Source organism: Salvelinus alpinus, chromosome 22, assembly GCF_045679555.1.
Source record: "Salvelinus alpinus chromosome 22, SLU_Salpinus.1, whole genome shotgun sequence".
Classification (NCBI taxonomy): Eukaryota; Metazoa; Chordata; class Actinopteri; order Salmoniformes; family Salmonidae; genus Salvelinus; species Salvelinus alpinus.
Genome location: NC_092107.1, coordinates 32173978 through 32318156, shown reverse-complemented (window position 1 = coordinate 32318156; position 144179 = coordinate 32173978). Strand labels below are relative to the sequence as shown.

The following is a 144179-nucleotide window of genomic DNA, read 5'->3' as shown; positions in this document are numbered from 1 at the left end:
CCCAGATTTGTCCGTCGGACTGTCAGATGATGAAGTGTGATTCATCACTCCAGAGAACACGTTTTCACTGCTCCAGAGTCCAATGGCAGCGAGCTATACGCCACCCAAAGCATGGCATTGTGTATGGTGATCTTAGTCTTGTGTGCGGCTGCTCTGCCATGGAAACCCATTTCATGAAGCTCCCGACGAACAGTTATTATGCTGATGTTGCTTCCAGAGGCAGTTTGGAACTCGGTAGTGAGTGTTGCAACCGAGGATGGACGATTTCTGCATGCTATGCGCTTTAGCAGTCCGTTCTGTGAGCTTGTGTGGCCTACCACTTTGTGGCTGAGCCGTTGTTGCTCCTAGACGTTTCCAGTTCACAATAACAGCACTAGAGTTGACCGTGGCAGTTCTAGCAGGGCAGAAATTTGATGAACTGACTTGTTGGAAAGGTGGCATCCTCTGACGATGCCACGTTCAAAGTCCATTCTACTGCCAATGTTGGCCTATGGAGATTGCATTGCTGTGTGCTCGATTTGATACACCTGTCAGCAACAGGGGTGGCTGAAATAACCCAATCCACAATCTTGAAGGGGTGTCCACATAATTTAGTATATATAATGTAGGACCATAGAGGACAGAGTGATATCAGAGTATTGCCTCATTCTGTCACTGGATGTAGGTTCTAGGTACCTGGGGTATGAAGTAGTAGCGGTAGACATAGATGGAGGCCAACACCAGACCAGACATGAAGACCACCAGGCCAAAGGTCAGGCAGCATAGGCCATTCAGAGGAGACCTCCCTGAGCGCAGAGGCAGAACCAGCTCCTCCTCATCCTCCTGACAGGGACAGGGAGAGACACAGGGCCACATACATGAACACAAACACAGGCTAGTGTCCTGTCCAGGCAGTGCACTTCTACATCAGGCTGCCTCACACTACAGAAGAAGCTCAGACAAAGCTTACTGGTATGGCTTTGGTACTTGGTGAAAAGCTAGTGTTTCACAGATATTCTATGCAGGCACATCAGAACAGGGCAGACTAAGTCATGTGGGGTTAAGAGTGCATTATGTTCCTGGTCTTAGATAGAATAAATCTGCATGTTTTAGCAGGGAAACAGCAACATGGGTGGCAGAGATGGATAACAGAGTGGCTAGTAACATGGCACTTCTAAGACAGAGAGTAACACCACCCCCAGTCTCTCACCCCATCTGCCTCTGTCACACGCTCAACCTGTTTGTTGGCAGGGTGGCACGGGTTGGCAATAGGCACACGATTGTAGCCTACACCGCTCACATAACCATTTATGATAATTAACATAACATGTGACTGATGTGAGCGGAAATCCTATCTAGCATATGTGTGCAACTATGTGGGTGGATAGGTGGGAGTACAGGTACATTTATCCTGGAGGATGAGCTCTGTGCATAGGAGACAACAAAGCAAGCTATTCTTAGCTGGTATTTGAAATTCTCCTGACGCTGCTATTGTCTGTGTATGAAAACAGCTCACAGACTATCAAAGCCAAAATCTTAGTGTTACGGCAACCTGTGGTGAAGGATAAACTAGGAGATAAGATGCACAAGGACGAAGGGATAGACTAGGCATCATTCTCGCTGTCTGTGTGTTTTCCCCACAGAGACAGATTTTTACCAGTGTTCTTCTTCCCTGCTGATTGAGATAGGAGGGCCTTAGATGGACTGAAAATGTGACTATAGTCTGTCTACATTTCCAACAAACACTATATTATAGAAGGTACTGCCAATAGGTCTCTGCCAACTTAACCTTGAGATAAAAAACAGGCACACATACAGCCTAATTGGTGAAGATGCATCTTTCAAACACTTGTCTCAGGCTTTCATTGTAGTTAATTACTGAATGCAGGGGGCTGACAAAGCAAAGCATATTTTATTGGATTTGAAACAGCAGGATTCTGAGAAGCCAAGTTCTCCTTGAACGACTGCATCACAAGTTGAGAACTGTAGCCTACTGCTGGCACAGTGATGCTACTTACTAAATATGAACTTGCATGGCCAGCAGTAACCTCCATCTGCCATTTTGTCTGCTGCCTGTGTTTGGTAAACATGTTTTTATTGTAATCCATTCACATTTCCCAAGAGATATAATAATTATTCATAACCCACAGCCAACATTATAGGCCTATGCTTAAATAATTAAATCCTTCTTGGTTTAGGTTCTTACAGCTAAGAATTTAACTCCAATATTGACAACATTAGAGTTAAATTCTTATAGCCTAACGTTGGCCTAAATAATTGATGTCAATAAAACTAATCTGTCTAAGAACATACACTTAACTATGTTCAATAGTAATGTTAGCAGTTCCCCTTTATCCGTAGACTATTTGGCTAAGTGGCTATATTTCCACAGAGCTCGTTAGCCGCACAGCATCGTTTTATTTCCTGACAAATGACAATGGCTGCTCTGCTGTCAAATAACAACGTTAAAATGCTCCTGTTGCGTCGATGTTTGTGCCGGTAAATTTCAAGTAAAATGCCCTGCAGACGCTTGACATCCCACCGCGCGCAACTTCATAATTACTGGAGGTAGCGCTAGCTAGCTATGTTTTATTGAAGGGCACAGCACACAAAGCGATATACGTTGCCAACCACAACATAGAAATGCATCACTAATTTACCATTGGATGGTTTATGAGAATGTCGGTCTTGTCGCCATCATTCTGCTCCTTCTCGGCTTTCTGTCCCGCGACGGACTGGAAAGTGATCTTGACCATGGCTGTCCCTGTCAAAGACTGATCGGGTGGGTTTCGTTTCTTTCTTGCTACAGTAGCTAGATCGCCTTTCGTATGCGAGCCTCTTCTGTTGTTACTGATACAATATAGCTGGTGGTATCAATCTACCGGAAGTTTGACTTTTAAGCCCACTTAAAGGCACAGGCACTGGAATGAGTTACGTCTACGTTATGATGAGTAAGTAGTGTGTGAAGAGTACCGTCCGTGAAAAATAGAGAAAGGGAGTACTGATAATTATGCGGTATCATTAGCACATTCTGTTTATAAAAAGAAAAGGCTACAATAGCCAAGTATCCATAGCTAAATAATGCACACGTCGTCAACATCCAGGATAGGGTATATACCGTAAATTGAGAGTGCTTGAATGCTGGATTTTTTAAAATTGATTTTACTCTTCCAGACATTCAGCAGACAGATACAGGAAAGGACCATGCGAAACAAATAACACTGAGCAAAGGTTCAATTTATTCCAAATGTTTTTCATTTATTTATGTTTAGATTGTAAGGCCAAAGCCTTTTTGACACTACTGAAATCACCCACACACTCAATGTGCTGGGACTGGAGTCAAAGGTTAAAGGTCAGACATAGCCAAATAATCTCGCTATCTCAAATGTTCTTTTGTTATTTTTTAAAGAAAATTCCAGTACAACATTGCTTGTAGAGAGTACCATGCAGCCAGTAGAGGAACATGCAATTTAAATATGCATTGAGGAATACTGGTCTCTGTTGGTTTGCACAATGAAATGGTTGATCTCATCTATTGGGATATCTTGAGCTTTCAGTCAAAAGCACTTGGCTCAACATCACTCTCTGACCATATCATTCACTGCAAGTAAACATGTCTGTTGAGTGGTATATATGCAATATATTCATATCATCCAATCAACTCCATCCCTCAAATAAATATGGTGTTTCAAATGGCAGATTAGCTCAGTCAGTGTAAAGTAAACATTTAAACAATCTCCAAAGAACATACTTAATGCTCTGGAATTGTACTGGAATTTCAACCCCAATGAAAATGGCTCAAACTGGGTGGTAAAGGGGAAACATTTGAATGTGCCAAGTAATTGTCAACTCCTGAAGCTCACTAGATATGGTGCAACACCCCTACGCCACCAGAAAGCAGTGAATATCATAATAAACCAGAGTGGATAAGTGGGGGGAAGAATGTTGCGATTCTCTGAAATCCCCTTCAACCCCCCTCGAATCAGATTCCAGTTGGGTGATGAAGGGCGTGTTCCTCTACCCAGGCATTGCTGACACCTGCCAGATCTTACAATGCTTGTATAGGATATGTATCAGCTAACCACATATGTTATAGCAATCTCTCAGTGGATGACGTAGCACACAACCATTGGTTGATCCATGCAACGTCTGAGCAGGGGAAGGTGACCATTGGCTGGCTGCTCAGCACAAACTCACAGGCTTGATGTTTTAGTTAGCACCTTGCCCCATCCCATTCCCTCCAGGCCTCCCCTCCATCCCACTGTTCTGGCACCCCAGCACATTTTAGTCGTCTGAGTTACTAAAACACAGACGGAAAGAAAAGAGGATTAAGAGATCTGGGCTAATACCATTACATTCCCCAGCTGTACTAATTATTAGTAATGTCCTCTAGGTTAACAATGTAAGAGCTGACCCTGGCTGGACATTATGTACAAAGAAAAACCAGCCACCATTTAAATTCAGCAGTAAAATTAAATGCAAAAAAATGACAGATTTTCTCTTAAAAATGAATTTGATTAGAATTACCGAAAAACTTGATTTAAGGTAAAATATATATATATTCATGTGTCAATGTTTCAACAAAATCTACAAAGCAAAAATAAAAGTAATATGTACATGTTCACCCTGTCCCAGAACAAGTCAGGCCTGTACCGAAATAATATCTAGCATTTTACCCATATCATTTGCTTTGTGCTGTTTCACAACACACCAATAGCTGCATGGTTCGGTATGAGGCCATTGGAGAGCCCATTTTAAAATGTATCACTGTTGCTGCTGTATACGATGAAAGCATAGATAAGAGTTGTAGCTGGTATGTGCTTTTTGCAGACTGTGACACTAAGTAGACAGGGCCAGCGTTTAGCCCCAAGTACAGCCATGGATCTGTCACATTCGAACAAGGCATGCAACCAACACCCCAATGTTCACTTTGCTAGTACCTTTTCATTCCAAGGTTTATGCTGATATTATAGCACTACGTGTGTGTCAGAAGTCTGCATAGCACTCAAATGTAGATTTCGTTGTTACTATGTTTGAATGACCTTTGTTGTGTTGTTGATGTTACCCTTCCACATGTCTTAATGTGGAAGAAACAAGCAGCATCTATTATGTTCATCTTTTTAAAAGAAGATACTGGAAATAAAAATCGTGAAACAAAATCTTATGTCCGTTGCATTGAACAGCAGAATGAGCGGGAGACTTCCTGATGACTTGATGTGGGCGCGTTATTTTTTGTTTCCTCAAAATGGTGGAAAAACCAGAACAGCAGCGGCTGCTGATGAGTCCATTATCCAGATGTTGTCTGGACCCCTTAAGCCCCTCTCTCAGGCCTCCTGGGGGGACGGCCTCTTCAGATCTCTGATCTGTTTGACCAGGTACGTCTTTTCATCGTTGAACTGTTCGTCCTCCGTCCTGTCGTTCTGGAACTTGGAGAGGAACTCGATGAGTTTGGTCTGGTTCTTCAGAAGAATGTCCAAGATGGGCTGTGTCTTGTTGGGGTTGGCCACAAACACCTACAGGGGAAGGAAGAGGACAAATTATTCTTACAATCTAACTAAACTCATCAAATTGCACCGCCTGCTATAGCCTTGTGCTAGTCTCTTTTTTAAAATTATTTTACCTTGAAGACGTGGAAGGCCTCAAACTGGATGTTGCGGCTTTTGTCCCGAAGAAGGTTCATCATTAGCTTGAGGTTCTCTGGCTTGCTGATGTATTTCGTCATGATGGTGAAATTGTGTCGATCGAGAAGAAGCTCTCCCAGCAACTAGATTGTTTCAGTGTGACAAAAAACATTAAGTAATAATCGCAATTAGTCTGTGGTAGGTGATAAAGTATTAATTTATTTAAATGCCAGGTTTGAAACACAAGATTCAGCTAAAACTATATAAATAGATTGTCATTATAGTTGGGTTTACACAAGGCAAAGTGAAGATACTGCTATGCATTGGCAAAAATAAGAGGACGTTACCAGGCAGATGAAATGTATCTAAAACCTACTCCATCCACAGACTGACATCAGTCAACTTGGTGATATTTTCAGTAACCAAACCATGTAAGAGACCATCTATACTTAGCCCTCAAAAACAGGTATACATACAAATGACAGCTGTTTACTACAACAGGACCAACGTTCTTACCTTGAGGGATTGCCTTTTAGTCACGTAGTTCTCAGAGTGGAGTAACTTCTCATATTCACTGAAGAACTGGAGGGAGGGGAGGAGAAAGAATCGTAGTGAATGTCAAGCGCTATTTCAGAGTGCATCTGCTTGTTTGCAAACTCGGTGACAAGCCAACTAGTGATATTCCCACACCGATAGACAGGGAGCTGCCTTGTATTCAAAACAGCCACAGTGTCAACTGCCTGGTTTTTATGTTAGGTACTGAGTACTGTGCTGCCAAGGTAATTTCCGTATTCCCTGGTATACTTTTCATGGATCTTAGATGTCTCTGAAATACTCCGTTGTCAGGCTGGGGTTTAGCGCAAAGAAACTCAGCTTATGCAGGCGTGACCTCAGTCTTAAAAAGCTCCGTTAACCAGGACAGGTTGCTATTCAGAAAAAGGAACATTCAAAGAAACGCGTCATGGAGATGTGTTCTCGCCGGATTACATTTCAGCACGATGTGGAGGACTTACCCTGTCGTAATGCTGCTCCAGGAACTCTGCACTCAGAATCTTGTGTCTCGTTAGCAAGTCCTGGAAGAGGAAAACATACAGGTATTTTAACCAATGAGCTCAAAAATGCAGGCCCTCTAGCTAAGTCCCAAGAAACCCACGGTCCTAGGGGGTCTGAGATATTACAGTTCTGAGAAAAACGGAAAACTCACTTTAAAAGTGGCGAATGCGTCTGAAGCGATGTCGAACGTGGACATCTCCACGTATCTGAAGAAGTCGTAGAACTGCTCGGCCCCCAGGGTGATCTTGGCCAGTGGCTCGTGCCTGATACACTCCCTCAGCATGATGCCACAGTTCAAAGCGATCTCTGGAGACTCGTACCTACCAGGTGGACATTTGAATAGGAAGGAGGTATCCCGTTATTACGACGCAAGTAGGGTTGGGCGATGTCAACTTTAGTCCTAACGTAATTATGTACCCATAAAACATTGACATACGATGCTATTGCCCCCTATCGGCCAACCCCCCCAACAACAACAAAAATCTTGTTGGTGAGCTACACTAGTATGTGGAAACCCCTTCAAATGAGTGGATTCAGCCACCCCCGTTGCTGACAGGTGTATAAATATTGAGCACACAGCCATGCAATCTTCATAGACAAACACTGGCAGTAGAGTGGCCCGTACTGAAGAGCTCAGTGACTTTCAACATGACACAGTCATAGGATGCCACCTTCCGAACAAGTCAGTTCGTCAAATTTCTGCCCTGCAGGAGCTGCCCCAGTCAACTGTAAGTGCTGTTATTGTGAAGTGGAAATGTCTAGGAGCAGCAACAGCTCAGTTGTGAAGTGATAGGCCACACAAGCTCACAGAACAAGACCGCCGAGTGCTGAAGCGCAACACTCACTACAGAGTTCCAAACTGCCTCTGGAAGCAACGTCAACTCAAGAACTGTTCGTCGGGAGCTTCATGAAATGGGTTTCCATGGCCAAGTAGCCGTACACAAGCCTAAGATCACCATGCGCAATTCCAAGCATCAGCTGGAGTGATGTAAAGCTCGACGCCATTGGACTCTGGAGCAGTGGAAACACCTGCCAATGCATAGTTCCAACTGTAAAGTTTGGTGGAAGAGGAATAACGGTCTGGGGCTGTTTTTCATGGTTTGGGCTAGGCCCCTTAGTTCCAGTGAAGGGAAATCTTAATGCTACAACATACAAAGACATTCTAGAAAATGATGTGCTTCCAACGTTGTGGTAACAGTTTGGGGAAGGCCCTTTCCTGTTCCAGCATGACAATGCCCCCGTGCACAAAGCGAGGTCCATACAGAAATGGTTTGTTGAGATTAGTGTGGAAGAACTTGATTGGCCTGCAGAGCCCTGACCTCAACCCCATCGAACACCTTTGGGATGAATTGGAATGCCGACTGTGAGCCAGGCCTAATCACCCAACATCAGTGCCCAACCTCACTAATGCTCGTGGCTGAATGGAAGCAAGTCCCTGCAGCAATGTTCCAACATCTAGTGGAAAGCCTCCCCAGAAGAGTAGATACTGTTATAGCAGCAAAGGGGGACCAACTCCATATTAATGCCCATGATTTTGGAATGAGATGTTCAACGACCAGGTGTCCACATACTTTGGTCATGTAGTGTAGGTTATAGGACTACATCATGTGCTGGATAGAAACAGTCTACTGTCTTCACAACGGGATAATAATTGCCTCATAAAATAGGAAAATAAATATTGTTTCTTCTATCTATCATAAAGCTGTGATTGAAAATAGCCTATGCCTAGTCTTAGGCTATAGACATTCATTTATTTGTGTTATTTATGAAAGCCACAACTTCAGGACAACTCCTTCGTAGGCTAGAATATTTTGGGAAATAAGCTAATGTTCCTAACTTTAAGTTGTCGTAAAGCTTATGATAGACCAGTAGGAGGAATAAGGATAGGTTATTGGCCATTTGGTTTTGAACCTCGCTTGGAGGGATATTCATGGTCTGCACTGATCATTTCTTTCTTAATAAGCTTAAACTGGTCATTAGATGTTTCTATAGGATATTGATATGCTTTGTTCTCCCTCATTATTAGTCCTCTGGCTAACTTGTGTTTTTAGGCGAAAAAAATTACTTTGAGATGGAACTCCTTTACATTCATTGTTTGATCAGAAGAAAGCCATACATAAAACAATGAAGCATTGCCAACAGTCATTCATATAGCCTATCAAATGGAGAGAGAAGAGAATACAGGCTACGCTTTTTTAAAAACAGCTAAGCACAAGATAGTTCAGGAGTGTACGGTACTTAAAAAATAATGATCCATTCTGTCGGACCTACATTCCTCTCTTGCGTTCTGCATCACATATATATACACTGACCATATGCTGACACATGCACATTTGTGGCCTGCTGGAGGTCATTTTGCAGGGCTCTGGCAGTGCTCCTCCTTGCACAAAGGCGGAGGTAGCGGTCCTGCTGCTGGGTTGTTGCCCTCCTATGGCCTCCTCCACGTCTCCTGATGTACTGGCCTGTCTCCTGGTAGCGCCTCCATGCTCTGGACACTACGCTGACAGACACAGCAAACCTTTTTGCCACAGCTCGCATTGATGTGCCATCCTGGATGAACTGCACTACCTGAGCCACTTGTGTGGGTTGTAGACTCAGTCTCATGCTACCACTAGAGTGAAAGCACCGCCAGCATTCAAAAGTGACCAAAACATCAGCCAGGAAGCATAGGAACTGAGAAGTGGTCTGTGGTCACCACCTGCAGAACCATTCCTTTATTGGGGGTGTCTTGCTAATTGCCTATAATTTCCACCTTTTGTCTATTCCATTTGCACAACAGCATGTGAAATTTATTGTCAATCAGTGTTGCTTCCTAAGTGGACAGTTTGACTTCACAGAAGTGTGATTGACTTGGAGTTACATTGTGTTGTTTAAGTGTTCCCTTTATTTTTTTGAGCAGTGTATATTGAAATAGACTATAGCAAATAGGAATAGGCTAATTACGCAGAGCATCACTTGTGTGTTGCCCTGCGGGACTCCGTTCTCTACTGCGGAGTGCCAGTCAAGTTCAAATAAGCTAAATCATCGTCTGTCACATCATGATGTTATCGTAATATCGCCCAAACCTAGACGCAGCACCCAATGTAAATTACATTGAAATAAGATATAGAATAGGGTTCCCCAATGGAATTTGGCTCACGAGTTGTTTTATAAAACTCGCATAAAAGACTGTAAAAACACCAGATAATTAGCTCCAAGTGATTTTAATTTAAGAAATCTGTTCAAGTATTCCCACACAATAGAGACACATTGTACACAAATGTAAGCAACGTTTGAAATTATTGTGTATTAGTCAAACACATCTGTTTGGGTTTCTTTCAGTAAATTTGCAGTCTACAAATGATTTGTAATTATGTTCTGGCCCCCGACCATCCGCTCAATAAAAAATAAAGAAATCTGCCCATGGCTGAATCTAGTTGATGATCCCTGATGTAGGACATTGTTAAGTCTCCAGTTATTACTATCAATATCGGCTGTTTGTCAACTTCTGCAATAGTTATCTTTCTATTTCGATGGATTTCATTATTTTCTATTGAGACGACAATGTGGTAACCAATTCAAAAACACTACACCCCAACATTGTAAATGACAGTGTAAGTTTGGGCACCCCAGGCCTCACCCTTTGAGCAGCATGAAGAGGATGTTCTGCTGAGTACAGAGGTACTCCACCGTGGGCGTCCGCGTCCCGATCTGACGCCTCAAGATGTTGTTGAAGATCTGAGCTACATCCTTCTTACCCTGATGTTGTACAGAAATGACATGAAGCAATGTCAGAAAAGTGTTAAAAATCACAAAGGGTCAGCCATAAAGTTTTTCTGAACTTAAATTCTGAATTCAATGTTCTTATACATGTTATGGTGATAAAAACAGATTCACCATTGGTGAATCGTAACATTTCATATTAGTATCATTGCGTTGTTTTTGCACCCATTATCAATTTCAGCCTCCCCATAGCAGGAATAGCTAAGACAGATGTCTCTTCTGATGGGTGAGAATGACACAGACCAACTGAGGATGTGGAGGTTGAGCGTGTCAAAGAGGAAGAGGAGAATCACACCACACTGACTCAGTGAAGTCTACACACCACCATGGGCCAGACATATTGCAGTGAGAAAAAAAACATGTCCCTGTGAAAGCATGTCCATGTGCCAGTAGAAGAGACAGAACAGTCAGTCTTGACTCTTTCTGTACATCGACATAAATCGGTCTCTCTCATCTATATCACTCCGTCCCAAAGGAGACCCACCTTTCTAGTCAGCATCTCAAAAGAAATCTCTCATGTCCCTGCATCTGTCCCAAAGACAAACAAACACAGTGTAAAAGTGTTTCACCTCAAAGTCGATGAGCTGCAGGTCAGCTACGAGGGTGCTGAGCAGGCCGCTGTTGTAGAGCTCCTGGGCCAGCTGGGCCACCGCCTCTGTCTGGGGCTCCTTCTCATTGGTGCCATACAGAATCTCCTTCATCGCCACCAGGCTCTTAGACACCTCCTCTGTGGCCTGGACACACACAGAGCCAGACACAGATGAAATGAGCTCTCTACATTATATAAGCTAGCTCTCCATCAGTCACCATACTGTTTCCTATGACCTAGCTAACCCCTAACACCCACCATCCCATGCTGTCCTGAAATTATCCCATCATACACTTTCTTCAGAGTCTAGAGATGGCTTGTTATGAAAGGAAACCCTCAACAGGTTGTTGGGACCAACGTCTCTAGTCAAACATGACAGGCAAAAATGTTTGTTCATATATATTTTCGAAACACAGGTACCACGTTACACCAGGGCTCTCCAACCCTGTTCCCAGAGAGCTACCGTCCTGTAGGTTCACACTCCAAACCTGTTCCCAGAGAGCTACCGTCCTGTAGGTTCACACTCCAACCCTGTTCCCAGAGAGCTACTGTCCTGTAGGTTCACACTCCAACCCTGTTCCCAGAGAGCTACCGTCCTGTAGGTTCACTCCAACCCTAATCTACCGCACTTGATTGTAATAATTAGTTGGTTGATAAGCTGAATCAGGTTAGTTACAGCTAGGGTTGGAGCGAAAACCTACAGAAGGGTAGCTCTCCAGGAACAGAGTTGGAGTGTGAACCTACAGAAGGGTAGCTCTCCAGGAACAGAGTTGGAGTGTGAACCTACAGAAGGGTAGCTCTCCAGGAACAGAGTTGGAGTGTGAACCTACAGAAGGGTAGCTCTCCAGGAACAGAGTTGGAGTGTGAACCTACAGAAGGGTAGCTCTCCAGGAACAGAGTTGGAGTGTGAACCTACAGAAGGGTAGCTCTCCAGGAACAGAGTTGGAGAGCCCTGCCTATTTATTTATTTACACTGTAGTCAATTCAAACTCTTAGAGGGAGGGGCTTGAAATTCCCCACTCCATCGCTTCCATAGAATTTCTGAGGTCACTAATCAAGTTAGAGTAGTGGGAGAAAGGTGTAACTAGGAGGTACTGTCTGTATGTCTTTGTGTGTAAGTGTTTGTGTGTCGGTTGTTTACCTTCTCAGCCTTCTTGTCAGAGATGTCGTGTTTCTCCAACACCGTCATGCTGTCCTTCAGGTTCTTGACGATGTCCGCCGGCGACTTGTGGGACTTGCCAAAGGGGAACGGCATGGTGGTGAGTTACCGTGGTCGACCAAGCAGCGAGTGCACAGTCCTACCTATCCACAGGAAAGAGAGAAAATATAAACTGGAGATGATAAATGAGAGAGAAAGAAAGGTCTCTGCAGAGAAAGACTAAACCAAACTGCATCAGTACTGACTCAGCGAGCTCAGTGAGGAGGAGCCAAATCAGTAAAGGCACTAACAATGTGACTCACTATTCATCATAAATCATACTGATACCAAGAAACTACTCACTCACAATTCATAAGTCATACTGACTCCAAGATTCATAGTGCTAAGAAACAACAGGTTGTAGAGGGGCAGGCTAAACAGATTGATCTGAAGACAGGAAACAGCTAAAAGAGGTGGAAGCAAAATGTTGATTCTCACCCTCATACTGAGATTTGATATTAAGCATTACTCTAATTCTGCGTGAGGTTGTTGAAAGGGCAGGCTAACTGCAGGAGTTGTGTTTACTTTAACTATGAATCTTATTGGTTGGTTTACTGACCTGCATCATAAGGGGAGGTGACATTGAGACATGACTGATTGGTCAGTGGTAGTCAATGATTACAGGAGGTAGAACGTCCACTGCCCTACCCTACTCCAAACGGGCCTCTACATGACCCCTTCTAGTGTTGTTAAGGTCACAGAAAACTCCATTTACCGGTACTTCTCCCCTTCTCCAGCCTCTCCCCACTAGTGTAAACAACACAAACCCACCACATATCCTCTCACACACACACCCCTCCCCAGACAAACTGTACGGTGCTTATAACCGTATCTAGAGCAGTGAGAGCCGGGGGAATGCATGAGCCCCTCAGTGGGATGCGTCAGGCCTTCTCTCACTGAGCTTTTATCTAGGGCAAGAGATGGGCAACTGGCAGCCCTCGAATTTCCAAATTAAAAAAGTGGGTGTGCAGACCAGCGAGCAACTGCGGCCCCTCATGAAGTGTTCAGATTGTGGCCCCCAAAGTTGCCACATTCCATGTCTCACCTATTCACAATACAGGCCTTAGCTGGGTCTCCTACTGCTAGTAGGGGACTAGGACTTGGGTGGGGTTATCTATTATTTATTTTTTTGACCTTTATTTAACTAGGCAAGTCAGTTAAGAGCACATTCTTATTTTCAATGACGGCCTAGGAACAGTGGGTTAACTGCCTTGTTCAGGGGCAGAACGACATATTTTACCATGTCAGCTCGGGGATTTCAGTTACTAGTCCAACTCTCTAACCACTAGGCTACCTGCCGCCCCGGTACTATGCTGTATCGCCGGTGTTCAAGGTGTCAATCTGACATCAGTGGTGCTAAATTTGTCTAATTAGGCAGGGTTGAACTCACACCACAGAGAGATGGGTGCGCTGTTTGTATGTAAAGGGTGCAGAAAGGAGACTTACTGAAAATGTCCCCCATTTTAGAACCTAATGCAGCTTGTCCAAAATAGCTGAGGAACACTCAAGTCCGTTCTCATATTAAGGAGTTGAGTTATTGATAACAGGTCGAATGATTTGACAGCAACACCATTGAGTCCCCTCAGTCGATACTTGTAGGCGTTTTTAAGAATTTAGATTTTTACATGTACCTAAGTTTGTAACTAACTGTGTTTCTTTCACGGGGAATACTGAAATTTATACTTTCATTGAATACAACCTGCTTTTTCCTCGTTGTTGCTTAACTGGAGACGCAACAGCCTTGATGTACTACGTAAAACATATGAATTTGGCACAAGCACATTCACGCGGAGTTGAGCAACACAAATCAGGAGAGTAGGTGGTTGTAGTCGATAAAAGTATCGCTTGATGGCAACTCAATGTTGTTGCCGTCAAATCACACAGCCTGTTATCAATAATCAACTCCTCCTCGATATAAAAGAAGAGTTGAGAGTTCCTCAGCTATCAAAAACCAACATGGATTCCAATAGCACTGTTAGGTGTACAGTCAAGACCAGTGAAGTTACTCCCAGAATATAGTGGACACAGGGTGATGTACCAGCCCAGTCTGTCAGTCTACTTTGGCAACCTGTTTCCAGATGTGATCTTCCCCTGACCTGTGAACCCAAACTCTGGCACAGTCTTGCTCAGTCTCTGACCTGTCTTGGGATCTCCATTTAGAATTAGAACCCAGCACTGGAGCCAAGAATATAGCCAACCAGCACTAAAGCAAGACCTAGCCTGGTCATATCTGATGTGTCCCATGTTAACAGATTAAAATAGAAACGCAGACATCTACCCACCCCTGGTTTGAACTGAATCTCTAGGCACCTTTCGACTTCACCAAGTGGTCAATCCATATTTCACTCGCAGGCTAAAGTTCATTAATGTAGGCAGCACTCCTCTACTCCAGGGTTTCACAAACGTTTTGCTTTTTGCCATAACACTACACAGTGGATTCAAATAATCAAAACTTGATGAGTTGGTTATTTTAATCAGCTGTGTAATGTTAGGTCAAAAACCAAAACGTGGATCAAGGGGAGGCCCCAGATCCGAATTTGGCGTGACCCCCTTTAGTTATTAGAATGATGTAGATAAGCGGACAAAACAGATGTAAAATGTTTAAGGCTGTTGGTTAAGCTAGATAGGGAATAACGAATTCACAATTGTATCTGTGCAGATTGCATACATAGCACACTAGCAAGCCGAGTGTCTTTGGAAACAATCATGGTGCTTTTCCATGATGATTTTGGTAACGTTAATAGTACGTTCAACTCGTGCGATAATGGTAGCCTACTAGACTGGTATTGGTCCCTAATATAACTAGTAGTACGGGCTAGCATTGGAAAGAAGAGTAGTGTAGCTAGCAAGTTGGAAGACAGTTCGCAACTGCACAAGTTAGTTATGAACTACCAAAACATCCTTGCATCACTCGCTCATTACTAATGTAGCTTAGTTAACATCAGCAAGCGCTAAAACAGGGAACCGCCCTCGTTATCCATGCCATGGAGCCTCAAAATAGGGTGTGTGGTGAAGAATATTTCGTGTTGGCTAGTTATAAACTGCTAGGTAGTCCACAATAGTCGTGCAATCCTGCCAACTGACGTCTCATATTGTGGTCCATACGGGAGGCCTAAATACACAACAGGCCATTAAATATGACTAGTTAGCTCGCTTGCTAACTTAACTATCACAACGGCAATGCTGTCTGACTAGCTAACGTTAACTAGAAATCTAGTTAGTTAGTTAGTTGGCTAGCTAACGTTACCTGGCTATAACAGCGCCAGCTAGCTAGTTACTGTACTAACTACTGTAGTTCATGATAGTTAGGAAGATCACAAAATTAGCTTGCTATTTTTTATGTTCAAGGTCTTGGACGTCTCGTGTGTAGCAGCTAGCAAATATCTAGTTAGCTAACAAATAACGTGAAACGCTTGAAAGCTTTGACAGGCCTCCGCTAGCTGGCTAACGTCGATAGCTAGACAGATAACTTAACTGCCTGGCGTTAGCGAACATCATTGGCCAATGCAGGCAGGCCAGCTAATTGTGTCATCCAAATGACAAATACAATATCAAACCTTACAAACTCGATCGTATCACTCTCCACGGATGTCTGAAAAGCTAACGACTATGTACCGGTTCGTCCCGTTGGATTAGAAGCTCCTTTGTTTTCCTTATTTGTCGCCTCCCCTTGTTTGAAATGTTGTATATTTCCTAGTTCTTTTATGTGTACGAGTGCGACTGGTTAGCAATGTGTTGGGTATCGTGGTCTACCGCCCACGCTGGTCGTGTAACGCTATAACATCTGCACATGGGGCCTCGCGGGTGTCCACAGGGAGGCGCTCATGCACAAGGAAGAGTGCATGAATGACTCCAATTATGTATATAAACATACTGTATGTATATCACAGGAGGCTGCTGAGGGGAGGACGGCTCATAATAATAGCTGGAACGGCGCTAATGGAATGGTATCAAGCACATGGAAACCATGTGTTTGATGCATTTGATACCATTCATCTCCAGCCATTACCACAAGCCCATCCTCCCAAATTAAGGTGCCACCAACCTCCTGTGGTATATATATATATAAATTATTGGAATCCACACACAACTAAAGAGGGCTATGTTGAATCCACACACCCTAGACAAAAAGTATGTTTGGTGAGCAATTCTGCATGCAAGCTTTTTCTCTTTATACTTGTCTTCCCCTTGAGGCACAACCTTATAAAGCCTCTTGGCTCCAGGAGACAAATGTGTACAGGTCTCCCAGAGTGAAGAGGATAATCTTATAAAGTTGTAATGAATGAATAGGACCACTCTATTCTACAAGCTTTGGAGACTTCCCAAAACCAACCCTGGACAAAATATTCATTTTTTTGTCAAGAGCTGCCAATCTGAACAAAACAAACAACAGGATGGGATTTTATGTTTATTGAAAAATAGGATGAAATAAATCCCTGGTGTGTGTGTGCGCGCATCTTTTTGGGGTCTTTGGTTGCAGTGTGATGAAGATTTCAGTTGCAGCATTTCTGAGAGCAGCCTTCACAGCAAAACATCTTGCTCAGACATCTGATAAACCTGTGAGGGAGACAGTAACCACTGACATGAATGTAACAATACGGACACTACTACAACACTTGAAAATTGTGAGTCACACCCAGTGGAGGTTGCTGAAGGGAGGACGGTTCATAATAACGTCTGGAACGGGGCGAATGGAATGGCATCAAAAACATGGAAACCCTGTGTTTTATTTATTTGATACCATTCAACTGATTCCGCTCCAACCATTAACTCAAGCCCGTTCTCCCGTGCCACCAATTTCCTGTGGTCACACCATCCTTTACTATCTCCTTTTATGTGTCCGTCTGTCTGCTAGCTTTTCCCTCCCTCCACTATATAATTATCTTCTGTCTACTTAAATCTCACCTCTTCTTGAGGGTCTTGCGGCATTTCTTCCGCTCCTCTGTCTCATTCTCCTGTTCCTTCTTCTCCTCTACCTTCACTTCTTCCTTCTTCTCTTGCTTCACTTGGAACCTTTCCTCATCAGGCAGGATGATAATCTCCTCTACCTCCTCATAATCAATCTCATCAGGCAGGATGATCATCTCCTTTACCTCAACATAATCAATCTCATCAGGCAGGATGATAATCTCCTTTACCTCAACATCAATCTCATTGGTTTCTCCTGTCTGATCTCCATTAGTGTCCTGAGAAACATAATACAACATTGAAACATCTTTCCAGTGCAGCTATCATCTGACAGATCTACACTAGCTTTCCTCTATGTGACACCGTGTGTGTGGATCTGACTGTCAGAGAGAGAGGGAGCCTGGTTCTTATCATGCTTCTTACCAGTACAGGGGTTCCAGTCCTGTTGGTGTTGCCTGTCTGTCCTCCCTCAGTCTGGGTGGAAATGGGTGGCAGATGGGTGGTCTGCGGCCATGCCAGGGTGGGCAGTGGAACCTTCAGTGGGGGCAGGCGATGGGGTAGAGGGAGGGGTGGAGTGGCGGTGATCTGGAGGCTAGAGGGAGGGATGCAAACGGGGAGGAAGAGGGGGGCAGTGGCTGTATTCTGGAGGATATCGGTCCGTGGAGCATTGGTCAGAGGGACAGAGGTCAAGGAGGTCATAGTCACTGGAGCAGGTAACCTGTAGTTCTGACTCTTGATGGGAAGATTAGAGGTATAAGATTAGTTCACATTATTAATCACAAGATCACAGTGACAAGATACAGCCCACTGGACACAGACGTCAGTTCAACGTCTACTCCATGTTGGTTCAACATAATCTTCTTGAAATTACATGGAAACAACGGTAATTTAACCAGTGTGTGTCCAGTGGGAGTACATGTGTATCAAAACCTAACAGGTCTCAAATACTGGGAGAATACTTCAGCTGCAGTAATGAATCAGTAATTAATATATGTCTGTATAAATACTGTATGAACGCAGTAAACAACCTACCACTGACTCAAGTGTAGCGAAGTCATTCTGCATGAGAGGCGAGACAGAGGTGCAGGGTTAGATTATTTGGCTAAACCTACCAACTCTCACAGTCTCACGTCAGAATTAGACGTTCATCCATGTTTATCAAACGTCAAATTTCAAAGTTGTTCCAAATGTCAAATTTTGAAATGTTTAAGGTTAAGTTTAGGCATTAACTCCAAATGTTGAAGGTTAGTCATTAACTCCAAATGGTTAAGGTAAGGGTAAGGTTTGGGATAGGCTTAAAAAAATATATAAAAAACAACTTTCTATCGCTGGATTCAAACTTGCAACCTTCGGAATCAGATGCTTACACCTATCTGCCATTCCTGTCCACAACACCCTAGCAAAACCGAAACCTATTCGAAGTGGCTGGTGGCTGGTTTCCACGTCATCTCTTGACATCCTCAGACATGGATGGACATTGAATACTGACTTGTATAATGGGTGACCTGGCTGGGCTAAACATAACACGCACAATGCATTTTTAAAAAGACCTAACAAGCCTCCAACGTGAGTTAACACAATCCAAAATACTGCGGCAATACTGAAGGCTATTATAGTGCACAATGTGAGTTGTAAAGAAACCTGAATGCTATTCTTCCCTCCTTGTTCTTGCCATTATGCCAGCTGACCTACAGCATGCTGTGGTGTGTGGTGTTACCTCAACTTCCACAGCGGCTATTTTCTGCACTCTGTCCAGCATGGGTTCGATGCCCTCCTCCAGCTCTCTCCAGTAGTTTCTGAAAGAGCCCACGACTAACTCCTGCTGGAGCTTCCAAGCATCCAACATCATCTGGTCTTGCTTGATCTGCTTTCTGATCATGTGACACATGTCGATGTCTTGTACTTTCTCAAAACCTACAAACACATTTTGGACCTTGTCCATGAACTCCGCAGCGGTTTCCTTGTCAATTTTCACTGGCTGAGCATTTTGACCTCCTTCACTCTCTTCCTCTTCTGCCACCTTTACTATTTGGCCGGCTCTTCTCCCATTCATTACCTTCTTTACTTTTGGGTGTCTTGATCTTTCTCTGTCTATTCTTCCTGCAACCTCTAGCGCTGGCTTCATCAATCTCTCACCCTTCCCAAACCTCCTAACCATCCTTTCAAAATCAATCCTCTCCTCCAGCCTAGCTTCCTCTTCATTTTGGTTCAGCACCAGAGCTCTGTCCAGGGTCTGGCCTAGGGATCCCAGGTCTTTGGTGACCTTCTCATGGTAGTAAGCCAGATCCTCCTTCAAGTATCTCATGGTCCTCTCTCTGGCTTTAACCAACAGGGCCTTCTCTTTCTCCTTCTCCTCACATAGGGGGACTGTCTGTATCACTCACACACACACACACACACACACACACACACACACACACACACACACACACACACACACACACACACACACACACACACACGCACACGCACACGCACACGCACACGCACACACACAATCTGTGTTTACCTTTGTCTCCTTCTACGACAGGGGTCAGCAACAGATAGTTTAGTTTTTGGTCAAAAAGACTGTAAAATCATCAGGAATTCAGCTAAAAATGTGATTAATTCAGGGAATTTATTCCCAACTATTCCCACTAATAAAATAAGAGACATACTGTATGTGATCGTGTCTCAATGTAATCAAGGTATGAAATTACTGTTCTTTTCAAATACAATCTCTTTAGGGTTTAGTTGTGGTCAATTTGCAGTGTACAAATTATTATAATGAGGTGGATATAACAAAATAATAAAAAAATACTCAATCATACACATTACTATAGTATTATGCAAATAGGTATAGCCACATTAAAGTTGACAAACACAGTGGAACACACACACACACACTATAAGGTCATGCTGCAGGACTGGAGTCCTACCTGTGTGTGTGGCAGGCGGTTGATGGTGGTCCTGTCAGGTGATGGTGGTCTCGGGCTCTGTTCCACTGGGTCTCGGTTCTTAGCGATGGGCTGCAGAACACCCGTTGGTGTCATACTCACTCGAGGTCTCCTGTTCCTGTTTCTGGACACACACTGTCTGGGTTCATAGTCTGGGTACCTGACCAGAGGACCTAACTGGAAGCACAATGACATGAGAACATTACACTCAAATCCATTTATCTAGCATTTGAACACCATTTTTTTGTTTTAAAGCCATAGCATAGGTCCGCTTACCTGATAGGGTAATAAGGAAATCCATGTGTAAATCTAACATGTTCAATAATAATAATAATAATAAAAGGCTATATTTAATTTGTAATCTCAAAGCTCTACTAAGGAAAAACATTACAGAAATGATATACAACAAAAACAACATACATTTACAACTAAGGCAGGTAGTTTTAGGCCTATATGCCACGTTATATTGCTCTTAATTACCATATAGGGACGACTTGGTCTGCGCACTGGCTTACAGTGCCCTTCCTTACAAGCGTCTGTCTGCATCACTGGAGGGAAGAAGAAGGCCCCAAATTACATTCGGACAGACGAAATTTGTTAATGAAAAACAACATTTGCCTACTTAAATATTGTGAGAAATTAAACTCGATATTTCTCTAAAGACACCTTGTTCAAATTTGGCAAAAAATAATACATTCGCGTGCCTTACTTTAAAATTGACCCTCTCTACTGCCATCACAAATCAAGCAAGTAACCTACAATGTAGTGTTCTAGAACTCTTGTAATGTTCTACTTGTTATTATGACGCTCTTGAATAATGTATTTATTATGCACAGATGCAGTGCAACAATGTATTACATGTCTGTGTGCATTTTCTAAATAATGGACAGCTGACTCTGATAGGCTAATGGATAAATTATGTAAACCTAATTTCAAGTTTACTGGGTCAGGGCAGTTCTAGGCTGGCCTATATATTACAACAGAAATTAATGGCTATTTACAAGCTCAATGTGTATTTATGGAATCAATAAAAAAAAGAGACCACCTACAATAGGCACGGGAAATAAATATATTTGGGGTTTCAATGCAGAAAACAGCGCGATGAATAGACGCGAATAGATGCTAACTGTGACGGTTATGTAGTCAGGCTGTGCCTTGGAGTGCGGACCAAATGCTCAAAGTGATTTCAAGCACCGATTGAAAATGCCTTTAAAACATATGCGACCAACAAGAAAATGTCTGTAAAGTAGCTAGCCTACATTTGTTACAAACTTCGGCAAATATGCCAAGGTTAGGCTAGCCTATCAATTAAGACCAATTAGTAGACTACATTATAACTGGTTTAGCCCATTATTATTCCGTTAAAATAAGGGCTGTCTCTAAAACAATATTTAGCTAGTCTAAAGTTGCAACATATAATTGAATACTGCTACTGAAGCAGGTTTAGGCCTACACACCGGCTGCACCAAATCTTCAGATTGTGCTGGAAATATTGAAACAATTAGGCTAATTCACTTGTTCAATAGGTTTCAGTCCAACTGCGATAGCCTACTGCCCACACAACGTTCTTTTCACTTGGACATTCCATAATATTTCATTGTTAGGCCTATGGAAAACAAGTGTAATCGCCAATTGTTGCATATTGGATAAAATGTGGCTGGATCATGTTGGGGAAAACAAGATCCTAATACCCCTGCCATCATTACATCACCATGCTTAAAAAGTTGAATAACTACAGCCATCAACACTATAAAGGGGTTGCCGCGAATTTGACAGTCACTACAGGCAGCAAAGTGGCAAGTAACCTAAGTAGCTGTACTTCATATTGCAGTACACCTACTGTAATCTAAATACAGTATCAAACCAGGTACTGTGTAATGACACAGTACAATACCGTAGAATTGACTTTATTATACTTCTATTAAAAAGGACATGCTACCTCAATCTTAATGAATTAATTAACGGATGGATGGCTGGATGGATGGATGAATGAAATTCATGGAGGGGATTTGGTGGTTTGTAAGTCACAGTATTTTACTGTAATAACATGGCATTGGTACAAGCAGGTCAGCTGTGAGGTACACCATATCAATTAATATTTGCTGTTTCACTTCCAAGAGGCCTTAACAAAGGCATCCAAACTGTAAGTGACTACCGGGCAAAACAGACCAAAAGAACATGGCAAAATGCTCAACCAGATTTAAGGCTTGCTGCCACTCCAATCTGTCCCCTATACATTTTTAAATGATGGTGCTCTACTAGCACATACTTGTTAAATTGTTAGGCCTACAGCACTCTTACCAACGATAGCCTCTTAAAAGACACGTCTCAAAATATGTTAATGAGCCAGCCTATCATGCACCCACTAGGGCCAAAGGTTTTTGGCACTCCAAAAATACTGTGTATCCTGTGGGATGGAATTACAGTAGCTATCGAAATACAGCAATTATTTCCCTGCCTACAACATTTTCCCACAATGCACCATAATTTACAGTATGATGCAGTTTAACATTTGACAGTATTTTACTGTTGATAATACTCAAAATGGCCTATAAATAACAGTATAATAACAGTGTGTTAATACACCACTAAAGTTTTAAATGTTCTCACATTATGAAGAGGTATATTTACTTTAGAAGGATATCATGTTTTTGATTCAATTAATAGATAAGAATGTGTAGAGGGATAGTTGTCGAATAGAGGGATAGTAGTCTAATATGGAAAATAGATAATTTCATTGGAAGGATGGATGAAGGGATTGAGACTGACAGGATAGAGAGTAAAGGCCTATTTACAGTTGAAGTCGGAAGTTTACATACACTTAGGTTGGAGTCATTAACACTAGTTTTTCAACCACTTCTGTCACGCCCTGACCTTAGTTCCTTTTTTATGTCTATATTTTGGTTTGGTCAGGGCATGAGTTGGGGTGGGCATTCTATGTTTTGTGTTCTATGTTTTCTATTTCTGTGTGTTTGGCCGGGTGTGGTTCTCAATCAGAGACAGCTGTCTATCGTTGTCCCTGATTGAGAACCATACTTAGGTAGCCTTTTCCCACCTGTGTTTTGTGGGTAGTTGTTTTCTGTCTTTGTGTCTGTACCAGACAGGACTGTTTCATTCTCGTTGTTATTTTTTGTTTAGTGTTCTGTTTTTAATAAATAATAACATGAACACTTGCCACGTTGCGCTTTGGTCCGATGACTACTCTTCATCCGAAGATGAATATCGTTACAGAACTACCCACCACCAACGGACCAAGCAGCGTGGTAACGAGGAGCAGAGGGTTCAGGACTCCTGGACTTGGGAGGAGATATTGGACGGTAAGGGACCCTGGAGACAGGCTGGGGTATATCGCCGGCCGAAAAAAGAGCTGGAGGCAGCTATAGCTGAGAGGCGGCGATATGATAGCCAGGAGCGCTATAGGCCAGCCCCCCGCAAGTGCCATGCGAGAGTGGGCATCCAGCCAGGGCGGATTGTGCCAGCTCAGCGTGTTTGGTCTCCGATGCGCCGTTTCGGCCCAGGGTATCCTGCGCCGGCTCTGCGTACTGTGTCTCCGGGGCGCTGGAAGGGTGCAGTTCGTCCTATGCCTGCGCTCCGCCCGTGCCGGGCTAAAGTGGGCATTGAGCCTAATGGAGAAGTGAGAGTGGTAAGCACCAGATCTCCAGTGCTCCCCCACAGCCCGGTTCGACCTGTGCCTGCACTCTGGAGGGGCCGGGCTAAAGTCGGCATTCAGCCTGGAGGAGTGGTGCCAAGGCTGCGCACCAGAGCTCCAGTGCTCCCCCACAGCCCGGTTCATCCGGTGCCTCCTCTACGCACCAGGCCTCCTGTAGGTCTCCCCAGCTTGGTGGGCCCTGTGGCAGCCCCACGCACCAGGCTGTCTCTGCGTCTCCTCCCTCCAGAGTCACTCTCCAGTCCGGACCCTCCAGCGACGCCCTCCAGGCCAGAGTCGCCCTCCTGTCCGGAGCTGCCAGAGTCGCCCTCCTGTCCGGAGCTGCCAGAGTCGCCCTCCTGTCCGGAGCTGCCAGAGTCGCCCTCCTGTTCGGGGCCTGCTGCAAGGGTCCCCAGTCCGGGGTCGGCGGCAAGGGTCCCCGCTCCAGAGGCACCACCTACGTGGGCCAAGACTAAGGTGGAGCGGGGTCCACGTCCCGCGCCAGAGCCGCCACCGCGGATAGATGCCCACCCAGACCCTCCCCTATATCTTTAGGTTTTGCAGCCGGAGTCCGCACCTTTGGGGGTGGGGTACTGTCACGCCCTGACTTTAGTTATATTTGTTTTCTTTATTTTTTGGTTAGGTCAGGGTGTGACAAGGGTGGTTTGTTTAGTTTTTGTCTTGTCTAGGGGTTTTTGTCTTGTCTAGGGTTTTTGTTTATCTATGGGGATTTTGTATGGTCTAGGGGTATGTAGGTTTATGGTGGCCTGAATTGGTTCCCAATCAGAGACAGCTGTTTCTCGTTGTCTCTGATTGGGGAGCCTATTTAGGTTGCCATTTCCATGTTGGTTTTGTGGGTAGTTGTTTTCTGTCTTTGTGTCTGTACCAGACAGGACTATTTCGTTTCGTTTCATTCTCGTTGTTATTTTGTTTAGTGTTCTGTTTCTAATAAACGCTGCGCTTTGGTCCGATGATTCCTCATCATCAGACGACGAACGTTACACAGTGCTTGTCCCTCTATATGCATTTCCAATCTGATGTTGCAAGTGTGAATTGCCTTATATATATGCCTCTAGATCCGGAATAAGTAACCTAAAAAAGCGGATGTAGACGGGCACACTGGCCCAACAGGAATGATTGTGTTCCTCATAATTAGCAGCCAAAACGAGCGCCGCTTAGGGCGTCTGGGAATGGGAACTATTGTGGCATTGTCATTCTTACGCTAATTCTGATCACGGGGACGCGTGACCAGATGATAATAGAGAGAACAGCAGGAAAGGGCGCGAGCACCTCTTTACAAGTTGGCCTTTTAATTCGGGCTCTCTGATATTCTCTCCGCTGTTGCCTCAACGATTTTGACCGATTCGTTGATTTTTGGCCCTTCTGTGCCACCAACCCATAACAAGATGGAACTTTCTATAAGTCCCCATTATAGTGCCTGCACAAAAATGTCACAAATTGGCACTCCAACATTGAATAGACTACTATAGGTTAGGATAGGCTATGTGACAATTGGATCTAGGTAGGCCTATATAAAAAATGTGATCCACGTAAATGTTTTTGCCTTGTGACACTATATAGATACAGTCCTGTGAACGTAACAAGTTTTTCTGTCGGTGGTCGCTGCTCTCTGGAAAAGGACGCATGCGCCGCGACCGTGGGGTATTTATGTGTGACCCTCTGAAGGACGTTTCCTAGTGACGAGAGACAGGCGGCTGATTGCACGTGGGTCGCGTGACCAGATGTCCCATTGCGCTTTGTATGGTCAAAGGCCTCCCCAAAAGTCACCCACGTTTTCTGGAGTTTCACAAGAGACCCCACCACTCAGTGTAGACCCCACCACTCAGTGTAGACCCCACCACTCAGTGTAGACCCCACCACCCAGTGTAGACCCCACCACTCAGTGTAGACCCCACCACTCAGTGTAGACCCCACCACTCAGTGTAGACCCCACCACCCAGTGTAGACCCCACCACTCAGTGTAGACCCCACCACCCAGTGTAGACCCCACCACTCAGTGTAGACCCCACCACCCAGTGTATTCATCAGCCACAGCCTCTTCAGAAAGCCACACATTGTGACTGTATAGGCCTACCGTCTGGATTTATAAGTGGTTTAGAAAGTGAACTCATTCCGGTCCACTAATTCAAAGCCTTGTACACTTGCCTGTCGTCTGTCAGTGCCAACTGCCTACTGAAGGTTCGTTAATTATTAAGGCTCTGAGGACCACATTCCTTTTAGCCTAAATTAATCTATCCAATAAAAAACAATATCATCCATAGCCCATGCAAAAATGAGGTAAGCTGTTTTGACATGTCATGTAAAAATGAGGTAAGCTGTTTTGACATGTCATGTAAAAATTAGGTAAGCTGTTTTGACATGTCATGTATTGTTAATAGGCTACCATTCGGGGTTGGGTCACTTCTAATTGATGGCAGCCAATTCAGGCATCAGGAAGTAAACTGAAATTCCAATTAAATTATTATTTAATTTTTCGATGACTTCTAATAAACTGAAAAGTATAAGCTATTTATTTTCAAAAGTTGTTTTATTTTTGTATTATAAATTCAAATTACTTCCTGAAGTGACTGTCTTGTTTGCAAATTCAACAAGTGTTATGACCACTAATTTCACAACTAGGCCCATATGCTATTCTCATGCATAATCAAAATAAGTGATCAACAACCACACATAAGCTATTGCTCATACTGGCGCTTTATTGTGATGGTCACACACCTGACAGAAAAACAGCGGTCAGGGCGCACCTGCCCTAACTTCCCATTAGTCACATCCTACTCCGGAGCTCACGCCTTCTCTCAGTCTGGACCGTCCACTTGTCCTTCCACAGGGTTAGTACTCTCTTCATGGTGATTAGGTTCGGTTGAATACCGCCCATTGTTCGGTGGGGTTTCCCACGTTCTAGCGTTCGCCCCGCAGTCGCGTGGCTCAAGTCAAACACAGAGCCGCCGCCATGAATCCCTTAGCCGAAGGCCAGCTCGCGGGAGGGACATCTGTCCGTGTGGTCACTCTGACAACTGCTCTCCCTAACTCGGAGTTAGAAAAAATTGACAACATATGTTTAGTTTACAGTTTTCAAACCCTTCCTCTATCTGGCTCAGGCGAATCAAAGTTGAAAGTAAAAATTTGTTTTATATATATTCATTAATAATAAACCATGATCAATATCCGACAGGATGTTCAAGTCATTTATCCTTGTTGATATTAGACAACACAAAGAGCATCGGAATTCATGTGGAATTAGGCCTAACTACCCACATCCATATCCCGCACCTGCAGAACCATTAGGTGATGGGATTACATTTTATTTCAAAGAAATTCAGAACATGAAACAAGCACTTTCAATCGATGTATTGAATTTTAATAAATTAATTCGATTGAAATCTGACCAACTTTTGAAAGTCCGTTGAGGAGCCTAGACATATGGAGTTGCTGAACGAGGGTTGAAAATAGTTTGAAATAATCTTCATTAACTTTGAATGTAATTGCCATAGGCTTTTCAGTCATGAACATATACAATATCCCTTGCCATTGCGCGAACATCATTTAGGGTACATCTCAGGAAAAGCATGAGCTACATTCAATAAAAAATATTGACACTTTTCGTTATAGGCTTTTGGCTTAATTTTTCTGCGCAATTAGTTTAGGCTTACTCTTCACTCAGAATTTAGTCACTAAAGTTTCTCATCATCAACACTTCCCTGACCACTTGCCAGTATCGACAACGATACAGACTGATAACAATGACCACAGGGCGTTGTGGGTATTTTTTCTATGTGAGACTTCAGCGGATAGGTTTCGCCTTTTCTCGGGTAAGCCTAATGCTGTCCCATTTCATTGGCATGAATAGTCAAGTGGTCGCTGGTGTAACCACGGAAATTACTCACTCTTGTTCGGCCCTGCGAATGAAAATCCGGAGGGTACCCGCGCGCTTTGCGTCACGATAAAGAGAGAGAGCGAGAGAGGTAGAGGGGATCGCGAGAGTTAGAGGGGATAGGGGGGGGGGTTCAGGGTGGACATCTGTCTCTTGTATTTTTTTCCAGGGCGGGTAGCTCGGCTATTGAAAAGAGGCAGTGACCTGTCAACCCTGACTGATGGGAGCGGGCGCTGGGAGCGCCCCCGTGTGTGGGAAAATACCTCAGCCAAAGAGCTCGAGCATTCAAATGCTAATTCTGCCCTATAAATAAGAGCGGTGCGTGGTGCTGCGGGCCTTACAGACCCTAGACTCAGCCGGGAGAGGAGAGCTATACTCTAACTACACAACTATACCGAGCGTAAAGGAGAGATGACAGCCAGCATCATGGCTCACAACGTGGGGAAACACTCGAGTGCCAAGGAGGAGAGAAAGGTATTGCCTTAGTTCCCGTGGATATATATAAACCTAATCAACAGGTGTCTTTTATCGGATATGCTCACACTTAGTGATTGTCTGGTCCAATTTGTGACTGTCTGGTCGTCATTAACCCATCGCTTTCCATCTCTAGCTGCGGAAGCCGCTAATTGAGAGGAAAAGACGGGAGAGGATTAATAACTGCTTGGATCAACTGAAAGAAACCGTGGTCGGGGCGTTCACTCTTGATGTGGGTAGGCCTATATACACACTGTATTTTCATTGTTATAAATGCTCAATTATATGGAGTGTGAAAGACAGTGTAAGTTATTTGTTGACCCTAACTTTCCATTTCCCCCAACAGCAATCGAAACTTGAAAAGGCGGACATTCTGGAGATGACAGTGAAACACCTGCAGAATGTTCAGACTCATAGATTCAGTGGTAAGTGTCCGATCAAGTAGCTTGACTGAAGAAACATGCAAGTGCCAGGAGAGTTTTCAAAGTTGTTCCTGCATGTAATACTCTATGTAAGCAGTTGGTACGTGTCAGCACGTTGGAATGTTAGACAAATTTAATGGAGACTGGTGGGAATATTTTCATCAGTGATTGAATAACAGTCAATAAGAACAATACGAATAATCATGTGAGTATTAGTACTCACATAGTTTTATTATTTAATTTCGTTTTGATCCATATTCTTTCTTGGTTTCAACTTAAAACAATTGATTAGTCAAGTGTTTCTTAATCTTGGTCCTGGGGACTCAAAGGGGTGCACATTTTTGTGTTTGTCTTAGCACTACACACCTGATTCCACTAATCAGCTCATCATCAAACCTTTGATTAGTGGAATCATCTGTATAGTGCTGGGGCAAAAACAAAAATGTGCACCCCTTTGAGTGCCCAGGAACAGGATTAAGAAACACTGCAATGCATTATGCGAGTGGCGCAGCGGTCTAAGGCACTGCATCTCAATGCAAGAGGCATCATTACAGTCCCTGGTTCGAATCCAGGCTGTATCACATCCGGCCGTGATTGGGAGTCCCATAAGGCGGCGCACAATTGGCCCAGCGTTGTCCGGGTTTGGCCATTGTAGGCCGTCATTGTAAATAAGAGTTTGTTCTTAACTGACTTAACAAGTTATGTCAAATAAAAAATCTATATAATAATTACTCATTTATTTTGGGCAATAGGCCAGTCTGGGTGCAATACATCCTGCCACCAACAGATGACGCTATGACCCATGTTTGACCCAGTGTCTCCTCCCATCCACAGCAGACCCCAATTTAGGCCTAGATGCACAGCAGAAGTACAGCACAGGCTACATCCAGTGCATGCACGAGGTCCACAACATGCTGCTCAGCTGCGAGTGGATGGACAAAACTCTTGGCTCCCGCCTGCTCAACCACCTGCTAAAATCCCTGCCCCGCTCCAGTGAAGAGCACCCCTCTCAGGCCAACCCCAACCTCAGGCCTGATGCCCACCCACCCAGCCAGGGGCCTGGAGCCCCCACTACACCCCTCAGAGGGGACCCCAGGTCTGGTAGGCAGGGCCAGAGGGAGGGGCCCCTGTCCCACATGGTGGGGCCCCAGGACAGCCCCCTGCTCCTGCTCGGGAGCCCCCAGCTCCTCAGCCCCCACCTGGGCATGCTGGAGATGTGGAGGCCCTGGTAAACTGTACTGGTGTGCTGGATCTTTACGTTAGACCCTCCTCTGTTATGTATCTTATAGATATGCTACTCAGAAGACATTGTGTTTGATTGTGGGGCGGTTGTGTTCCTGATCTAGGTGTGCTATATATACAGACCTTTCAGTACTTCCTCTCCGAAGTCTACTTTCCGTAGCCTGCATTGTAGAAGGCGCTTATTAATATTTTTCTTATATTTATTGTATTAACGTCTTTATTTATTAAATAATAAGAAAAACATTTAGCTTCTTAGCTCTAGTCCATCACAAATGGCTTTTGTTCTGCTCCCTTTGTTGTATATTATTAACCAATATTAATACAAATGTGTATGCAATTTCTGCAGTTATCTATTTTCTTTATGTGAACACACACACACACACACACACACACACTTTCTCATATATATAGAGGGCCGTTTTGATCCTATCAACATCATGAAAATAATCCATGTTAAAAAATATATGAATGATGCTGAGGCCTACAGCTACATACATATTATAGTACATTTATAAATGGTTAGGCTTATAACATTCATTGTATTTTATTTATTAGACTGTTGCTTGCAGTGTGAATGAATATAAGCAAATGGATTTAGTAATATTAAATGAATGACCTGGTCCAGTTGGACAGGCCATAAAGATACAGGTAACTGCCAAAATAAAGGAAACCCTTGAGTAAACGAGGGATTCAAAGTATATTGAAAGCAGGTGCTTCCACAAAGGTGTGGTTCCTGAGTTAATTAAGCAATTAACATCTCATCATGCTTAGGGTCATGTATTAAAAATGTCCAGTTGCCTATTATTTTGGCTACCATGGCTAAAAGAGATCTAGGTGACTTTGAAAGAGGGTTCTCGAAGGAGCATTGCAGGTTTAAAGTGTGTGTGTGGGTGTGTGTCACCAGATCTCAACCCAATTGAAGACTTATGGGAGATTCTGGAGCAGTGCCTGAAACAGTATTTTCCACCACCAATAAGAAAACACAAAATTATGTAATTTCTCAATTAAAAATGGTGTCACATCTCTCAAACATTGTTCCGGACAATTGTAGAATCTATGAAAAGGCGCATTAAAGCTTTTCTGGCAGCTCGTGGTGGCCCAATGCGGTAATAAAATACTTTATGTTGGTGTTTCCTTTATTTTGGCAGCTACCTGTATATGAGGAAATGAGGACGTAGTTTTGAGGCTGCGTTTACACCAGCAGCCCAATTCCAATATTTTTTTCCACCAATTGGTCTTTTGAACAATCACATCAGATCTTTTCTCATCGGATCTTTTTCAGAGCCAATCTGATTGGCCACAAGGCCAATTAGTGAACAAGATCAGAATTGGTCTGCCTGTCTAAAAGCAGCCATAGAGACATCAACAAGTGTTTGGTTAATCACTGGTAATATTTGTGTAGGGCCTACTGGTAGTAGTAGAAGGTAACACGTTCATATTTATTTTCAACTACAGTATAGGCAAACCATTATTTGTTTACAATAGTACATCATTTTTTCCGACAAATGAACGTTATGCATAGGCCTACTGGGTGCATTTTAAAGACATTATTGAATTCGAACATTCAAAACGTTGCTGTAGTACATGGTCCCTCTATAATAATTGTCCACAGAGCTAATGAAGCCACCGTGTGGTGGCAGAGAGGGGGGGAAAGAGAAGAGATGGAGAAGGGCGCCCGATCCCTCTGCGGTTTCTCGAACAAAAGCGGGCCGAGACAGCTGCTCTCTCCCCAGTCCAGACCATTAAGAGGAGAGCTGGAGCGGAGCGTGGGGGTGGCGAGGTGCCAAACCCCTCCACTTCAAAGCCTCTGGACACAGCCTTCATTTAGGTTCTATATTTGTTACTGGTGCCTAATTGCTGTAGCAAAAACCTTGTGTGTAAAACTCACTCGTAATGGTATCATGTTGTTTATCTGGTGACAGGACACATTGTCGTGCTTGTTTAGATAGACACAAATGCGCTATTGCGTATTGGTAATTTGCATGTCAATGCGCTGTACATATGTACACATGCAACGACGCCAAATGGTTAAACACTTTTATCAGACATAAACAAATAAACAATTGTGCGTAAAAAAAAACTAGTGCACACACAGACAGTGAAATTGGGATAATGGATAAGAGTCCATTTCTAGACATAACATAGGCTGCGTTTACACAGGCAGCCCCATTCTGATATTTTTACACTAATTGGTATTTTGACCAACCAGATCAGCTCTTTTGCCAATAATTGTGCAAAAGTTCAGAATTGGGCTGCCTGTGTAAACTCAACCATAATAAACCAATTGTTATTTAACATAAGCCTGAAGCTATTTTGGAGGTATAACTGTAAGGGATGAGCAAATACAAACATGCATGACTTTTAAAGATTATAATTTAAAACTAAGTCGGGTCTATTTAGCAGGTTTTGGGAACCTATTTGCTCTGTGCGTTTTAAGGGCAATGTGGCATCAGAGTGCAGTTGAATCCAAATCAGAAATCACCAAAGGGAGAGAACAAATGAGGCGCAGGCTAACACCTGTCGCTTTCTTTGGGGAAGGGCCCTTAATTCCCCGGCTGATTCAGTTTAGGCCAAGGGGCCTCTGCCAGCAGCTGCCAACTGAGGCATCGCGTTACATCCGAGAGCCCGCGCTGGGGAAATCTTCAGAGCCCTGAACAGGGACATACAAAAAATGAGACTGGGTAGGGCAAGAAAATATTAGAAGAGAAAAAATGACTCAGTCTTGAGATAATCAGCAGTCAGGATTTGAAATAAATAAATATATTACAAATACTCCACGTCCAAAGAAATGTCTCTCTAAAATGTTTTTTTTTCTACCCATGGTAATCTGCATAATATCTCTCCGTGTTCTGCCATAAATAGTTCTGTTGGCCTACCTGGTGAAATACATTGGACACATTGGAGCTTTGATAACACAATGAATAATGAATGGTTATATAATTTGTGATAGCAGCCTCTGTCCCATCCTATTCCTTTTCACAGAATATAGCCTATACTGTACAGTTATGGAGGACACAAACAGATGGTACAAAAGACGTGTTAATACCATGCAACGTACTTGTAAGCTACTTTTTTATTTTTTCTCCAAAATTGTCATTATTTCTTAAACTTTAGCCTAAATGAATAGTCTTCGGTTTAACAACAACAAAAAACACTGACGCCGGATACGCAACCCAATATATGAATTATTGTGACCACTACTGATCCTCACCGTGCAGCAAGGGCTGGCCGAAGACAAAGGAAAGGGCTCTGATTGGCTCTCACGGTGTGTGCACTGTTGTCCGCTGGCTAGTGCAGTCAAACCACACATTCATATGCAAATTAGTCCTTATAAATAGCTACAACAGCTCTTTAACGCCAGCAGTACGTTTATCGACGATTGTACAATAATCACAGGGCGTCTCGCCTGTCGTGTTTAGATTTTCTCTGACCGGGTCCGTTTGCCAGCTGCTCTCTTTCACGGATCGGGAAAATAGCAGTGGAATACAAACTGGGATCTCAGACTGACTGCACGGCTCGGGCTCAAAACCAACATGGCCCCCTCGGCTCTGCACATCAAGAACGGACTTGGCATGGATGAGGATGACTACTACGGGATTAATAAAGGGGATAGAAAGGTACCGGGCATCTGTGGTTGTAGCGTCGCTGATTCCATTCTATAGAGTAGCCTACCCTAGTAATGCAGTTATTACATTGTTACAACGCACTAACAGGCCCATGTGTCATTGTTACAGGCAAGAAAACCTTTGGTGGAGAAGAAGAGGCGTGCTCGTATCAATGAGAGTTTGCAGGAGCTCCGGACCTTGATCGCTGACACCGACGTGAGTTTGGCGCACCTCCCCTGCTGTAGACTCACCTGGCGCACCTGTCATACAATAGAAGCGAATGAAATCTAATATTTTTCGCTTTGTTTCCCCTCGGTTTCAGTCAAAGGTGGAGAACGCAGAGGTACTGGAGATGACGGTGAAAAAAGTGGAGCATATTCTCAAGGATCGTCCCCAAGGTAAACTGTGAGCAATGGCATACACTGTTGACCCTTTCATCCACTCATTAAAGTGCATTTAGGCATAGATCAGGTGCTGCTTATCATAACGCCCACCGTGGGAGTGCAATTGAATCTAAGTAGGCCTAATTTCCTTTCTTCCTCAGAGACTGACATCATGAACCGGGAGGCCAGTGAGAGGTTTGCAGCAGGCTACATCCAGTGCATGCATGAGGTCCATATGTTTGTGTCCAACTGTCCCGGGATAGACGCGACGGTGGCGGCCGAGCTACTGAACCACCTGCTGGAGTGTATGCCCTTGAACGAGGATCACTTCCAGGACATGGTTATGGATATAATATCAGACACTTCCAGCAACAACGGCAGCACTTGGCCCGCCGGCGAGGCAGTGTGCGCGGCACTAGCCTCACCCGGATGCAGGAGTATATCCAGCGGCTCTTCCTCGGCCCTCTCCCCCGTCGCCTCCACCACCTCCAGTGAGGACCTGTGCTCTGACCTGTACAAGACAGACAGCGAGCACAACCAGGGCGCTACCGACGCACTGGAGAACCAAGAGGCCCAGAACATGCCCACTATCAGCTACTACAAATCCATGTGGAGGCCCTGGTAGTGGCCTGTACTGGTCAACTGTATGCCTTTGGGATTTAATAGAATAGTTTGGAGTCTACCTGGCCCCAGGTTGTGACATCATCTGTTACATACCTGGAAAGCGCATGTCGCCGGAAATTCACTTCCTGCATTTGCGCAATTGGGAACTGCTCATGTTTGTTTTTGTAAATATCTTAATATGTATAGAGGATTTGCATAAGAAAAAGCTATTGTGATGCCGTGAATAGGCTATAAAAAATGTTTCCAGTGAAGAATCGTACAGAAAAAAAGGCCCTTGTTTATTCGCCCTGTAACCTTTAAAAGAAATGCGTATATTTCCCCAACCACTTGACGCTGTAACAATGTGTAGAATGTTTTGTCCTTAAAATGTCAATGTGATTAATAAAATAATTTAATGAAAATGACAGTCTTCATGTGTAAAACTTGATTGTTTACACCATCTTACAGAATGATTCAAAAGTAAACCAATTAAAAGGCATTTCAAGCTGAATGACTTGACTTCTGTTTGCATAACATTTTAAACGATTGGCAGAGTACCTAATATCACAAGGCAATTGAATCTCCCAATTGACAAACAAAGCAATTAAGAGTAACTGCAGCCTGAAACAAACTAACAACACTTCAGACCTCTTACTGGTCAGGTAATTAAACAATTGCCAAAAACGCATTGAAACAAAACGATAGGCATATGAAAGGCCAGCGCCATGCTCCCATAATCAAAATCCATTTCTTGAAGTATTTAATCATTCAGTATTTTTAAAGCACCTGGAAACATCAGAGTCCACAAATCATGTAGAAGTCAATCTTGAAAGACACATTTGTGAATTGAATATTAGCGCTAAACCATAATAATTACGCACAGCTATCCAAAGCACTTGGCATTTTGACCATGAAAACGAACTCGGGTTCGCTGCATATAGACTACTAATAAGAACATGACAGGTCCTATAGGCTAGACTAGGCTATCATGTAAATCTCACGGTGGAGTATGAGCACGTTCAACCTCCTTTGCTCATCGATTTTCAATCACAATTACAGTAGACCGACTGTGCCCGAATGAGCGCCCATCATAAAGATGAAAGTCCATGGGAAAAAAACACTGAAATAGCTGGGTGATTTTGCAACTAAAGGCACTTTTGGCATTTCTTATAAAAAATAATAATAAAAGTTTCTTGAAAAATACTTTCATCACGGATGTTAATTTCTTGTCAACTACACATTAATAGATTCACAGACTGCTGTCATCTTTTGATGAAGGAATGAATGGCTAACGATTTGGATTAGCGTTGAGCAGCCACAGGGGGTTTGTAGCTGGTCAAACCTGGGCCACACATTTGGCTAGGTGGAACAACCGGCATGGAAGCAGAGGACGCAATGATCAAAGCTTTGGATCGGCAGGCTACCATTTGACAGAATATCGACAAAGCCAGCGAGTTGAGAGATACTGACACAGACACAGCTGTAGCCTATAGCTTTGATTCGTCTTCGCACCTGTCAAAGGGCATTTCGGAGTGAGAGAAATGTAGACCTAAAGGTTCAAGAGTAGGACAACACATATTTATCACTTAGGCTAATACAAAACGACTATATCGTTTAAAAAAAATACCAATTCATAGATTTTTGCCATGATGACGTCTGTATCATGAGCCATTTTCCCCATTCGTTTTTCAAAGCATGTTGCTGCTTGGTAAACCCATAGTTCAAAATGTGCATAAAGCTGTCTGTTGCATCATTACAGGGACCCGGGTCTGTTTCCCATCTTTATCATAATGGCGCATAATCACCATTAATCTAAGGTGACATATGACATGTGGGTGATATAACAAAATTCGTTTTAGCGTCCGGTGAATGATAAAGGCAAATTAACAATTGCACAGCATCCTAACGCATCAGTTGCGGATTCGTGATGGTGAATTTCAATTTCGGGGTTAAAGGTTCGTGACCGGTGCCAGTTGGCATGAGGCTTTCAAACGTGGATGTGAGCATATGGTTCTAAAACGGATCCCCTGGGACTCCCATTCCATCCTTGGATGAGTCTCTCCTCTCAACTGTCTTTGACTCTAAAGATGAATCACTGATCTAACAACAGAACGCCTCAGCCTAGCCCTTCACCGCTCTGACAGTTTCTTGAGCGTTCCCCGCTGTGTTTGATGCTTTCACGCACAACACTCATACAAAGATAACCCTCCCAGAGACTACACTGATTTGAGTCAGGGAAGCCAATATCCCAATAGGCCTATGTTAGAAATTGTCTGCTGCTTTTGAACAATAGTCACAATCTTACCATCTGGGTTTTTACCTTCTTCATCAGGTTCTAGCCTACATTCAAGTAAAATGTAGGGTGAAAACCCCATGGACCACCATCCCAACAAAACAAACCCTTACCTGTCCAGATCAACATTGGGGGGGGAAAGGAAACATTAACATTTTAATGTACCTACAAAAACGCAATGAACTGTGCTAAAATATCAGGTTCTCAAAATGGCAATGAGACAAATATACACTGACATATACCATGAGACAAATATACACTGACATATACCATGAGACAAATATACACTGACATATGCCATGAGACAATTATACACTGACATATACCATGAGACAAATATACACTGACATATACCATGAGACAAATATACACTGACATATACCATGAGACAAATATACACTGACATATGCCATGAGACAATTATACACTGACATATACCATGAGACAAATATACACTGACATATACCATGAGACAAATATACACTGACATATACCATGAGACAAATATACACTGACATATACCATGAGACAATTATACACTGACATATACCATGAGACAAATATACACTGACATATGCCATGAGACAATTATACACTGACATATACCATGAGACAAATATACACTGACATATACCATGAGACAAATATACACTGACATATACCATGAGACAAATATACACTGACATATACCATGAGACAAATATACACTGACATATGCCAGTGAATTAGTTTTTTGCACTGGCATTCCTTGCCCTGGTTCTGTGCACACTCACTGGACTCTACCCACACACTCACACATGCTACACTGAGACTACAACACACATATACAATAGATACGCACACACGCTGATGCTACTCTGTTTATTATCTATCCCGATTGCCTAGTTCCTTTTACCACTACCTTCATGTACATATTACCTCAACTACCCCGTACCCTTGCACATTGACTCTGTACCGGTACTCCTTGTATATAACCTTGTGATTGTGTTACCATTTCCTTTTTTTTTGTTCTTTTATTACTTCTCAACTCTATATTGTTGGGAAAGAGCTCGTGAGTAATTATATCATGTTAAAGTCTACACCTGTTGTATTCAGCACGTGACAAATAAAATGTGATTTGATAATGCTATTGGTCCCGGCAGTTTCCTATGCATTCATAACCCATGGTGCTATATGGTTTATGTCCAGCAGCATTGACATGGATCCCTGTGCACTGTATATAGAGCTGGTTTGGTTCCCAATATCCTGTTTATTCAGTGCTGGCGTCACACCTCCCATTAACAGCACGGAGGAAAATACAGTCTCCCTAGTACTTACACGTAAAGGTTTAAAACAACATTTCAAATTTATACATGAAAAAATAGAAAATTACAGTATTTGCACTGTGCATGTGTCCATAGGAAATACGCTAACTAACAACGCAGAGGTATAGGAACTCAGTTTTATAAAGATTGTTGCTCCACTGAGCTGCCTTACTCTTGGAAAAAACGATAAATGACTAGTTTAAAATGGCATCCATTCCTTCAAACCAACGGAACTATGTACAGTGGGGAGAACAAGTATTTGATACACTGCCGATTTTGCAGGTTTTCCTACTTACAAAGCATGTAGAGGTCTGTAATTTTTATCATAGGTACACTTCAACTGTGAGAGACGGAATCTAAAACAAAAATCCAGAAAATCACATTGTATGATTTTTAAGTAATTAATTTGCATTTTATTGCATGACATAAGTATTTGATCACCTACCAACCAGTAAGAATTCCGGCTCTCACAGACCTGTTAGTTTTTCTTTAAGAAGCCCTCCTGTTCTCCACTCATTACCTGTATTAACTGCACCTGTTTGAACTCGTTACCTGTATAAAAGACACCTGTCCACACACTCAATCAAACAGACTCCAACCTCTCCACAATGGCCAAGACCAGAGAGCTGTATAAGGACATCAGGGATAAAATTGTAGACATGCAACAGGCTGGGATGGGCTACAGGACAATAGGCAAGCAGCTTGGTGAGAAGGCAACAACTGTTGGCGCAATTATTAGAAAATGGAAGAAGTTCAAGATGACGGTCAATCACCCTCGGTCTGGGGCTCCATGCAAGATCTCACCTTGTGGGGCATCAATGATCATGAGGAAGGTGAGTTATCAGCCCAGAACTACACGGCAGGACCTGGTCAATGACCTGAAGAGAGCTGGGACCACAGTCTCAAAGAAAACCATTAGTAACACACTACACCGTCATGGATTAAAATCCTGCAGCGCACGCAAGGTCCACCTGCTCAAGCCAGCGCATGTCCAGGCCCGTCTGAAGTTTGCCAATGACCATCTGGATGATCCAGAGGAGGAATGGGAGAAGGTCATGTGGTCTGATGAGACAAAAATAGAGCTTTTTGGTCTAAACTCCACTCGCCGTGTTTGGAAGAAGAAGAAGGATGAGTACAACCCCAAGAACACCATCCCAACCGTGAAGCATGGAGGTGGAAACATCATTCTTTGGGGATGCTTTTCTGCAAAGGGTACAGGATGACTGCACCGTATTGAGGGGAGGATGGATGGGGCCATGTATCGCGAGATCTTGGCCAACAACCTCCTTCCCTCAGTAAGAGCATTGAAGATGGGTCGTGGCTGGGTCTTCCAGCATGACAACGACCCGAAACACACAGCCAGGGCAACTAAGGAGTGGCGCCGTAAGAAGCATCTCAAGGTCCTGGAGTGGCCTAGCCAGTCTCCAGACCTGAACCCAATAGAAAATCTTTGGAGGGAGCTGAAAGTCCGTATTGCCCAGCGACAGCCCCGAAACCTGAAGGATCTGGAGAAGATCTGTATGGAGGAGTGGGCCAAAATCGCTGCTGCAGTGTGTGCAAACCTGGTCAAGAACTACAGGAAACGTATGATCTCTGTAATTGCAAACAAAGGTTTCTATACCAAATATTAAGATCTGCTTTTCTGATGTATCAAATACTTATGTCATGCAATAAAATGCAAATTAATTACTTAAAAATCATACAATGTGATTTTCTGGATTTTTGTTTTAGATTCCGTCTCTCATAGTTGAAGTGTACCCATGATAGAAATTACAGACCTCTACATGCTTTGTAAGTAGGAAAACCTGCAAAATCGGCAGTGTATCAAATACTTGTTCTCCCCACTGTAGGTGACTGTCCATTGTCTAAGCCATGTCCACATAATCTCCTATAGGTAAAACCTGAAGACAATAGACTACTACATTCACAGCCTGTTACACAGGACATTCACAAACTGAAAAAGAGAATGGTGTAACTTTGATAACTTATGAGGAACAACCTGCAGTACCTTACATATGCAAGAGAGCGTGAGACTGCAGAGTCTGGAAGAATTCATTGATTTGGCTTTGTTTGAAAGAAAAATAAAACATCTGTAGTAAGTAGATATTTATACTGTCTGATTGTCACTGTTGTTCAAGTATGACTGCCAGGGGCGGACTGGGACCAGAAATCGGCCCTGGCCTTTTCTAACATGCGGCCAAATTTTTCCTGTGAGGCCCCCACACAGGCACATTTTTACTATTGAGGACCCAATTTTTTGCCAGATAATGAAAATGTTGAGGAAAAACACCCAGGTTAGACAGACCCACTGGGCTAAAAATGGACCAGCTCACTGCTGCGATGACGGACAGATGCAAGGTGCAACAAGATTCATAACTTTACAGCAGAAACGATCTCAACTCAGCTTAACACCCCGGCCGTCCTACAATCTAAACTAGATGCCCTCAATCTCACACAAATTACCAAGGAACCTACCAGGTACAACCCCAAATCTGTAAATATGGGCACCTCCAGATATCATCCTGGCCAACTTCAAATCAAATCAAATCAAGTTTATTTTATATAGCCCTTCGTACATCAGCTAATATCTCGAAGTGCTGTACAGAAACCCAGCCTAAAACCCCAAACAGCAAGCAATGCAGGTGTAGAAGCACGGTGGCTAGGAAAAACTCCCTAGAAAGGCCAAAACCTAGGAAGAAACCTAGAGAGGAACCAGGCTATGAGGGGTGGCCAGTCCTCTTCTGGCTGTGCCGGGTGGAGATTATAACAGAACTATGCCAAGATGTTCAAAATGTTCATAAGTGACAAGCATGGTCAAATAATAATCATGAATAATTTTCAGTTGGCTTTTCATAGCCGATCATTAAGAGTTGAAAATAGCAGGTCTGGGACAGGTGGCGGTTCCATATCCGCAGGCAGAACAGTTGAAACTGGAATAGCAGCAAGGCCAGGTGGACTGGGGACAGCAAGGAGTCATCATGCCCGGTAGTCCTGACGTATGGTCCTAGGGCTCAGGTCCTCCGAGAGAGAGAAAGAAAGAGAGAAGGAGAGAATTAGAGAGAGCCAAGATTTTCAAAATGTTCATAAATGACAAGCATGGTCAAATAATAATCAGGAATAAATATCAGTTGGCTTTTCATAGCCGATCATTAAGAGTTGAAAACAGCAGGTCTGTGACAGGTAGGGGTTCCATAACCGCAGGCAGAACAGCTGAAACTGGAATAGCAGCAAGGCCAGGCTGTTGCCCTCTAAATACACCTCTGCTGTTTTCAACCAGGATCTCAGCGATCACTGCCTCATTGCCTGCGTCTGTTATGGGTCCGCGGTCAAACGACCACCCCTCATCACCGTCAAACGCTCCCTAAAACACTTTAGCGAGCAGGCCTTTCTAATCGACCTGGCCAGGGTATCCTGGAAAGATACTGACCTCATTCCGTCAGTTGAGGATGCCTGGTTGTTCTTTAAAAGTGCTTTCCTCACCATCTTCAATAAGCATGCCCCTTTTTAAAAAATGTAGAACTAAGAACAGATATAGACCTTGGTTCACTCCAGACTTGACTGCCCTTGACAACACAAAAACACCTGTACTGCACCAGCATCGTATAGTCCCCACGATATGCAACTTTTCAGGGAAGTCAGGAACCAATATACACAGTCAGTTAGGAAAGCAAAGGCTAACTTTTTCAAATAGAAATTTGCATCCTGCAGCACTAATTTCAAAAAGTTTTGGGACACTGTAAAGTCCATGGAGAATAAGAGCACCTCCTCCCAGCTGCCCACTGCACTGAGACTAGGAAACACTGTCACCACTGATAAATCCACGATAATCGAGAATTTCAATAAGCATTCTTCTATGGCTGGCCATGCTTTCCACTTGGCTACCTCAACCCCGGCCAACAACTCTGCACGCCCCGCAGCAACTGGCCCAAGCCCCCCAGCTTCTCCTTCATCCAGACAGCTGATGCTCTGAAAGAGCTGCAAAATCTGGATCCCTACAAATCAGCTAGGCTAGACAATCTGGACCCTGTCTTCCTAAAATGATCCACACCATTGTTGCAAACCCTATTACTATTCCGTTCAACCTCTCTTTCATATCGTCCGAGATTCCTAAAGATTGGAAAGCGGCTGCAGTCATCCCCCTTTTCGAAGGGGGAGACACTCTAGACCCAAACTGTTACAGACCTATATCCATCCTGCCCTGCCTTTCTAAAGTCTTCGAAAGCCAAGTGAACAAACAGATCACCGACCAATTCGAATCCCACCGTACCTTCTCCGCTATGCAATCTGGTTTCAGAGCTGGTCACGGGTGCACCCTCAGCCACGCTCAAGGTACTAAACGATATCATAACCGCCATCGATAAGAGACAGTACTGTGCAGCCATCTTCATCGACCTGGCCAAGGCTTTCGACTCCGTCAATCACTGTATTCTTATCGGCAGACTCAACTGCCTTGGATTCTCAAATGACTGCCTCGCCTGGTTCACTAACTACTTCTCTGATAGAGTTCAGTGTGTCAAATCGGAGGGCTTGTTGTCTGGACCTCTGGCAGTCTCTATGGGGATGCCACAGGGTTCAATTCTCAGGCGGACTCTTTTCTCTGTATATATCAATGATGTCGCTCTTGCTGCGGGTAATTCTTTGATCCACCTCTACGCAGACGACACCATTCTGTATACTTCTGGCCCTTCTTTGGACACTGCATTAACAAACCTCCAAACGAGCTTCAACGCCATACAACACTCTTCCGTGGCCTCCAACTGCTCTTAAATGCTAGTAAAACAAAATGCATGCTCTTCAACCGATCGCTGCCCGCACCCGCCCGCCCGACTAGCATCACTACTCTGGACGGTTCTGACTTAGAATATGTGGACAACTACAAATACCTAGGTGTCTGGCTAGACTGTAAACTCTCCTTCCAGACTCACATTAAGCATCTCCAATCCAAAGTTAAATCTAGAATCCGTTTCCTATTTCGCAACAAAGCATCCTTTACTCATGCTGCCAAACATACCCTCGAAAAATGACTATCCTACCGATCCTTAACTTCGGCGATGTCATTTACAAAATAGCCTCCAACACTCTACTCTGCAAATTGGATGCAGTCTATCACAGTGCCATCCGTTTTGTCACCAAAGCCCCATATACTACCCACCACTGCGACCTGCATGCTCTCGTTGGCTGGCCCTCACTACATATTTGTCGCCAAACCCACTCGCTCCAGGTCATCTATAAGTATATGCTAGGTAAAGCCCTGCCTAACCTCAGCTCACTGGTCACCATAGCAACACCCACCCGTAGCACACGCTCCAGGAGGTATATTTCACTGGTCATCCCCAAAGCCAACACTTACTCTGGTCGCCTTTACTTCCAGTTCTCTGCTGCCAATGACTGGAACGAATTGCAAAAATCACTGAAGCTGGAGTCTTATATCTCTGTCTCTAACTTTAAACATCATGTAACTGACAGTGAGACTTACAGGTTATGTCGTTGTTTTGTGTTTGAATTGTTTACGTGTCCGCTTTGCGGGGGAAATAAGACAAGCGGAACTACGTAGCTAATAACTGTTGTAACGGGGATCCTTATTGTAGCAACACACTTTTGGAGGGAAGGCAATCCCGCGCTGTGTTAGCTAAGTTTTCATGTCATCGGGTGTAGTTCATAAAGGTTGAAGCGTGTATGTTAGGATGGTAACGTTATAATAATTAAGGATGAAGCGTGAATTCATGCCAGGAATAATAAGTGTGAAGTTTGATTTCCTCCCTTCTGTAATAAGCAGCCAATTAGGTATTTTTCCTTTATTCATGTGTTTAATCTGATACTGTTATAGCGCCGGCTAAACTGTTTATGTATGTAAGCACTTCAGAGTTATACCAAGCTAATAAGTCACTCGTAAGATAAGGTTGTAAGAGTGTGCTTAACTGTATTTTTCATTTACTTTATAGTTCTCACGGAAGGTGATAATTCTGACTAAATCTACAGAATAAAGCCTCCAGTTAAAATCAAGGAACGGTTGTGCTCGTGGTTACTGGAGGGAGCTACACATCAGCTGTCAGAGCAGCTTACCGATCACTGTACCTGGACACAGCCAATCTGTAAATAGCACACCCAACTACCTCATCCCCATATTGTTACTTATCCTCTTGCTCTTTTTCACCCCAGTATCTCAAGTTGCACATCATCATCTGTACATCTATCACTCCAATGTTAATGCTAAATTGTAATTATTTCGCCTCCATTGCCTATTTATTGCCTTACCTCCCTACTCTTCTACGTTTGCACACACTGTACATATATTTTTCTATTGTGTTATTGACTGTATGTTTGTTTATGTGTAACTCTGTGTTGTTGTTTTTGTCGCACTGCTTTGCTTTGCTTTATCTTGGCCAGCTTGCAGTTGTAAATGAGAACTTGTTCTCAACTGGCCTACCTGGTTAAATAAAGTTGAAATAAAAAAATTAAAAAATCACTGGGGCCAAGCTTCTTGCCATCCAGGACCTCTATACCAGGCGGTGTCAGAGGTAGGTCCTAAAAATTGCTAGACTCCAGCCACCCTAGTCATAGACTGTTCTCTCTGCTACCGCATGGCAAACGGTAACAGAGCGCCAAGTCTAGGTCCAAGAGGCTCCTTAACAGCTTCTACCCCCAAGTCATAAGACTCCTGAACATTTAATCAAATGGCTACCTAGACAATTTGAATTGCCTGCCCTCCCCCCTCTTTTACACTGCTGCTAGTCTCTGTTATTATCTTTAGTCACTTCTGATGAGTCCAAATTTGAGACCGCCGTGTCTTTGTGAGATGCAGAGTAGGTGAACGGATGATCTCTGCATGTGTAGTTCCCACCTTGAAGCATGCATGGAGAATGCGGTGTAGGAGGAGAACTGGTACTTCCTTTTCACCGTGACGGGGGTGATACAGCTCTCCAGATACCTGATGACACTGTCCAGACAGCTGATCTGCTGGTAGGAGTAGACAGTCTGGTCATTACAGGTGAGCTCTTCCACACTGGCAGCAGCAATAGCAGTACTGTCCTTGACAAGCAGAGGGGGCACCGCTGAGTCCTTCAGGAACGGCACAGGACTCCTTTGCTGCTGTGCTCCTGCTGGAGACGCATCTGTCAGCAAACACACACTCTCACAGACAAACACACATTTACAAACTAAAAAAGGTCAATATTTCCCAACACACAGAAAGACCACTTACTGTCTGTGGTTTCCCTGGATTCAGGTTTGGAGGGAGAGGGAAAGTAGACCTGCTGGTCCTGACTCTTCAACATGTGGACCCTTTTACAGATCTCCTGGAATGTCCTCTGTAAGACACAGAGAGAGAGAGAGAGAGAGTGAGAGAGAGAGAGAGATGGTGTGAGTGGGGAAGAGAGACAGAGCAAGTGATCTAGCTGAGAAAATAACAAGACAATGATTTAGAATACTGAAGACAACCAGAAGAAATGCAGAGAGTGGTACCAACTCACCGGCTTGGATTGGTTCATCAACCACATTCCTGTTCTCAATGGTTTTCCCATTCCCGTGGGAACTGTTGCTGCCATGGCTACCGTAACCACTGGAGCCCATGTTGTGGACCGGCTGTAGGAGGACAAGAGAGTGTTGTTATAGAAACACACAGATGTGATTTTATTAGGATCTCTTTTTCATCCTAATTTGGACTAATCTTCCAAGAGTCCTTAAACATTAAAGTACAATTTATAATACGATCACATTTTAACATATAACACACTGTTACTAACAGACATAATACACTGACATATTGACCAGATAAATACTCTAACAGTCTAAAAAGACAGATTGATTCCTTCATCTACCATAGTCCTGCACAACCTTCCAATTTATTATATTTAAATGGTTCTAAATTATTGAAAGAAAAGCACATTTTTTGTCCACTAAAATAACATCAAATTGATCAGAAATATAGTGTAGACATTGTTAATGTTGTAAATGACTATTGTAGCTGGAAACGGCTGATTTCTTATGGAATATCTACATAGGCGTACAGAGGCCCATTATCAGCAACCATCACTCCTGTATTCCAATGGCACGTTGTGTTAGCTAATCCAAGTTTATCATTTTAAAAAGGCTAATTGATCATTAGAAAACCCTTTCGCAATTATGTTAGCACTGCTGAAAACTGTTGTTCTGGTTAAAGAAGCAATAAAACTGGCCTTCTTTAGACTAGTTGATTATCTGGAGCATCAGCATTTGTGGGTTCGATTATGGGCTCGAAATGGCCAGAAACAAAGAACGTCCTTCTGAAACTTGTCAGTCTATTCTTGTTCTGAGAAATGAAGGCTATTCCATGCGAGAAATTGCCAAGAAACTGAAGATCTGGTACAACGCTGTGTACTACTGCCTTCACAGAACAGCGCAAACTGGCTCTAACCAGAATAGAAAGAGAAGTGGGAGGCCTCGGTGAACAACTGAGCAAGAGGACGAGTACATTAGAGTGTCTAGTTTGAGAAACAGACATGACACATGTCCTCAACTGGAAGCGTCATTAAATAGTACCAGCAAAACACCAGTCTCAATGTCAACAGTGAAGAGGCGACTCCGGGATGCTGGCATTCTAGGCAGAGTTGCAAAGAAAAAGCCCTATCTCAGACTGGCCAATAAAAAGAAAAGATAAAGATGGGCAAAAGAACACAGACACTGGACAGAGGAACTAGAAGGCCAGCATCCCGGAGTCGCTTCGTCACTGTTGACGTTGAGACCTGTGTCTTGTTGATTGATGACCAACCAAGAGCATTGAGCATGACTACAACAGAAGAACCATATTTCCACCTTTAAGAAATCCTTGCTGCTTTGTTCTGTGCAATCTGCAGCCTCCTAACTTCACTTGCTGATGCATTTCCCCAGACCACAGAACAGTAGTTCACCTGACTCTCAATTAATGCTTGGGTTGTTTGACCACAGAACAGTAGTTCACCTGACTCCCAATTAATGCTTCGGTTGTTTGACCACAGAACCGTAGTTCACCTGACTCCCATTAATTATTGGATTGTTTGCTTAATAATCTTTCCCGGTAAATATTTAGCTATCTTTCTGATCATGCATGCAGTTAATTATTATATATATATTTTTTACATAGATTAGTTATTTGAGACAACGGTAAGCAGTTGTCAAACTGCACCCTGGGTAGTTTGGTTTCTGCCACTTCCTCAATTAATACTCCTCCCATACATAATTGTATCCCATGCTGTGTTGGCATTTTCCTGGTGGAACAGACCAATGTAACCTTGGTTTTCTTGGTGTTCAAAAGAAGTTTGTTCCGGCAAACCCACTCCCTGATATTTCCCAGATCAACTTCTAGAGCTTGCTGTACCTGTTGAACCGATTGTCTTGCTGTATAAATTGTAGTATCATCTGCAAATATAGTAGCTTGAGTTAAGGCATAAGGAAGGTCATTGGTATATATTAAGTAAAGAAGTGGCTTCCCTGCAGTATTCCACAGTTTAAAGCATGACTGTTTCTTGTCAGTTAGATATGATTACAATGCTGCCTCCTTAAACCCATAATGCAATCATTTTGTCAAAATTATTTCATGATCCCCTTATCAAATGCTGCACTAAAATCAAAAAATAGTACACCCACAAACCTGTCTTTATCCATAGCATTGAGCCACTGGTCAGTCATGTCAACCAATGCAGTGGTAGTGGAATGCTTTTTGCGATAACCATGCTGATTGGATGTAATCAGATCATTCTTTTCCATGTACTCCCATATTTGTCTATTCACAATAATGGGTTTAACATCTCCTCTACTGACACCATTTGTAGACTAAAAGAGCAGGTTCCTTTGCTCATAATATGATCATCAATCCATTGGACAATAGCTAGTTTGGAAGATTGGGTGTTTACATTATCGCTCAGTAAATTAATTTTCTTTGTAATGATTGGCAATATCAGCTGGTTTTGTTATTGTTCTCCCGTCAACCTCCACACTAGATGGACATGATGAGATAGTTTAGCTCGTCTGGTAGGCTCGTGTCACTGGGCAGCTCTTGGCTGTGCTTCCCTTTGTAGTCTGTAATATTTTGCAAGCGCTGCCACATCCGACGAGCGTCAGAGCCGGTGTAGTACGATTCGATCTTGGTTCTGTATTGACGCTTTGCCTGTTTGTTGGTTCGTCAGAGGGCATAGCGGGTTAAAGTGCCGCTCCTTGAAAGTGGCAGCTCTAGCCTTTAGCTCAGTGCGGATGTTGCCTGTAATCCATGGCTTCTGGTTGGGGTATGTACGTACGGTCACTGTGGGGACGACGTCATCAATACACTTATTAATGAAGCGAATTACTGATGTGGTGTACTCCTCAATGCCATCGGAGGAATCCCGGAACATATTCCAGTCTGTGCTGACAAAATAGTCCTGTAGCTTAGCATCTGCTTCAGCTGACCACTTTTTTATTGATCTAGTCACTGCTGCTTCCTGCTTTAATTTGTGTTTGTAAAGAGGAATCAGGAGGATAGAATTATGGTCAGATTTGCCAAATGGAGGGCAGGGGAGAGCTTTGTATGTGTCTCTGTGTGTGGAGTAAAGGTGGTCCAAATGATTTATCCCTCTGGTTGCACATTTAACATGCTGATAGAAATGTGGTTAAACGGATTTAAGTTTCCCTGCATTAAAGTCCACGGCTACTTGGAGCGCCGCCTCTGGGTGAGCGTTTTCTTGTTTGCTTATGGTGGAATACAGCTCATTCAATGCTGTCTTAGTGCTAGCCTCAGTCTGTGGTGGTATGTAAACAGCTACGAAAAATACAGATGAAAACTCTCTAGGTAGATAGTGTGGTCTACAGCTTATCATGAGATACTCTACCTCAGGCGAGCCATTGCTCGAGACTTCCTTAGATATCGTGCACAAACTGTTATTTACAAAAATACATAGTCCGCCACACTTTGTCTTACCAGACGCCACTGTTCTACCCTGCTGGTACAGTGTATAACCAGCCAGATGTATGTTGATAGTGTCATCGTTCAGCCACAACTCCGTGAAGCATAAGATATTACAGTTTTGAATTCCCCGTTGGTAGTTTAATCTTCCGTGTAGGTCATCGATTTTATTATCCAAAGATTGCTAGCAGAATGGATGGAAGTGGAGGTTTATTCAATCACCTACGAATTCTCAGAAGGCAGGCAGCCCGCCCTCTGGCCCCTTTTCCTCTGCCTCCTCTTCACGCAAATCACAGGAATCTGTGCCTGTTCCCGAGAAAGCAGTATATCATTCGCGTCGGGCTCTTCAGACTCTTTAAGGGAAAAAAAGGATTCTGCTAGTCCGTGGTGAGTAATTGTAGTCCTGGTGTCCAGAAGTTATTTTCGGTCATAAGAGACGGTAGTGGCAACATTATGTACAAAATAAGTTAAAAAGTAAGTTATTAACAAACAAACAAAAGAACACAATCGGTTGGGAACACGTAAAACGTTAGCCATCTTCTCTGGCGCCATTTTTTCTTGAGCCTTGCACATAAACAGATGAGGTGTTGTGTATAAATGTTAATGACCTCACCTCTCATCTATGTCCTGGAACACACAGCTGGGTGTGTGTGTCGTGGTGAAGATGCGCTTGTCAGAAGGGATCCTGGAGTCTGGGAAGGAAAACAGAAACAGTTAGAAATTATGTGAAAGAGACAGATTGTGTTGAGTGTGTGTGTGTTGGGCTGTAAATGGGCATTAGGATTGAATGTATGTGTGCATTCTAGTGTGTGTATCAGACTCACTGTTCGATAGTGCTGAGAGAGACATTGAGATCACAGAGAGACTGATGTCTGTGTGTGTCTTACCATCGTAGCCCGACCGTACCCTCTCAGCCAGTAGCAGGCAGCAGGACTGTTCCTCAGCCAGTAGCAGGCAGCAGGACTGTTCCTCAGCCAGTAGCAGGCAGCAGGACTGTTCCTCAGCCAGTAGCAGGCAGCAGGACTTTTCCTCAGCCAACTCAGCATCCTGGACCTTCAACAGGTAGGGGGTGATACGGAAAGGGAAGTACTGCAGGCTCCCTCCTCTCCCCCTTCCACCACTATGCACCACACACACAGAGCATGGAGTCACAACATACATACATACCAACGCTACCTCCCCCTGTTCAACACTAAATTGCTTCTTTACATCATACAGAACTCCTTAGTAGAGTCACTAACCACTAGGTGGTGATAAAAGTCCAAAACTGACTCCCTAATCTCATCTCTCCTCTCTCCCTACCACTCTAATCCTCCCCCTTATGATCGATGGTTTCCTGCTCAACTGATGCGGCAGAAGAAAGATTTCTCCAGCCTGCACTCCGTGGGAGCTGATTCTGAGAGAGAGCAAGAGAGAGTTATATATATATATCCAAGCAGCCAGATTAATCCAGTTGAGTCTATTTCCAACAGCCTACCTGCTGCTCATCAATATCCACTGGATATGCCTGTAGATGTGCTTCATCATGCATATGCGTGGGTACTGTAGTAACAGCTTGTATCGTTGAGTGTATAGAAGGGACATAGGTACCTGTTCCAGTGCACATGCTCCAGGAGGGCAGATTGTAGGGTGTGGTGAAGCTGTAGAACACATTGACATCCTGAGGGTTCAGGAACTCTACAAACTTAACGTTGGTGAACCGCTCCCGATTGCAGTGCAAGATGGTCGCCGCCTGGTCCGAGATGTACACTATCTTCCCTGTGATGAGAGAGACAGCCACAGCAAAATATCCTATTGGGAAAAAAACTAAACATAATAAATATAAATAAATACAAATATCCTGAACCTGGCTATAACATTGCATTAATTGTACTGTAATTGTAAAAATGTGCTATTGGCAAAAAAACATACAAACAAATAAACCTCCCCAAAAAGATGAATCGGTCTGTTTCAGAATGGTCTGAACATTTGCTGATTTGGTGGTCATTATCAGAAAGGTCAAGGGTACTCCTCTGTCTGTATCTGAAATTGACGTACGGTCTGTCTGTCTGTCTGTGTAAGAACACATTATGTTCCCTCACTAAAGTGCTCTTCAACCTGTACCGACTACAGGAGATTGATTATTTTGTGGAGCTTCAAGTGACTGAGTTTCAAGTGTTCTATGGAACAAGTAAGGGAAAGTAAAGACATTTTGGCTGGCAACAACACACTTTTCCCTGAGAGAAGAGACGTCACTGGGACTAATGTGCCATAGTCATTGATTTAAAAAAACAAACTCATTTTTGAGTGGGAGCAAATTGTACAAACAGTACAATTTGTTCTTTGTTGAAATGTGTTGCAGGCAGCATATCCCACATGGGTTGGCAAAGGAACGTAATACACTTTTTCATTTGGTTGTGTGCAGTGGTGTAAAGTACTTAAAAGTAGGAAAAATACTTTAAAATACTACTTAAGTAGTTGTTTTAGGTATCTGTACTTTACTGTTTATATTTTTGATAACTTTAACTTTACAAAACTCAGCAAAAAAAGAAATGTCCCCTTTTCAGGACCCTGTCTTTCAAAGATAATTCGTAAACATCTAAATAACTTCACAGATCTTCATTGTAAAGGGTTTAAACACTGTTTCCCATGCTTGTTCAATGAACCATAAACAATTAATGAACATGCACCTGTGGAACGGTTGTTAAGACACTAACAGTGTCACGCCCTGGCCTTAGTATTCTTTGTTTTCTTTATGTTTTTTAGTTAGGTCAGGGTGTGACATGGGGAATGTATGTGTTTTTGTAGTGTCTAGTGTAGTTGTCTAGTTATGTCTATGGCTGCCTAGATTGGTTCTCAATTAGAGGCAGCTGTGGTTCATTGTCTCTGATTGAGAGCCATATTTAAGGCAGTCATAGGCATTGGGGTTTTGTGGGTAATTGTCTGTGTCTATGTTGCATGTTTGCACTTAGTCTTTGATAGCTTCACGTTCGTCTGTTTGTTGTTTTGTTTCGTTGTCCTTCTTCTAATAAAGAGAAGATGTATTTTCCACACGCTGCGCCTTGGTCCTCTCTCTCTCCCATTGACGATCGTGACAAACAGCTTACAGACGGTAGGCAATTAAGGTCGCAGTTATAAAAACGTAGGACACTAAAGAGCCCTTTCTACTGACTCTGAAAAACACAAAAAGAAAGATGCCCAGGGTCCCTGCTCATCTGCATGAACGTGCCTTAGGCATGCTGCAAGGAGGCATAAGGACTGCAGATGTGGCCAGGGCAATAAATAGCAATGTCCGTACTGTGAGACGCCTAAATCAAATCAAGTTTATTTTATATAGCCCTTCGTACATCAGCTAATATCTCGAAGTGCTGTACAGAAACTCAGCCTAAAACCCCAAACAGCAAGCAATGCAGGTGTAAGAGGGAGACAGGATGGACAGCTGATCGTCCTCGCAGTGGCAGACCACGTGTAACAACACCTGCACAGGATCGGTACATCTGAACATCACACCTGCGGGACAGCTACAGGATGGCAACAACAACTGCCCGAGTTACACCAGGAACACACAATCCCTCCGTCAGTGCTCAGACTGTCCGCAATAGGCTGAGAGAGGATGGACTTAGGCTTGTAGGCCTGTTATAAGGCAAGTCCTCACCAGACATCACCGGCAACAACGTCACCTATAGGCACAAACCCACCGTCGCTGGACCAGACAGGACTGGCAAAAAGTGCTCTTCACTGAGGAGTCGCCGTTATGTCTCACCAGGGGTGATGGTCGGATTCATGTTTATCGTCGAAGGAATGAGCATTACACCGATACCTGTACTCTGGAGCGGGATCGATTTGGAGGTGGAGGGTCCGTCATGGTCTGGGGCGGTGTGTCACAGCATCATCGGACTGAGCTTGTTGTCATTGACGGCAAACTCAATGCTGTGCGTTACAGGGAAGACATCCTCCTCCCTCATGTGGTACCCTTCCTGCAGGCTCATCCTGACATGACCCTCCAGCATGACAATGCCACCAGCCATACTGCTCGTTCTGTGTGATTTCCTGCAAGACAGGAATGTCGGTGTTCTGCCATGGCCATCGACGAGCCCGGATCTCAATCCCATTGAGCATGTCTGGGCCCTGTTGGATCGGAGGGTGAGGGCTAGGGCCATTCCCCCCAGAAATGTTTGGGAACTTGCAGGTGCCTTGGTGGAAGAGTGGGGTAACATCTCACAGCAAGAACGGGCAAATCTGGTACAGTCCACAAGGAGGAGATGCACTGCAGTACTTAATGCAGCTGGTGGCCACACCAGATACTGACTGTTACTTTTGATTTTTACCCCCCCTTTGTTCAGGGACGGCTCTGACGCTGGTCGGATGTGGAAGGGCTTGAAAACTATTATGGACTACAAAGGGAATCCTAGTCACGAGCTGCCCAGTGATGCGAGCCTACCAGATGAGCTAAATGCCTTTAATGCTCGCTTTGAGGCCAGCAACACTGAAGCATGCATGAGAGCACCAGCTGTTCCGGACGACTGCGTGATCACGCTCTCTGTAGCCGATGTGAGCAAGACCTTTAAAAAGGTCAACATTCACAAAGCCAGACGGATTAGCAGGACATGTACTCAAAGCATGCGCAGACCATCTGTCAAGTGTCTTCACTGACATTTTCAAACAGACCACCACAGTCCCTTTGCCCAAGATAGCGAAGGTAACCTGCCTAAATGATTACCGCACAGTAAAACTCACGTTGGTAGCCATGAAGTGCTTTGAAAAGCTGGTCATGGCTCACATCAACACCATGATGCCCTATACCCACTCCAATTCACATACCGCCCCAACAGATCCACAGATGACGCAATGTGAATCTCACTCCACACTGCGCTTTCACACCTGGACAAAAAGAACACCTATGTGAGAATGCTGTTCATTGACTACAGCTCAGCTTTCAACACCATAGTACCCACAAAGTTCATCACTAAGCTAAGGACCCTCGGACTAAACACCTCGCTCTGCAACTGGATCCTTGACGGGCCGCCTCCAGGTGGTAAGGGTAGGCAACAACACATCTGCCACACTGATACTCAACAATGGGGCCCCTCAGGGGTGTATGCATAGTACCCTCCTGTACACCCTGTTAATCCACGACTGCGTGGCCAAGCATGACTCCAACACCATCATTAAGTTAGCTGACAACACAACAGTGGCAGGCCTGATCACTGACAAGGATGAGACAGCCTATAGGGAGGAGGTCAGAGACCTGGCAGTGTGGTGCCAGGACAACAACCTCTCCCTCAATGTGAGCAAGACAAATTAGCTGATCATGGATTATAAGAAAAGGAGCGCTGAACAGCCCAGTACATCACTGGGGCCAAGCCTCCTGAAATCCAGGACCTACAGTACCAGTCAAAAGTTTGGACTCACCTACTCATTCAAGGGTTTTTCTTTATTTTGACTATTTTCTACATTGTAGAATAATAGTGAAGACATGAAAACCATGAAATAACACTAATGGAATCATGTAGTAACCAAAAAAAGTTTTAAACAAATCAACATATATTTTATATTTTAGATGCTTCAAAGTAGCCACCCTTTGCCTTGATGACAGCTTTGCACATTTTTGGCATTCTCTCAACCAGCTTCACCTGGAATGCTTTTCCAACTGCCTTGAAAGACTTCCCACATGTGCTGAGCACTTGTTGGCTGCTTTTCCTTCACTATGCCGTCCAACTCATCCCAAACCATCTAAATTGGGTTGACTTCGGGTGATTGTGGAGGCCAGGTCATCTGATGCAGCACTCCATCGCTCTCCTTATTGGTCAAATAGCCCTTACACAGCCTGGAGGTGTGTTGGGTCATTGTCCTGTTGAAAAACATATGATAGTCCCACTAAGCCCAAACCAGATGGGATGGCGTATCGCTGCAGAATGCTGTGGTAGCCATGCTGGTTAAGTGTGCCTTGAATTCAAAATGAATCCCTGACAGTGTCACCAGCAAAGAACCCCACACCATCACACCTCCTCCTCCATGCTTTACGGTGGGAACCACACATGCAGAGATCATCCATTCACCTACTCTGCGTCTCAGACACAGCGGTTGGAAACCAAAAAAATCGAAACGACAGATTTCCACTGGTCTATTGTCCATTGCTCATGTTTCTTTGCCCAAGCTTGTCTCTTCTACTTTTCGGTGTCCTTAAGTAGTGGTTTCTTTGCAGCAATTCGACCATGAAGGCCTGATTCACGCAGTCTCCTCTGAATAGTTGATGTTGAGATGTGTCTGTTAATTGAACTCTGTGAAGCATTTATTTGGGCTGCAATTTCTGAGGCTGGTAACTCTAATGAACTTATCCTCTGCAAAAGAGGTAACTCTGGGTCTTCTTTTCCTGTGGCGGTCCTCATTCGAGCCAGTTTCAACATAGCGCTTGATGGTTTTTGCGACTGCACTTGAAGAAACTTTCAAAGTTCTTGAAATGTTCTGCGTTGACTCACCTTCATGTCTTAAAGTAATGATGGACTGATGCTTCTCTTTGCTTATTTGAGCTGTTCTTGCCATAACATGGACTCGGTCTTTTACCAAATAGGGCTATCGTCTGTATACCACCCCAACCTTGTCACAACACAACTGATTGTCTCAAACGCATTAAGAAGGAAAGAATTTCCACAAATTAACTTTTAAGAAGGCACACCTGTTAATTGAAATATATTCCAGGTGACTACCTCATGAAGCTGGTTGAGAGAATTCCAAGAGTGTGCAAAGCTGTCATCAAGGTAAAGGGTGGCTAATTCTTAGAATCTCAAATATAAAATATATTAATTTTTCCTTTAACTTATTTTGACTTGTTTAACAATTTTTTGGTTACTACGTGATTCCAGGCTGTATCACATCCGGCCACGATTGGGAGTCCCATAGGGCGGAGCACAATTGGCCCAGCGTCGTCTGGGTTTGGCCGGAGTAGGCCTTCATTGTAAATAAGAATTTGTTCTTAACTTATTTGTCTAGTTAAATAAATGTTAAATAAAAAAAATATATAATAACGTGTTATTTCATAGTTTTGATGCCGTCACTATTATTCTACAATGTAGAAAATAGTTTAAAAAATAAAGAAAAAACCTGGAATGAGTAGGTGTGTCCAAACTTTTGACTGGTCCTGTAAATACTAGGCGGTTTCAGAGGAAGGCCCCAAAAACCTGTCAAAGACTCCAGTCACCCAAGTCATAGACTGTTCTCTCTGCTAGCGCACGGCCAGCAGTACTGGAGTGCCAAGTCTAGGACCAAAAGGCTCTTTAACAGCTTCTACCCCCAAGCCATAAGACTACTGAACAATTAATTAAGTGGCCACCTGGACTATTTACATTGACCCCCCCCATTTGTTTTTACACTGCTGCTACTCGCTGTTTATTATCTATGCATAGTCACTTTACAAGTGACCTTGACCAACCTTTACCCCCGCACATTGACTGGATACCGGTACCCCCTGTATATAGCCTCATTACTGATATGTCATTTTCTTGTGTTACTTATAAAAAAATGTTTTACTTTAGTTTATTTAAAAAAAATATTTTCTTAACTCAATTTATTGAACTGCATTGTTGGTTAAGGGCTTGTGCTGTAAGGTCTACTACACCTGTTGTATTCGACACGGGACAAATTACATTTTATTTGATGAGATGTCCACAGTAGCCTACAATGAGAACACTATAAAAAGGACTTACTTTGAGGTTTCTAAATGAACCTGAAATTGTGAGTGTATTAGGTCTACATGCAAGTCCGGCACAAGCTTTTTGGAGGCTGAAGCCAGATTTTGTTTTGGGGCCCAACCTCGAGGGTAAAATATTTTAGTGGTCCCCCTCTGTTGCAGTTTTAAAGCAAGTTTTATTCAATTCTACACTTTTTGCCATGCGGCGGAGAGAAACATTTGCAGTTTTACAGCCAATATCGTGCAATTCTACATTTCTTGCCATAGTGGAGAATTTTTTTTGCCGTTTTAAGCAAATTTCCTGCAATTCTACACATTTTACCATGACTTATGCCATGTTAGTATGACATCTGGATTAGAGGGACTACCAAAGTCAATGGGGGCACCCTAGAGGTCAGGGCCCCTAGGCACTTGCCCTTCATGGTCAGATGATTAGATACATTTAAATAGCTGACTAGACTAATTTACCAATCTACATATTGTTAGCTGACATCTAGGAGTCTTGGTGATTCCAAACTTCTTCCATTTGAGAATGATGGAGGCCACTGTGTTCTTGGGGACTTTTAATGCTCCAGAAATGTTTTGGTACCTTCCCCAGATCTGTGCCTCGACACAATCCTGTCTCGGAGTTCTACGGACAATTCCTTCGACCTCATGGCTTGGTATTTGCTCTGACATGCACTGTCAACTGTGGGACATTATATAGAGAGGTGTGTGCCTTTCCAAATAATGTCCAATCAATTGAATTTACCACAGGTGGACTCCAATCAAGTTGTAGAAACATCTCAAGGATGATCAATGGAAACACGATGCACCTGAGTTCAATTTTGAGTCTCATAGCAAAGGGTCTGAATATTAAATAAGGTATGTTTTTTATTCGTAATACACTTGCAAAAATTTCTAATAACCTGTTTTCGCTTTGTCATTGTGAGGTATTATGTGTAAATTACATTTTTATTTAATCAATTTGATAAGGCTGTAACGTAAACAAAATGTGGAAAAAGTCAAGGGGTCTGAATATACTGTTGGTCACAGATACCTAAAAACATTTAAATAGCGTTGTGGATCAGAAAGTCAGTATTTGGTGTGACCACATTCGCCTCATGCAGCTCGACATTTCCTTTGCATAGAGTTGATCAGGCTGTTGATTATGGTCTGTGGAATGTTGTCCCATTCCTCTTCAATGGCTGTGCGAAGTTTCGGGATATTGACGGGAATTGGAACACGTTGTCGTACATGTCGATCCAGAGCATTCCAAGAATGCTCAATGGGTGACATGTCTGCAGGCCATGGAGAACTGACATTTTCAGCTTTCAGGAATTGTGTACAGATCCTTGCGACATGGGGCAGTGCATTATCATGATGAATGGCACGACAATGGGACTCAGCATCTCGTCATGCTGTCTCTTCTGAGCATTCAAATTGCAATTGATAAAGTGCAATTGTGTTCGTGTTCCGTAGCTTATGCCTGCCCATACCATAACCCCACCACCACCATGGGGAACTCTGTTCAAAACGTTGATGTCAGCAAACCGCTTGCCTACATGTGACCTACTTGTTGTGTGTATGTACTGACATGTGTGTGTAACAGATAGATACACACACATATACATGTTCATGTTTTTAAAAGTATGTAAATTGTAAAAGTATTTTATCCGTAACGTCTTCGACCCCAGTAAAGACTAGCTGTTGCCACTGGCGTCGGCTAATGGGGATCCTAATCAATCAAATCAAATGACACGTGGTCTGTGGTTGTGAGGCCGGTTGGACGTCCTGACAAATTCTCTAAAACAATGTTGGAGGCGGCTTACGGTGGATAAATTAACATTCAATTTTCTGGTAACAGCTCCGGTGAACATTCCTGCAGTCAGCATGCCAATTGCACGCTCCCTCAAAACTTGAGGCATCTGTGGCATTGTGTTGTGAGACAACTGCACATTTTAGTGGCCTTTTATTGTCCCCAGCACAAGGTACACCTGTGTAATGATCATGCAGTTTAATCAGCTTCTTGATATGCCACAACTGTCAGCTGGATGGATTAACTTGACAAAGGAGAAATGCTCACTAACCCGGATGTAAACAAATGTGTAAGGAACATTTCTGGGATATTTTATTTCAGCTCATGAAACATGGGACCAACATTGTGGTTGCACAATCTCTGCTATTCTGCAGGCTTCAGAGGTTTCATTGATTTAATGGACTTCTGATTGATTACTCCATTTCTGGAGCTGCAGGTGACAACCATTACCCACATATAAAGGTCACAGTGAAGAGAGCGTTAATCAGCTGAACATGTAGAATATGCTCTGTCATGATTATGACATGCGCATAGATGTGTAATGTATGATTTATGAACATGCATAATTTATGAACATGCATATAAGATTTGCCATGATGTGAACTGCTGTCTTAGTGATGAGCTGGTCTAGTCTATCCTGTTACTGGAAGAGGACTAAATAAGTAGCTTCCATGGCTCCCTCTGCTGGTCATTCCTGGAAGTCATAACATAGCAATGGGAAAAGGGGATACCTAGTCCGTTGCACAACTGACTGCTTTCAACCAAAATGTGTCTTCCGTATTTAACCCAACTCCTGTGAGTCAGAGGTGCTGGGGGCTGCCTTAATAGACATCCCCGGGAGGTTAACTGCCTTGGTCAAGGGCAGAACAGATTTTTACCTTGGCTGCTCCGGGATTCGATCCAGCAACCTTCCGGTAACTGGCCCAACGCTCCTACACGCCAGGCTACCTGCTGACTAATAGATACCCTTCTATTCCAGTACCCTTCATTTTCTAATGTCGCAACTTGTGGACCATACCCTTCCACATGTATCAACAAGGGTATTAGTTGATTGACAAATTTAATTTAGGGCTTTTTTTTAAAGCTCTCAACCCGCTCCACTACAGCCCAATTTGGATGGGGGCGCGCTCGACCATCCGTTTCCTGTAGTCCACGATCAGCTCCTTCGTCTCGATGACAATGAGGGAGAGGTTGTTGTCCTGGCACCACACTGCCAGGTCTCTGACCTCCTCCCGATAGGCTATCATAGACCATAACAGACACGTTGCACACAGATCTACAGAAGGCAGGAAAACACTCAATATCAAACAAGCCTCTTACGTACCCAGGAGACCAAGATCGAGGGCTCTAACCACATTACCATTCAACGGTGGTGGACATTGAAAAGGAAGTTGGTGTCAAGCGTGAGTCACTGGCCAAACGCCACAAACACACATCTCATGGCTTGTGATTATTAGACACCCAGTATCTGCTTCTCTGGCTTGTTACATTCACTAATGTCCGGGTTTAAGGCCGTTAATGACCTGTTTGGTATTCACGGAGGTCAAGAGTGACCTACAGCTGTGTTATGACGTGAATATGGTACCGGAGGAAGATTCAAACAGAGTGAGTGGGCCTCCATCAGTGCCACTGGAAACAGAGCAATATAAAAGACCAGTTATTTCAACTGCAGACAGAGAATAGGGGACAAACACACAAAATTGTGTAGGAAGAAAATTGAATAGGGGAGGAAGGGGCTATCCACCCACCCATTCCCCTTTTTAATTCAGAGTTCTTGAAGTAAACAACTATTACCCAAGCTAGAGTGCTGGGGAAATAATAGAATGGTAGTTATTCCATAAATGCACCATAATTAGCCATTGCAATCAAAGATGACAGCACATGTAGTAGTTGAGTCAATGAGTGTTGCTGACTTGGAACAAGCTGTATGTAATTATATCACTTCATTTTCACACTTGCACATGCATTTTTTTCCCTTCAGTTATCACTTTTGACCCAATAAAACAAGCTTGTGTTCAACTTGACAGCTCATAGGAGGTTGCCAAGATACCCACTGACACCTTTCGCAGAGAAACAACAACCTATCAATCATGGCATTTGCAGTTATTAACAGCTACATGGCACTGTGACCTGCTATCTCCAGATTGAATCCAGGTAGCTGTTGACCCACAACCAAGTTCTATTCAGGATCCATAACCTGGCAATAAGGGTTATTGGCTACTCCACCATGTATGGCATCACCACCACCACCACATGCCATCAGTAGAGAGGCATGTTGGTCCCCTCCAGCAGAGCAGAGCTGGGCCCCACTGTGCTCTCCCTCCTTCACTCACACAACCACAGTGGAAAGAATGCAGGCTCTCTGGGCCTGGAGTCAATCTGTATTCATCACAGTGCCATAGCCACAGGGATCAAATCTGTGCTCGTCCCTGTGCACTGCCAAGTTGTTATGCAAATATACCACATCTTATACGCAGACTCGCTGGCACTGCAGTGATTGAAGGGGCACACACGCACGTTCGCACCCGCGCAAACACACAAAAATGTATTACAAAAGAAAAATGCAGTTAGATGGAAAATAACTTTAATAAAACTCATATGAAAACAAAAAACTGCAAAACCATTAAAGCCTGTACATTTGACAATATTCAGTGTCTGAGAAACTTAAGAAGGCTAGCGGTGAGAAATACAGCAGCAATACACATTAACCCACAGTGACAACCATTATAGCCTCAGGCATTAGGGCCCAAGGGATCATTTACATAATATACATGTAGACTCCTATACAGATATTGCACAAAATCAAAACACAGATACTGGAAGAGCCCCTCATGACAAACCCAGGAAGTAGCTTTGAATCGCAGTGTTACGCCTTCTGCTGGCAAACCCCTCCCACAGGTCCTAAACTCTGCCCATTTCAGCTGATCTAAAAAACAAATACTCGTAAAAAAAAAAAAGACAAATTTTTCACACAAACATTCGATTTTTGAACAGATTATTAAAAACAGTCAAAACAAACCTAAAACGACAAAGTTCTCTCTTTGTTTTGGTCCTAAAAGGCATTTTAGTTACATGCTTCAGTTATTTCTTAGTGAGTTCTTTCATTGTGGTTATCATGTGAGCAGTTTTGTGCTTTGAAAGACTAGTTCTGGCATCCTTAGGCAAGTCTGTCTAAGACATGGGGTAGTGTGGGGTAGTGATAATACCTCTATGGGGTAGTGATAATACCTCTATGGGGTAGTGATAATACCTCTATGGGGTAGTGATAATACCTCTATGGGGTAGTGATAATACCTCTATGGGGTAGTGATAATACCTCTATGGGGTAGTGATAATACCTCTATGGGGTAGTGATAATACCTCTATGGGGTAGTGATAATACCTCTATGGGGTAGTGATAATACCTCTATGGGGTAGTGATAATACCTCTATGGGGTAGTGTGGTGATGACTCACCCTTTGTGCCTGTTCTGTTTGCCCAAAAACAACCATGATTTGATAAAATGGAACACAGGAATGTTACATCCACATTCCAAAGCAGGAACACAAAATAAAGTTTTAGAAACATTTTAAGCTCTCTTTCCCTCCCTCCCTCCTTTCTTTAAAATGGTGCCAGTGTTTGATGGTCCAATTCACCCCTTTTCTCAAAGGCAGAAGCTGCGTGACCAAATTGAACCGCCCCACCCCCATGGATGCCTCTTCCCTAAAGCTAAACCACCAAATAAATCGGCGAATGTTAACTCGGCCAAATCTTTCCCTACAGTTTGTTTTATTCCAAGTAGGATAGCAGCCTTCATGAGAACTATTATAATATTGGTAACCATCTGGATGTCACCGGGATGGTCTATTCAGTGTGGAGCGTACAGCATGCACGCCAAATCTGTGTTACACAGTGTTCTTTGCCCCAGCATGCTGAGCACTGCTTTCTCGCAGTTCTGTTAAGGTTACAACGAGGGAAATAACTAGCTAGCTACTAGGAGGGGACAGCGGAGTGCATAAAGTTGAAAAACCTGCACAAACTTTTGTTTAGCTGTCGGGAGGAGGCGTCCAGACAATTTGGTCATGAGTGACTCCGTTTCTCAAGACCACAGGATCAGAGGGTCTCTCTCTCTTTTCTCTCTCTAGTAGTCTGGCACATATACATCTTAAACATCTTAGATATAATTAAATCTTAAATGGCAATAAAATAAAACATGGAAAAAAACTAAAAGATACAATCTGTTCCAGTTTTTAGGCACACTTTCAAGATGAACTGGAGGCCTCGTGAGGATAAGACCCACTTCCTCTGGCCATGTGCACGTTTTGGTGTCATTTAAAGACACGTGGGTGAGCCGCTTTGGTCCTCAGTCTTTACGTGTGCTGTCAATCAAACTGTCTGGTGCAAGGCCTGGAGTGGGTGTGGTCAACCCTGACCTCTCCCTTTAAGTCCAACACAAGGCAGATCAGAAGTCCTGCTGATAGGTGGGTGAAACCACCCCTGTCCCCTTCCTCATTAGTTCAGTTTAGTTCTGGCTCCATGGGGGCGGTCCATTTACAATGAGGGGGGGGAAGGGGGGGGTCGGAGAGGCCACACTATTGCTCAGGTGTTGGGCTCTGACTCTCACTGAGCGAGTGCAAAACACGCAACCACATTACCCACAAATATATGTCACAAGACCAGGGAGAGACAATGGGATTGCTTGACTGGCTGGAGGCACACAGCAGCTTCAAAAGCCAGAGGAAAGGCAAAGGGAGGGGGATTTTAGCCTGTAAGAGCATGTGTGTTTAAGATGGTCTTCTAGGTTCCCTTCTTTAAGGCCCCAAGTCCAGTCCTGTCTGGTCTTCACCCCTTAGCAACACCTTAGCCCCCTCAATCACAGTTGTCCCAGCCCTGGATAGACCTCAGACCCTCCTAACCCCTGACCTTTAACCCTCCAGCTTCAGGATGTCTGTCTGTTCTAGGAGCGGTTGTCCTTGACCACGTTGTGGGCCATCCAGTTGACTTTGGTGGTCCAGCTCTCTCTCAGTGCCTCGTCAAACTTCTGGCGGAACTGTTTCAGTGCCTCGTCGTCGGTCTTCCCCAGGGCCAGAGAGTCCTACAGGGGAGAAGGGAGGAGACTTAACTACTCTTATCATAACACACATTACTTCTGTAGCACATGTAAACTGTAGCCCATGTGACGTGGCCAACTATATAGTGCGTGTGTGAATTACCTTAAGGTACTGTATATCCTTGACAGAGGTGAGCTCTGGCAGTCCAGCAGTCAGCATGAGGGCAAACAGGGTGATGAAGAGGTTCCCATTCCGCCTCAGAATCAGGTAGGCCTGTTCACAGTAATTACGGAAACTAGGCACAACACACACATTCAGTTCACTATACATTTACTCAAGTAGATAAATGATAAAAGCTAGGCAACAGATAGTGTTCCCGGCCTGGATCACCTGAGTAGTGAAAGGAGACAGAAGCTCACCTGCCAAACTTCTCAGTGTTGCCCGTCTTTCCCTGTTGGATGACGTGGATGAAGTCATGGGTCAGGATGAAGGGGACGCGTTCCCTCTTGATGCCAAACTTGGACTTGAAGTTCCCCAGGATATGCCCAAAGTCTATGTGGAAGAGCTGAGACACACACACACAATGTAAGAACTTGATTCCATTAAAAGACTCCATAAATGAACCTCTGTGATTTAGCCTGTTGTACAGGGGAGCACCTCTACCCACCTGTCCAGTGCTGCGGACCATGATGTTGTCACTGTGACGGTCACCGATCCCCAGGACGTAGGTGGCCACGCAGTAGCCTGCACATGACAGGGTGAACTCCTCGATCGCCTTCTCCAGAGCATCTCTGCATAGTACACAAACACAAAATAAAGTGTTGGCCAAGTGGGATCTTTCACTGGGTTTGCACCGCCAAAGCATAGCAACTCACTAACATGTTGCCTGTTATATACATACAGTTACATATCTATGAAATAGGTCAGTAATACACAGAACTTTTGGAAAGTCACATTGAAAAAGAGCCCTGGTGTAAGAAACAAACAAACCCGTTGGCAAAGTGTGGTCTTACCCAGAGTTCTTCTCTTTGAGCCAGTTGAGCAGTGCATCCTTGTTGAAGGCTGCGGCGGCCGCCACGTTGCTACTGGTCAGCTGGATGTTGGCGATGGTATCCGCCGACGACACCACCTCGATCAGCCCTGACCGGTCACCAGTCGCTAGGCAACCGTAAGGCACGATTCTGCACAGACACATTTTGTTCCAATGAATCATCATCAACACCATTGAGATGCACCCTATAATTATCTCCATGTTGTTTCCTTTCCCCGGCTCTGTCTCAGCACGTGACCAGAACGTACGCATGATCACACTCCAAACAACACATCACAGAGGTTTTATGATCCTCTCTGCAGAGCTCCTTCTGCTCTCTGAACCCTTGTCCCTGTAACCTAACAGCCTGCCCCCCAGCTCAACTGTCAAAACAATCCCACACACTGCTCAGCTCCAGATGTGTTAGACTGTGTGTGTGTGTGTGTGTGTTAGAGTATGAGAGCGAGCGCTAGTGTATGTGGATTTGATTAGGATGAGAAGCGGGTAGTGGGTGTGTGATTCTGGGGGTATGGATGTGGGGAGGTTAGAGGTCAGGCTAGCAGGGGGTGATTAAGGGTCCCTCCCCCCCAACACAGCTTCCCTACAGAGAACAGGAACAAACAAGCCTTACTGACAGATTCTGACTGAGGACACACACCTTTTACATTAATATACACACCTAAGGTCCAGATTGGCCTCCTTCCATAGCAGGTCCATCAACCTCAAGATCTGCAGTGTCAACATGTCTTGTCTCAGGTCTGGAAAGAGAGATGAGTCTTTCATTCATCCTTCCAGCTTCAAATCACCTTCCATAATACACATCCCTCCATCTTGACCTCACTATTCTTCCCTCGCTCTCTCCCCCTGAACTTTAGTGATCTTACATTTCATCTCTTAGAGGATGGTAGCCTAGCGGTTAAGGGCATTGGGCCATTTACTGAAAGGTCGCTGGTTCGAATCCCCCAGCTGACTAGGTGAAAAATTGGTTGATGTCTCCTTGAGCAAAGCACTTAATCCTAATTGCTCATGTAAGTCTCTCTGGATAAGAGCGTCTGCTAAATGACTAACATGTCAATGTTAGATCCAACCCCCTTGTACCATCTCCATTCTTGAAGATGATTCCCAGGGTGTCTCCCCCCAGCAGCTTGTTGTTGTAGACGATCCACAGAGGCTTCATCTTAGAGTCCATGTACCGACATTTCTCCACACTGGCAGGGTTGAAAGAGGGGAGAAAAGCAAAAAATAGAGCAAGAGAGAGAGTCAAATCATAGTCATCCACATCCCCCCTCTCCACTCCCATCTAACCCTCTCCCCCTGGCCCTTACTTGATTCCAGAGAGCAGGACACTGGGGTTGAGAGGAGAGTGCAGGTCAGAGAGGGTCTCTGTGTAGCCACTTTGTCTCAGACAAGTCATCATGGCCTCTTTGGTGAGCATTGCCTCCTTAGTCTTACTGCGGGCATTCTTGATGGTGCCCAGCTTGATCAGCTCATTTACAGACTTCAGCTTGCTCAGAGCCTCCACCTAGATGTAGAGAGGGAGCGGAATGTGGTTACAACATAGAAGCAACGCAATGTAATAATTATGAAATTACACCACTGCTGTATTGCCTTTCAAATCCGACACAGATGCTACGCATGACAGCATGGGCTTCCTGAAACATCCCACAGTGTGGTAGCTAATTCCAAAACAGGAAGGAGAGAAGGGATGGAGAGCAGTGAACAGGAAGCAGTAGAGGTCAGAAGTCAGGCTGCTGTCATCTGACTTCTTTATAAATAACCCCATTCTGAACTGAAGGGAAACTATAGAATTAGAGGTGGTGACAGAATTAGATGTACTGTAGTGATTCATTCACAGGTTAAGGTTGGAGTCAAGGCGGGAGCACGCCCGTGTCGGGGTCCTTACCTGTTTCTTCAGGACCTCAATGTGAGGGATGCTGCCGCGACAGTAAGCCTCCAGAATGAGAGAGAACTGGACAGCGACGGCTGGCATGTGCATCTCTGACCTACAGGGGGCAGCACAGTCACCCTACAGTTACAGTGACAGTCATACCTGGGGTGGGTTAATGCACATGACCTCACGGAACACACACCACCAAAAAAATACAGCCTGTGTCGAGGAAAATGTATTTTGAATCTTTACACCCTTCCACACACACCCTTACACACACACACCCTTACCCTTACACACGCACCCTTACACGCACACACGCACCCTTACACGCACACACGCACCCTTACACGCACACACGCACCCTTACACACGCACACGCACCCTTACACGCACACGCACCCTTACACGCACACGCACCCTTACACGCACACGCACCCTTACACGCACACGCACCCTTACACGCACCCTTACACGCACACTTACACGCACGCACGCACCCTTACGCACGCACGCACCCTTACGCACGCACGCACCCTTACGCACGCACGCCCCATACACACACACACCCTTACACACACACACCCTTACACACACACACCCTTACACACACACACACACACACACACAAACACACACACACAAACACACACACCCTTACACACATTATCTTTCATGTACACACCACGTGCACATGGCTCTCTCTCACCTGAGATGCCAGAAGAGGAAGTGTCCTATGTTGCGGTTGCACTGGGCTCTGTTCAGCAGGAAGCGGGTGAGCGCACAGTCATAGTAGGGTTCATAACGTAACACCTGGACCAGCTGGAGCAGGTACTGAGACAACTCCTCATCACTGGGAGGGGGAGAGCAGGGGGCAGAAAGGGGGTGAGAGGAAAAGAGAGAGGAAGAGGGTGGAGAGCAGGAGCAGAAGGGGGGGTGAGAGAAAAAGAGAGAGGGGGGAGAGGAAGAGATAGTGAGTAAGACATTACAACAGTAAGTGAACTAGGAATAGGAATGTGTGCATTTGTATGTGTGAGCGTGTATGTGAGCGTGTATGTGAGTGTGTGGACTACCTCATATCCCTCAGGCAGCCCACAGCGTACTCTCTGACGTACTGGTCTGGGTAGTTAAAGTCGAGCAGCTCCAGAGCGTCCCTGGGACTCAGCTTGGGCCAGATCTGCAGCAAGGCCTGAAGCTGAGAGACCGATCATTCACTATGATTAATAACCAATACAGGAGCACAGCAGATATTTGAAGGGGACTGATGAGGGGCATAGTGGTATGGGCTAGGGGTTCATTTAGGATCTGACTATTGAGGCACACTAGTTTATTGCCCTTGAGAAGAAATTGAATGTGTTAAAAAACACTATCAATACACAAGACAGGTTCATGTGGCACAGTATGTACCTGGGCCATGTCCTCATGTTTGCTCCACTTGACAGAGAGCAGCAGTTTGGGCAGTGACTGGGGGAAGTTCTCCATGCAGTCGTAGCGTAGTGTCCAGATGAGGTCCTTCTCGTTCTCACACAGCTGGGACAGAGGGTCCCTCTCCATGATCTCCTTCAGCTCAATGTGGAACTTCTTACCGCCTCGGCCCTGTGGGGAAACAGCAGAGGTGGTCAGTCACCTCTAGGTGGCAGCACAGGGTAAGAAATCACATTACGTACAGAGGAGTAGCAAGGGGTGCTAAAGGTAGCAGTCACCATTAACCACAGATCTGGAATCAGAGTACACTGCATGTAATCCTTTCCACCATCAGATAAATACAAATAGATCTGTACTTGCATGCATGTTTGATTGCTTTGTGGATCAACAATGAAACATTGTTAGTTGACAGAATAAGAGCTTGAAGCTTGAGACCGTAAGAAAACCTCCACCACACACACACCTCCCTGCAAGGGACATGTTTTGGCAAGCCCTCTGCTTCACACGGTGTTACATAACTGTGTGTCCTGTTCCACAGGGGCTTTAGGATGGGTGATTTTGTTGGTCCCCACAAGGTCAAAAGCTATTTCTAGGGAGTTTAGGGTTAGAATTTGTGTTAGGGTTAGAATTATGTTAAAGGTTAAGAGCTAGGGTTAAGGTTCGATTTTTAGGTTAGGGTTACGGTTAGGGTAAGAGTACAGGTAAGGAAAAATAGGATTTTGAATGGGACTGAATTGTGTGTCCCCACAAGGTTAGCTGTACAAGACTGTGTGTGTGTGTGTGTGTGTGTGTGTGTGTGTGTGTGTGTGTGTGTGTGTGTCTGTGGAACAGGAGGGCTGATCTTAGCCTCAGATTCCTCCGAGAGACACTATTGTGATAGTGCACCAGCCTGCCAACACCACCCTGGATCAGGGTTGCCCTGGAAACCAGTCATAGCAATATCCTCCCCTCTGACACATTTGGTGTCTGCTTTCTGTCCTAGAAATGCTTGCAACATGCCTGGCGCCTGCTGCTCTGGAGTAAAGGGAGCACTTGTGTGTGAAGTACATATGTATGTGTGTAAGTGTTTGAGTTGTTGGAACTCACGACAGTACCATGGGCAAGCAGTCGCTTGACCCGGCGATCTCTGCAGCTTTCTCCAGAATCTGCAGAGGTAGACCACACACACATCAGTGGTCAAAATACTTCATAATGATAAGCATGTTTGAATACGTCAGTGTGTGTGTGTCCTCACCTTGTCAAAGGGGGGGAAAAGGATGGTGTGAGGGTTGTAGTCAGGGAGGTGGATGTGGAGTGCTGTAGTGTTCTCAGTGTAAGGGTTGGTCTGGATGGTTCCTATGGGGTTCAGCATCTCTTCAAGTTCATCTGGGGGACACAGAAAAATCACTCAGAAATGCCACTAACATTTAGTGTATAAGTATGTAGGTGAGTTTCAGAAGTGTGTGTGTGAGTAGGTGTGAGTGTGTATAGGTTAATTCAAGGGTTTGTAAAGTGCATGAGGGTGTGTGTGCTCACCAGGAAAGGAAGACCAGCTGTGAAGGATGATATCTCCAGTCTTCAGCTGTCCTTTATAGTCAAACACCATGGTGTTCACCCAGGCTACAGGGTAGTGCTGCAGAGAGAGAGAGAGAGCGAGAGCGAGAGCGAGAGCGAGAGAGAGAGGACAGAGATAAATATCTGTATGTGTGTGTGCGCACGCGCATGCCTGTGCTTTGTGTGTGTGTCATACCACTTTGCCAGACTTGCGGATGGTCTGGTACTTGTTGATGTGGGCGTTCTTGGTGGACTTCTGCTTCTTGACCTTGTCCATGACGGCGTAGACGGCAAAGCAGAGGCGGGCCATGCGCGGCAGGTCGCTCACGGTAATGTCGAACTCTAGCGGGAGGTTCCACACGTGTTCGGAGCGTCCGCTGCTCTCGCTGCTCACCGCTGGTTTACACAGCAGCTCTGTGCCATGGAACAAGCCTGCGCGTACCTGGACCTGAAAAGAGAGAGGGGTTTACTTCACCATAACAGGATCATAGTGAGCGCTAACAGGGCTCTACTGTCCATGGGTTATAAATACAGTTGAAGTCGGAAGTTTACATACACTTAGGTTGGAGTCAATAAAACTTGTTTTTCAACCACTCCACAAAATTCTTGTTAACAAACTATAGTTTTGGCAAGTCTGTTAGGACATCTACTTTGTGCATGACAAGTCATTTTTCCAACAATTGTTTACAGACAGATTATTTCACCATCACAACTTTAAACAGCTTGGAAAATTCCAGAAAATTATGTCATAGCTTTAGAAGCTTCTGATAGGCTAATTGACATCATTTGAGTCAATTGGAGGTACCTGTGGATGTATTTCAAGGCCTACCTTGAAATCAGCCAAGACCTCAGAAAAAGAATTGTAGACCTCCACAAGTCTGATTCATCCTTGGGAGCAATTTCCAAACGTCTGAAGGTACCACGTTCATCTGTACAAACAATAGTACGCAAGTATAAACAGCATGGGACCACGCAGCCGTCATACCGCTCAGGAAGTAGACGCGTTCTGTCTCCTATAGATGATTGTACTTTGGTGCAAAAAGTGCAAATCAATCCCAGAACAATAGCAAAGGACCTTGTGACGATACTGGAGGAAACCGGTACAAAAGCATCTATATCCACAGTAAAACGAGTCCTATATCGACATAACCTGAAAGGCCGCTCAGCAAGGAAGAAGCCACTGCTCCAAAACCGCCATAAAAAAGCCAGACTATGGTTTGCAACTGCACATCGTGACAAAGATCGTACTTTTCGTACAAAATCATACAAAAATAGAACTGTTTGGCCATAATGACCATGGTTATGTTTGGAGGAAAAAGGGGGAGGCTTGCAAGCCGAAGAACACCATCCAAACCGTGAAGCACGTGGGTGGCAGCATCATGTTGTGAGGGTGCTTTGCTGCAGGAGGGACTGGTGCACTTCACAAAATAGATGGCATCATGAGGGCGGAAAATTATGTGGATATATTGAAGCAACATCTCAAGACATCAGTCAGGAAGTTAAAGCATGGTCGCAAATGGGTCTTCCAAATGGACAATTACCCCAAACATACTTCCAAAGTTGTGCCAAAATGGCTTAAGGACAACAAAGTCAAGGTATTGGAGTGGCCATCACAAACCCCTGACCTCCATCCTATAGAAAATGTGTGGGCATAACTGAAAAAGTGTGTGCGAGCAAGGAGGCCTACAAACCTGACTCACTTACACCAGCTCTGTCAGGAGGAATGGGCCAAAATTCACCCAACTTATTGTGGGAAGCTTGTGGAAGGCTACCCGAAACATTTGACCAAAGTTAAACAATTTAAAGGCAATGCTACCAAATACTAATTGAGTGTATGTTAACTTCTGACCCACTGAGAATGTGATGAAAGAAATAAAAGCTGAAATAATTCTCTCTACTATTATTCTGACATTTCACATTCATAAAATAAAGTGGTGATCCTAACTGACCTAAGACAGGGAATTTTTACTAGGATTAAATGTCAGGAATTGTGAAAAGCTGAGTTTAAATGTATTTGGCTAAGGTGTATGTAAACTTCGATTTCAACTGTACATCCCAGAGCAAACAGTAAAAATGTAACATAAATTCCAGGTTTGCTATCAAGTAATCATCATCAGTGGTTACCTTGGCCGTCTCCTCAGCGTTCACCTTGCTGCCTTTGATTAGGACGATCTTAAACTGGTTAGACACCTCCCATACACACGTATTCACTTGCTAGAGAGAGAAGCAAAGTAACAGAGGAAAGAGAGGCGAGTAACAGAGGAAAGAGGAGAGAGAAGGAGCGGAACAGAGGGAAGAGGAAAGTAGAGTATCAGAGGAGATAAATATTTTCATGAGTAAGCAAGGAACAGAGTATACTTTACTGTAGGAATATCAAACACACATACACTGAAGGGTGAGTCACACTGTTGTCAAGCAGAGTAGACTTGTCAAGGTCAGCACAGCAGGAAAAACACTCCACATGACTGGCCCTCAACTACAGACCACAAACATGAATAAGCAGCACACTTCCTGTGTCTGTGTCTGTGTCTGTGTGTGTGTGTGTGTGTGTGTGTGTGTGTGTGTGTGTGTGTGTGTGTGTGTGTGTGTGTGTGTAAATGAAAGTAATGTTTTTGTAAGTGTGTTTGTGTGTGTGAACAAGAGTGTTTTTGAATTTAAGCATATGTACTGTGTATCAGTGTGTGTATTTAGGTGAGTGCCTATGCGACAGAGGAGTACATGTATATTTTTGTAACGTCTGACACCACCACAAGAACAGTCGATCCTCTCAACCTCTCCTCACTACCTAGAACAAAGCTCCACCCTCCTGGAGAGCTGCTGGGTATACAGGCCTGTTGTGCTTCAAGTCCTACTCACTTCTCCTTCTGTCAATGGCCCAACTACCACAAGACATCACTGTCTGACCACAGTCTTTCTTCTTTTCAGATCAGATAGAGTCTTGTTGATGTTGACATTTAGTTGTAATGATTGACATTTGAAGCATTGACTGACAGGTGTGTCATTTACTGTCCAATGTCACCTGTCACTGTGGGACAGTCGTCATGGTACCTTGGCAATTAGGCTCTAATGAGCAATTAAACTGCACCTGGCCTTTAGAACCAGACGGAACGTCAGAATGACGTCAGAGTGCAGCTGCTAAGAGCGGCTAGCAATGTCTGGAGAAAATGCTCACAAACATGCACCTACTACACACACACACACCTACTACACACACACACACACACACCTACTACACACACACACACCTACTACACACACACACACCTACTACACACACACACAGACAGAGAGTGACTGACCGAGGGTCCCCTCCTCTTGGGGGGCAGTGGTAAGGGGGGGTTGGAGCTCTTGCGGTTGACCACAGCTCCGATGGCCGAGATCTCCTTCTCGAACATGGCCTGGACTGTGCTGACCTGGACTAGGGTCAGGTGGGGACACTCCTTCGCCTGGAGACAGGCTTTGATGTACTGGGACAGAGAGGAGAAGACATGTTAACACACAGAAAGTACTATTCTGTATGCAGTCTTTGGTGCACACACATCCAAACTGAATTTCTTTTAAATGTTTTTTTGTAATGTAGCAGATGCTCTTATCTAGAGCGACTGGCAGTTGCAATTAGGGTTGAGTGCCTTGTGGTCAAGGGCACAGACAGATTTTTCACGTAATTACATTTTTATTCTAACCAGCGACCTTTCGGTTACTGGCCCAACGCTCTTAACCGCTAGGCTACCTGCCGTCCCTTACAAATGTGAATGGTGCGCAGACAGACAGACAGACAGAGACAGACAAGCCTATATGTTCTGAAGAGATGACAGAAGAGGGAGAGTAAAAAAAACTGAGGAGCGATGAGAGGTCAAAGAGAGGAAATCAGCCACACAGATGGAAGGTAACCCATATCTAATGTACAGACATGGTTCCTGGATCTAAACACGGTCACAGATAGGACACCCTTTTCTGCAGGGTGTAATGGTCACAGTCTGCTTCATCACACACGGAAACACAGACACACACACACACACACTCATACACAGATGGATTCAGTCATGCACACATACCAGGTCTGTGAGTAACAGTAATGTGTTCCAGGAAGACAGTGTTATTAATGAGGCGTTATTAGGACAGCAGTCAGATGACTGTTTCTGGATCACTGAGTCTCATTTATGGTTAAACACAAGGAGACATTCCTAAACCCACTCCCTACACGCTCTGACCTTGGAACGTTAACCGTTACGGTTATGACATTAATGATTAAGGAATGGTTGAGATAAACAAGGTCACTGTCAGAGGAGAGTTGAGGTCATCACAGCACATGTAGAGGGTAAGAGAATGAGAAAAGGAGCAGTTTGATGGTAAGAAAGCACTCTACAGAGGGTTTGGGGGTTAAAGGTGAAGGGGTCATAGGGCATCATTAGGGTCCCTTTGCACTGTGGTTGAGCCTAAGAGTAAAGGGTCACCTTGTACTGTATGAGCGGGTGGTCTCCACAGAGGAACTCCAGCTTATCGCTGACCCTCAGAACGTACTGCTCGGCCTGGCGTCCCTCCTCCTCGGGGCCGTGGGTCGTCAGCCATTTCCTCAACGCCTGTTCCATCAGCTCACTGGGACTGGTGCTGGGCCACACCTTCAGACTGGCTGTGTCCTGGAGGGAGACAGCATTATCCTCATTAACGTCAACACACACAATAGAGAGAGACCAGAGACATGGTGGTGTACTTAAAATGTTCTATATATAAGTGAAATCTCATGATAGCGAGGTGAGAGGACAAAGGGGGGTTGAAAAACAGTAAAATAACATTAGAGAAAGACGGGGGGGGGGGTAAAGGGATATAGATTATCCTGCAGTGTGTGACAAGGTTTAACACACAATCCCAGCAAGGTTTACAGAGCATTCAGACAGAGAAACACACACACATACACCCCTACCCAACCTGCCTTGCAGTCTGGCGCCAAACCTGGTCGTGAGGGCACAGCCTTCACCCACTCACAATGCTATGACAACCACATACTGCACATCACCATGGTGACACCACCCAGAGTGGTCAAGTTCCAAATAGGGCGGTAATAATTATTCAAATGATTTCACACTGTCATTACAGCCAATACATTAGGACTTTGGTGACTATGGGTACTTTCAGGTAATTGCCTTAAGTAAAATGGTAACTATAGCACCTTGTAGCTTCAAGTGCATGAGTGCTGTTTTACAATGTAATGTCCAAATAAATATCATGTAAACAAGTAGTAAAATAAGGGTTTGTTCAGTCAACTGAAAACCAAGCCAACCAACCAATGGAGTTAACAAGACTAGACAATAAAAAGGTCCACTTCCTGACACCATCCACCTGGACAGAACACAGACGGTAAGGGGTTGGGCCATGTAGTGTCCAGTGGGCTATGACCCTAGCGTGGTGGTGACCCTAGCGTGGTGGTGACCCTAGCGTGGTGGTGACCCTAGCGTGTGTTGATCTGAGATCATTTGTTGGCATGCCACCGAATCTATAAAAACAAGAGTCGCACACTCCATATGTATAACTACCAGTGATTTATTGTGAATGCCACCGAATCTACACACACTTATTTCAGATAGAACATACAGTAGTTTGTAGAGAAGTTAATAGTGAGAGGTGTGTTTGTGAGTGAGTGAGTGAGAGAGAGTGGGAGGGAGGGCAAGCGAGCGATACAGAGTCAGCGTCCTCAGATGTCTTCTTTTTCCATGTTTTCAATCAGTGGAGAGGCCCTTTGGTCAGGCGCTTGTGTGTGTGTGTCAGGGGCTTCAGTGTCTCAGTGAGGATGGAACTGTGACTGATGGTGGTGGTGACCCATTTAGTGCCGTCACTCTGCCAGTCTGGCTCAGTCATATGACCAGGTGCTATTAGTGGCCAGCCAACTGTCACATGACCCGGTCCCATTAGGGGCCAGCCAACAGAGGAGATAAAAGAAGGGAGAATATCTGTGTGTGAGAGAGTTTGTTTACTAGTCTGTAGCTTACTGAGTATACCAAACACTAGGAGCACCGTCCTAATATTGAGTTGAAAGGCCCCAGAGTCTGCAACACCACCAAGCAAACGCCACCATGAAGACCAAGGAGCTCTCCAAACAGGTCAGGGACAAAGTTGTGGAGAAGTACAGATCAGGTTTGGGTTTAAAAAAAAAATCTAACTTTGAACATCCCACGGAGCACCATTAAATCCATTCTTTTTAAAAATAGAAAGAATATGGCACCACAACAAACCTGCCAAGAGAGGGCCGCCCACCAAAAACTCACGGACCAGGCAAGGAGGGCATTAATCAGATGCAACAAAGAGTCCAAAGATAACTCTGAAGGAGCTGCAAAGCTCCACAGCGGAGATTGGAGTATCTGTCCATAGGAGCACTTTAAGCCATACACTCCACAGAGCTGGGCTTTACGGAAGAGTGGCCAGAAAAACAGCCATTGCTTAAAATAAAAAAAATAAGCAAAACACGTTTGGTGTTCACCAAAAGGCATATGGAAGAAGGTACTCTGGTAAGATGAGACTAAAATGTAGCTTTTTGACCATCAAGGAAAACGCTATGTCTGACACAACACAACACCTCGCATCACCCAGAGAACACCATCCCCACAGTGAAGCATGGGTGGCAGACCTCAATCCAATTGAGAATCTGTGGTATGACTTAGATTGCTGTACACCAGCAGAACCCATCCAACTTGAAGGAGCTGTAACAGTTTTGCCTTGAAGAATGGGCAAGAATCCCATTGGCTAGATGTGCCAAGCTTATAGAGACATACCCCAAGAGACTTGCAGCTGTAATTGCATGCTCAAGTTCTGTTTTCTTGTTTTTTTTCACAATAAAAAATATTTTGCATTTTCAAAGTGGTAGGCATGTTATGTACATCAAATGATACAACCCCCAAATTCTAGGTTGTAAGGCAACAAAATAGGAAAAATGCCAAGGGGGTGAATACTTTTGCAAGCCACTGTAAGTAGTAACATTAACACTATGCCATCTAATTGCAGTCGCTGTACTCATAATATACAGGAGAACTATCACCTTATGCTGCAAGCACAGCTTCAGATGCAATCGTTAGGCAAAGGCAATTTAAGTGTAGGAAAGGATGAAACAGCATCTGTGCTACCAGTAAGTACAGATAGTAGTATAAATCCCCCCGCCCTAGGATCATGCCTCAGGACTACCTGGCCTGATGACTCCTGCTGTCCCTAGTCCACCTGGTCGTGCTGCTACTCCAGTTTCAACTGTTCTGCCTACGGCTATGGAACACTGACCTGTTCACCGGACGTGCTACCTTGACCTGCTGTTTTCAACTCTGTCTCTCCCCCTCTCTCTCGCACCTGCTGTCTCTAACTCTGAATGATCGGCTATGAGAAGTGAACTGACATTTACTCCCGAGGTACTGACCTGTTGCACCCTCTACAACCACTGTGATTATTATTTGACCCTGCTGGTCATCTATGAACGTTTGTTCTTCAAGATGTTCAATCTGGCCTTAAATGGCCATGTACTCTTATAATCTCCACCCGGCACAGCCAGAAGAGGACTGGCCAACCCTCATAGTCTGGTTCCTCTAGGTTTCTTCCTATGTTCCTGCCTTTCTAGGGAGTTTTTCCTAGCCACCGTGCTTCTACATCTGCATTGCTTGCTGTTTGGGGTTTTAGGCTGTATAGCACTTTGTGACATCTGTATAGCACTTTGTGACATCTGATGTAAAAAAGGATTTATAAATCAATTTGATCGATGTATTGATTGATAAGAGCTGAGGGTGTGTAGTATTGTAAATGTGACTACTCGAAGACAGCGACATTCACCCCATCGTTGGGCATATGTTACTCTCTGAGTGTGTGTGTATTTCTGATGGGAAATATTGTGCTCCCAATGTGTACTGTTAGGTACCTGGGACTGGTCGAAGTGCATGGTGACTTTGAGGCTGGCTTCGGCCTGTTTGTCGTTGACACCGTCTGTGACGGTGGTGGCTCCTCCCCCTGGCTCCAGCTGCGGAGAGAAGCAGGCCTGCAGCCACTCGCTCCAGGTCATCAGCTGTACCCGCTGCATCTTCTCCTCGCTGATACGGAACATCTTACTGCGGAAGTCCTTCACCTCCTGGTCCTGCAGAGCATCCAGCTCGTGGAGACCTGTGAACGGTTCATGAAGCTTTATAAGCATTGCATAACAACTTTGCAGGTGATCGGAGTGCATAACAAGGCCACAAGAGGTTTTACAGCATTTTATACCAGATGTATTTTATTGATCGTGTTCTGTTTGTGAACACCTGTGAGCAGTCATTAAGCTATATAAGCACAGTGTAAGAGGTTCTGAGAGGCTACACACACACCATAATGACATGAGCACTACAGTGTGTAAAAAAACAGTAAAACCTCTGCATGAGTGGGTCTAACAGCACTGCATTAAAAGGCATTACCATTCATGTTTAATGCACTCCCTCTGACTGACACATACCTGGCATGGTAACAAGTAGCAATTAATGTTTATGAGGGATTACAAATGACAATCCAATCTCAACAGTGTTGAACTCTAACCTACTGTTTTCACTGAAATACAACTGTCACTGGGTATAAAATCTAGATCCTAAATTCATCATATCTACTAGTTGAACAGAGCTCGGTATTTTGGGGCCGTCAAATGCTTTGGATGATAAAAACATGTTGACATTTAAAACCATTAAACATTCATATGACCCTCAGCTCTCAGAGGATGCCTCTGGTCTGCATTATTAGCTTGTGTGTGCCTGTGTGAGTGGCTGGCCAGAACTCCCTCAGTGTGTGTGTGTGTGTGTGTGTGTGTGGCTAGCCAGCGCCTGAGGGATGTTTTGAGTACCGCTTACTGACAAAAGCCTTTTACAGATCACATCTGACAAAAGCGGAGCCAACAGGGAGAATATCAACATGGGATGAGTCTCCTTCAATTACTATCACTGATTCCCTCTTTGAACAGGCCTGGTTGGCCAGCAGCCTAGGGGACCTCAATAGACCCCTACCATCTATGTCCCCACACACCCTCAGGCCAATACGACTGTGTGTGTGTGTGTAATAGCAGTGCGTGGGTCAGCTATTTGTTCACCCACACCCGCAATTGCTAATAACCCATCCGCAACCGCCCAACTATATGTGAACTAAATAAACCCCTATATGAAGACTAGATAAACCCCTATGTGAACTAAATAAACCCCTATATGAAGACTAGATAAACCCCTATATGTGAACTAAATAAACCCCTATATGAAGACTAAATAAACCCCTATATGTGACCTAAATAAACCCCTATGAAGACTAAATAAACCCCTATATGAAGACTAAATAAACCCCTATATGTGAACTAAATAAACCCCTATATGTGACCTAAATAAACCCCTATATGTGACCTAAATAAACCCCTATATGTGACCTAAATAAACCCATATATGAAGACTAAATAAACCCCTATATGAAGACTAAATAAACCCCTATATGTGAACTAAATAAACCCCTATATGTGAACTAAATAAACCCCTATATGTGAACTAAATAAACCCCTATATGTGAACTAAATAAACCCCTATATGTGAACTAAATAAACCCCTATATGAAGACTAAATAAACCCCTATATGAAGACTAAATAAACCCCTATATGTGACCTAAATAAACCCCTATATGTGACCTAAATAAACCCCTATATGAAGACTAAATAAACCCCTATATGAAGACTAAATAAACCCCTATATGAAGACTAAATAAACCCCTATATGAAGACTAAATAAACCCCTATATGTGAACTAAATAAACCCCTATATGTGAACTAAATAAACCCCTATATGTGAACTAAATAAACCCCTATATGTGAACTAAATAAACCCCTATATGTGAACTAAATAAACCCCTATATGTGAACTAAATAAACCCCTATATGTGAACTAAATAAACCCCTATATGTGAACTAAATAAACCCCTATATGAAGACTAAATAAACCCCTATATGAAGACTAAATAAACCCCTATATGTGAACTAAATAAACCCCTATATGTGAACTAAATAAACCCCTATATGAAGACTAAATAAACCCCTATATGAAGACTAAATAAACCCCTATATGAAGACTAAATAAACCACTATATGTGAACTAAATAAACCCCTATATGAAGACTAAATAAACCCCTATATGAAGACTAAATAAACCCCTATATGAAGACTAAATAAACCCCTATATGAAGACTAAATAAACCCCTATATGAAGACTAAATAAACCCCTATATGAAGACTAAATAAACCCCTATATGAAGACTAAATAAACCCCTATATGAAGACTAAATAAACCCCTATATGAAGACTAAATAAACCCTTGCTCAACAGAGTAATGTAATAGATAGATAGCATGAATACTTCAATCCAGTTGAAGTCTGTAAAGTTCTCTCTGTCATCATTGGCAGAGCAAAGACATTTAGGGGCTAGGGAGAAAATACAATAACGCAGCAACAAAAATATTTTCTCTGCAAATTGTCCAAATAACATTAATTTGACTGGTTGTAAAGAAAAGGAAAGCTGTGAAAACAACCCAATGTTTGTCTGATAAGATTTCAGTTCAGCTTGGATGCATATTTTATGTGGTTGAAATATCAGCTTTTATGATGAAGATATATATTATCTGTAGAGGTGCTAACTGAGCATTGCATTCCCTCAAGATGCAGAAAGAAAATCACATTTCTCGACTCCTGTAAAAATGTTGCCTACATTTGGTGTATCATTTTACTGCAAGAAATGATTAATTCTACAGTCAGTGTCCAGATGTCAGTTTCCATTTAACCCATCTGAACAGTAGGCTACTGTTCCCCTGACGTGCCATAGGCCTATTTGAAGTCTCTGTCTAGTTACTGTCACATTTGTATAGCGCCTCACAATCATCACACAACCGCACTGCTATCATCCTCTTTTACCACTTAACCAACTACTTCCTCAACATCACTTTTCCGGCCTTCCCATCTCTTTATTTTCAACTCTCCTTTCGGCAGCTTTTGTCTTATTGAATTAAACTTCGACAATGTTCTTTTTCAAAATCAAACTTTGTCACACGCACCGAATACAACAAGTGTAGACTTTACTGTGAAATGCTTAATTTACAAGCCCTTAACCAACAGTGCAGTTCAAGAAGAAAATATTTTGCCTCTGTATTGATGTTAACCATCTCTGCCTGTTCCTAAAGCATTATTTGGCGATTGGCTGTGTAGGCTATTTGGTACGTGTACAGTTAAGCCCTAAAGCTTAGGCTCAGGATAGCCTAAAAGAATGAAATAAAAATGTCAATATAGCAGATAGATATACAATTGTTTTTACAGATTGACTAAAGGGAAACAACCCGTACGCCACCGAATATTTAATTACCTTTAATGGCCCTCAACCCGTCCGCCCTGGATATAACCGTGGGGAGCGCGGGTAATGAGTAAAACCGCACATCACTAGTGTGTAAGCCTGCATGCATATATGTGTGCAATAATATTTATTTTTGTGTGCATCAACTCAATAGACTGACCGTTCCACCCAGTGGCGTTATCTTCCCTACCATTACAGTGGTGGTCTGGCTTGCCGCCTCCACTCAGCACAGCGCCTTATCACCATCACAGATAATACTGAGTGACGGACGACGTAACAGACATCAGGAGCCTGTCTATTTTCACCGGATTGTTTTGCATCCGATGGGCCTGACTTCAGCTGATATTGGGATGATGACATGAAACATCTGAAAAGACGACTCACATCTGACAGCCAAGGCAAAGATATCAATATACTGGAGACAGAGATTAACCGGTGGTGGTGTGTCTGCAGAGTGAGATCACTATGTAGTAACATCACTAATCTGTTCAAACCACAGGTCACATAGGTCAAAAATCAGTTTGTCAGAGTGTGTGTGTGTGTGTGTGTCAGAGAGTGTGTGTGTGTGTGAGGTGTCACCTTTTCCGATGAGCACGCCGATCTTGGAGTCGAGTAGGCGTTCGGCGCGGCCACAGTTACGTGTGACCAGTTTGAGCATGGGCCAGAAGGGCCTGACGTCACAGAGGCGCCTGGTCTCATCCTCCAGCTCCTCGTGCACCGCTGCCTGGTTCACACACTCAAACATGTGGCCCTCCATCTCCCCCAGAGACGGGAACAGGGGGTATGACTGGGCCTGCTTCCATAGGAGCTATGAGGAGAAGAGGGGGATACCACAGTTATTACAGAAACTAAGACAAGTTGACAATCTACCTGTATGATCACAGGCGACACAGACAGGCTCAGCCTCTACAATACAGGATCTACAAAAACAAGTGGAACCTCAATTATTAGCCAATAGCATCATAACTCGCATCACAAAAATACAGAGTCTAAAGCCAACAGTAGTTCTAAGAATCAGCATGACTGAAATGCTAACAACCAATGGACGAACAACAACCATATGATGATGACAGGGAAATATAAACATGACACAGGTCCTGTATAAACCAATCAGGACATGAATCATACTTCCACAAACCAATCAGGACATGAATCATACTTCCACAAACCAATCAGGACATGAATCATGTCCCGTTGCGCAGTCACAGGGTGTGTTTGTGTTTGAGCCAAAAGGTCACTAAGAAGATAAACATGGGGACAGAGTAGAAGACAAGGAGTCATGTCACCTCCCTTCAGACAAACAAGTTAAACCCCTTGCCACAACATTCTTCTGTCATAACCAACATACTGATCATAAAGTCAGACCAAGTCCCTACAAAGTTTAAACCTATAGAGGCTAAAACAAAATACTCCCGGTTTTCAACTTTTACCGCATCCTAGATTGAATTACTGTTTACCATTTGGCTGTACTACGTTCACATGACAAATAATTACTGTTACTTAACAAATCTGTTGTTATTATCCATTGTGACATCTAATTATCTGTCACATTTAACCACCATACTATGTGTAGCCATCCAGAGACCACATGATCACTACTGTTACCTAAAATGACACTCCCTCTTAGAAGTCAGCACCTTGAAGCAACAGAATAACAGCCTCACTTAAGAGACATTTTATTAAAACTTCACCATTTCTTTCAACAGTATCTATTAAATATTTTTGTCTTACATTCAGTTAATTTTTTATTTCATACACATTGGATGGATATGCAAGGTAACAACAATGCATTTTTTCCCTAAAACACTTATTGAGTACAAGTCACAACGGTTCCTGTGCTGTTGGCTAGTCGAGGACGAATATCAGGCCACATTTCCTTATATTAGAATAAAAGTGAAAGATTAGGTATTCTAATGGCGGCTGAGCGGTTGTGTGTCATTGTGTCCCTGATAAATGTCATGCCCACGTCCTGTCTGAGCAGGGGAGACATTTTTATTCTCCACCCAGCTACTGTGTTGTCTAGAAAACAGTGTCTGGGTGGGGTTTAATGTTGTTAGCTGGCTGGCAGGCCTTTTGTCTGGGGACGTCTCTCCTCCTAAACATCTTTAGTTGGGGAAATACATCTCCCCCCTCCCCCAATTGGCTTTATTAGCATGGGAAACATATGTCTACATTGCCAAAGCAAGTGAAAAAGATAATAAACAAAAGTGAAATAAACAAAATTAACAGTAAACATGACTCAAAAGTTCCAAAAGAAAAAGACATTTCAAATGTCATATTATGTCTATATACAGTGTTGTAACGATGTGCAAATAGCTAAAGTACAAAATGGAAAATGAATAAACATAAATATGGGTTGTATTTACAATGGTGTATCTTCTTCACTGGTTGCCCTTTTCTTGTGGCAACAGGTCACAAGTCTTGCTGCTGTGGCACATTGTGATACTCCACCCAATAGATATGGCAGTTTTGTTTTTCGAATTCTTTGTGGATCTGTGTAATCTGAGGGAAATATGTGTCTCAAATACGGTCATACATTTGGCAGGAGGTTAGGAAGTGCAGCTCAGTTTCCACTTCATTTTGTGGGCAGTGTGCACATAGCTTGTCTTCTCTTGAAAGCCAGGTCTGCCTTCGGAGGCCTTTCTCAATAGCAAGGCTATGCTCACTGAGTCTGTACAGTCAAAGATTTCCTTACATTTTGGGTCAGTCACACATGGTCAGGTATTCTGCCACTGCATACTCTCTGTTTAGGGCCAAATAGCATTCTAGTTTACTCTGTTTTGTTAATTACTTCACACATGGGAAATAATAATCTTTTTGTTTTCTCATGATTTGGTGGGGTTTAATTGTGTTGCTGTCCTGGGGCTCTGTGTTTGTGAACAGAGCCCCAGGACCAGCTTGCTTAGAGGACTCTTCTCCAGGTTCATCTCTCTGTAGGTGATGGATTTGTTATGGAAGCTTTGGGAATCACTTCCTTTTAGGTGGTAGTAGAATTTAAACAGCTCTTTTCTGGATTTCGATAATTAATGGGTTTCGGCCTAATTCTGCTTTGCAGAATTATTTGGTGTTTTATGTTGTACATGGAGGACATTTAAGCAGAATTCTGCATGCAGTCTCAATTTGGTGTTTGTCCCATTTTGTGAGTTCTTGGTTGGTGAGCGGACCCCAGACCTCACAACCATAAAGGGCAATGGGTTCTATAACTGATCCAAGTATTTTTAGCTGGCGGGTCTCTCTCTGCGCGCGCGCACTGGCGGGTCTCTCTCTGCGCGCGCGCACTGGTGGGTCTCTCTGTGCTCATCTCAGACTGGAGGAAAACACCAGGAGGGAGGGCCAGTAGGAAGAGGGATCTCACCAAAGGGTTAAAAAAAAAATAACATCCTCCAAAGTATTTACACTTTAAACCCAAATCATTAAAAAAACATTAATTGTGACCGAAATATGACACCTTAAATGATGGTAACGACTACAGTGCATTGTTACATTGCTGACCTTTGGCCTCCATCTCACCCAAACTCTAGCCACTAGCCGGGTCACGCATGATGTCATAGCATTATTTGCATGCAGTGAGTGCAGCTCAGAGAAAAACAAACCTCGCCAGCAGCCAGCTGTGTCATAACACCCATTAGACAGCGTCTGTCTGGACTGAAGAGGAGACGGCAGTCTACAGCTTGTTCTAGAGTTGTTATGATGGCCTTTTACAATGGCTCAGAACCAGAACTTCAGCCAGTCAACACATTCATTAAAACAATCCTAACCAATCTGCGTTAAACTAATGAATGTTGTAAACTAATGTGTTGCTTGTGGGTTGATTCTAATTGAAGAGATAAAACAGCCTGTAAGGTTGAAGATGCTGTAGAGCTGGGTAGGCAATGTGGATAGAAATCCATAGCATTATAATTGTACTGAATTCATGAGAAAAACATCTTGATGCACAGTAGGCCTTTTCTAGGCTATACTTTCCAATGCTGCTCTAAATGGCAACTGCACAGATTTGACTGCTGTCTGAAATGATTAAAACATAGGATATAGACACTAGAGGTAGACCGATTAATCGGAATGGCCGATTGTTAATTCATAACAACCGAAAATCGGGTAAAAATAAATTACACCTTTATTTAACTAGGCAAGTCAGTTAATAACACATTCTTATTTTCAATAGGAACGGTGGGTTAACTGCCTCGTTCAGGGGCAGAACGACAGATTTTTACTTTGTCAGCTCAGAGATTCAATCTTGCAACCTTACGGTTAACTAGTCCAACGGTTTAACCACCTGCCCCACGAGGAGCCCGCCTGTTACGCGAATGCAGTAAGAAGCCATGGTAAGTTGCTAGCTAGCATTAAACTTATCTTATAAAAAACAAACAATCAATCAATCATAATCACTAGTTATAACTACACATGGTTGATGATATTACTAGTTTATCTAGCGTGTCCTGCGTTGCATATAATCGATGCAGTGCTCATTCGCGAAAAAGGACTGTCGTTGCTCCAACGTGTACCTAACCATAAACATCAACGCCTTTCTTAAAATCAATACACTGAAGTATATATTTTTAAACCTGCATATTTAGCTAAAAGAAATCCAGGTTAGCAGGCAATATTAAACAGGTGAAATTGTGTCACTTCTCTTGCGTTCATTGCACGCAGAGTCAGAGTATATGCAACAGTTTGGGCCGCCTGGCTCATTGCGAACTAATTTGCCAGAATTTTACGTAATTATGACATAACATTGAAGGTTGTGCAATGTAATAGGAATATTTAGACTGATGGATGCCACCCGTTAGATAAAATACGGAACGGTTCCGTATTTCACTGAAAGAATAAACGTTTTGTTTTTGAGATGATAGTTTCTGGATTCGACCATATTAATGACCTAAGGCTCGTATTTCTGTGTGTTATTATGTTATAATTAAGTCTATGATTTGATAGAGCAGTCTGACTGAGCGGTGGTAGGCAGCAGCAGGCTCGTAAGCATTCATTCAAACAGCACTTTCGTGCGTTTTGCCAGCAGCTCTTCGCAATGCTTCAAGCATTGCGCTGTTTATGACTTCAAGCCTATCAACTCTCAGGATTAGGCTGGTGTAACCAATGTGAAATGGCTAGCTAGTTAGCGGGGTGCGCGCTAATAGCGTTTCAAACGTCACTTGCTCTGAGACTTGGAGTAGTTGTTCCCCTTGCTCTGCATGGGTAACGCTGCTTCGAGGGTGGCTGTTGTCGATGTGTTCCTGGTTCGAGCCCAGGTAGCGGCTAGGAGAGGGATGGAAGCTATACTGTTACACTGGCAATACTAAAGTGTCTATAAGAACATCCAATAGTCAAAGATATATGAAATACAAATCGTATAGAGAGAAATAGTCCTATAATAACTACAACCTAAAACTTCTTACCTGGGAATATTGAAGACTCATGTTAAAAGGAACCACCAGCTTTCATATGTTCTGAGCAAGGAACTTAAACGTTAGCTTTCTTACATGGCACATATTGCACTTTTACTTTCTTCTCCAACACTTTGTTTTTGCATTATTTAAACCAAATTGAACACGTTTCATTATTTATTTGAGGCTAAATTGATTTTATTGATGTATTATATTAAGTTAAAATAAGTGTTCATTCAGTATTGTTGTAATTGTCATTATTGCAAATAAATAAAAATACAAATCGGCCGATTAAATCTTTTTTTTTTTGATCCTCCAATAATCGGTATCGGCGTTGAAAAATCATAATCAGTCAACCTCTAGTAGACACTCCTGTTAACTACAGACAACCCAGCAAAAACACCTACAAGCATCATAAAATCATATAATTCCAATGACACACAAGACAAACACATACCCACTCCCCCAAAACACATACATACTCGCGCCTACCCCCTGTCCCCCTCTCTCCTACCAGTTTGATGTGTTGTATGGTGGCCTCTCTGGGGACGTCCATCTGAATGTAGATGCCGGTGGGTAGCAGGAAGTCCACAGTGACCAGGTCCTCTCCAGACAGCTGGGAGTGGGCTGCCCACAAGTCCATGAGGTTTGTCATGGCGGGAGGCATCGCAGGGACCAACACCCAGCTCAACCATAAGGACCTGGGAGGAGGAAAGAGGACCGTTAGGGGGAGTAACCATGAACTGCTGAAGAACCACACAACCGCATGGTTCACAACTCAGACTTCTTCCAATTCCTATTGTCCTATTGAGATGCAGGCATAGTCTGATGCCCTTTACTAATGACTAAAGGTTGGATGGTGTCTGGCTGAGGAGCCTGTTATACTCCATCTTCACCCCCGGGGGGAGCCCTATATAACACAAACAGACTGGCTATGGTTGGGTGAGCGCCAGCCCTCAGAGGAATGCCCACTAAGCAAACACAGGAACAAAAAGGTCACCAACCTCTCTCCTCACCCATGACAACATGCTCTGGTTTCCCCCCTCGCCTGGACCTGAGGCCGTTGCCAAGGCAATTATCAAGTAAACGGGGAGTCAAGGTAAATTTAGCTGCCATTTCTCAAATCCTCCTGTGAGTGTGCAATGACGGATGTTAGTGTGGGACTAGAGTTGCCAGGTTTTCAAAATTCCCTTCTAAAATGTAACGGATGTGATGTTTCTGGTTTTAGGGGGTGGTTCAAGTACCACCGCCCAAACACACACAACAGTAAGTGCTTCAGCAGCTTTGGTAAAGAACCGCATGCTTCCCAGTTTCCATTCTGGCTCAGTGTTTCACCACAATAGACCATCCACACTCACAGTTGCCTTTCTGTAATGTCCTATTCCTAAAGAGCTTGTGTTTAAGTGCTCCAACAGACCACAGTTCAATCTCCATTTTGGCTCAATAACACTAGGCCAGTAAATCAAGCAGCAGCCCCATTGTCTCTAATGGTGTTAAGTGCTTGGGTCCATTTCGGCTCTGCAGCGAGTACAGGATCATGCCCATTTGGAGCCACCATCTTGGCCACTTAACATGATCAGCTATGCAGATACAACTGTTCTTTGACTGCCATTCAACACTCTGAACTAGAACTGGGCCATTCTCTCAGAGAGACAATTACTGAGCCATCAAGACGGGGCTAAGTAAACACACACACCGACCCATTGGTAAGTTGTAGAACTAAGCACTAGAACTGGGACGATAAACAAAAAAGGATCAACAGCGACCATATCGATCACTTATCGCAGGCATTTTGCTGATGTCATTCATTATGATAAGTAGCCTATACTAGAGAAATGTGAAGTTTGAAATGAAATAAGTTTGCTGATATGGGTGATTGTTAATATGACAATTGATGGTGATACAACCATCAAACTAGTAGTAGTAGTTTAAACGCATTGTTCTATTTCTCGTTATCTCATCAATTCAGGTAATTCATCGTCCCATGGATTTTTGTCCATATCCCCCAACTCTACTAAGCACCTCGTCAAATGTGCAGTTGAACGCCTGTCTCAGACAAACAATGCAGGAAGCCAGAGGGTGACGTCATGGAGGAGCCCAGTTACACACATGAAAGGAAACGTGACACCACAGTGCGTCTGTCTGACACAGTCACAACTAACATGAGGAAACACACACTGGACATCAGTAGACTGGCGGCAATTGCAATGGGTGTGCTGTACAACGACATACTATGGCATGGATGGAGCTGCCTGACATGTCTGCTTCTGCCACACACTGCCACACACACACACACACTCCAGGTGAGCAGGGTTACCAGGTGCATGATGGAAGCCAGCCAGCCAGAGGTCTGATTCTGGGTCAGGTTTCACAGGGAGAGGGAGCTGATGTGAGAACAGAGGACAGGCCGGGGGGAGAGGGGAGAGGCTGGTGTGAGAACAGAGTACAGGCCGGGGGGAGAGGGGAGGGGCTGGTGTGAGAACAGAGGACAGGCCGGGGGGAGAGGAGAGGGTGTGAGAACAGAGGACAGGCCGGGGGGAGAGGGGAGGGTGTGAGAACAGAGGACAGGCCGGGGGGAGAGGGGAAGGTGTGAGAACAGAGGACAGGCCTGAGGGAGAGGGGCTGGTGTGAGAACAGAGGACAGGCCGGGGCGGAGAGGGGCTGGTGTGAGAACAGAGGACAGGCCGGGGGGAGAGGGGAGGCTGGTGTGAGAACAGAGGACAGGCCGGGGGGAGAGGGGAGGGTGTGAGAACAGAGGACAGGCCGGGGGGAGAGGGGAGGGTGTGAGAACAGAGGACAGGCCGGGGGGAGAGGGGAGGGTGTGAGAACAGAGGACAGGCCGGGGGGAGAGGGGAGGGTGTGAGAACAGAGGACAGGCCGGGGGGAGAGGGGAGGGTGTGAGAACAGAGGACAGGCCGGGGGGAGAGGGGAGGGTGTGAGAACAGAGGACAGGCCGGGGGGAGAGGGGAGGGTGTGAGAACAGAGGACAGGCCGGGGGGAGAGGGGAGGGGTGTGAGAACAGAGGACAGGCCGGGGGGAGAGGGGAGGGTGTGAGAACAGAGGACAGGCCGGGGGGAGAGGGGAAGGTGTGAGAACAGAGGACAGGCCTGAGGGAGAGGGGCTGGTGTGAGAACAGAGGACAGGCCGGGGCGGAGAGGGGCTGGTGTGAGAACAGAGGACAGGCCGGGGGGAGAGGGGAGGGGCTGGTGTGAGAACAGAGGAAAGGCCGGGGGGAGAGGGGAGGGTGTGAGAACAGAGGACAGGCCGGGGGGAGAGGGGAGGGTGTGAGATCAGAGGACAGGCCGGGGGGAGAGGGGAGGGTGTGAGAACAGAGGACAGGCCGGGGGGGAGAGGGGAGGGTGTGAGAACAGAGGACAGGCCGGGGGGAGAGGGGAGGGTGTGAGAACAGAGGACAGGCCGGGGGGAGAGGGGAGGGTGTGAGAACAGAGGACAGGCCGGGGGGAGAGGGGGGGGTGTGAGAACAGAGGACAGGCCGGGGGGAGAGGGGAGGGTGTGAGAACAGAGGACAGGCCGGGGGGAGAGGGGAGGGTGTGAGAACAGAGGACAGGCCGGGGGGGAGAGGGGCGGGTGTGAGAACAGAGGACAGGCCGGGGCGGAGAGGGGCTGGTGTGAGAACAGAGGACAGGCCGGGGGGAGAGGGGAGGGGCTGGTGTGAGAACAGAGGAAAGGCCGGGGGGAGAGGGGAGGGTGTGAGAACAGAGGACAGGCCGGGGGGAGAGGGGAGGGTGTGAGAACAGAGGACAGGCCGGGGGGAGAGGGGAGGGTGTGAGAACAGAGGACAGGCCGGGGGGAGAGGGGAGGGTGTGAGAACAGAGGACAGGCCGGGGGGAGAGGGGAGGGTGTGAGAACAGAGGACAGGCCGGGGGGGAGAGGGGAGGGTGTGAGAACAGAGGACAGGCCGGGGGGGAGAGGGGAGGGTGTGAGAACAGAGGACAGGCCGGGGGGAGAGGGGAGGGTGTGAGAACAGAGGACAGGCCGGGGGGAGAGGGGAGGGTGTGAGAACAGAGGACAGGCCGGGGGGAGAGGGGAGGGTGTGAGAACAGAGGACAGGCCTGAGGGAGAGGGGCTGGTGTGAGAACAGAGGACAGGCCGGGGGGGAGAGGGGAGGGGCTGGTGTGAGAACAGAGGACAGGCCGGGGGGAGAGGGGAGAGGCTGGTGTGAGAACAGAGTACAGGCCGGGGGGAGAGGGGAGGGTGTGAGAACAGAGGACAGGCCGGGGGGAGAGGGGAGGGTGTGAGAACAGAGGACAGGCCGGGGGGAGAGGGGAGGGTGTGAGAACAGAGGACAGGCCGGGGGGAGAGGGGAGGGTGTGAGAATAGAGGACAGGCCTGAGGGAGAGGGGAGGGTGTGAGAATAGAGGACAGGCCTGAGGGAGAGGGGCTGGTGTGAGAACAGAGGACAGGCCGGGGCGGAGAGGGGAGGGGCTGGTGTGAGAACAGAGGACAGGCCGGGGGGAGAGGGGAGGGTGTGGTGTGAGAACAGAGGACAGGCCGGGGGGAGAGGGGAGGGTGTGAGAACAGAGGACAGGCCGGGGGGAGAGGGGAGGGTGTGAGAACAGAGGACAGGCCGGGGGGAGAGGGGAGGGTGTGAGAACAGAGGACAGGCCGGGGGGAGAGGGGAGGGTGTGAGAACAGAGGACAGGCCGGGGGGAGAGGGGAGGGTGTGAGAACAGAGGACAGGCCTGAGGGAGAGGGGCTGGTGTGAGAACAGAGGACAGGCCGGGGGGGAGAGGGGCTGGTGTGAGAACAGAGGACAGGCCGGGGGGAGAGGGGAGAGGCTGGTGTGAGAACAGAGTACAGGCCGGGGGGAGAGGGGAGGGGCTGGTGTGAGAACAGAGGACAGACCGGGGGGAGAGGGGAGGGTGTGAGAACAGAGGACAGGCCGGGGGGAGAGGGGAGGGTGTGAGAACAGAGGACAGGCCGGGGGGAGAGGGGAGGGTGTGAGAACAGAGGACAGGCCGGGGGGAGAGGGGAGGGTGTGAGAATAGAGGACAGGCCTGAGGGAGAGGGGCTGGTGTGAGAACAGAGGACAGGCCGGGGGGGAGAGGGGAGGGGCTGGTGTGAGAACAGAGGACAGGCCGGGGGGAGAGGCTGGTGTGAGAACAGTGGAAAGGCCGGGGGGAGAGGGGAGGGGCTGGTGTGAGAACAGTGGAAAGGCCGGGGGGAGAGGGGAGGGGCTGGTGTGAGAACAGAGGACAGGCCGGGGGGAGAGGGGAGGAGCTGGTGTGAGAACAGAGGACAGGCCGGGGGGAGAGGGGAGGAGCTGGTGTGAGAACAGAGGACAGGCCGGGGGGAGAGGGGAGGAGCTGGTGTGAGAACAGAGGACAGGCCGGGGGGGAGAGGGGAGGGGCTGGTGTGAGAACAGAGGACAGGCCGGGGGGAGAGGGGAGGAGCTGGTGTGAGAACAGAGGACAGGCCGGGGGGAGAGGGGAGGAGCTGGTGTGAGAACAGAGGACAGGCCTGAGGGGACTAGAACCTCACATATCCAAATCAAATCAAATTTTATTTGTCACATATACATGGTTAGCAGATGTTAATGCGAGTGTAGCGAAATGCTTGTGCTTCTAGTTCCGACAATGCAGTAATAACCAACGAGTAATCTAACCTAACAATTCCACAACTACTACCTTATACACACAAGTGTAAAGGGATAAAGAATATGTACATAAAGATATATGAATGAGTGATGGTACAGAACGGCATAGGCAAGATGCAGTAGATGGTATAGAGTACAGTATATACATATGAGATGAGTAATGTAGGGTATATAAACATAAAGTGGCATAGTTTAAAGTGGCTAGTGATACATGTATTACATAAAGACGGCAAGATGCAGTAGATGATAGAGTACAGTATATACATATACATATGAGATGAGTAATGTAGGGCATGTAAACATTATATTAAGTGGCATTGTTTAAAAGTGGCTAGTGATAAATTTTTACAAAAATTTCCATAAATTTCCATTATTAAAGTGGCTGGAGTTGAGTCAGTATGTTAGCAGCAGCCACTAAATGTTAGTGGTGGCTGTTTAACAGTCTGATGGCCTTGAGATAGAAGCTGTTTTTCAGTCTCTCGGTCCCTGCTTTGATGCACCTGTACTGACCTCGCCTTCTGGATGATAGCGGGGTGAACAGGCAGTGGCTTGGGTGGTTGTTGTCCTTGATGATCTTTATGGCCTTCCTGTGACATCGGGTGGTGTAGGTGTCCTGGAGGGCAGGTAGTTTGCCCCCGGTGATACGTTGTGCAGACCTCACTACCCTCTGGAGAGCCTTACGGTTGTGGGTGGAGCAGTTGCAGTACCATGCGGTGATACAGCACGACAGGATGCTCTCGATTGTGCATCTGTAGAAGTTTGTGAGTGCTTTTGGTGACAAGCCGAATTTCTTCACCTGAGGTTGAAGAGGCGCTGCTGCGCCTTCTTCACAACGCTGTCTGTGTGGGTGGACCAATTCAGTTTGTCCGTGATGTGTACACCGAGGAACTTAAAACTTTCCACCTTCTCCACTACTGACCCGTCGATGTGGATAGGGGGGTCTCCCTCTGCTGTTTCCTGAAGTCCACAATCATCTCCTTTGTTTTGTTGACGTTGAGTGTGAGGTTATTTTCCTGACACCACACTCCGAGGGCCCTCACCTCCTCCCTGTAGGCCGTCTCGTCGTTGTTGGTAATCAAGCCTACCACTGTAGTGTCGTCCGCAAACTTGATGATTGATTTGGAGGCGTGCATGGCCACGCAGTCGTGGGTGAACAGGGAGTACAGGAGAGGGCTCAGAACGCACCCTTGTGGGGCCCCAGTGTTGAGGATCAGCGGGTTGGAGATGTTGTTACCTACCCTCACCACCTGGGGGCGGCCCGTCAGGAAGTCCAGTACCCAGTTGCACAGGGCGGGGTCGAGACCCAGGGTCTCGAGCTTGATGACGAGTTTGGAGGGTACTATGGTGTTAAATGCTGAGCTGTCGTCGATGAACAGCATTCTCACATAGGTATTCCTCTTGTCCAGATGGGTTAGGGCAGTGTGCAGTGTGGTTGCGATTGCGTCGTCTGTGGACCTATTGGGTCGGTAAGCAAATTGGAGTGGGTCTAGGGTGTCAGGTAGGGTGGAGGTGATATGGTCCTTGACTAGTCTCTCAAAGCACTTCATGATGACGGAAGTGAGTGCTACGGGGCGGTAGTCGTTTAGCTCAGTTACCTTAGCTTTCTTGGGAACAGGAACAATGGTGGCCCTCTTGAAGCATGTGGGAACAGCAGACTGGGATAAGGATTGATTGAATATGTCCGTAAACACACCAGCCTGCTGGTCTGCGCATGCTCTGAGGACGCGGCTGGGAATGCCGTCTGGGCCTGCAGCCTTGCGAGGGTTAACACGTTTAAATGTTTTACTCACCTCGGCTGCAGTGAAGGAGAGCACGCAGGTTTTGGTAGCGGGTCGTGTCAGTGGCACTGTATTGTCCTTAGTCTGTCTGGGAGCAAGACATCGTGGTCCGCGACGGGGCTGGTTTTCTTTTTGTAGTCCGTGATTGACTGTAGACCCTGCCACATACCTCTCGTGTCTGAGCTGTTGAATTGCGACTCTACTTTGTCTCTATACTGGCACTTAGCTTGTTTGATTGCCTTGCGGAGGGAATAGCTACACTGTTTGTATTCGGTCATGTTTCCGGTCACCTTGCCCTGGTTAAAAGCAGTGGTTCGCGCTTTCAGTTTCACGCGAATGCTGCCATCAATCCACGGTTTCTGGTTTGGGAATGTTTTAATCGTTGCTGTGGGTATTACGTCGCCGATGCACTTTCTAATGAACTCGCTCACCGAATCAGCGTATTCGTCAATGTTGTTGTTGGACGCAATGCGGAACATATCCCAATCCACGTGATCGAAGCAGTCTTGAAGCGTGGAATCAGATTGGTCGGACCAGCGTCGAACAGACCTGAGCGCTGGAGCTTCTTGTTTTAGTTTCTGTTTGTAGGCTGGAAGCAACAAAATGGAGTCGTGGTCAGCTTTTCCGAAAGGAGGGCGGGGGAGGGCCTTATATGCGTTGCGGAAATTAGAATATCAATGATCCAGGGTTTTACAAGCCCTGGTAGCACAATCGATATGCTGATAGAATTTAGGGAGTTTTGTTTTCAGATTAGCCTTGTTAAAATCCCCAGCTACGATGAATGCAGCCTCAGGGTGTGTGATTTCCAGTTTACAGAGTCAGATAAAGTTCGTTCAGGGCCATCGATGTGTCTGCTTGGGGGGGAATATATACGGCTGTGATTATAATCGAAGAGAATTCCCTTGGTAGATAATGCGGTCGACATTTGACATAGTTATAAAAACACACAGAATATCTGTGGAAACAGCAAATGGGCAAATTAAGTGTGTCAGAGAATTGGTGTGTATGCGCATGGCCTGCCCTAGTCTTTTGGTTGGCGTGCCTGTCATGCCAGAAAGTGTCCCCCCGCGTCACAATGGGATTCAATAAACTATTAGCGTCCGTTGCTATATCAACGGTGTGATGACCTAATACACCGAATTCTAGAGATTACAGCAAAAATTACATTATTTTCATCCCCACTATGTAAATAAAGCAGATTTTTGCAACAATTCAGCTGTTTAAACTATTAAAAAACTAACTAAAAAGATGACCGTATTTTGCATGACAGGCCCACCCACCTCGTGGGCGAAACCTTTTAGGGGCCCCCCTCTTGACGGGAGACAAAAAAAATCTTTAAAGAATCTGATTTCAAGTAATTTTCCTACAGTTCTACACATTTTTCCACGGGGTGGAGAGAAAATGTCAGTTTTAAAGCAAGCTTTCTGAAAATGTGCAGTTTTAAAGCTAATTTCCTGCAATTCTACCCATTTTGCTATGGGGTGGAGAGATTTTATTTTTACCTATATTTAACCAGGTAGGCTAGTTGAGAACAAGTTCTCATTTGCAACTGCGACCTGGCCAAGATAAAGCAAAGCAGTTCGACACATACAACAACACAGAGTTACACATGGAATAAACAAACATACAGCCAATAATACAGTATAAAAAGTCTATATACAGTATGTGCAGATAAGGTAGGATAAGAGAGGTAAGGCAATAAATAGGCCATGGTGGCAAAGTAATTACAATATAGCAATTAATCACTGGAATGGTAGGATGTGCAGAAGATGAATGTGCAAGATGATACTGGGGTGCAAAGGAGCAAGATAAATAAATAAATACAGTATGGGGATGACGTAGATTGGATGGGCTATTTACAGATGAGCTATGTACAGGTGCAGTGATCTGCTCTGATAGCTGGTGCTTAAAGCTAGTGAGGGAGGTATGAGTCTCCAGCTTCAGAGATTTTTGCAGCTCGTTCCAGTCATTGGCAGCAGAGAACTGGAAGGAGACGCGGCCAAAGGAAGATTTGGCTTTGGGGGTGACGGGTGGGTGCTGCTATGGTGACCCGTGAGCTGAGATAAGGCAGGGCTTTACCTAGCAGAGACTTGTAGATGACCTGGAGCCAGTGAATTTGGCAACAAGTATGAAGCGAGGGCCAGCCAACGAGAGCATACAGGTCGCAGTGGTGGGTAGTATATGGGGCTTTGGTGACAAAACAGATGGCACTGTGATAGACTGCATCCAATTTGTTGAATAGAGTGTTGGAGGCTATTTTGTAAATGACATCGCCGAAGTCAAGGATCGGTAGGATGGTCAGTTTTACGAGGGTATGTTTGGCAGCATGAGTGAAGGATGCTTTGTTGCGAAATAGGAAGCCGATTCTAAATTTAATTTTGGATTGGAGATGTTTAATGTGAGTCTGGAAGGAGAGTTTACAGTCTAACCAGTCTAGTCAGAACCGTCCAGAGTGGTGATGCTGGATGGGAGGGCAGGTGCGGGCAGCGATCGGTTGAAGAGCATGAATTTAGTTTTACAAGCATTTAAGAGCAGTTGGAGGCCACGGAAGGAGAGTTGTATGGCATTGAAGCTCATCTGGAGGTTAGTTAACACAGCGTCCAACGAAGGGCCAGAGGTATACAGAATGGTGTCGTCTGCGTAAAGGTGGATCAAAGAATCACCAGCAGCGAGAGCGACATCATTAATGTATACAGAGAAGAGAGTCGGCCCAAGAATTGAACCCTGTGGCACTCCCATAGAGACTGCCAGAGGTCCGGACAACAGGCCCACCAATTTGACATATTGAACTCTATCTGAGAAGTATTTGGTGAACCAAGTGAGGAAATCATTTGAGAAACCAAGACTGTTGAGTCTGCCAATAAGAATGTGGTGATTGACAGCGTCGAAAGCCTTAGCCAGGTCAATGAATACGGCTGCACAGTAATGTCTCTTATCGATGGCGGTTATGATATCGTTTAGTTCCTTGAGCGTCGCTGAGGTGCACCCATGACCAGCCCTGAAACCAGATTGCATAGCGGAGAAGGTACAGTGAGATTCGAAATGGACGGTAATCTGTTTGTTAACTTAGCTTTCAAAGACCTTAGAAAGGCAGGGTAGAATAGATATAGGTCTGTAGCAGTTTGGGTCTAGAGTGTCTCCCCCTTTGAAGAGGGGGATGACCGCAGCAGCTTTCCAATCTATGGGATTCTCAGACGATAGGAAAGAGAGGTTGAACAGGTTAGTAATAGGGGTTGCAATAATTTCGGCAGATAGTTTTAGAAAGATGGTCCAGATTGTCTAGCCCGGCTGATTTGTAGGGGTCCAGATTTTGCAGCTCTTTCAGAACATCAGCTATCTGGATTTGGGTGTAGGAGAAGTGGGGGAGGTTTGGGCGAGTTGCTGTGGGGAGCGCAGGGCTGTTGACCGGGGTAGGGGTAGCCAGGTGGAAAGCATGGCCAGTCGTAGAAAAATGCTTATTGAAATTCTCAATTATTTTGGATTTATCAGTAGTGACAGTGTTTCCTAGCCTCAGTGCAGTGGGCAGCTGAGAGGAGGTGCTCTTATTCTCCATGGACTTTACAGTGTCCCAGAACTTTGAGTTTGTACTACAGGATGCAAATTTCTGTTTGAAAAAGCTAGCCTTAGCTTTCCTAACTGCCTGTGTATATTGGTTCCTAACTTCCATGAAAAGTTGCATATCACGGGGGCTATTCGATGCTAATGCAGAACGCCACAGGATGTTTTTGTGCTGGTCGAGGGCAGACAGGTCTGAAGTGAACCAAGGGCAATATCTATTCCTAGTTCTACATTTTTTGAATGGAGCATGCTTATTTAAGATGGTGAGGAAGGAATTTTTAAAGAATAGCCAGGCATCATCTACTGACAGGATGAGGTCAATGTCATTCCAGGATACCCCGGCCAGGTCGCTGAAGTGTTTTAGGGAGCGTTTGACAGTGATGAGTGGTGGTCGTTTGACCGCAGACCCATTACGGATGCAGGCAATGAGGCAGTGATCGCTGAGATCTTGGTTGAAAACAGCAGAGGTGTATTTGGAGGGCGAGTTAGTTAGGATGATATCTATGAGGGTGCTCGCGTTTACAGCTTTGAGGTTGTACCTGGTAGGTTCATTGATAATTTGTCTGAGATTGAGGGCATCAAGCTCAGATTGTAGGGTGGCCGGGGTGTTAAGCATGTCCCAGTTTAGGTCACCTAGCAGCACGAGCTCAGAAGATAGATGGGGGGCAATCAATTCACATATGGTGTCCAGGGCACAGCTGGGGGCAGAGGGTGGTCTATAGCAAGCGGCAACGGTGAGAGACTTGTTTCTGGAAAGGTGCATTTTTAGAAGGAGAAGGTCAAATTGTTTTGGTACAGACCTGAATAGTAAGATAGCCTGCAGAGTTCTCTCTTTGCAGTAGATTGCAACACCGCCCCCTTTGGCAGTTCTATCTTGGCGGAAAATATTATAGTTAGGGATGGAAATTTCAGGGTTTTTGGTGTTTTTTCTAAGCCAGGATTCAGACACGGCTAAGACATACGGGTTGGCAGAATGTGCTAAAGCAAACTTAGAGAGTAGGCTTCTAATGTTAAAATGCATGAAACCAAGGCTTTTACGGTTACAGAAGTCAACAAATGAGAGCACCTGGTGAGTAGGAGTGGAGCTAGGCACTGCAGGTTCTGGATTAACCTCTATATCACCAGAGGAACAGAGGAGAAGTAGGATAAGGGTACGGCTAAAGGCTCTGAGAACTGGCCGTCTAGCACGTTCGGAACAGAGAGTAAAGGGAGCAGGTTTCTGGGCACGATAGCATAGATTCAAGGCATAATGTACAGACAAAGGTATGGTAGGAAGAGAGTACATTGGAGTTAAACCTAGGCATTGAGTAATGATGAGAGAGATATAGTCTCTAGAGACGTTTAAACCAGGTGATGTCAACGCATATGTGGGAGGTGGAACAACATGGTTGGTTAAGGCATATTGAGCAGAGCTATAGACTCTACAATGAAATAAGACAATAATCACTAACCAGGACAGTAATGGACAAGGCATATAGATATTAGGGAGAAGCATGCGTAGCCAAGTGATAGTATGGGTCCAGTGAGTGGTTGGGCTGGCTGGGTACACGGCGATTCAGACAGTTAGCAGGCCGGGGCTAGCAAGCTAGTAGTTAGCAGGCCGGTGCTAACAAGCTAACATAAGGGCCTTAGAGGGACGTCGCGATGGGGGAAAGTCTGTTTTTGCCTCCTCATGCGGTGATGTCGATAGACCAGTCGTGGAAATAGTAGGGTTCCAAGTAGCAGAGGGGTCCGAGTCCAATTGGCAAAATGGGTATAGTGGTCCAGGAAACTGGCCGATGGATCAGCTAACAGTCCAATATGCTCTAGATAGCTAGCAGGCCGCGGTTAGCAGAATGGGCCTTCAGGGGACGTCGCGCCTGAGGGGCCTGTTGGGATCCTCGGGCAGATTATGCCGGTATTCCAGTCGTGAAGGATCGGCGGGGTTCCGTGCCCCGTATCGGCAGTAGAAGGGGTCCGGATATTGTAGCCGAGGAGTGGGCTTCAGGAGTAGCCCAAGAGCCCTAGCCGCGAGATGGGTCAAGCATGGGCTGGCTCCATGCTAGTTGGTGCTTGCCCTGGGACGGAAACGTGAGCCAGGAGTAGTCAACCCGGGTTGCGGTTAGCTAGCTGCCATGATCCAGATGAAAAGTTTCAGAGTTTGCGGTTGGAACCCGGGGATATGGAGAGAAAAATAGGTCCAGTATGCTCTGGATTGAAACGCGTTGCACAAACTGGCGAGAGCTTTCCGAGCTAAAGGTTAGCTGATGACCGCTAACAGTGGTTAGCTGACTGATAGCTGGTAGCTAGTTAGCTAGCTAGCTTCAGTTGAGGTATTCCAGATCAGAGGTTAAAAAAAATACTTTAGAAAAAAACAGATCCACACCACATTGGGTGAGGCGGGATGCAGGAGAGTATTTTGAAGTTGATGTTTAGGAAAAATATTAAAAAGAATGCGAAGAAAAATATATAAAACGATATATACATGGGACGAGACAAGACAAAGACGTCTGACTGCTACGCCATCTTCGAAAGATCTTTTTTTGCCGTTTTAAAGCTACATTTCTTGAAATTCCACTAGCAGCCCTAAGCGTCCACTTATACCTGGAGCCGGCCCGGTATTTCTGTAAGAAATTTAACACTGGGGACTGAATACAAAACGTGTGATACATGTGTCCCGAACTTAGCTAAATGAACATACAGTTGAAGTTGGAAGTTTACCAACACCTTAGCCAAATACATTTAAAAATCAGTATTTCACAATTCCTGACATTTAATCCAAGTAAAAAGTCCCTGTCTTAGGTCAGTTAGGATCACCACTTTGTTTTAAGAATGTGAAATGTCAGAATAATAGTAGATAATGATTTATTTCAGCTTTTATTTCTTTCATCACATTCCCAGTGGGTCAGTAGTAAAACCATACAGTCAATTAGTATTTGGTAGAATTGCCTTTAAATTGTTTAACTTGTGGCAAATGTTTCGGGTAGCCTTCCAAAAGCTTCCCACAATAAGTTGGGTGAATTGGCCCATTCCTCCTGACAGAGCTTGAGTAACTGAGTCAGGTTTGTAGGCCTCCTTGCTCAAACACGATTTTTCAGTTCTGCCCACACATTTTCTATGGGATTGAGGTCAGGGCTTTGTGTTGGCCACTCCAATCCCTTGACTTTGTTGTCCTTAAGCCATTTTGCCACAACTTTGGAAGTATGCTTGGGGTCATTGTCCATTTGGAAGACCCATTTGAGGCCAAGCTTCAACTTCCTGACTGATGTCTTGAGATATTGCTTCAATATATCCACATACATTTCCTCCTCATGATGCCATCTATTTTGTGAAGTGCACCAGTCCCTCCTGCAGCAAAGCACCCCCAGAACTTGATGCTGCCACCCCCGTGCTTCACGTTTGGGATGGTGTTCTTCGGCTTGCAAGATTTGCAAGCCTCCCCCTTTTTTCTCCAAACAAACCAATGGTCATTATGGCCAAACAGTTCTATTTTTGTTTCATCAGACAAGAGGACATTTCTCCAAAAAGTAGAATCTTTGTCCCCATGTGCAGTTGCAAACAGACTGGCTTTTTTATGGCGGTTTTGGAGCAGTGGCTTCTTCCTTGCTGAGCGGCCTTTCAGGTTCTGTCGATACAGGACTTGTTTACTGTGGATATAGATACTTTTGTACCAGCTTCTTCCAGCATTTTCACAAGGTCCTTTGCTGTTGTTCTGGGATTGAGTTGCACTTTTCACACCAAAGTACGTTCATCTCTAGGAGACAGAACGAGTCTCCTTCCTGAGCGGTATGACGACTACGTGGTCCCATGGTGTTTTTACTTGCGTACTATTTTTGTACATATGAACGTGGTACCTTCAGGCGTTTGGAAATTGCTGCCAAGGATGAACCAGACTTGTGGAGGTCTACAATTGTTTTCTGAGTTCTTGGAAATCATTCTTTTGATTTTCCCATGATGTCAAGCAAAGAGGCACTGAGTTTGAAGGTAGGCCTTGAAATACATCCACAGGTACACCTCCAATTGACTCAAATGATGTCAATTATCCGATCAGAAGCTTCTAAAGCCATGACAACCTTTTCTGGAATTTCCCAAGCTGTTTAAAAGGCACAGTCAACTTAGTGTATGTAAACTTCTGACCCACTGGAATTGTGATAGTGAATTATAAGTGAAATAATCTGTCTGTAAACAATTGTTGGAAAAATTGTGTCATGCACAAAGTAGATGTCCCAACCGGCTTGCCAAAACTATAGTCTGTTAACAAGAAATTTGTGGAGTGGTTGAAAAAAAGAGTTTTAATGACTTTAAACTTCCGACTTCAACTGTAGCTAAATGAACATACCTAAATGCAAGTCTCACAGGTTGAGTTAACCGGATGAGAAGATTTCCCTGGGATCGTGAGTTGACTGTGTGTGAGACATACAGGTGTGATTTCATTATGACAGTGTAAAGGGTATGGGAGAAAGTGTAGGGTGTCTGTGATAGCAGAGCAGTCACTGCAGAACTAGGACATTCTAGTCCATATTAATGACCCTTAGAAAATGACACACGTATTACACGGTCACACTTAATGAAATAATTCCATCATGGTCAGTGTGGAAAGAAAGGACTGTTGTCAAGGTAACACTGTTCTATTGAAAAGGTCTCCAACGACTTTGTGACAAATACTTTGATTATTAACACCTATGTCCTTATGTTCTTCGTAAACTGTCGCGGAGTCTCACTCTAGTACTCTAGTCTACAGTGGGACAGTATGTGTGTGTGTGTGTGTGTGTGTGTGTGTGGAGGTATGAGGCCCCTGTGACACTTAAAACTATTACAGTAAGTTAAGAAAGAGGATCTACACCCCGCGCTCCACTAGAAATACAATACTGGTGTAAATGAGGAAACATTCTCACTCACACACTCTATATACTAGTGCAGCCTGAGTCAGCGTTTCCTCTAGCTGAGGGGCTGTTCAGGAGGGGAAGGGGGTTTAGGGACTGTACTGACCACATCCAGTCACACTGATCCACATCAGCCCACATGTTGCTATGTCATACCCCTTCCCGCTCTGAACATGTTAACTCCCCTTGTGAGTGGGGAGGTACATGGTGTGTCTGTGTGGGGGGAAATAGAGTGTGTGTGTGGTCAGCAGGGTGCTGAGTGGGGGGGAATAGTGTGGTCATTAGGGCAATGAGTTGTGGAAGTGTTGTGGTACACAGTGGTAGCACTTGTAGGTGACCAGGACACATTCTGATGTAGCACTGGTATATGTGCAAACCTGTGGTTCTGACTCAGTGAGGCCTGACCTAACAGGTGTGCTAGGAGTGTGTGTGTGTGTGTGTGTGTGAGGTGTGTGTATGAGGGTTGTGAAAGGTGTGTGTATGTGAAAGTCCCACCCTCAATGCTGCTCAAACATGACAGAAAATGTAGAAATCACTAGACAGTCCTACTTGTGGATTTAGTGTGAATGTGGACTTCAGACAGGATATGATAACAACAGGAAATGATAGAAAAAAACTGAAGATGATAAATACCCTTTACTGTAGTTCACATGTAGGCCTACTGTAGCTAAATCAGTGGTCAACAATCAAATGGACACAGTAGGCCTACTATAGTGGATGGTATTGAGGATGTGTACTGTATATGGTGGAGATAACATCATTGTGTGTGCAAAGCTTTGATTGTATTTACTCAAAACACACACACACTGTGGTTTTCCCTCTGTTCCTGTTTCTGTGGTAAACATCAGTGTCATCTCTTGTATTTGTCCATTTGGGGGGAAATGGCCCAGGATATTGGATTTAGCAACCCCCCTCTACCTCCTCTCTGCTCTGTCCCTCTCCCCTCTCTCTCTTACCCCTGTATCAGAGGGTACTGACTTGGCCAAGAGTTATGGCCTGGCAGACATCATAAATCATTGTGACATAAAACTCAAGTATTGTGACATCATAAATCATCCACAGTGACGTCATAAAGGCTTCTTGCGACATCAAAGCATCCATGCCGACTCTATAACCCATCCATTGTGACATCATAAAGGCCTGTTCTAAACTCTCCTCCCCCCACTTATGGCTGCAGGGTGACTGTGTATAATAGTACTACTGAGACTGGGGATGGAGATGCAGGTTCTGATTGGAAGGGGTAGGGAGTAGAGGGAAGAAAAAACCTTTGAAAGGAGCAGCACAGCCTAAAGTTGACATACCACATGCTCAACACACGCCTGAATACTGAACATCACTCTACCAATCATCTCCCACTCTTTGAAAATGTTCCTGACAACACTGCTAAGCGTGTGTGTGTAATGACAGTTGTGTGATGCAGCATCACTACAGCAGGGAGATTGGTGGTGGATTGTTCCAGTGTGTCATATCCCCTCTGAGACGACACAAGTCTGGCACCCCCCCCTCCTTCGTGGTATGTAAACACATACACCTACTCATAAACAAGGACCATTCACCGACGGCTAGAAGATACAGATACAGTAGTGAACGCTCAATCCAGACACACGATACACGCGCTCCACAGCCAGACGTGAACGCTCCACAGCCAGACGTGAACGCTCCACAGCCAGACGTGAACGCTCCACAGCCAGACGTGAACGCTCCACAGCCAGACGTGAACGCTCCACAGCCAGACGTGAACGCTCCACAGCCAGACGTGAACGCTCCACAGCCAGACACACACTACAAGCTCCATAACCAGACGTGAACGCTCCATAGCCAGACACACACTACAAGCTCCATAACCAGACGTGAACGCTCCACAGCCAGACGTGAACGCTCCACAGCCAGACACACACTACAAGCTCCATAACCAGACGTGAACGCTCCATAGCCAGACACACACTACAAGCTCCATAACCAGACGTGAACGCTCCACAGCCAGACACACACTACAAGCTCCATAACCAGACGTGAACGCTCCACAGCCAGACACACACTACAAGCTCAATAACCAGACGTGAACGCTCCACAGCCAGACACACACTACAAGCTCCATAACCAGACGTGAACGCTCCACAGCCAGACACACACTACAAGCTCCATAACCAGACGTGAACGCTCCACAGCCAGACACACACTACACGCTCCATAACCAGACGTGAACGCTCCATAGCCAGACACACACTACACGCTCCATAACCAGACGTGAACGCTCCATAGCCAGACACACACTACACGCTCCATAGCCAGACGTGAACGCTCCATAGCCAGACACACACTACACGCTCCATAGCCAGACGTGAACGCTCCATAACCAGACGTGAACGCTCCATAGCCAGACGTGAACGCTCCATAGCCAGACACACACTACACGCTCCATAACCAGACGTGAACGCTCCATAGCCAGACGTGAACGCTCCATAACCAGACGTGAACGCTCCATAGCCAGACACACACTACACTCTCCATAGCCAGACGTGAACGCTCCATAGCCAGACGTGAACGCTCCATAGCCAGACGTGAACGCTCCATAGCCAGACGTGAACGCTCCATAGCCAGACGTGAACGCTCCATAGCCAGACGTGAACGCTCCATAGCCAGACGTGAACGCTCCATAGCCAGATGCATGAGCTCTATAGCCAGAAATTGTTCTTATATCATGTAGTCTTTGGAATCCACTCAGTGTGCAGCGTGGCTGCACTTGACATGAACCTGAGGCCTCTGGGAGAACATTTGGGTGGAGGCAGAGAACTCACTCCTGCCAAACATAACGAATGGAGAGAGAGCGAGAGAGAGAAAGAGTAACAACGAGATGGGGAGGGAATGAGGAGAGAGGAAACAGCAAGAAAGAAGATTGAGAGATGGCAAGACATGATGTTAATATGCATTTCTCTCTGTGTGGATGCAGTAAGCTGCAGTGTTAGATGTGTTCAACTGGAGGCCCCACCCCTCCAACGCCTGTGTCATAATTCTGACCTCGTGACCCCAATTTTAACATGGCTACTGGCAAACACACTGCGAAGTATAACACAGAAACACAGAGAATATTAAACCCTGGCACGATGACACAGGGGCTGCTGGAAGTCACCTCGGATTATCAACACATGCAATAGAAATAGGCCAATGGTGTTAAAACAAAGCTACACCTACATTACAACCATAGGAGCTTTAATGAAAAAAGCTAATGTTATGCTAATTAACAAATTCACTGTGTAAATATAATTAACTATTCATAGTTGCACATAACACAGCCTGCCACCTTATAAAGAAAGATCTCGGTTGGAGGATAAGTGCCCACTTGTCCTTTAATCCAGTGTACTTTGTGTTTATGCATACATGTGTATAGATGTAATGCATTATAGATGATGCCTGTAACATGTTTGACTACGTTTTTTGTAATCTCAAAACCCAATTTGAGTGGTCCACAATGTGGTTTAAGTTTCTTTAATTCGTATAATTTAATTTTTTGCTAACTCGACACATTTTGTCACTGGGCTGAGAGAAAATTTGCAGTTTGAAGATAATTTAATGTAATTCTACAGACTCTGACATGGCTTCTTATTCTGAGTGACTCAAAACAGTAAAAAAAAAATTATGGGAGCCCCATGCCATGACATTTTGGAATTTTAGATTTCCCTGACTGTAAATTTAGATTTCGGTGCTAGTTCTCAAATCTCTTTTTCAATCATATTTTTGGAAGTGGCGGTAACAATTTAGCAGCAGTGGCCCATCACTGCTAAATGGATATAGGGAAAAGACTGCACACACTCACAGCAAAGGTCACAATAACAAGCAGCTCTTCTAACAAGGAGCTCTCCATTACTGAGTTTTAGAATTTTCACACCTCCCTCAGGGAATGAGAGAGGGAGCGAGTGGAGGACAGAGTGATTGCGAGAGGAAGATAGAAAAAGAGGAGGAAAGGGCAAAAGAGGAGTGTAGAGTAACAGAAGAAGCATACTTTTATTAAGCAATATTATTTCAGGATTAAAGTTGCAACAGACAGGGAATCAGAGGAGAGAAAGTTGTTTATGGATGGAGGGAGAGAACAAGAGGGTTAAATGGGGATATATGGTGCTGGCAATAGAGGGAGAGAAAGAGGAGAAAGAGAATAGAGAGGGGAAGAGAGCGAGAACAGAGAGAGAAGGGAAGAGAGAGATGGGAGTTACAATATTTGCCTGTGGCGGGCGAGCTGGCCTGGGTCTCTACAATAGTCCTCTGTCCCCGGTCAGCTCAATCATCAGTGTGTGTGTGTGTGTGTGTGTGTGTGTGTCTTTCAGAGTGTCAGTGAAGGCAGTCCCGTGCCCCACCCCACACAAACACTGGCCTTGTGTCAACCCTGCCCCCACCCCTCTCACCTCATCAGACCCGTTGCATTCCCCCTGCAGGAAAAACAGTTAGGCCACAGAAGCCAAACAGGCCATTACAACCCAGCAAAACACAAGGGCCGCAGAGATCAGTTACGATGGCGCCGGAGGGGAGGGCTACAGTCTTATTGGCACTTAACCAACCATGCTATCTTGTTTGCTTTTTTGCGTTGTTCGTAACTTGTTTTTTTACATAATGTTGCTGCTACTGTCTCTTATGACCGAAAAAGAGCTTCTGGGCATCAGAACTGTGATTGCTCACCTCAAACTGGACGAAGAGTTCTTCTTCAATGAGTTGGACGGGAGGGATTTACTACTACAGACACCCGGCCAGGCTTGAGATTTAGTGGGAAAAGATCAGGGTGCCTTGTGAGGATCAGGCGACGAGTGGATAATCTGCCCTTGCCTTCCGTCCAGCTAGTTAATGTTAAATCGCTGGAAAATAAATGGGACGAGCTGAAAGCACGTATATCCTACCAACTGGACATTAAAAACTGTAGTATCTTATGTTTCACTGAGTTGTGGCTGAACAACGACATTAAGAACATACAGCTGGCGGGTTATACACTATTGGCAGGACAGAACAGCAGCCTATGCATGTATGTGAACAACAGATGGTGCACGATATCTAAGGAATTCTCGAGGTTTTGCTCGCCTGAGGTAGAGTATCTCATGATAGTGTGGTCCACAGTTTATCTACCTAGAGAGTTTCATCTGTATTTTTTGTAGCTGTCTACATACCACCACAGACCGATGGTGGCACTAAAACCACGCTCAATGAGCTGCATACCGCCATAAGCAAACAGGAAACCACTTGAGGCGGCGCTCCTAGTGGCCGGGGACTTTAATGCAGGGAAACTTAAATCACTTTTACCTCATTTATATCAGCATGTTAAATGTGCAACCAGGGGGGGGGGGGGGGGGGGAGAAGAAAAAGAACTCTGGACCACCTTTACACCACATAGACACGTACAAAGCTCTCCCTCGCCCTCCATTTGGGAAATCTGACCATAATTATATCCTCCTGATTCCTGCTTACAAGCAAAAATGAAAGCAGGAAGCACCAGTGCCTCGGTCTATAAAAAGTGGTCAGATGAAGCAGATGCTAAACTACAAGACTGCTTTGCTAGCACAGACTGGAATCCGGGATTCTTCCGATGGCACTGAGGAGTACACCACATCAGTCAATGGCTTTATCAATAGGTGCGACGAGGACGTCGTCCCCACAGTGACTGTACGTACAAAAAGGGAAGCACAGCTGAGAGTTGCCCAGTGGCACGAGCCTACCAGACTAGCTAAATAACTTCTATGCTTGCTTTGAGGAAAGTAACACTGAAACATGCATGAGAGAATCAGCTGTTCTGTGTGATCACGCTGTCCACAGCTGATGTGAGTAAGACCTTTAAACAGGTCAACATTCACAAGGCCGCAGGGCCAGACGGATCACCAGGACGTGTACTCCGAGCATGTGCTGACCAACTGGCAAGTGTCTTCACTGACATTTTCAACCTCTCGGTCTGAGTCTGTAATGCCTATATGTTTCAAGCAGACCACCATAGTCCCTGTGCCCAGGAACACTAAGGTAACCTGCCTAAATGACTACCGACCCGTAGCACTCATGTCTGTATCCATGAAATGCTTCGAAAGCCTGGCCATGGCTAACATCAACACCATTATCCCAGAAACCCTAGACCCACTCCAATATGCATACCGTACCAACAGATCCACAGATGATGCAATCTCCATTGCACTCCACACTACCCTTTCCCACCTGGACAAAAGGAACACCTATGTGAGAATGCTGTTCATTGACTACAGCTCAGCGTTCAACACCATAGTGCCCTCAAAGCTCACCACTTAGCTAAGGACCCTGGGACTAAACACCTCCCTCTGCAACTGGATCCTGGACTTCCTGACGGGCCGCCCCCAGAGGGTAAGGGTAGGTAACATCTGCCACACTGCCGCACCCCTCAAGGGTGCGTGCTTAGCCCCCTCCTGTACTCCCTGATCACTCATGACTGCACGGCCAGGCACAACTCCAACACCATTACGTTTGCTGATGACAACAGTGGTAGGCCTGATCACCGACAACGATGAAAGCCTATAGGAGGGTCAGAGACGTGACTGTGTGGTGCAAGGACAACAATCTCTCCCTCAACATGATCAAGACAAAGGAGAGGATTGTGGACTACAGGAAAAGGAGGACCGAGCACGCCCCACATTCTCATCGACAGGGCTGTAGTGGAGCAGGTTGAGAGCTTCAAGTTCCTTGGCGTCCACATCACCAACAAACTAACATGGTCCAATCACACCAAGACAGTCGTGAAGAGGGCACGACAAAACCTATTCCCCCTCAGGAGACTGAAAAGACTTGGCATGGGTCCTCAAAAAGGTTCTACAGCTGCACCGTCAAGAGCATCCTGACGGGTTGCATCACTGCCTGTTATGGCAACTGCTCTGCCTCCGACGGCAAGGCACGACAAAGGGTAGTGCGTACGGCCCAGTACATCACCGGGGCCAAGCATCCTGCCATCCAGGACCTCTATACCAGGCGGTGTCAGAGGAAGGCCCTAAAAATTGTCAAAGACTCCAGCCACCCTAGTCATAGACTGTTCTCTCTGCTACCGCACGGCACAAGAGCGCCAAGTCTAGGTCCAAGAGGCTCCTAAATAGCTTCTATCTCCAAGCCAGAAGACTCCTGAACGGCTAATCAAATGGCTACCCAGACTATTTGCATTACCCCCCCCCCCAGAACGCTACTGCTACTCTGTTATTATCTATGTCACTTTAATAACTCTACCTACATGTACATAGCACCTCAATTACCTCGACACCGATGCCCTCGCACATTGACATTGACTCTGTACTGGTACCCACTGTATACAGCCCCGCTATTGATATTTACTGTTGCTCTTTAATTATTTGTTATTCTTATCTTACTTTTTATTATTTCCTTTTTTTTTCTTCTATGTATTTTCTTAAAACTGCATTGTTGGTTAAGGGCTTGTAATTAAGCATTTCACTGTAAGGTCTACACCTGCTGTATTCGGCGCATGTGACAAGTAACATTTGATCACACGGCACTGGGGCCCACACCGGACTAGTGTAATGTGTGTACTCTGTGTGGTTTATTTTGGCATGAAGCTGTCGGACTCATCTTCTCCTGCTGCCACGCAAACACACTCACACCCAAGTATATCCATATATATAGCAAACACTGGCTACACATACTGCATGTATTTTGTGGGCAGTGTGCACATAGCCGGTCTTCTCTTGAGAGCCAGGTCTGCCTATGGCAGCCTCTCAATAGCAAGGCTATGCTCACTGAGACTGTACATAGTCTGTCCCTCTTTCCCACGTTTTAGGCCACGCCCCATTCCCTGACTGTTAAATGAGCATCAAGCATACACCCGCTGACAGTAAGTGGCTGCTATGGCCCTTCCGGTTTCGTTGTGATCGCGGTTGCGTCTTCACAGCAGCGCGTCAAGGATTGAAACAGGTTCAGCTCTGTCCTCTGACACAATCAGCTCATTTAACAAAAACTAACATTGAGGAAGTACCCCTCTATGAGCAAATGTGGAAACTATGACGACAAAAGAGGAAATATGATGAGCGATAGAGCCATGAGGAGGCTCAAGACAAGGGCTGCATGGTGATAGTTCCTCAATAGTCTCCTCTCCTTAAATCATATTCACTCATTTAGAAAATAAGTTAAGTGAAAGAAATATGACGGATGCCTCAAGGTGATTAAGCACCTAGGTCCAAAAGTGTATCTATTTGTCCGTCCCATTTTACCAGGAGAAAGAAACAGAGACTGATACCTATATCTATCAAAGAATAGTAGGCTGAGGCAGGAACAGGGAAGTTGAGCCCTCCTCTTTCAAAGCAAGACTGATGAAGAGGTATTCTAATGTCACTGTCAAAGCACAATGCTAGGAGTGTCTTCAAACCAGTCGCTGGCTCCAGACTAGCTATAAAGAAGTCCCAAACTGTCTCTGCTCCCGATAATGCTCAGACAGAGAACACTAGGAACAAACGTATAAAAATAACACCAAGCTGTCTTGAATGTAACACAATGTACACACGCACACACTTTCTCCCTCTTCCTGTGTGCGTCTCTCAAACAAAGGCACGAACAGGCTCCAGGTGACTATTGCCAGGGACACTGTGCTCTAGTAAGCAATACTTTAGCGTCCTTCCGATAGTCAGTCTGTCTGTCGGTCTCTCTCCGTCTCAGTCTGTCTGTCCTTCCCTGCAGGTTGTAACTTTCCAACTCTGTCAGTCTGAGCTCTTTTACATTAAAACCAATCTGCACTGTTGCTGTACATACATTTAATGAGAGTACAATAACAATAGGTTTCCATATTATCACTATACCGTATACAGAGCATTCTGAAACTATTCAGACCTCTTGACTTTTTCCACATTACAGACTTATTCTAAAATGGATTAAATAGCTTTTTTCCCCCCTCTATCTACTAGAGGTCGACCGATTATGATTTTTCAACGCCGATACCGATTATTGGAGGACCAAAAAAAGCTGATACCAATTAAAATCGGGCAATTTGTATTTATTTATTTGTAATAATGACAATTACAACAATACTGAATGAACACTTATTTTAACTTAATATAATACATCAATAAAATCAATTTAGCCTCAAATAAATAATGAAACGCGTTCAATTTGGTTTAAATAATGTCATCCGAAAACATAATGTTAACTTTCACTGCTATGCGGATGACACACAGCTGTACATTTCAATGAAACATGGTGAAGCCCCAAAATTGCCCTCGCTAGAAGCCTGTGTTTCAGACATAAGGAAGTGGATGGCTGCAAACTTTCTACTTTTAAACTCGGACAAAACAGAGATGCTTGTTCTAGGTCCCAAGAAACAAAGAGATCTTCTGTTAAATCTGACAATTAATCTTGATGGTTGTAAAGTCGTCTCAAATAAAACTGTGAAGGACCTCGGCGTTACTCTGGACCCTGATCTCTCTTTTGACGAACATATCAAGACTGTTTCAAGGACAGCTTTTTTCCATCTACGTAACATTGCAAAAATCAGAAATGTTCTGTCCAAAAATGATGCAGAAAAATTAATCCATGCTTTTGTTACTTCTAGGTTAGACTACTGCAATGCTCTACTTTCCAGCTACCCGGATAAAGCACTAAATAAACTTCAGTTAGTGCTGAATACGGCTGCTAGAATCCTGACTAGAACCAAGAAATTTGATCATATTACTCCAGTGCTAGCTTCCCTACACTTGCTTCCTGTTAAGGCAAGGGCTGATTTCAAGGTTTTACTGTTAACCTATAAAGCGTTACATGGGCTTGCTCCTACCTATCTTTCCGAGTTGGTCCTGCCGTACATACCTACACGTACGCTACGGTCACAAGACGCAGGCCTCCTAATTGTCCCTAGAATTTCTAAGCAAACAGCTGGAGGCAGGGCTTTCTCCTATAGATCTCCATTTTTATGGAACGGTCTGCCTACCCATGTGAGAGACGCAGACTCGGTCTCAACCTTTAAGTCTTTACTGAAGACTTATCTCTTCAGTAGGTCATATGATTGAGTGTAGTCTGGCCCAGGAGTGTGAAGGTGAACGGAAAGGCTCTGGAGCAACAAACCGCTCTTGCTGTCTCTGCCTGGCCGGTTCCCCTCTCTCCACTGGAATTCTCTGCCTCTAACCCTATTACAGGGGCTGAGTCACTGGCTTACTGGTGCTCTTTCATGCCGTCCCTAGGAGGGGTGTGTCACTTGAGTGGGTTGAGTTACTGACGTGATCTTCCTGTCTGGGTTGGCGCCCCCCCTTGGTTTGTGCTGTGGTGGAGATCTTTGTGGGCTATACTCGGCCTTGTCTCAGGATTGTAAGTTGGTGGTTGAAGATATCCCTCCAGTGGTGCGGGGGCTGTGCATTGGCAAAGTGGGTGGGGTTATATCCTTCCTGTTTGGCCCTGTCCGGGGGTATCATCGGATGGGGCCACAGTGTCTCCTGACCCCTCCTGTCTCAGCCTCCAGCAAGTGTAGCTTTAATTTGGTATATTGAATGTGTGATTTCATGAAAGTTAAATATCTATAGTAATTTATTTGAATTTGGCGCTCTGCATTTTTTTCACTGGATGTTGGCCAGTTGAGACGCTACCGTCCCACATATCCCAGAGAGGTTAAGAACAAATTCTTATTTACAATGATGGCCAACACTGGCCAAACCGTAACCAGGACGACGCTGCGCCAATTGTGCGCCGCACTATGGGTATGACGCTACAAGCTTGGCACACCTATATTTGGGGAATTTCTCCAATTCTTCTCTGCAGATCCTCTCAAGCTCTGTCAGTTAGGATGGGGAATGTCGCTGCACAGCTATTTTCAGGTCTCTCCAGAGATGTTCGATCGGGTTCAAGTCCGGGCTCTGGCAGGGCCATTCAAGGATATTCAAAGAATTGTCCCGAAGCCACTCCTGCATTGTTTGGCTGTGTGCTTAGGGTCGTTGTCCTGTTGCAGAAATGTTTTGGTACCCTTCCCCATATGCGCCCTCGACACAATCCTGTCACGGAACTCTACGGACAATTCCTTCGACCGCCTGGCTTGGTTTTTGCTCTGACATGCATTGTCAACTGTGGGACCTTATATAGACAGGTGTGTACCTTTCCAAAGCATGTCCAATCAATTTAAATTTACCACAGGTGAACTCCAATCAAGTTGTAGAAACCTCAAGGATGATCAATGGAAACAGTATGCACCGGAGCTCAATTTCAATAGCAAAGGGTCTGAATAATTATGTAATTTCTGTTTTTAGTTTTTAATCAATTTGCCACAATTTCGAAAAACCTGTTTTCACTTTGTCCTGATAGGGTATTGTGTGTAGATTGATGAGAAAAACAAATAATGTAATCCATTTTAGGATAAGGCTGTAATGTAGAAAAGGTCAAGGGGTCTGAATACTTTCTGAATGCACTGCAAAAGACTCAGCAAAAGACTCAGTCTTTCAAAGATAATTAGTAAAAATCCAAATAACTTCACAGATCTTCATTCTAAAGGGTTTAAACACGGTTTCCCATGCTTTTTCAATGAACCATAAACAAATCAAATCAAATGTATTTATAAAGCCCTTCTTACATCAGCTGATATCTCAAAGGTCTGTACAGAAACTCAGCCTAAAACCCCAAACAGCAAGCAATGCAGGTGTAGACGCACAATTAATGAACAAGCACCTGTGGAACGGTCGTTAAGACACTAACAGACGGTAGGCAATTAAGGTCACAGTTATGAAAACTTAGGACACTAAAGAGGCCTTTCTACTGACTCTGAAAAACACCAAAAGAAAGATGCCCAGGGTCCCTGCTCATCTGCGTAAACGTGCCTTAGGCATGCTGCAAGGAGGCATGAGGACTGCAGATGTGGCCAGGGCAATAAATTGCAATGGTCGTACTGTGAGACGCCTAAGACAGCGCTAAAGGGAGACAGGACGGACAGCTGATCATCCTCGCAGTGGCAGACCACATGTAAAAACACCAGCACAGGATCGGTACATCTGAACATCACACCTGCGGGACAGCTACAGGATGGCAACAACAACTGCCTGAGTTACACCAGGAACGCAAAATCCCTCCTTCAGTGCTCAGACTGTCCGCAATAGGCTGAGAGAGGATGGACTTAGGCTTGTAGGCCTGTTATAAGGCAGGTCCTCACCAGACATAACCGGAAACAATGTTGCCTATGGGCACAAATCCACTGTCGCTGGACCAGACAGGACTGTCAAAAAGTGCTCTCCACTGACGAGTCGCGGTTGTCTCACCAGGGGTGATGGTCAGATTTGTGTTTATCGTCAAAGGAATAAGCGCTACACCGAGGCCTGTACTCTGGAGCGGGATCGATTTGGAGGTGGAGGGTCTGTCATGGTCTGGGGCGGTGTGTCACAGCATCATCGGACTGAGCTTGTTGTCATTGCAGGCAAACTCAATGCTGTGCGTTACAGGGAAGACAACCTCCTCCCTCATGTGGTACCCTTCCTGAAGGCTCATCCTGACCCGCCAGCATGACAACGCCACCAGCCATGCTGCTCGTTCTGTGCGTGATTTCCTGCAAGACAGGAATGTCAGTGTTCTGCCATGGCCAGCGAAGAGCCCGGATCTCAATACCATTGAGCACGTCTGGGACCTGTTGGATCAGAGGGTGAGGGCTAGGGCCATTCCCCTCAGAAATGTCCGGGAACTTGCAGGTGCCTTGCTGGAAGAGTGGGGTAACATCTCACAGCAAGAACTGGCAAATCTGGTGCAGTCCATGAGGAAGAGATGCACTGCAGTACTTAATGCTGCTGGTGACCACACCAGATATGGACTTGCTTTTGATTTTGACCCCCCCCCCTCCTTTGTTCAGGGACACATTTTTCAATTTCTGTTAGTCACATGTCTGTGGAACTTGTTCAGTTTATGTCTCAGTTGTTGAATCTTGTTATGTTCATACAAATATTTACACGTTAAGTTTGCTGAAAATAAACACAGGTGACAGTGAGAGGACATTTATTTTTTTGCTGAGTTTAGAAATAGATCTACCATAGTCCTTTGTAAATACTGGCTCGTCTGAAATGCAGTACAATAACCTTATGGGCAGTGGCCACACTGTAGTGACGTGTTAATAATACCACCAAAACATTAAGAATAGGCACCACAGAAGGGTTTCCTAGGACTGTATGTGGAAGGGTTCATGGTAGCACACCACATATCAACCAAAAGGCATTCCAGTGAAAAGAATCCAACTAGAAATCAAAACACAAAAAATAATATTCTTGAGAGTAAACCAAGTTTGAACTCCAATTCCAGGAATGGCCAGTGCCATGCCATTCCACTTTAACGCTTAGACAGTCAAAAAAGGTTTGTGCCACCGTCGTAACCATTTCTCCAGGGTGATGGCCAAGGTAGGAAGACGGGAAGAGCGACAGGATCAAAGAGACAGGCTGAACCAGAGATAATAGAAAAAGGGTATTTTTCCACATTATTCTGAGTGGCAACAGATGAACCGAGCTCAGCTGAAGAGAGGGAGCAGGTTGAGAGGGAGTGAGAAGAAGAAATCCGGCTTGTCACCAAAAACACTCACAAACTTTTACAGATGCACAATCGAGAGCATCCTGTCGGTCTGTATCACCGCCTGGTACGGTAACTGCTCCGCCCACAACCGTAAGGCTCTCCAGACGGTAGTGAGGTCTGCACAACGCATCACCGGGGGCAAACTACCTGCCCTCCAGGACACCTACACCACCCGATGTCACAGGAAGGCCATAAAGATCATCAAGGACAACAACCACCCAAGCCACTGCCTGTTCACCCCGCTATCATCCAGAAGGCGAGGTCAGTACAGGTGCATCAAAGCAGGGACCGAGAGACTGAAAAACAGCTTCTATCTCAAGGCCATCAGACTGTAAACAGCCACCACTAACATTTAGTGGCTGCTGCTAACATACCGACTCAACTCCAGCCACTTTAATAATGGAAGAATTGATGTAACAAATGTATCACTAGCCACTTTAAACAATGTTTACATACCCTACATTACTCATCTCATATGTACAGTGGGGAGAACAAGTATTTGATACACTGCCGATTTTGCAGGTTTTCCTACTTACAAAGCATGTAGAGGTCTGTAATTTTTATCATAGGTACACTTCAACTATGAGAGACGGAATCTAAAACAAAAATCCAGAAAATCACATTGTATGATTTTTAAGTAATTAATTTGCATTTTATTGCATGACATAAGTATTTGATACATCAGAAAAGCAGAACTTAATACTTGGTACAGAAACCTTTGTTTGCAATTACAGAGATCATACGTTTCCTGTAGTTCTTGACTAGGTTTGCACACACTGCAGCAGGGATTTTGGCCCACTCCTCCCTACAGATCTTCTCCAGATCCTTCAGGTTTCGGGGCTGTCGCTGGGCAATACGGAGTTTCAGCTCCCTCCAAAGATTTTCTATTGGGTTCAGGTCTGGAGACTGGCTAGGCCACTCCAGGACCTTGAGATGCTTCTTACGGAGCCACTCCTTAGTTGCCATGGCTGTGTGCTTTGTGTCGTTGTCATGCTGGAAGACCCAGCCACGACCCATCTTCAATGCTCTTACTGAGGGAAGGAGGTTGTTGGCCAAGATCTCGCGATACATGGCCCCATCCATCCTCCCCTCAATACGGTGCAGTCGTCCTGTCCCCTTTGCAGAAAAGCATCCCCAGAGAATGATGTTTCTACCTCCATGCTTCACGGTTGGGATGGTGTTCTTGGGGTTGTACTCATCCTTCTTCTTCCTCCAAACAGGGCGAGTGGAGTTTAGACCAAAAAGCTCTATTTTTGTCTCATCAGACCACATGATCTTCTCCCATTCCTCCTCTGGATCATCCAGATGGTCATTGGCAAACTTCAGACAGGCCTGGACATGCACTGGCTTAAGCAGGGGGACCTTGCGTGCGCTGCAGGATTTTAATCCATGACGGCGTAGTGTGTTACTAATGGTTTTCTTTGAGACTGTGGTCCCAGCTCTCTTCAGGTCATTGACCAGGTCCTGCCGTGTAGTTCTGGGCTGATCCCTCACCTTCCTCATGATCATTGATGCCCCACGAGGTGAAATCTTGCATGGAGCCCCAGACCGAGGGTGATTGACCGTCATCTTGAACTTCTTCCATTTTCTAATAATTGCGCCAACAGTTGTTTCCTTCTCACCAAGCTGCTTGCCTATTGTCCTGTAGCCCATCCCAGCCTTGTGCAGGTCTACAATTTTATCCCTGATGTCCTTACACAGCTCTCTGGTCTTGGCCATTGTGGAGAGGTTGGAATCTGTTTGATTGAGTGTGTGGACAGGTGTCTTTTATACAGGTAACGAGTTCAAACAGGTGCAGTTAATACAGGTAATGAGTGGAGAACAGGAGGGCTTCTTAAAGAAAAACTAACAGGTCTGTGAGAGCCGGAATTCTTACTGGTTGGTAGGTGATCAAATACTTATGTCATGCAATAAAATGCAAATTAATTATTTAAAAATCATACAATGTGATTTTCTGGATTTTTTTGTTTTAGATTCCGTCTCTCACAGTTGAAGTGTACCTATGATAAAAATTACAGACCTCTACATGCTTTGTAAGTAGGAAAACCTGCAAAATCGGCAGTGTATCAAATACTTGTTCTCCCCACTGTATATACTGTACTCTATACCATCTACTGTATCTTGCCATCTTTATCAAATCAAATTTATTTATATAGCCCTTCGTACATCAGCTGATATCTCAAAGTGCTGTACAGAAACCCAGCCTAAAACCCCAAACAGCAAGCAATGCAGGTGTAGAAGCACATGTAATACATGTATCACTAGCCACTTTAAACAATGCCACTTTTATATGTTTACATACCCTACATTACTCATCTCATATGTATAGACTGTACACTATACCATCTACTGCATCTTGCCTATGCCGTTCTGTACCATCACTCATTCATATATCTTTATGCACATATTCTTCATCCCTTTACACTTGTGTGTATAAGGTAGTTGTGGAATTGTTAGGTTAGATTACTCGTTGGTTATTACTGCATTGTCGGAACTAGAAGCACAAGCATTTCGCTACACTCGCATTAACATCTGCTAACCATGTGTATGTGATCAATAACATTTGATTTGAGAAAGAAGTGAGAAGAGGAGCAACAGAATGATGAAGGGAGAGAAAAGCAGGTTGACATCATCCGCTCCTCATTCACTCAGCCTACGGAGTCCACTGGTTCCACTCAGCCTACGCCTTGACCTCTTTCTCCCCTCTCTCTCTAGATGAAAACCTGCGACTAGTCAGGCTGTCTGACCTGCCTGCTCGACCTCATCCCCTCCTCCCTTCTTCAGACCATCTCTGGAAACCTCCCATTCCGCACTTCCTTCATCCTTGACCACATTCTCGGACATCAAAATGGCCACACTCGACCCCTCTGACATCAGACTACAGACAAGTATCCCCTTTTTTCCTTTCCAAAACACTTGTGTGCTGTCTCTGACCGACTCTTGCTATTTCTCTCAGTCAGGCTTCCTCTGTGTTACCGAGAATATCCACACTGCCAAAGCTGACTTTCTCTCCTCTGTTCTCATCCTCCTAGATCAATCCACTGCATTCGACACAGTGAACCATCAGATCCTCCTCTCCACCCTCTTAGGGCTGGACCTCCCAGGATTGTATTATTTTTAATTTCACCTTTATTTAACCAGGTAGGCTAGTTGAGAACAAGTTCTCATTTGCAACTGTGACCTGGCCAAGATAAAGCAAAGCAGTTTAACACATACAACAACGCAGAGTTACACATGGAATACACAAACATACAATCAATAATAAAAAGGTAGGAAAGTCTATATACAGCATGTGCAAATGAGGTAGGATAAGAAAGGTAAGGCAATAAATAGGCCATGGTGGCAAAGTAATTACAATATAGCAATTAAACACTGGAATGGTAGGATGTGCAGAAGATGAATGTGCAAGTTGAGATACTGGGGTGCAAAGGAGCAATATAAATAAATAAATAAAAAGTATGGGGATGAGGTAGATTGGATGGGCTATTTACAGATGAGCTATGTACAGGTGCAGTGATCTGTGAGCTGCTCTGACAGCTGGTGCTTAAAGCTAGTGAGGGAGGTATGAGTCTCCAGCTTCAGAGATTTTTACAGTTCGTTCCAGTCATTGGCAGCAGAGAACTGGAAGGAGAGGCGGCCAAAGGAAGAATTGGATTTGGGGGTGACCAGTGAGATATACCTGCTGGAGTGCCTGCTACGGGTGGGTGCTGCTATGGTGACCAGTGAACTGAGATAAGGCGGGGCTTTACCTAGCAGAGACTTGTAGATGACCTGGAGCCAGTGGATTTGGCAACAAGTATGAAGCGAGGGCCAGCCAACGAGAGCATACAGGTCGCAGTGGTGGGTAGTATATGGGGCTTTGGTGACAAAACGGATGGCACTGTGATAGACTGCATCCAATTTGTTGAATAGAGTGTTGGAGGCTATTTTGTAAATTACATCGCCGAAGTCGAGGATCGGTAGGATAGTCAGTTTTACGAGGGTATGTTTGGCAGCATGAGTGAAGGATGCTTTGTTGTGAAATAGGAAGCCAATTCTAGATTTCATTTTGGATTGGAGACGTTTAATGTGAGTCTGGAAGGAGAGTTTACAGTAACCAGACACCTAGGTATTTGTAGTTGTCCACATATTCTAAGTCAGAACTGTCCAGAGTAGTGATGCTGGACAGGCGGGCAGGTGCGGGAAGCGATCGGTTGAAGAGCATGCATTTAGTTTTACTTGCATTTAAGAGCAGTTGGAGGCCACGGAAGGAGAGTTGTATGGCATTGAAGCTCATCTGGAGGTTAGTTAACACAGTGCCCAATGAAGGGCCAGAGGTATACAGAATGGTGTTGTCTGCGTAAAGGTGGATCAAAGAATCACCAGCAGCGAGAGCGACATCATTAATGTATACAGAGAAGAGAGTCGGCCCGAGAATTGAACCCTGTGGCACCCCCATAGAGACTGCCAGAGGTCCGGACAACAGGCCCTCCAATTTTACATACCGAACTCTATCGGAGAAGTAGTTGGTGAACCAAGCGAGGCAATCATTTGAGAAACCAAGACTGTTGAGTCTGCCAATAAGAATGTTGTGATTGACAGAGTCAAAAGCCTTAGCCAGGTCGATGAATACGGCTGCACAGTAATGTTTCTTATCGATGGCGGTTATGATATCGTTTAGGACCTTGAGCGTGGCTGAGGTGCACCCATGATCAGCTCTGAAACCAGATTGCATAGTGGAGAAGGTAGGGTGAGATTCGAAATGGACGGTAATCTGTTTGTTAACTTAGCTTTCAAAGACCTTAGATACGCAGGTTAGAATAGATATAGGTCTGTAGCAGTTTGGTTCTAGAGTGTCTCCCCCTTTGAAGTTAATTAATTTTTAAGATGGCCAAGTCACACTGGATAAGAGTGTCTGCTAAATTACTCAAATATAAAAATACATTTTAAAAACGAAAAAAGAGAACGATGGAAAAGATACGTGACCAAGAGAATAAAAACATGTTTGGCTTTACATGACATATTTCTCTCACACAAAGCTCTCAGACCATTGCTTATTGAGTTCATTGGATTCAATAAATCTTGCTAGGACACTACTTTGGTATGTATACAGGCATCTATGTACACTGTACACACACACACAATTATGGAGTCAGCCATAGCTCCATCGTCACAGACTTAGTCATAGCCCCATGTTACTACAGAAGATTCTAGAACTCTGGAGGAGACACTATAGTTCTTCCATCCTGGTCCTGGGGATTCATAAAACAGACATCTGAACACAGGCCAGAACTAGGGATGGAGAACAGTGACTTACTTACTAGAGCAGTGAACTAGGACAATATTTCAGGTTGTAGTTAGACATCAAAGCGAAACTGCATGGTGGCTAGGCTACGTAGTGTTCACCTAGCAGATTTTCCCAAACTATGCTGGTGGATTTCCAACATTCTCCACCTGTCAGGACACTACCCTACCAGATTCCAGCACACTCAGCGCAATGCATTCCAGAACACGCACGCAAGCAAACATTCGCAGGTGTCCTTTACAATCATTTTGCATTTTCTTTACCGTAATGTAGGTGGGAAAAGCACCTTCTAACTTCCCAAACAATTTGGCTATCACATATTCCCTTGGTGCTTTCCCTAAAGACACAAACACATGCAAGTCTTACCTACAGTCTCCTGGAGGCTCTTATTCCCTGTGGCTCTCCTCCATGCTGGGGGTGTCAGGGGAGGGACACTGCATCTGGGGGGCAGAAGGAACAACATCAGTGTGTGTGTGTGTGTGGTAGCGTGAGTGAGTAAAAAAAATATATAAGCCCAGTTTCACAGAATCTGATAGGGCATGACTACTTTGCGTGTGTGGTTTTTCCCTGGAGTGTGTGTGTGATGATGCTTTGAATAATGATCTTTGACACACATACATTATATATATTACATTGTATATATACACACACACATATTACATTGTGTATATATATATATATATATATACACATACATACATACACACACACACACACACATATACATACATACATACATATATAAATAATCAGTTACAGAGAATCAATGGGAGGTGTCATAGTGTTATTTGTCACATGCGTCGTAAACAACAGGTGTAGAATAACAGTGAAATGCTTACTTATGGATCCTTTTCCAACAACAGCGTAAAAAACAAACAAAACAAATAATGACATGTAATAAAAGCACAGTGAATAACTATAACATGGCTATATACAGCGAGTAGCAGTAGCGCCAATGTGTTGGGAACAAGGTAATTGAGGTAGCCATGTACATAAACATATCAACAAAAGTATGTGGACCCCCTTCAAAATTAGAGGATTTGGCTATTTCAGCCACCCCTGTTGCTGACAGGTGTATATAAAAAATAAAATCGAGCACACAGCCATGCAATATTCATAGACAAACATTGGCAGTAGAATGGCCTTACTGAAGAGCTCAGTGACTTTTAACATGGTACAGTCATAGGATGCAACCTTTCAGTTCGTCAAATTTCTGCCTTGCTAGAGCTACCCCGTCAACTGTAAGTGCTATTATTGTGAAATTGAAACATCTAGGAGCAAACAACGGCTCAGCCGTGACGTGGTAGGCCACACAAGCTCACAGAACCGGACCGTTGATTGCTGGGGGAAAAGAAAAAGTGTCTGTCCTCAGTTGCAACACTCACTACCGAGTTCCAAACTGCCTCTGAAAGCATTTGATTAGCTGTTTAACAGTCTTATGACTTGGGGGTAGAAGCTGTTCAGGGTCCTGTTGGTGCAAGGCCTCATGCCAAATCATTTCAGCCTCTTGAAGAGGCAGAGGTGCTGTTGTGCCCTCTTCACAACTGTGTAGGTGTTTGTGGACCAAGGATTGGAACCAGTTCAGGGAACTGAACCAAAAACTGGAAAAAAATAATTATTGAGGAACAGGACCCAAACCTGAACCGAAAGTGATCCATCTTCCGGGAACAGAACCTTCATTTTAAAAGCATGGGAAACTTAATAGCGTTCCAGAAATGTTTTTCCAGTCCGACAGAAATTGTAACAAAGTGCCTGCGCAAAGCCCTCACTGTCAATCAGAAACTTATTCCAGCATCTGTCTGCCAGCTGGAAATCTTTGCCAGTGGGTGTGCGTCGGTTACCTGCCCCTCCCCTGTGAAGCATACTGTAGCCTACAGACGACATTAGAAGTGTTCAAAAATTAGGGAGAGATGTTTAATTAGAGAAGAACAGATTCACTTTAACGTTAGTTAAGGATACTATAGTCATGTTTCACATTGGATTTATTAACTACAAAAAGGTGAGACGTGTTTTTAATTCTATTGCTGCACTGCGCACACGGTTATTAGCTAGCTAGCCGGTCCAACATCAAACCAACTCGAAAGTTCAAAGGCATTCAAAGTTCCTCCATAAAAGTCGCTCCTCCGTAGGTATAATTCTATGGGCCTAATTCAGATAATGCATGTCATAACAAGATGCCCAGTGCTTCAAGGCAAGCTTCCTCAATTCTCTCTCCTCACCTGCAAAATTTCAGTTAGATCACACCCTACACTGACTGGCAGCACAGTGTGAGTGTCTTTCATTATGATTCAACGATGTTGTTACGGCAAAATACAACTTTCCTATACAGACTAAAATCGCTTACCCATCGATTTCAGAAAGGAAAAATAAAACCAATACTTTGTCCCCCGTTAGAACAGGTTCAGAACTTTATTTTGCTGGTGGGAAAATTGGAACCGAATTTGTAAAAATATGGTTCCGTTCAGAAAGGAACGATTGGAAAATGATTTATGTTCCATCCCCTGGTGTGGACCATGTTAATTCCATAGTGATGTGGACACAGAGGAACTTAAAGCTTTCGACTCGCTCCACTACAGCCTCATCGAGCAGCTCCTTTGTCTTACTGACATTGAGGGAGAGGTTGTTGTCCTGGCACCACACTGCCAGGTCTCTAACCTCCTCCCTATAGGCTGCCTCATCATCATCGGTGATCACGACCACTGTCGTGTTGTCAGCAAACTTGACAATGGTGTTGGAGTCGCCCCCGTGAAGCCCCCGTGTTGATGGTAGGCATGGTGGATGGGTTGTTGCCTACCCTCAACGCCTGGGGGCAGCCGTCAGGAAGTCCAGGATCCAGTCACAGAGGGAGTTGTTCAGTACCAGAGCTTGCAGGGGATTATGATGTTGAAGGCTGAGCTGTAGTCAATGATCAGTATTCTTACATTGGCATTCATTTTGTCCAGGTGGGTGCAGGCAGTGTGCAATATAGATTGTGTCATCTGTGGACCTGTTGGGACAGTATACGAATTTGACTGGGTCCAGGGTGTTTGGGATGATGGTGTTGTACATGTGACATTCAAATTTGAAACTGATGTGAGCAGTGAATAGCCTTTTAAAACATTTCATGGCATAGTGACAATCATTCAGGCAGATTACCTTGACGTTCTTGGGCACAGGGACTATAGTGGTCTGCTAGAAACAAGTTGGTATTACAGACTGGATTAGGTATAGGTTGAAAATGTCAGTGAAGACACTTTCCAGCTGGTCAGCGCATGCTCCGAGTATTCTGTCTGGCCCCGCGGCCTTGCGAATGTTGACCCGTTTAAAAAGGTCTTACACACATATGCTACAGAGAGCAAGACCACACGGTCGGTGAGTGTTTGAGCGAGAAGGAATGAGAGGACAGAGAGATGTGGTTCTCTGTGAGTGTGAGAGTATATGTATAGTCCTTCAACCAAAGTGGCATTTAACTCCCCCTCTTTCCTCTCCAGCCAAGAGAAGACAACAGGTATTGCAAGCACTTCAACTCAGATATTTCTGCAGCTCACCCTTCCTCCTCTCCCCGCATCCCCCCTTACTCCTGCATAAAAAACTGTGTGCAGGTGAGGTTGGAAGCCCAAAAGGACTTATATGAAAATCCCACCACAAGCCCCCCCCCCAAAAAAAGGTTGTTCAATCAGTTAAACAAAGCATATTAATTATTAATTGTACATAATGTACTCAGTATGCACATACCACAACATTACCCTGCTGTTTACATAAAGAACATGTATTACACCACCTCTGTCATTTAAAGGGCTATATCCACTCAATATGGGCAGAGGAAATGTCAACTCCGTGGTATGGTAGATAAACATATTGCAGGCACACACACGAGGAGGAGGAAGGCTGCAGACTTCCTGTGTTTTCCCAATGGCAAAGATGGCCAATCTTGTTAAGGAGGGCGTGACCCTGGGCAGCCCAGGAAAACATGCCAGAGTTTAGTTGTGTGTTTTTGTCTGTCTGTCTGTTCACTACACAGTGACACTCAGGGTGGAACACATCAACCACCTTTACGGGACTGGATAAATTCACAGAAAGAGAGCGATGAAATGGCCGTAATCAAATATACTGCACGCAGTCACGCACACAGTCCATTCTGAGTTTCTCCAGAATAGGGTTTGGAAATGGACAGCTGAACACGTCAAACAAACAAGCAGACACACACACTGCAAAAAACGCTACAAGCGGCAGACTCATGCTCATTCCAGGAACTCTGTGGCTGTAGCAGTACTGATACGATCTTGTAGTCTGGAGAGTCAATGTTTAACTGACTGGATGGATTCATAGGGATCTGGGCTTATCAAAGCTCTCACATCACATGACCCAATACATCCAAGAGCTGTGTGTTCCTCAGTCTGTCAGAGTCTTCTTTTATGTGTGTGTGTCTGACTGAGTATACGGTTCATTGCCGTCTGTCCATCTATGTCAGTCTCGGCCTGTATCGCTCTACCAGGAAACCCCGATGCTAGACGCTAACCAAAACGCCAAACCCCTAGCAACACAGCCCACAAATCAAATGTTAGATTTGTCACATGCTTCGTAAACAACAGCTGTAGACTAACAGTGAAATGCTTACTTACAGGACCTTCCCAACAATGCAGAGAAATATATAGAAAAAAATAACAAGGAATAAATACATAATGAGTAACGATAACTTGGCTATATACACTGGGTACCAGTACTGAGTCGATGTGCGGGGAATAAGGTAATTTTGGTAGACTTGTACATATATGTAGGGGTAAAGTTACTAGGCAACAGGATAGATAGACAGTAAGAGCAGCGAATGTGATGAGTCAAAATAATTAGTGCAAAAAGGGTCAATGCAGAGTCCTGGTAGCTATTGATTTAACTAACAACACAAATAAAAAATATAAATGCAACATTATTCCCATGAGCTGAAATAAAAGAACCCAGACATTTTCCATATCCACAAAAAGCTTATTTAACATTTGTTAATAAAAAGATAAACCATCCACCTGACAGGTGTGGCATATCAAGAAGCTGATTAAACAGTATGATCACTAAACAGATGCACCTGGTGCTGGGGACAATAAAAGGCCACTAAAATGTGCAGTTGTCACAACACAATGCCACAGATGTCTTCAAGTTGAGGGAACGTTCAATTGGCATGCTGACTGCAGGAATGTCCACCAGAGCCGTTGCAAGAGATGTTAATGTTAATTTCTCTACCATAAGCCATCTCCAACATTGTTTTAGAGAATTTGGCAGTACGTCCAACCAGCCTCACAACCGTGGACCACATGTAACCACGCCAGCCCAGGACCTCCACATCCAGCTTGGTCACCTGCGGTATTGTCTGAGACCAGCCACCCGGACAACTGATGAAACTGTGGGTTTGCACAACCGAATAGTTTCTGCCCAAGCTGTCAGAAACCGTCTCAGGGAAGCTCATCTGCGTGCTCATCGTCCTCACAAATGCACACCTTCGATGGCCACTGGCATGCGGAAGAAGTGTACTCTTCACGGATGAATCCCGGTTTCAACTGTACTGGGCAGATGGCAGGCAACGTGTATGGCGTCGTGTGGGCAAGCAGTGAGCTGATGTCAACATTGTGAACAGAGTGCCCAATGGTGGTGGTGAGGTTATGGCATGGGCAGGCATAAGCTACAGACAACGAACACAATTGCATTTTATCAATGGCACATAGATACTGTGACGAATTCCTGAGGCCCATTGATCGTGTCATTCATCCGACACCATCACCTCATGTTTCAGCATGATAATGCACTGCCCCATGTTGCAAGGATCTGTATACAATTCCTGGAAGCTGAAAATGTCCTAGTTCTTCCATGGCCTGCATACTCACCAGACATGTCAACTATTGAGCATGCTTGGAATGCTCTGGATCGACAGCGTGTTCCAGTTCCAGTCAATATCCAGCAACACACAGCCATTGAAGAGGAGTGGGTCAACATTCCACAGGCCACAATCAACAGCCTGATCAACTCTATGTGAAGGAGATGTGTCTCCTCTCGCATGAGGCAAATGTGGTCACACCAGATACTGACTGGTTTTCTGATCCACACCCCTACATTTTTTTTAAGGCATCTGAGACCAACATATGCATCTGTATTGACAGTCATGTGAAATCAATAGATTAGGGTCTAATGAATTTATTTCAATTGACAGATTTCCTTATATGAACAGTAACATCTTAGAAATGTTTTCATGTTGCTTTTATATTTTTGTTCAGCATATTTAGCAGTCTTATGGCAGAGACACAGGGGAGCAGTTACTGATCCATTCCTGTAAAACAGCACGCCCCTCTACTAGAGATGAGGAGACTAGAAATAGATCCATCGTCCGTCTAATCTGCCTGGAACCCCAGTAAAAAAGGGGCATTGTTGTTCAAGCGTGCTTTGCAGGCTAAAATAAGACTGGGCTCTTCACTGAATCAATGGCTAACTAGCGGGCAGGCTCATGGTGCTAGTGGAACAACGACAGCGTGACGTAGCACTATGCACAAAGCCGTGGTGGATGATGCAGGTCTGGGTGCTGCGTCGGTGCTCTGAGCGTAGATGCTTACACAGACAGAAAGCTTTAACACGCACCCAGTATACACTTCGTCAAAATAGTCCGAATTAATCTAAGATAACTCAAGAAATATGCCATTAATGTTTACGTATTTGCAGAGGAGTTCTTAGTTGCTCAAGTTTGCATCTGACAAAGATGTTTGGTGCAGTATATACATGAGGACATATCGTCTCTGACAGGCACTTCCTTTAAGAATCCCTACTGTTGACCAATCGCTGAAGAGGGAGGTCGTAGACTTTGGCTTGTCTCAAAAAAAGTGCTCAAACAGTTAAAAGCAAACTAAAATGTCACAAAATCTCATAATATACGCACAAACTATTCCCGAACTGTTTTGGCTGGGAAGCATGCAGACACCGTCATCCAATTATGATTGAGTTTTTTAAAACTTTTTCTTAAATTAGGAACATTTTCTATAACTTTGGAAATGTGGAGTAGGTGGTGTCGATCCGGAGGAAAACCACAAATTGAATCCCTTTTTAGATTAAGTTCACGGGGGTGTAGAATTTTCATAAGCACTGTACGTAACAGCCCATTTCACCTTGTCTAGAGAACACTGCCTACATGACATGAAGACAGACACGTATCAACTGACTACATTTACATTACATTTAAGTCATTTAGCAGACGCTCTTATCCAGAGCGACTTACAAATTGGAAAGTTCATACATATTCATCCTGGTCCCCCCGTGGGGAATGAACCCACAACCCTGGCGTTGCAAGCGCCATGCTCTACCAACTGAGCCACACGGGACCACCTTGATCTGATCTGAAGACCCACCAGCCAGAGACACACCACAACCTACACTCCCAAACTGTTCCACTCTTATCACTGTACCAACACCACACTGGCAGCCTGGTTCAGTCAGACCCTTTCTACCACTTACCTTTCCCATCACACACCCCCTTCCTCTCCTCCACCCATCCCCTCTGTGGTATGCAAGGAATGTAGATTCTGAGGAGTGAATCATCACACTCTCCCCACCCAACTCTGTCTCCCTCTCCAACCCCCCACTGACCCCACTCCCACTTCTTACCCATGTCCTGCTACCCCCCACCCTCATAATTATACCACCCCCCTTTCATTACATTCCAAAATGGCACCCCCTGAGGTGCAGTGTCACCATCTCAACACTGTGGAATTGTCTTCTTATATCACCAGAGGCTGCTGAGGGGAGAATAGCTCATAATAAAACAAGGCCTCAACACACTTAGTAGTGATAGTACCTTCAAACCATGAGTGTCTGAGTACAATGATCCACTTACTGTTATCTCAAGCTAGATCTGTTGTCCTTCCACCTGAGAGCCATTGGGGATCCATTCAAAATGCTGCACTTACAACCGTCTCCATTGAGCATGCTTTAAGACCAGGACTAGGCTTAATATCTGGGTCTGAGTTAGGGTTATATATCTGATAACGGCGTCTCAGTTGAGCATGCTTTTAAACCAGGACTAGGCTAGGTCTGGGAAAACTGGCCCTAGTAGTTGTACTCGTCACATCCTCTCAGCAACAACTAGACAAGATGGTGCCGGCAGACACGGCAGCTCTGCTTCTAGCTCCTAAGCAACAAGCATTTTGAACAAGCATTTCGCTACACCGCAATAACATCTGCTAAATATGTACTGTATGTGACTAATAACATCTGCTAAATATGTACTGTATGTGACCAATAACATCTGCTAAATATGTACTGTATGTGACCAATAACATCTGCTAAATATGTACTGTATGTGACCAATAACATCTGCTAAATATGTACAGTATGTGACCAATAACATCTGCTAAATATGTACAGTATGTGACCAATAACATCTGCTAAATATGTACTGTATGTGACCAATAACATCTGCTAAATATGTACAGTATGTGACCAATAACATCTGCTAAATATGTACAGTATGTGACCAATAACATCTGCTAAATATGTACTGTATGTGACCAATAACATCTGCTAAATATGTACTGTATGTGACCAATAACATCTGCTAAATATGTACTGTATGTGACCAATAACATCTGCTAAATATGTACTGTATGTGACCAATAACATCTGCTAAATATGTACTGTATGTGACTAATAACATCTGCTAAATATGTACTGTATGTGACTAATAACATCTGCTAAATATGTACTGTATGTGACCAATAACATCTGCTAAATATGTACTGTATGTGACTAATAACATCTGCTAAATATGTACAGTATGTGACCAATAACATCTGCTAAATATGTACTGTATGTGACCAATAACATCTGCTAAATATGTACAGTATGTGACCAATAACATCTGCTAAATATGTACAGTATGTGACCAATAACATCTGCTAAATATGTACTGTATGTGACCAATAACATCTGCTAAATATGTACAGTATGTGACCAATAACATCTGCTAAATATGTACAGTATGTGACCAATAACATCTGCTAAATATGTACAGTATGTGACCAATAACATCTGCTAAATATGTACTGTATGTGACCAAAAACATCTGCTAAATATGTACAGTATGTGACCAATAACATCTGCTAAATATGTACTGTATGTGACCAATAACATCTGCTAAATATGTACTGTATGTGACTAATAACATCTGCTAAATATGTACTGTATGTGACCAATAACATCTGCTAAATATGTACTGTATGTGACCAATAACATCTGCTAAATATGTACTGTATGTGACCAAAAACATCTGCTAAATATGTACTGTATGTGACTAATAACATCTGCTAAATATGTACTGTATGTGACCAATAACATCTGCTAAATATGTACTGTATGTGACCAATAACATCTGCTAAATATGTACTGTATGTGACCAATAACATCTGCTAAATATGTACTGTATGTGACCAATAACATCTGCTAAATATGTACTGTATGTGACTAATAACATCTGCTAAATATGTACTGTATGTGACCAAAAACATCTGCTAAATATGTACTGTATGTGACCAATAACATCTGCTAAATATGTACTGTATGTGACCAATAACATCTGCTAAATATGTACTGTATGTGACTAATAACATCTGCTAAATATGTACTGTATGTGACCAATAACATCTGCTAAATATGTACTGTATGTGACCAATAACATCTGCTAAATATGTACTGTGTGACCAATAACATCTGCTAAATATGTACAGTATGTGACCAATAACATCTGCTAAATATGTACTGTATGTGACCAATAACATCTGCTAAATATGTACTGTATGTGACCAATAACATCTGCTAAATATGTACTGTATGTGACCAATAACATCTGCTAAATATGTACTGTATGTGACCAATAACATCTGCTAAATATGTACTGTATGTGACCAATAACATCTGCTAAATATGTACAGTATGTGACCAATAACATCTGCTAAATATGTACTGTATGTGACCAAAAACATCTGCTAAATATGTACTGTATGTGACCAATAACATCTGCTAAATATGTACTGTATGTGACTAATAACATCTGCTAAATATGTACTGTATGTGACCAATAACATCTGCTAAATATGTACTGTATGTGACCAATAACATCTGCTAAATATGTACAGTATGTGACCAATAACATCTGCTAAATATGTACTGTATGTGACTAATAACATCTGCTAAATATGTACAGTATGTGACCAATAACATCTGCTAAATATGTACTGTATGTGACTAATAACATCTGCTAAATATGTACAGTATGTGACCAATAACATCTGCTAAATATGTACTGTATGTGACTAATAACATCTGCTAAATATGTACAGTATGTGACCAATAACATCTGCTAAATATGTACTGTATGTGACTAATAACATCTGCTAAATATGTACTGTATGTGACCAATAACATCTGCTAAATATGTACTGTATGTGACCAATAACATCTGCTAAATATGTACTGTATGTGACCAATAACATCTGCTAAATATGTACAGTATGTGACCAATAACATCTGCTAAATATGTACTGTATGTGACTAATAACATCTGCTAAATATGTACAGTATGTGACCAATAACATCTGCTAAATATGTACTGTATGTGACTAATAACATCTGCTAAATATGTACAGTATGTGACCAATAACATCTGCTAAATATGTACTGTATGTGACTAATAACATCTGCTAAATATGTACAGTATGTGACCAATAACATCTGCTAAATATGTACTGTATGTGACTAATAACATCTGCTAAATATGTACAGTATGTGACCAATAACATCTGCTAAATATGTACTGTATGTGACCAATAACATCTGCTAAATATGTACTGTATGTGACCAATAACATCTGCTAAATATGTACTGTATGTGACCAATAACATCTGCTAAATATGTACAGTATGTGACCAATAACATCGGCTAAATATGTACTGTATGTGACCAATAACATCTGCTAAATATGTACTGTATGTGACCAATAACATCTGCTAAATATGTACTGTATGTGACCAATAACATCTGCTAAATATGTACTTTGTGACCAATAACATCTGCTAAATATGTACTGTATGTGACCAATAACATCTGCTAAATATGTACAGTACCAGTCAAAAGTTTGGACAAACATACACATTGAAGGGTTCTTCTTTATTTGTACTATTTTCTGCCAAGAGCGTGCAAAGCTGTCATCAAGGCAAAGGGTGGCTACTTTTAAGAATCTCAAATATATTTTGATTTGATTAACACGTGTTTACTACATGATTCCATATGTAATTTCATAGTTGATGTCTTCACTATTATTCTACAATGTAGAAAATAGTAAAATAAAGAAAAACCCTTGAATGAGTAGGTAAAACCAATAACATCTGCTAAATATGTATGAACTCAAAGGCTCCTTTGGTCTTAATCACACACTGATCTCAGTGATCAAGAGCACGATCTCTCTCACACAAACACAGGAATGCAACATAACACACATTACGCTCTCACCAAACACACACAGGTCCTCAAGGGGGCGTTACAGAGGATCATGCGTCATCACGGCCTGGCGTAAACAAAAGACCTCAGTCTGTCCATCACAAGCACAATACACAGCCACACTAGGACACTTATATTACAGCTCTGCTTAGATTAGTACAGAATCACACACTTAAAGTCCATACATTTGAATTATCTAAGAGAACTGTGATGATGATGGTGAGAGGAATGTGTGTTTCTCTCTTTACCTTAACCCCTGTTCTTCTCCCAGATGGGAGTGGGCTGTGTGTGAGGGGGATATAGTTGTCAGAGTACCCCTGGATGTTGTAAATCAGTTACCTTCTGCCTGCCTGACTGAACAAAGGTCTGGCCCAGCCTAGGACATGGTGCACCGCACCACACACACAAGAGGGTGAGAAGAAGGAGTAGCAGACATTTCCATGATGTCTGCTCACCAGTGCACAAATACTAGCACAATATACTGTACGTTTACATGTACATTAAAATCCACACGTGCACATTTTTGTGTAGGTGTCACACAACACACCTTACCTGTATGAGTGACATACAGTATTTGGTTAAGAACAGCCAGAGGTCAGGTGGTAAACAACAGGCAGATGAGGGAGAAGAAATGCAGCCCAGACAGACCAAAGTGTCCAGGCGGGTCCATCTATCTCACAGCAGGGCAGGGGAGAGAAGGTCATGAGGTTTCTTCACTTTAATTAACACAACTAGAAAATATCCCATTGTCATCAACTGAAAATGTCCCTGACTGTATATACACACACAGAGTAGGTAGGCGGCAGGTAGCCTAGTGGTAAGAGCGTTGGGCCAGTAACCGGAAGGTCGCTGGTTCGAACACCCGAGCCGACAAGGTGAAAAAAAATATGTCTGTGTGCCCTTGAGCAAGGCACTTCACCTTTATTTCGCTCCAGGGGTGCAGTACCACTGTGGCTGACCCTGTAAAACAACATGTTTTGTAAGGTTCACTAATCTGTGTGTGTTGTGTGCGTAACTGTAGCAGTTACGTAGCAGCCTTAAGGCGGCGTTGTCATGGTGAGTAGGGCAGTGTCACTCCCTCAAGTTACAGAGAAGAGTCTAAACCTCCAGGTCAGGACCACATCCCCCTTCAAACTGAATAGCCTTGCCTGACGACTCAAACTGAATTCTTCCACTACTATGTTCACTACAGACTTCAGTCAGAGACTGCCACCGTTGAAGTAATCTGCAGTGATGTCAAAATGAGGAGTGTTGTACAAAACAAAGCCATTAGTGATTGGCTCATCTAAACAGAGTATCAAAGCCAATGACGGATTTACAAAACAGAGCTTTACTCACAGGTTTTCTGACTTTGGCCCAACCTATTTGTTTCTGTGACCAATCAAAATTATTAGAACGTGTCTGCATTCTAGAAATTGTCAGGGAGGTACTCCGATTCAGACTCATTGCGGAGAATAAACAAACGTCCGTGGGCATAGCATTTGGCCAGAGCAAGGAGTTTGGGTAGCCTGGGAAAGTCTACCCCTCCTCTCATCAAGCTCTTCTTTTCTACCTCCCCCACTTCTCTTTCTCTACAGTATATCCATCCAACCCCATTCTACACCAAGCAAACCTCAATCCAACCCCCATTCTATACTAACACTCAATTCAAAACTAGATCTGTCTATGCCCTTCTGCATCTTTCTTTCCTTCCATTGACCTCTCAAACTTTTCAACTTCTATTTCCTCTCTCCTTTACAAAACAAACTAATATATATTAACCTCCTTCTATCCTCCTTTGTTTTTTGCCTGCATAGCTGTACCTCTCCTTCCTGCCTCTTCATTTCTCCCCGATGTCCATTGCTCCTCCTCCTCTTCTCTGAATTCCTCTGCAGGTCTTGGCTTGTGAAGCAGGAAAGTGAAGAATTCCATGAGGCTGCTGTTCTCTCTGGTTCACTTACTGGACGTGTCACACTTCCTATATGTCTGCCTGTCCTGTATATGCTCATTAGATATTTAAGCACCACTATATGTGTAAACCTATCTACTGTATATATCTGTATGCATGTGACCTCATCGGAGGATATTAAGCCACAGAAGGTAGTTGGCTCATGGGATACGACTGTTTGATGGGGCATGACACACACCCACCCCAAACATACACACACAGGAGCACAGCTGCTCACACACGGGCTTCCTTTCAGATTTCCAAGGGATATTACACAAGCCATCAACGGCTGTGAGGGGTGATTACATTTGACTGACAGCAGGACGTGTGTGAACCAGTTAGGGAGCACGGGGACAGTTGAGGATGGTGGGTGGGTGGCAGAAGTATTTGAAGACGCAGGTGTCTCATTTCTTTAACAAGAACACTGACTACTGTACAAAACACACCTGACCTCAACTGTATAAACAGGCAGGTGGAGAGTACATTTCCCTGAAGAGTGTTTCAGTACAGTAAAATGTATTTTAATGAATATAGAAAAGGAAAGAGAATGAAGAGGGGGAAGGAGGATGAAAGGTGGGAGATGGCAGAACACCAGCAGGGGTCTCTGAGATGGAGAAGGGGATGTCAATCCCAAGCTAGCTGAAATGGAGGATGGAATCCAGATGAGAGAGAAATCCAGAAAAGAGACGTTCAATTCTAAAACCATCTAAAAGGAAGTGATCCCCAAACTTTCCATTACAAAGCCATCACCTATAGAGACATGAACCTGGAGAAGAGTCCCCTAAGCAAGCTGGTCCTGGGGCTCTGTTCACAAACACAAATAGACCACACAGAGCACCAGGACAGCAACACAATTAGACCCAACCAAATGATAAATTACTTGACACATTGGAAAGAATTCACAAGAAAACCAGAAGGCTACTTGGCCCTAAACAGAGAGTACACAGTGGCAGAATACCTGACCACTGTGACTGACCCAAACTTTGACTATGTACAGCTTTGACTATGTACAGACTCATTGAGCATAGCCTTGCTATTGAGAAAGGCAGACCTGAGTCTCAAAAGAAGACAGGCTATGTGCACACTGCCCACAAAATGAGGTGGAAACTGAGCTGCACTTCCTAACCTCCTGCCAAATGTATGACCATATTAGAGACACATATTTCCCTCAGATTACACAGATCCACAAAGAATTCGAAAACAAACCCGAGTTTGATAAACTTCCATATCTACTGGGTGAAATACCAGTGTGTGATCACTGCAGCAAGATCTGTGACCTGTTGCCACAAGAAAAGGGCAACCAGTGAATAAACACCATTGCAAATACAACCTATATTTGTTTATTTACTTTCCCTTCTGTATTTTAGCTATTTGCATATCATTACAACACTTTTAGTAGACATAATATGACATTGTAATGTCTATTCTTTTGGAACTTCTGTGAGTGTAATGTTTACTGTTCTTTATTTCACTTTTGTATATCATCTACTTCACTTGCTTTGGCAATGTTAACATGTTTCTCATGCCAGAAGAGGAGAGATACACACACACACACTGCAACTGGCTAATTTAAAGGTGTAGGAACTGTAGAAACCAGTCCTTTTAGCTATCACTGTTCACTATGAGGAGATCAAAGTTCTCATGCGACGCAGATCTTTTTATAACTTTTACTCCGTCATTAAGTTTCTTAGGAGAGGCCTGGTTGTGGAGTAAATAGCAGGTTGTCTAAAGGGCTGCATTGTTAAGGAGACTGGAGACTGACGTCAGCAGCGTTATCAGTGCCCCCCCACTACCTCAGAGGGGGCTTGAGAACAGCCCCGCCCTACATGGGGCAGCCTGGCCCGCTGCCAGATTAAAAATCTCTCCTCTGTTTCCCACAGGGTTAACAGACCAACTCAAAATAACATTATCCTTCAAGAGAGAACTAAATACAAGTCCAATTGATTAGTAAACATTCATTTCAATGAGAAGCTACAGTAAATACTTATAATTATCTGTGTACAATCAGTGCTCCAAATGTCAACTTAATCATGACGTGTTCACTAATGATCCTCGCTTTCTGCACTACTGAACACAGTGCAATCATGAGGCTACACACAAATACGTATAATAGTTTAATATTATCACTCACAAACAGGCAATTCAGATCTAACCTTTCTTTCCAATAAGTGCATTAAAGCTCTGAAATATAATTTGTTCTGCAATTATGGCCACCCTCTGGGCACTCTTAAAATAGTGTGTGTGTGTGTGTAGAGCACAGCTACTATAACTGTGTGTGTGTTTCTGTGTGCGTGTCTGTGCTTGTGTACTGTATGTGGAAATAAGTCAAGTGTGTGTATTAAGTGTTAATGCAGACAAATTGTCCCCTCGGAGGAACAGAGCTCTCTCTCTCACATGACTGAGAGAAATGCTCCATTCATGGGTCCGGTCGCCACCACCTCTCCCCCAGACCCCGTGTGTTAGTGCTTCGGGGGGCTGTGTGTGTGTGTGTTGTAATTGGCTCTCATAGCCACACTATAGTAGACACACACTCCTATTTGTGTCCCTGACGGTCCCCTGACCTGTGACATCATGGCTCCCTCGTCTCGTCCGGCTGGGAAGCTTACTGACTTACTGTCACATGGTGCTTGGGTCCCAGCCAGGCACTGATTCACAAAACCAACACCACTGCAAACACACACACAGTCTAAATTCAATGATTATTTAGACAATAATAGAGCAATGGGAATTGTGTGTGGCGTGAGATGGTAAAAAAAAAGGAGAGAAACATGTCTAAGTTGTAACATGTCAATTCCGTTGTCTTATCTTGAAATGGGAGTGAAACGGGTGTGTGGACCAAATGTACACACCTCAGTCACACAGTGAAGCTAAGTCACACACTGTTTGTATCCACTAACAACTATAGAATATGCTGCCAAATAATTAGACCTGGCCTAGTTAAAAATGCACTATTCAAAAATCGCTCCACCATTTCCTGGTTGCTAAAATTCAAATAGTTTGCCTAATTTCAGTATATGTGACAAAATAACCAAGTATAATCATTGTGCCATCTAAACCACTGTAAAATATCTTTACCATAACCAAAAATATAGCATTTTCAGCTGTTTAAAGCTGGTTTACACAACCTAAAGAAAAAGATGCAAAAATGAAACTTAAGACAGGGAAGCATAGAAATAGTGCACATAGGACAGATCTACCACATCTTAGACTTGTTTTCAACAAGAATGACAGATCTATAATTCACATATTTCTATGTGAATTTCGTCAGGTCGCCGAAGAGGTTAATATTGCTGCTTAAGGGAGAAAATCTGAGATACAGACATGCTCAAACTTGCATGAGCATTTGAGTTCATGAAATATAAAGTGAAATTGCATCTAAAATTGCGACACTTAATTCACTAATATTTTAAAAGACAGGTAAGGTGTGTCATCACATTGGCTAAGCAATAACTATGTCAAAGTCTCAAAGACATAGGCCGCTTAGAATTATAGTACTAGACATTTGTTTTTTGTCACCAAGTGTGCTCGGAGGTAGCCTATCCAAGTGCTGGCAGAGGCCTACAAGCTGACAAAGTAGGACAAAAAGGCCTGGCGAAAATGACAAACAATGTGCTACTACAATTACTTGAATAACATATTCATACATTTTTGGGGACATGGCAGACAGTCATCTATAACGGCATTGACAGGCAGGCAGTCACGACTCTACTCCAGAAATGCACTATCCACCGGTCAACTGCTCAATTCTACCCAGCCTCTCCAAAAACTTCCCGGTTTTAAAACTACCGCGAGACAAACGTCGATGCGACTTGCCCTATTTTACCACTCTGTCAATGTTCCACGGCGGGATTCCCTTCCGTTTGAGAACGCGACGGCATAGATTACATAGAAAATAAATCCTGACATAACATAGCTTTTCTTTGCTGTCGGTTATCAAGTGTAGCCTAAACATGTCCCCATCGTGTCATCCGTAGCCTAGAGTCGAACCGTGGTTCTGTATAGGCTGAGATGAGAAAGAGGCGAAAAGCAGCAACGAGTGCGTCAAACCCGAGTTTTAATGACAAGTCACAAAATAAAATTATAAAACGAGACCTAACATACCCGACCCAGCTGCATTGTAAATAAATTGTCTAATAATTTTGAGACCAAAACATGTCGCTGCTTTCAAAGGCCCATATTAATAAACGACTACAATCCGATGATATTTTGCATAGTCTACCTAACTCGGGGGGTTTGTAGTTCACATGGTCCCTGGTGTGGGCGATACTTACGGATGAGAACACTAGGGATAAGGCAGAATGCATCATTGGGTGCTCAGAGAGTACACCAACCATGAAACTCGTTTCGAAACGTTGCCTATTGTTTAACAAAAATAGGAAACTAATCGTTTCCCGGCAAAAGTGCAAATGTAGTTTATAACTTCAAACAACAATCTGGGTGAGGTCTTGACACAATGTAGCACTTCAACTCCACCTCGGTCGATTTGCTCAATGACTCCATGTTGGCTAGCCTACTAATTCGAGGTAGCGATGGAATTGTGCCAGGGACTTACCTTGAGTTATATTCTTGTTGGGAATATGAAAAATAACGACCGTACGAATGAGGAAATAGGCCTAGTTAAAAGTTGTTTTCTCGCGATTGAATCCACAAGAACGACAGTTTTTCTCGCAGTTGAATCCACAAGAACGAGAGTTAGGCTTTAGAAAAATAATATGCCTATGCGTGGCAAGAAGAGTCGTGAGAGCCCGCTGTCTTCTCCCTGCAGGACAATGCGGCCAGGTAGGCAGATCGGCGTTTGCTTCCTGTTTTTCAGAAGGTGAAAAACGCACCGCTCAGCTGCTGTTCGTTTTTTTTCTTATTCTCTCCCTTCCCTTTCTCCCCGTCCCTGCGTAGCCTACACTGTTCTTGCAGCCGCCTAGTGCTCAGCCGGCTTTGCGTCTCCTATGCTCATATCCCCGGCATGAAACTTCGGGCCAGAGATTTCACCCGGAAACACAAAGTTCTGAAACCTCTCCAACTAATTGAGATGGGGGAAAAACGCGAGTGGAATTTGCTAGTTGAAACATTCCAACGTTGCCGAAGGCGCGTCGATTATCCCGGTGCATTATTTTGGGAGGGGGTCGCGTGTTGACTTGAGCCAGTCATTATACAGGGCTTTCTGTGCCAGCTGGTGCCTGCCTGGTTGTGATGCTGTGTTAAAAAAAATAGGTACACTATGCCTTATTTTGAATGCTAATAACTGTAAAGGCAGTGCATTAATATATAGCTTAGCCTACTATGAATAGGCCTACATAACCAACATGTAGCCCCATAGGCTAATAGTCCACATTAAACTAGGCTACATGATTCATCATGGTTATGACTTAAACTGTCTCAAAGAAAGTAATGATAAGCCAGGGGTATTTATTAGATATTATTAATTGAATAATAATGTTTGCACCATGCAACACAAGTCAGTTGCCTCATCGTCAATTGAAGGGGCATCAAGTTGACCCTTTGGCAAGTTGGTCGTATGTCCTCTGATCCATCATATTTTGTCAAGCACAGTGGCAAAACGCAGGAAAAAAATATTATTTGGTCAGATACATTAGTCCACTGTTGAAGCAGGGAGAAAAGTAACCGATTAATGAAATAGCTGTGTCGCCCCCTGCTGGTCTGGTTATATAAACGAATACATTTTCTTACGTCATTCTTGACCGAGAACAGGGGTGCGTTCAGTTCGATTCAATGTTTGCTACGTTGAGTGAAGGTTTGTACTGAACTACGGGTTTCCCCAAAACAGTGAGCACCGTTCTTCAACAGCCTTTGAGGTACGTTTGCTCCCTTTTGGTAAGTTTGCAACAAAGTGTGGCCTGATTTAATATGGGTCTGACCATTTGAAATAGCAAAACCCATGCAGCATACCATATGGTAATCCCCCTCTGGACCACCATAATCACAAAGATTTTCAACTGGTCGTTCAGTACCGTTTCCGTTGAATTCAACGTTGCACACGTCATACTGAACACACCCCATGAGTGAGTTTAGGAAACGAGATAATGCACTGGCTGTCTCAGAACTAACCAGTAGTGTTCCAGAGATGGCCAAATGCTGTGCACTGTATGGGGAATAGGATGTAATGTGTGGGTTACTATAACACTGATTGAGAAATAACATTACTAAAGTAATCTAACCTATAACACTGATTGAGAAATAACATTACTAAACTCATATGACCTATAACACTGATTGAGAAATAACATTACTAAACTCATATGACCTATAACACTGATTGAGAAATAACATTACTAAACTCATATGACCTATAACACTGATTGAGAAATAACATTACTAAACTCATATGACCTATAACACTGATTGAGAAATAACATTACTAAACTCATCTAACCTATAACACTGATTGAGAAATAACATTACTAAACTCATATGACCTATAACACTGATTGAGAAATAACATTACTAAACTCATATGACCTATAACACTGATTGAGAAATAACATTACTAAACTCATCTAACCTATAACACTGATTGAGAAATAACATTACTAAACTCATATGACCTATAACACTGATTGAGAAATAACATTACTAAACTCATATGACCTATAACACTGATTGAGAAATAACATTACTAAACTCATATGACCTATAACACTGATTGAGAAATAACATTACTAAACTCATCTAACCTATAACACTGATTGAGAAATAACATTACTAAACTCATATGACCTATAACACTGATTGAGAAATAACATTACTAAACTCATATGACCTATAACACTGATTGAGAAATAACATTACTAAACTCATATGACCTATAACACTGATTGAGAAATAACATTACTAAAGTCATCTAACCTATAACACTGATTGACAAATCAAATTTATTTATATAGCCCTTCGTACATCAGCTGATATCTCAAAGTGCTGTACAGAAACCCAGCCTAAAACCCCAAACAGCAAGCAATGCAGGTGTAGAAGCACGGTGGCTAGGAAGAACTCCCTAGAAAGGCCAAAACCTAGGAAGAAACCTAGAGAGGAACCAGGCTATGAGGGGTGGCCAGTCCTCTTCTGGCTGTGCCGGGTGGAGATTATAACAGAACATGGTCAAGATGTTCAAATGTTCATAAATGACCAGCATGGTCAAATAATAATAATCACAGTAGTTGTCGAGGGTGCAGCAAGTCAGCACCTCAGGAGTAAATGTCAGTTGGCTTTTCATAGCCGATCATTAAGAGTATCTCTACCGCTCCTGCAGTCTCTAGAGAGTTGAAAACAGCAGGTCTGGGACAGGTAGCACGTCCGGTGAACAGATCAGGGTTCCATAGCCGCAGGCAGAACAGTTGAAACTGGAGCAGCAGCACGGCCAGGTGGACTGGGGACAGCAAGGAGTCATCAAGCCAGGTAGTCCTGAGGCATGGTCCTAGGGCTCAGGTCCTCCGAGAGAGAGAAAGAAAGAGAGAATTAGAGAGAGCATACTTAAATTCACACAGGACACCGGATAAGACAGAAATAACATTACTAAACTCATATGACCTATAACACTGATTGTCAAATAACATTACTAAATTAATATGACCCCAGATTTCATAAACATGTGGAATATGTGAGACATTTCTCCTAGAGCTTTAATCTGATGGATGGAAATGTTTACCAATTCCAATGCCACTCCAATGTCTCTCTCTCTCAAACACACACACGCACACACACATTATTGAACTTCAAGAAGCACTTTCATTATTTGGTGTAGTATAATATTTAATTCCAGAAGAGGGCGGTACATAGCAGCATGTGCATCAACCTTTATTCCAAAGACCTCTAAATATATTTTGTATGGCCAGGTTCACGGCCAAGAGCATGCCTCGTTTTCATTCAGTAAAAGTCATGAATTGAATGTACGCTTCCCTCATTGGCTGAAACCTAAAAAATTTACCCCTACCCCTCATTATTACATTTGTAAAATAGTAAGCCTAATAATGTAAATATGTATACATGCATGAATAAAATACTGTAAGTATTATCAAGTCACTTGGCAACTTTGGCTCCACCACTTCAGCATGGGAGACAGCAAAGCCTACATTGCGAATTTAATACATGCCTCTAAAACATAATAAAAATGCCACCAATTTGAGGACGGCCCCACTGAATACAATTCCCCAATTGAACCCCTGTTGGTTGATTAAGTGGTGGTTATATAGAAGCAGCCCTCACATGCAGCTTTCCAAACCATTCCCAGCCTCTGCGGCAAGCTGGGAATATGACTAATGAAATAGATTGTCTTTCAAAGGAAACCCTCTGCTCTGTGAAGCTGGCCAGAGCCATGGACAGGCTGTGTCGTGTCATATGGCCTACATAGGCAGCCCCCTCATAACATTCTCATTATCTTAAATTTGCTAAACATAATCCGGGCTCAAAGGGAATGGCCAGAGTGCTGTATCACTGACTCCAGCATGCTTCTATTACGGAGTTATTCTCCTCTTATTCAATTAAATGTACCGTAACTCAATCCAAACCTGCTCGCTGCATAATCTCATAACGCGAGATAAGCGTGTAATAAAAAGCACATTGGACTTGAAAGGAGACCTCATGCGAATGCGTATAATTACGGGTATCAAAATATAATCATTTGTTTAATTGTGAGCCCTTTCCAAGAGGTATGTAATTGTTTGAAAGGAATACGTTGTTTCTGTGGCTGAAATTGGATTGTACTGTGATGTGATCTGGGATGTGACGAGGCTACGCTTGATTGGAGAGTCGGAGACCCAGGGTCAAGCTTAAGGCAAACTTCCTGTTTTATGCCCATACACAGCCAATGGAGAGAAAAACTCACTGGAGAGACATCCTCATCGTTTTTGATGGTACAGTACATAAATAAATGACATAACTCATGAAAATCATGTTGTAATCAACATGCAATTATATGCATTATTGTATTTTAACTGGGCTAGTTAAATCGCCTGCATACTGCCATGTCACTACATCATGGTCCTATACCTCTAGCCTGGATATGCTGGTCATTTTTCAAAACAATTCCTGTATCAGTGAGGTTTAATGAAGCATTTAATGAACACAGAATGGAACCGTGCAACGTGTAATGGTTTACAGGGGTGTGCCCCTAGAGAATGAATGTGGCCATAAACTGGCATGTGTAAACAGACTCTTTCAGGGGTACAGAAGGAGTGAATTGGAAACACTGACCAGCACCCCAGCCCTAGGACAACAACATTCAAAGTCAAGATATTATCATTGTTGTGGTAAAGGGGCACCTAAGGATATGCTTGTTTTAGTCAGTTCTATCCTTATACAAAACCCCCAGGTGAGCCTGGCAACCCCATCCACATTGCTCCAGCCAACTGACGTTTCTTCTCAATGATGAGTCTCCCCGAATTTGTAGAATGGGAACACATTCTGTCCTTTCTGATTGGTCCCAGAAACCAATCGTTTTGGCCAGGCTTGCATGATCAAGTTATTCACTTTGATGCTCTGATTGGTTAGATTTGTTAGAGATGACGTAATCGCTGATTAATTGGTTTTGTACAACGCCCCTCATTTTAAATTCACACAAACGACTTCTAGAATAGCAGTTTCAGACAATATATGTAGGCGGTAGGATCGATAGAGCTGAGGAATTAAATTCAGGGTGAATCGTCAGGCAAGCCTAATATGTAATATTTCCTAATGAAAATGGATATAGACAAATACCTAAAACTAAACAATACAAATATGTAGTTACAATTCTGTTTAGCAGGTTTTGAGCCATAATGGGCCCCAAGGGTCCCATGTTTCACGATTAATCCGTGGAAATTAGAAATGGCCCCGGAGAGCTGCTTAGCCTACTCTTGCCAATTCACCAGAAGTTTTCTTAAAGCACAAGGAGGGGAAGAGGTTAAAAATAGCCTCCATCAACGGGCACTATGGGAAAAGGATTCGCATTTAAAAACAGACAAAGCAATTTAGAGCTCATAATCAAGAGAAGGGGAAGTGCTTTTTTAGAGTGGATCGCATTTCCCTTTGCAGAAGCGGCCAGCCACTTCTGCCATTCAGAGGTAAACCAGTGGTAATTCAGCAGATCGTGTGAAGGTAAAATTCAAGCAGTTTGAACATGGTGATACATGGATTTATCCTAAACTAGCCTATATTCCATTGAATTTCAGATGGTCATATAGCCTAGTCCTAGGTATGCAACTAGTTGAAGTTCTACAATTTCAACCCATATGCCAATTATTTCTGTAAATGACAAATAGGAAACATTTATGAAAT

At 44.3% G+C, this 144179-nt stretch overlaps 7 protein-coding genes across 11 annotated transcripts in view; 2 read left to right on the top strand and 5 right to left on the bottom strand.

Moving 5' to 3' along the window:
• The window catches only part of LOC139549431 (integral membrane protein 2C-like), a 6317-nt gene extending 3457 nt beyond the window's left edge, over window positions 1-2860 (bottom strand). The window contains exons 1-2 of the mRNA XM_071359929.1: window positions 2640-2860; window positions 676-822 (exon numbers count right to left, since the gene is read on the bottom strand). Of these exons, the coding sequence (XP_071216030.1) occupies window positions 676-822; window positions 2640-2735 (243 nt within the window). The 5' untranslated portion in view covers window positions 2736-2860. The remainder of the gene's footprint in view (window positions 1-675; window positions 823-2639) is intronic.
• A 351-nt stretch (window positions 2861-3211) lies between these two features.
• On the bottom strand, window positions 3212-15953 carry LOC139549430 (calcium-binding protein 39). Of its 4 annotated transcripts, none has more exons than XM_071359926.1 (9): window positions 15818-15953; window positions 12146-12306; window positions 10985-11149; window positions 10273-10391; window positions 6805-6973; window positions 6614-6673; window positions 6117-6182; window positions 5600-5743; window positions 3212-5492 (listed from the first exon to the last, which is right to left on the bottom strand). In XM_071359926.1, the coding sequence occupies exons 2-9, from the start codon at window positions 12257-12259 to the stop codon at window positions 5304-5306; spliced, it is 1026 nt and encodes a 341-aa protein (XP_071216027.1). In that variant the 5' UTR covers window positions 12260-12306; window positions 15818-15953; the 3' UTR covers window positions 3212-5303. The 4 variants fall into 4 exon arrangements, with proteins under 4 accessions (XP_071216027.1, XP_071216026.1, XP_071216028.1 ...); XM_071359925.1 differs by having other exon boundaries at window positions 4455-5492; window positions 15760-15953; XM_071359927.1 differs by having other exon boundaries at window positions 4455-5492; window positions 15765-15895.
• A 10460-nt stretch (window positions 15954-26413) lies between these two features.
• Window positions 26414-30059, top strand: LOC139549425 (transcription cofactor HES-6-like). Its single transcript, XM_071359917.1, has 4 exons — window positions 26414-28058; window positions 28195-28290; window positions 28405-28483; window positions 29315-30059. Exons 1-4 carry the CDS (start codon window positions 27996-27998, stop codon window positions 29710-29712), a joined length of 636 nt encoding a protein of 211 aa, XP_071216018.1. The 5' UTR covers window positions 26414-27995; the 3' UTR covers window positions 29713-30059.
• Window positions 30060-32980: 2921 nt separating this feature from the next.
• Window positions 32981-34735, top strand: LOC139549424 (transcription cofactor HES-6-like). The gene is made up of 4 exons (XM_071359916.1): window positions 32981-33339; window positions 33457-33543; window positions 33650-33725; window positions 33872-34735. The coding sequence occupies exons 1-4, from the start codon at window positions 33256-33258 to the stop codon at window positions 34333-34335; spliced, it is 711 nt and encodes a 236-aa protein (XP_071216017.1). The 5' UTR covers window positions 32981-33255; the 3' UTR covers window positions 34336-34735.
• An 8145-nt stretch (window positions 34736-42880) lies between these two features.
• On the bottom strand, window positions 42881-45497 carry LOC139549652 (period circadian protein homolog 2-like; the record flags this gene model as incomplete). The annotated part of the gene is made up of 3 exons (XM_071360320.1): window positions 42881-45007; window positions 45112-45217; window positions 45372-45497. Coding segments are annotated over 3 exons (582 nt in total), but the record flags the coding sequence as incomplete, so codon positions are not given.
• A 3913-nt stretch (window positions 45498-49410) lies between these two features.
• LOC139549651 (period circadian protein homolog 2-like) lies at window positions 49411-52565 on the bottom strand. Its single transcript, XM_071360319.1, has 6 exons — window positions 52544-52565; window positions 50392-50592; window positions 50149-50197; window positions 49796-49924; window positions 49689-49708; window positions 49411-49493 (listed from the first exon to the last, which is right to left on the bottom strand). The coding sequence occupies exons 1-6, from the start codon at window positions 52563-52565 to the stop codon at window positions 49411-49413; spliced, it is 504 nt and encodes a 167-aa protein (XP_071216420.1).
• An 8267-nt stretch (window positions 52566-60832) lies between these two features.
• LOC139549423 (phosphatidylinositol 4,5-bisphosphate 3-kinase catalytic subunit beta isoform-like) lies at window positions 60833-138975 on the bottom strand. Of its 2 annotated transcripts, none has more exons than XM_071359914.1 (24): window positions 138469-138975; window positions 120860-120933; window positions 86415-86601; window positions 81102-81330; window positions 77057-77295; window positions 73626-73808; window positions 72471-72638; window positions 71296-71385; window positions 69368-69619; window positions 69154-69250; window positions 68873-69003; window positions 68733-68783; window positions 67621-67809; window positions 67287-67408; window positions 66923-67066; window positions 66229-66328; window positions 65651-65847; window positions 65424-65533; window positions 65005-65083; window positions 64309-64476; window positions 63963-64086; window positions 63715-63860; window positions 63458-63590; window positions 60833-63339 (listed from the first exon to the last, which is right to left on the bottom strand). In XM_071359914.1, the coding sequence occupies exons 3-24, from the start codon at window positions 86565-86567 to the stop codon at window positions 63202-63204; spliced, it is 3243 nt and encodes a 1080-aa protein (XP_071216015.1). In that variant the 5' UTR covers window positions 86568-86601; window positions 120860-120933; window positions 138469-138975; the 3' UTR covers window positions 60833-63201. The 2 variants fall into 2 exon arrangements, with proteins under 2 accessions (XP_071216015.1, XP_071216016.1); XM_071359915.1 differs by having other exon boundaries at window positions 120864-120933.
• Between the last annotated feature and the right edge of the window lie 5204 nt (window positions 138976-144179).

Coding starts and splice junctions, on each gene's coding strand:
- LOC139549651 (XM_071360319.1), bottom strand. CDS start 52,565: ATGAATCCGACCATCACCCCTG. Junction 50,593..52,543: donor GAATCCGACCATCACCCCTG/GTGAGACATAAC, acceptor TTTTCCCAATAG/GATATTTTGCTGTGGCTGTC. Junction 49,709..49,795: donor CTGCTACTGGCTGAGGAACA/GTCCTGCTGCCT, acceptor ACTGGCTGAGAG/GGTACGGTCGGGCTACGATG.
- LOC139549425 (XM_071359917.1), top strand. CDS start 27,996: ATGACAGCCAGCATCATGGCTCACAACGTGGGGAAACACTCGAGTGCC. Junction 28,059..28,194: donor GTGCCAAGGAGGAGAGAAAG/GTATTGCCTTAG, acceptor TTCCATCTCTAG/CTGCGGAAGCCGCTAATTGA. Junction 28,291..28,404: donor TCGGGGCGTTCACTCTTGAT/GTGGGTAGGCCT, acceptor TTCCCCCAACAG/CAATCGAAACTTGAAAAGGC.
- LOC139549423 (XM_071359914.1), bottom strand. CDS start 86,567: ATGCCTCCCGCCATGACAAACCTCATGGACTTGTGGGCAGCCCACTCC. Junction 65,084..65,423: donor CATCTTCAAGAATGGAGATG/GTACAAGGGGGT, acceptor CTCTCTTTCCAG/ACCTGAGACAAGACATGTTG. Junction 64,477..65,004: donor GAGGCCAATCTGGACCTTAG/GTGTGTATATTA, acceptor GTGTCTGTGCAG/AATCGTGCCTTACGGTTGCC.
- LOC139549430 (XM_071359926.1), bottom strand. CDS start 12,259: ATGCCGTTCCCCTTTGGCAAGTCCCACAAGTCGCCGGCGGACATCGTC. Junction 6,974..10,272: donor CTCTTCATGCTGCTCAAAGG/GTGAGGCCTGGG, acceptor TCCACCTGGTAG/GTACGAGTCTCCAGAGATCG. Junction 6,183..6,613: donor TGGAGCAGCATTACGACAGG/GTAAGTCCTCCA, acceptor CCCTCCCTCCAG/TTCTTCAGTGAATATGAGAA.
- LOC139549424 (XM_071359916.1), top strand. CDS start 33,256: ATGGCCCCCTCGGCTCTGCACATCAAGAACGGACTTGGCATGGATGAG. Junction 33,544..33,649: donor CCTTGATCGCTGACACCGAC/GTGAGTTTGGCG, acceptor CCTCGGTTTCAG/TCAAAGGTGGAGAACGCAGA. Junction 33,726..33,871: donor TCTCAAGGATCGTCCCCAAG/GTAAACTGTGAG, acceptor TTTCTTCCTCAG/AGACTGACATCATGAACCGG.